The following is a 144,018-nucleotide window of genomic DNA, read 5'->3' as shown; positions in this document are numbered from 1 at the left end:
TGCGTTTATAATTTTATTTTTGTGGTTACCGCCTTGTTCAGGTAACAGGAGAAGTTTGAAGTATGAACTACTTGCAGCCTCATGGAGGAACAGTGGCTGGTGGTTATGAGGGTTATAAGTTGTATTCGACTAGTGCTGGATCTGCGAAGAACAAAACCTTGCAGTAAACGGGGACAATTAGTGTCCTGAATGGGTTACGTGGCAACGCGGAGATAGGCAGTCTGTATCGACTATGCTTTAGTCTTAGAATTAGTTTACCGACGACTGGATCAAATGATGATAGATGAACAAGGAAAAGACAACTTGCATATCATTATCATCAGCCTATTTTTATGTTCACTGCAGGACGAAAGCCTCTCCCAGCAATCTCCCGTTATACAAGTCTTGCACCTGCAAATTTCCCAATTTCATCATACCTATGTTTCTGCAGTTTTCAACTGCACTTCCCTTCCTTTGGCCCAACATTTTTCGTTCTATCGCTTTTTGCGCAGTCCTTAGCTTGTTCATGAGCTTATTTGTTAACCTCCAAGTTTCTGCCCCATATGTTAACACCAGTAGAATGCACTGATTGTACACTTTTCAACGACACTGTTTTATTCTGAAAATTTCGTTCTCATGATCGGGGTCCCCTGTGAGTAATTGACCTCGACAAACTTGCTCCTGAACAGACAGGATGAGTGGTGATCATGAATTCTTGTTTTCTTGTCGGACTATCGAACATTCTTTGTGTTCTGCACATTAATCTTGAACCATACTCGTACACTTTTTTGGTTAAGGTCCTCAATAATCTGTTGAAATTCTTCCCCAGTATTTCCTGAAACAGGACAATGTCATCTGCAAACCAAAGGTGGTTGAGATATTTGCCGTTGATCCTCAGTTCTCAGCCCAGTGTAATAGCCTGAATACTTCTAAGTGTGCAGTAAATAGCATCAGAGAGATTGTGTCTTACGTAATTTTCTACTTGTTGAGAAACAAGGTAGCAGTGGAATCATACAGATATTTTCCATGATATTCACATGTGCCTTCTGTACTCGTTGATTACAGAATGCCTCCATGACTGCTGGTATCTCTACTGTAGGAATGCCTTTTCATAATCTTTGAAAACTATATAGAGAGGTTGAGTGTGCTCTGCAGATTTCACAATTACCTGATCGACGACTTTGATGTGACCCTTTCTAGAATATCCCTTTCTGAAGCTAGCCTATTCTCTTGATTGGTTAAAGCCATGTGTTGCCCCGATTCTATTGGAAATTAATTTGATGAATGTTTTATGCAATACTGAAAGCAAGCTAAAAGCAGGATTACATACATATAAATTATTTCAATTCTTAAGCGTCTCCCTTATCGATTAGTATAATGTTGGCAAGCTTTCCAAGCATAAAATCTCCATCTGTGATTAAAGGGACACTAAAGTGAAACAATAAATCAGTTTAGACTAATGAAGCATTGTTTTAGAACCCTGCAGACAGTCATTTAAAAAAAATAGTTTGATTATTAGATGAGAAAATGAAGGTCCAAGTATCAGTATTTGAATTTCACGCCGAAACCCCAGCGCGGGTACGTAAGCGTGACATCAGGGATTCCAAAGTATGTTTTCGCATTTGGGCCGCGTTGGCTGAGTAAAGGTTCCCGAAACTTTCCATGTTTAATATTTGGTTCCTTTAGAACACAATGTAGTCAGTGTACCGCTATATATAATTAGTAGGCTCTAGAAGATGCCATAAAAAGCCCTGACGTCACAGCCACCAGGTGCGGGAACTTAAGTAGGCGTCGCCACCCACATTTCGTTCTTGCGCTTTTTCTGGCTTACCAAACGTCTTATCGTTGTAAGAGTGGTGTTTTTGGTGTTGTAGAAAGGTAATTTGCTGATGCAGAAGGAATCATTTTTCACTTTAGTGTCCCTTTAATTGCCTTATTTCATCTCGTGCCACTTTTTCCCAAGACATGTTTTACAAGGTCATTTTTATTCTTTACTAGTTATATATAAGGAATCCCTGTATCCTGTTCATCACTACTTCCAATGAATGTTGCGTAACACCTCTGAGTACAGGTCAGTATAGAATTCATCTGCTGTTGTTACTATATCATCGAAATTGCCGATCACATTACCCTGCTTATCTTTCACTGCAAACATCTTTCCCTGTCCTATGCCAAGTTTTTTTCACCTATTTCATGCTGCAGCCATTCTTTACTGCTTCCTCAATCTTTCTGACATAATTTCGAATATCGCCTAATTCCTTCTTTATCAGCTTTGACAATTAAGCTGATTCTGTCTGATAGCTTTCTTTATTATTTCTTTATTAGGTCCTTCGATATTTCGGAGAACCTACCTACTGGTTGTCTTGGTGCCTTACTGCCTACTTCAGTTGCTGCTTGTGAAATCAGCCTAGTTAGTTTCATTCATTGCCTTTATGTTATCATCTGTTCTAAAGCTGCGTAATTGTTTACAAGCACCAGCCTGAATTTGTCTGCTTTTACCCTTACCATGTCTAGGTTGGCCTGTTTCTTCTTGACCAATTTTACTCATTCTCTCTTCAAATTGAGGTGAATCCTAGCCCTCACTAACCAACGATCACTACCCTTTACCCTACCTCACACTTCTTCATTCACTATGCTGGAATTGGCAGAGAGTATGAAATCTATATAATTGTTTCTCCATTAGGGTTTTCAAAGTCCACTCCCTGTTACTGCGCTTCCCAAGGAAGGAATTCATTATTCCTTCCCACGAATTCAACCAACATGTAAACTATTCCTAAAATCGAGGCCATAGTTGCCAATCGCTCCTTCCCCAGCCTGATTTTTCCCTCACTTTGCATTAAACTTGCCCATGACTACAGTTGGCTTAGTTTGCACTATTCTTCATAAAACTTATATTTCTTCACAATGACTGAAAGTTGGAGCATAGGCTTGTAGCACTTTTAATCTATATACTATTGAGCTTTATTACAATTGCTATCCTCTCATTAATGCTGTAGAATTCATCATTGTTGCCTGCTGTGTTATAAATTATAAACCCTACACCTATAGCAGAAGACGTGGCCATTAGCCTTTATAAGCCTCAGCAGTTCTAACCTTGCTAAGGCCAATAATATCCTATGCAATGCCTGATAATTCCTCAAACAGCGCTGCTGTGCTAGCCTCACTCGAGAGGTTTCTTGTGTGAAATGTTGCCAGGTTCAGTTTCCAGTGGCGGCTTGTCCAGATCAAGAGATTCTTAGCACTAGCACCCTCTACTGTGTCGCAGGTCTGATGCTCTGCTGCCGCTGGGGACTGGGGCAGCAGAGCGCCACACCTGGGTTGATTGCAAAAATCATGAGGGAGGTTGTTGAGTTCTACACCAGGGAGGTCAATTCCTCTTCTGGTGAGGGACTCTGTTGAAGCTTAGTGGGCCTTCCTAATTTGGTTGTACTTGGAGTAGTATAGCCTCACTGCTTCGAGGCATTTTTTTTTCTTGCTGATGTTACGCCATTCCAAACCTGAAAAATTTACTGAGCATTCAAACTTGCGACCTTCAGGTTCAACATCAGGATCCTGATGTTCTACCTCTGCTCCACGCTATCACTCTACCTTGCATATAGCAATCATGAACGTATAACCTTAAACTTAGGGAGAAATACTGATGCAAGAGGTATAGGCAGCTACAGCACTGAGCAAAAATCCGGTGGAACGGAGACAAAAGTGGAGGGCCTTTCTACAGCAGTCTGGGATTGCAAAGAGCTCGTACACCTCATGCATTGGGAGCTAATTAGAACGTGCCTAAAAAACCGTTGGGAGGTGAAAAAGGAGACAAAGCAAGCTATTAAAGAGCATAAACAGGCACCCAAGGATCGTAGATATGCCAAGCAGTTGGGATGACATAAGTACTATTAAGATGGCAAAAGTACTGAGGAAAAGGGGTAGTGCAAGAAAAAAAAAAATTGTGCAAAGAAATGAACCAGTGATTGTTGGGTTTGTGACATTCCCAAAAGGGAAAGGCACCAAAAGATTGGAACCATGCAAGTTATCAGTCGTATATATATGCAAGAAGAAAGCAGTCGAGGCTCAACTAGATCCGGCAATGGAGAATCTTGAGTGTTCAAAATTTAATGCAGAAAACTTTGAAAAAAAAAAACAAACCAGGGAGCATCGCGCAACGCGGTTGAAGCCGAGTGTGATGGCCCAACACGTGATGGCACGTCGAAGTGCGCAGTTGTTTTTAGTGTTCCCGCTCTGCAGGCTGAGCCACGGCAGGGCAGCCGAACAAGCGCGCACTGAATGAAAACTACTGGCATAGCTACTAGGAGCCAAACGTCTCCGCAAATCTCAATTGCTCCGTCTCGACGCAAGAGGTCGTGTTGGGCCACCACTGTGCAAAGGGCGGGCTTCACAGAGCGTTCGCTTGGCAAGGCTGGCTGCGTGACGTAATGCTCTATCCTAACTTTAATTGCGATATCAATTATATGGACACTCGAAACGCATTTCTGCTGTCGGCCGTGAGGTTCCGTATAAAGTTCAAGGGCGATAACACCGTCGCCGCGCGCCTTGCGCTGTATGCGAGTGAAGGCGTGCGAGGGGAGCCGACGATCGCGGCTCAATCTCACCTGCGCGAAGGGGACGAATGCGAAGAGGAGGCGCGACTTCTCTCCGGCTGCAACATGCTGCAACTGCGCATGTGGCGGCTGCGCGTGGTCGCGCCATATGGTGGCGCGGCCGTATCGTGTGAGCCATCTGCGTGGGGGGCAGAGTCAGAGTCGAAGCTAAATTTGTGCGTGCTGTGTGCGCTCGGCGCTCGTTCTGCGTTCAAGCGATAGACAGCATGAATGTCACTGCGCTCGCTGCTGCTGCCGCGTTTTGACAGCGAGTATCCGCAGTCATCGAGTGTAATGTGTTCATGTTTGCTGTGCGCGCTGACACCATGCTTTATTAATTTAGTTAGCAAGCGAATGTTTACAAGTTTATACGGCCGATAAAAGTACTATCCTTACTTCGTATGGCTGTTCGCTAATTTGCTATCGCAAACGATGCTTCGCCTTTAGGGCGAAACTGCGTCTTTTTTAGAGCGCAGCTCTTTGGCGTCCGTTCCTGGGTTTCGCGTCGTCGTCGGCCTCGTAACCAGGTCCGCCCCCCTTTCATCCCCCCAGCGCTAGCAGCGACCGACTGATACCGCTGGATGCCGCTGACGCCGCTAGAGAGTCAAGATAACGTGACTGCATAGAACACCGTCGCCGCCATGCAGAAAGAGGAGGAAAGGGTCCCCCCCCCCTGTTCTTGTGTGGCGGATAGGGTGCTCTTCAGTTGCCGACGCGCCGGTTATTCGTTGTCCCTGAAACCAACTCCGCAGCTGGGGTTGACTCACTATCGGCGTCAGCGGCATCAGTCAGTCGCTGCTATCTCTTCCCTCCTCCCTTTATCGTGTTGTCCGCTTGCTGCGCGCGCTTCTGCCCCCATCGTTTGCCGCTGGGTGCACACGCCGCCCCCCTCCCCCCTCTTCCTGCGAGTCTCCGGTTGTCAAAGCGCCGGCTCGAACTTAATTCCTTTCTTCGCTCCTCCTCCAATGCAACCCCTGTGCGGTGGCAATCAGAGAGCCAGATCGGTGGCGGCGGATCTGTATATGTGCACCGCCCGAGCCGAAATTGCCGCTGCCGTTCGCCCTGTGCGGTGGCAATCAGAGAGCCAGATCGGTGGCGGCTTGACATAAAGACAAACAGCAATTTCCTAACACTTATGCGGGAGAACATCCCGTTCCTCTCGCTCGTAACGCGTCCCACGGCTGTGACAACCTCGCGAGGCACTTGTATACATCTCGTCTTTGAGAATCAAGCATTGGTGTACCAAGTCGAACATATATCAGTCTATTTCTCCGACCACAAAGCTTCCTTCATGACTGTCAAGAACTGTTAGTGGAGTCTTTGTTAAAGGAATACGTGTGAAAAATTAAAAAAAATTCTGTGATAGCGCATACATGTGTTGCTCGATTTCTTTGCCTCAATCTATCGAAAAGGTGAAACAGCTTATTTGCTGCGCTCAAATTTCGCATTAGGAAGTAACGTAATCGTCGGTAATTTTTTTTTTCCGTCCTCCATGATCGAGACCGCGGTGTAGAAATAACATATCCCCTTACTCAAATGATATTGTGCAACAAAAGAACGACATGGACGTGAGAGGACGACACACCAAGCGCCGTGTTCCTCTCGCGACCGTGTCGTTCTTTTGTTGCGCAATATCATTTGAGTAATGGATTACCAACTTGCCCGGAATACTGCTCTCATTAAGATCATATTCCCACGTATCAATATTCCTACACCCATAGAGTTTCAGTGAGAAACTCTATGCCTACACCGTGGTACAGTGTACTAGGAGGGGCAGTGGAACGAACGACGCGGCGGCGCTGTCGTCGTTCACTACTGAAGCTGTTGAGAGCGTCTGAATTTGGCACGCGTGTTTAGTCGTCGGCGGAAGCGTGTAGTTGCGTGTTCTTAGCACGTTTAATGCATTCATGAGCACTAAGCAGCGTCTCGTCTGCTGCTACGCGGCAGGCTGCACGGCTGGATCTGCAGGGGCAAATATGCGCGGACGTTCCCAGTTTAAGGCGCCTGCCGATCTAGAAAGAATGGGACAATGGAAGAGAAGGTTGTGCAGGGCCGACAACCGCTCACTGAAGACAGTGCGGTTTGCGAGTTTCACTTTGAGCAGCGCTACATCATAAGAGACTTCGGTTACTGTGCTTCGATTATGAGACCTCCGTATGGCCTGCGTTCATCTCTGCCCGGGAGCCGAGTGAAAGGCGCCAAAGGATCGAGGCGATAAACTCCGAGGCACGAACTGCAGGAGTGGTTCTCCCGAGCATACTAAATAATGCAGATGTGTAGCCTGTCTCTCCAAGCAAAGTCGTGGATCCTAAAGCCAACTGGAAGTGGCTTACTTTTTGTTCCAACAGATTGCGCTATATCTCCATTGTATTCTGTTCGTGCAATATTCCAGCGCAAGCAAGCGTACGCTTGCTTATGACAGAGCGTTCTTTAATAAGTTGCCTTTATGCATAAACAATATAGTTCTTTGTACGCCGTGCAGCGCTCACCTCAAGATTCTAAGGTTGTTGAGCCCCCTCACCACGCCGAAAACACGTCATTTTTAAAGCGAAGTTTATTTGCTTCTTCCTTCGACTTTCCCACTGCTGCTGCTGCTGTCTGGCACACCGTGTCGGGGGGTGGTTCAGAGCGTGTATACAGGGTGTTCCATGTCATCATCATCATCAGCCTGGTTACGCCCACTGCAGGGCAAAGGCCTCTCCCATACTTCTCCAACAACCCCGGTCATGTACTAATTGTGGCCATGCCGTCCCTGCAAACTTCTTAATCTCATCCGCCCACCTAACTTTCTGCCACCCCCTGCTACGCTTCCCTTCCCTTGGGATCCAGTCCGTAACCCTTAATGACCATCGGTTATCTTCCCTCCTCATTACATGTCCTGCCCATGCCCATTTCTTTTTCTTGATTTCAACTAAGATGTCATTAACTCGCGTTTGTTCCCTCACCCAATCTGCTCTTTTCTTATCCCTTAACGTTACACCTATCATTCTTCTTTCCATAGCTCGTTGTGTCGTCCTCAATTTGAGTAGAACCCTTTTCGTAAGCCTCCAGGTTTCTGCCCCGTAGGTGAGTACTGGTAAGACACAGCTATTATATACTTTTCTCTTGAGGGATAACGGCAACCTGCTGTTCATGATTTGGGAATGCCTGCCAAACGCACTCCAGCCCATTCTTATTCTTCTGATTATTTCCGTCTCATGATCCGGATCCGCCGTCACTACCTGCCCTAAGTAGATGTATTCCCTTACGGCTTCCAGTGCCTCGCTGCCTATTGTAAATTGCTGTTCTCTCCCGAGACTGTTAAGCATTACTTTAGTTTTCTGCATATTAATTTTTAGACCCACTCTTCTGCTTTGCCTCTCCAGGTCAGTGAGCATGCATTGCAATTGGTCCCCTGAGTTACTAAGCAAGGCAATATCATCAGCGAATCGCAAGTTAGTAAGGTATTCTCCATTAACTTTTATCCCCAATTCTTCCCAATCCAGGTCTCTGAATACCTCCTGTAAACACGCTGTGAATAGCATTGGAGATATCGTATCTGCCTGCCTGACGCCTTTCTTTATTGAGATTTTGTTGCTTGCTTTATGGAGGACTACGGTGGCTGTGGAGCCGCTATAGATATCTTCCAGTATTTTTACATATGGCTCATCTACACCCTGATTCTGTAATGCCTCCATGACTGCTGAGGTTTCGACTGAATCAAACGCTTTCTCGTAATCAATTAAAGCTATATATAAGGGTTGGTTATATTCTGCACATTTCTCTATCACTTGATTGATAGTGTGAATATGGTCTATTGTTGAGTAGCCTTTACGGAATCCTGCCTGGTCCTTTGGTTGACAGAAGTCTAAGGTGTTCCTGATTCTATTTGCAATTACCTTAGTAAATAGTTTGTAGGCAACGGACAGTAAGCTGATCGGTCTATAATTTTTCAAGTCTTTGGCGTCCCCTTTCTTATGGATTAGGATTATGTTAGCGTTCTTCCAAGATTCCGGTGTTCCATGTAACTTGAGCCAAACATTAAAAATATGCAAATGGCACGTAGGTGGACAGAACCAAGGTAATGGTTGCCGTCGCTTGGAGATAGATTATTTCTTTCATTCCGCCTAATTGAATAATTAGTCTAAATAATTAATCAACTTCTCAAATGTAATTAGATGAAATGTCAATGCGAAAATTGTAAAGCGTCATGAAAAACTCCCGGTACACCTTTCTGTTCCTCAGTATGTGCTACATAACAGTGGAGCGAGCGTGAAAGAAGCCCGCGAATACACGCAAAGTACCTCGAGCGGCCAGTCGGGCAGCAATTTTGCGTGTATTTGCTGGCTTCTTTCACACTCAGAAAAACTTTTATGTAGCATGTATTGAGCAGCACAAAGCTGTAGCAGAAGTTTTTCATGTCGCTCTACAATTTTCGCATTTACGCTTTTAATGTAATCATAATCTTTGGTGAGTTGATTAATTATTTAAAACTATCTAATTGGACGGAATGAAAAATTATCGGAGTATCTAAGCGAGGGAACATGACCTTAGTTTTGTCCAGTTACGCAGTATTTGCATATATTCAATGTTCGGCTCAAGTTACGTGGGACACCCTGTATACATGGAAGGAGCGTGGCAGAGAAGAGACGTGAGATACTTGTTTGAAACGCACCGTGTCGAATCCAGAGGGAAGCTAGATAGAATGGAAAAGAGAAGGCAGAGAATGGGTAGAAGTGACGCGGTCGTGAAACGAGCGCATAGCCTTGCTACTCTTCCCTCGCATGCAAATACAAGGGGAGGGGTAGGATAGGCTCCATCCAGTTAGTGTTCCTGTATAAGCATCCAGTGAACAGTACATCCAGTGAACAGGCGGCGCCACTGAGCAGCAGCGGATGGATGGATGGATGAATGTTATGAGCGTCCCCTTTGGAACGGGGCGGTGGGTTGCGCCACCAAGCTCTTGCTACTATGCTGCTTAATATCCTACCTAGGTTAACCAATGAAAAAAGAAAAAAAAACACTATGAACTACCACGTCCAAATTTTCTGATCCCCTATTGCGAACTGTGCTTTTGTACGTCTCCGTCTTTTGTCGTTTCCCTACTTTTCTTCCACCAATCCTCCAATCGCCTCTTACTAATGTCTGTTGCGGACCTGTTTGCTTTACCACTGCTCCCGCTGAACCCAAGGGCTTCAAGGAGGCCAGTGGTGCCTAAATCGACCGCTGGGTAGACGTCTTCAGATTCTAATAAAATATGCTCCGTCGTTTCCCTAGCTTTACCGCAGCAAGCACATGCTTCTTCTTCCTTCTTATATCTCGCTTTATAGGTGCGTGTTCTAAGGCATACCGATCTGGCCTCGAAAAGTAATGAGCTTCTCTTTGAGTTATCATAAATGGTTTCTTTCCTGCGTTTTTTCCTCTTAAGTAGTCAATCATGGCAGGTTTCTTTTCCATTGCCGCCACCCATGAGATTAATTCAGCCTCTCTGACTTTCCGCTTGACCTTCTTTGTTGCTGTGTTGTACCGTAGAGTTACTGTATATGCTACCATAGCTTTGGTAGCATATACAGTAACTCTATTGGATGGGTGGATGGATGATTGCGGCTCAACTCTTTGAATCGGGCGGCGGCGGCGCGCGCCACCTAGCCTTTAATGGTTCTATATGCATGCATACCTATGTATTTACTCCTTTACTTTTGCGTTGATATTGTCCACCAATCAGATAGCCTCCGTTTAGTTATTTCTACCTGTTCAAAGTCTATTCTACTTTCACTGTCTTTAAAACCCAAGGCTTTGAATAGTTCCCCGTTAGATTCAACTGCAGGGTGAAGTTGTTTACAAGCAAGTATCAGGTGTTCCGCTGTTTCCTCCTCCTCTCTACACGCCTCGCACACCAAATCTATCTCCTGGTATCTGGCTCGGTACGTTTTAGTCCTCAGTACACCTGTCCTGGCTTCGAACAACAATGAGCTTCCCTTAGAGTTATCGTAAATATTTTCTTTGGCTATTTCTTGCTTAAACGTCCTGTATGTCTCCAATGCCGATTTGGTTTGCATCTCTGTACTCCACATACCCCTCTCTGCCTCCTTAACCTTTTTCTTCACAGATGATTCCTTACTTGTTCCCCCGCTACTGCCCAAGTATTTGCTTGTCAATTTTCTAGTTCGCTTCCTCGACCTCGTGTCAACATTCCTCGTGTATAAGTAACTGAAAACCTTCCTAGCCCACCGAATTTCCCCCATTTTTCTCAATCGCTCCTCAAATGCTATCTTGCTACTAGCCTCTCTGCCCTCGAAAGAAGACCATCCCAGATCCCCCTGCACTCCAAGATTTGGTGTCTTGCCATGTGCTCCCAGAGCGAGCCTACCCACACCACGTTGCCTAATTTCCAACTGTTGCCGGGTCTCTGTTCTAATACATAGAACTTTGTACCGCGTTGATCAGCGCCGCGTGTGGTGAGCGGCGCAACACTGGGAAGGTGGGAAGACCGCGAAATTTAAACTTCGTGCACATGTCGCCGAAACCCGCACGTATGTCCGTGATTCGCCGGGTTTTTTTTTTTTTTGTGCATGAAGGTGCAAGGAGGTCCTCGGTAATGTCGCAAATACTTTTTGCGGGTTTAGTCATATCAAAGGAACAGGAGAGTACTCTCATACTGTTGCGTTAACCAGCGGAGACGAGCTGTACGCTACTTCACATGTCCTCTCCGCGATACAAGTGGCCGACCTGGACGCTCGCGCGACGTGCCGTTCGCAGCCTGGAAAACAACTGTACGAATTCATGCTGCACGTGAGTAAAGCCCACCGTGGCGCTTACATCGAGGTCACTAAAGTGTCACCCTGAAAACGTTGTACTTCTAATAGGTTGACCGATTTTTAATCGACGCCTTGCTGTTGGCGATGCATGCCTCATTTCACTCCGGCGCGTTGTAAGCCGCGGCCTATCATTTTATGCCCATGTCGCATTGTTACTTTAGATCGCCATACGGCTATACCTGAACCGGATACAGCTGCACGGTCACTTTGGATCGTGATTTTGTCGATATGTGTTCAGTCGATCGCGATCCGCGCATCGAGTTCGAGCTTCACGATCGCGATCGTAGGCTGTCGTCAGCACCGCAATGCCAAGTCTGCTAAATGTGACTAAACTAACTCGTTCGAATTGTTGGATCGTGTAGCAGTGACCATGCTTGATCAAAATTCAGAAATTTGATCCGGTCGGGCGTGATCTTGATTGAAAGTGACTGTGACACCTCGGTGCTCTAACGTTCTGTGTGCTTCATCGTCGTCTGGCACGGCGCCAAACGAAAGTTTTTGCGGTTTTGAAGCAGTTGTGGCTCACTGCTGAACACAGAACCGGGACATACTTTCCGACGTAGTCGGCGCAACTACGAGTCGCTTCGCGCGGCAGTTGAGACAAACGAGCCCTTTTTGTCAGGCCCTTTTATTCGACAGATTATTCTCGTCAGCTTGCCGCACTTAGTAAACGTCCGGAAAAAGCGTGGGGTTGTCAGGGTGAATTTCGATTGTGATTTTTTCTCCATTGACGAAATGATTAGAGTAGATCCTGAATGATTCGTTTGGGACCAATTCGGAGCCATCTGCAGCTGAAAAATGAGATTTATTAACCACGAGATCTGAATTTATGACACAAATGTTCGTTTTTATCATGTACAATGATCGAGGTTCATTGTGCCCGTTTCATAAAGGCTGATTTCGCTTGGGAATTCGCTTGCTTGCACACGCGCTTTGCTTTTGCAAGGCGATTTCTCAAACGGAAAGTCCTAAGAAAAATCGCTCCATGCGAAACTGCGCCTCTGACGCCAGCAGCCGAAACGAGTATTTTCGATGAATTAGCGCTCGCCAGCATAAAATAAGCTTCCTCGGCATAAAATATTGCTCATCACACACGCCGGTGTTATCCTGATCATACCAAATGCTAACACTACACTAAGCAGTAGTCAAATCAGCACAGTCGTGACAAATGTATTTTAAATGTTCCGCAGCTGACCGGACATGTCCGATGGCGTCGCACAAGCTCCTAAACGTGCACGTGTATCACGATTTACAAAACAAAGCCTTCTCACAAATATGATGACAAAATCTGACTGTAATAATTACATTAACCGCAACAAATGTCATTTGTCGGAATTGATATTAGATTTGCCGTGTGACAGGGGTCCTTACTCCCCTCACAGGTGCGGTCCATTTCTTTCGCCGTTCTGGTTCGTAAGGCCTGCCAGGAAACATGTACAGCGATGAGCACAGTTAGTGTGAACACGCCAGCGCGTGGTCGACGTCGGCCTAAAGCCCCTTGATAATTTGAAAGTGGCGGCACTCCCCGCGGCGCTTTCCTCCTCGATTCTCCTCGCCCGCCGGGCGCGCGCGCTGCGCACGGCACGCTTTTTCTCCTGGTTCCCGCGGACGGGCCGCAGCATTCTATGGAGGTGTGTTATGTTGGGCCAGTTGCGCGCCCCAATGGTGTTGAAATTTTTGAGAAATGCTGATAACAGCACTGTTGAAGGCAACGTTTATGAGGAGGTTGGTTTTTTCTTCAAGCCCTATGAACAGGGTATACTGATGTAAAAGGAGCTTCGAGGCGAGTTCTATACTGCAGACAGTAGAGAGTTTTAGAATAGGGGCCCCAAAGAACTTTGCGGGTGTTAGCCTTGGGGCACGAAGGAGTGAAGAGATTTAGAATAGAGTTTTACGTTTGCGGATAGCGTCTTGCGCTGACAGCGCCACTACGGCGTCAAAGAAAAGCTATTAGAAATAATTAAAAAATATATACCATTTTATGATAGGAATAGTAATGTTGGCTTGCGTGTATTCGCGTTTAATTACAATTTAGAGGTTATTCTGTAAGCAGCAAACAATTAGTTGCGCTTAGTTTTGAGCAAACCAACTTTACGTGCCTTCACAAGCCAAGCTTAGCCGCGTTAGGCCTACGAGCCATAAAATCCACAATCGAATTCGGAATCAGCGGCGTCTAATGAATCAATCTTCATAACACACGCTAGTTGAGAGAAAGCGATAACCGCAGTCACTTCTCCTAGCTTGCGAACTTCATGCGTTACCACGAAACGAACCCAGTTTAGTGCTAGGTTAGAGCCGTCGCTTCGATGGGTGCCGCCATGTTTGCTGACGCAAAGTTTTTGGGGCTAAATCGGGGAAATAGCGTTCCCAACGCAAAACCCAAACGCAGTTTGCCTCTCGCGCATGCGCAGTGGCTTCGACGCTATTTCTTTGGGGCCCCAAAACGTTTGGGGCCCCTATTCTAAAAATCTCTAGTTTTTCTGCCACATGATGAGATGCATTACTTTGTGCGTGTGATCTAGTATTGCTTGTGGCATATCCCTCTGCGTGTGGCTTATTAAGCGAAAGCCTTAGATTTCTTTCAAGGTCGCGTTGCGGGGTATAGAAAACATCACGTGACCGAAGCAAGGCCGGAAGCGAACCAAAGCATGTCCAGCCGCCTATAAGAGATGATTACTGATTAGCAAAGTTAATTAATGATTGATTAGTGATTCTATTAAGATGGATTGAGGTCAGGTGGATTAGGCTGAAATACGTTGCAGTGCTAAACATTATTGCCTGCAGACTTTTATCTGCATTACTACGTCATGACCACAATCATGATTGATTGCTCAACCTTTGTAATCAAAGCGCATTGATGCAATGATTTCGGCTCGTGTTAAATCATTGGAAAAAGTTTCCACACACAACAAAACCGCAGGAATGTGGTTTTAAAACATTAAGAGGAAGCTTTAGGCTCGGGTGCTCCTATATAAATATATGTAAAAGTAGAATTCGTTTTTCTCGGCAACCACTACACCAAATTTGACAAGTTCTGTTGCACTAAAAAAATACTTAAAGCTAGTGACTGTTGGGTTTCGAATTTTCGATTTAGGTCCTCAATTTTTCATTAAAAACTGGCAAATATCGCAAATTTTCAGAAAACGAAACAATCAAGTTTACAACTCTGTAACTCAGCAATAAAAATGATATCACAATTCTTTGAATTGCATCTAATAGTACATCCAAAGCGGACAAAATTGATAAGTTACACGTGAATGTCAGAAAATTTAATAAGAAAATGCAGCTCTTGGAGAACCCTTCTACACAACGTAACAAATTCACGTAACATCGAATTCGACCCATCGAATTTGTCCGCTTTGAATGTTTTAATGGATGCCGTTTACAGAACTGCGATATCTGTTCTCGATGCAGTGCAATTAATTTGTTAACTTCGTGCTTCTACTTTTTTCACACTTCCAAATTTTTGAAAATTCGTTTGACAAAATTCAGACATTAAATCGAAATTCCGCTTCCAACATGTCACCATAATTTAACTTTCTCCCTCAAATGTAACAAATTTCATTAAAATGGGTCCAGGGGTTATCAGAAAAGCGTTTCTGCGTTTTACATGTATTTGAATAGGCCGCGTCGGAGTTGGACCCGAGCTAAAGCTTCCTCGAAGATTTCGACCTCCGCCTAGATGTTGATATCAACAGCAAGCGTGCGCGATCATGTGAACACCCCCTACATATTGCCTGTATTCGTGAGAAAACCGTAATCGTCGCCCACTCGTGCGTGCGTGGAAGAGCAGTTCAAAGCAAATTCCAAAAATCCAAGGTGTCCTTAGGTATCGCCTTAGAGATGCGAAGGCAAAATCCTTGTAAAGCCTACTGTAATTCACCTTAGTCCTCCTTAACCCACCCTAATCCTCCTTAATCCACCCTAATCGACCTTAATCATCCTTCACCCACCCTAATCCTCCGTAATACACCTTAATCCTTTTTCATACAACTTAATCCTCCTTAATACACCCTAATCCGCCTTCATACCGTAATCAACCTAATCCTCCCTAATCCACCTTAATTCAATCACTAAGGAATCATTTACTTGGGTAATCATTAATATCTTATACACGGCTGGACATGCTTTGGGTCGCTTCTCTCCCTTCAAGGTCACGTGATATTTTCTGTTCACAACGCGACCTTCAAACAGATCTAAAGGCTTTCGCCTTAATTTAAAAAAAAAAACGTAATGTGCACTAGCTAGCGGTGCTCTCCGCTCCGAGTTGCCACAACGAAGCGGCGGGCGATTTTCACGTTTTAGTTGTACGTTTAACGTAGCGGAGCGGACGATGGATGGATGGATATTATTAACGCCCCTTTGGAACGGGGCGGTGGGTTGCGCCACCATGCTCTTGCTATTATACTGCCCCACTTAGGTTTAAAAAAAAAAGAAAAAAAGAAACCCACGATGAATTCCCATAACCAAATTTTCTGACCCCCTATTGTGAACTTTGTTTTTGTACGTCTCCGTTTTTTGTCGTTTCCCTATTCCACCAATCTTCCAATCGCCTCTTACTAATCTCTATTGCGGACATGTTTACTTTTCCCCTGCTCTCGCTGAACCCAAGGGCTAAGCAGGCCAGTGGTGCCTAAATCGACCGCTGGGCAGATGTCTTCACATTCTAATAAAACGTGCTCTATCGTTTCCCTAGGTTTACCGCAACAAGCACATGCTTCTGCTTCCTTCTTATATCTCGTTTTATAGGTGCGTGTTCTAAAGCATCCCGATCTCGCTTCGAAAAGTAATGAGCTTCCCTTTGAGTTATGATAAATTGTTTCTTTCCTGATTTCGTTTTTTCCTCTTAAGTATAGTTACTCATGGCAAGTTTATTTTCCATTGTCGCCACCCATGAGATTATTTCAGCCTCTCCGACTATCCGCTTGACGTTCTTTGTTGCTGTGTTTCCCACCCTACAGGCCGCATACTTGGTGGTAAGCTTCCTAATTCTTTTCCTCCACTGTGAATCAATGTTTTTTCTGTGCAGATACCTCAACACTCGCCCAGCCCATTTACTTTCTTCCATATTCAACAGTCGTTCTTTATAATCAATTTTACTGTGAGCTTCCCTCACTTCAAAACTTGTCCAGCCTATATTATCCTGCACAGCTTCATTTCCGTCTTCCCGTGAGCGCCCAATGCGAGGCGTCCCACTGACCTTTGGTTGCGGATGGATAGATGTTATGAGCGCACCCTTTGGAACGGGGTGGTGGGTTGCGCCACCAAGCTCCTGCTATTATAGTGCCTAATTGTCCTACCTAGGTAAAAAAAAAAAAAAACGCACGATGAATTGTCATAACCAAATTTTATGACCCCCTATCGTTGCCGTTCATGGTTGCAGCGCCCGCTGGCCAAATTCAGGGTAATGAAACAAAATAAAAACACCCATTGATCACTTTTATAAAGTAAAACGAACCATATATAACTTACTTACCTTCCAAACGTCCATGAAGCATCTAGACGTGCGCTTGTAATGCGTTAACGGTCCATTTTATCCAGCGGAAAATAAAGCGCTGTCTTGGGGAAACGCCACGTGATAGCTTGCGAGCTTGCTTTCTGCGTCCAATCTAATCCTTTCTAACGCCAACGCCAGTCAACGCGCTGCACAGCACGCCGCGATGGCCCAAGCAGCTTGTAAGCGGACCGTGTTTGTCGCTCCGCTTGCGGCTATATAAGCGCATGCGCATTCGCGCTTCCGCTCCGCTCAGCTGCTGAGAGGAGCGTAAAAACGCCAAACAAAAACACTCGAATAGCTCCTCTACAAGCCGCTATTTTAGATATCAGTAAAACAGGCAACGGACATAACAATCACAAAAAGTGCGATCGAGAGGTTGTATCTTCGCACATAAATGTTCACAGTGGAAAGCAGAATCTATAGTGATGCATTTCCGACTGAATAATAGCAGTTCGCGACGTGCGAGGTGATGGAGTCCCAGCAGAATATTAAGCATACTGAAGACAACCCCATTTTTATGCGACGTATAAATTGCCGCAGAAAAAACGCTGGTGAGCATGGCCAGAAGAATTAAAAAAAAGAAGATGCAGCATTAGGGGATGCTTTGATACGAGCAATAAGAAAGGCGCCTCGCCTCGCAAACAACACTGTTCTTTGTCGGAACAAAGTTCTTTCGGCCAATGTTATGCAGCCACTGTTCCCTGCGCAAGCCGTCACGCTTTCCTTGTGGTATCATAAAAATTGTATAACCATCTCCAGGCTTATTGCTTCAGTTATATGCGCAACAGCACGGCATAGCGCTAGCACAGAGAGCAGGAAACACATTCGCTACGCCGAGCTAATGCGCCGAGCCAGCCGAGCTGAGGAGAAAAATGGCGCGGACGCAAAAGCAAAACACAAGCAAAACGCATGTAGGAAGGAAAAAAATAGAAGAGATCATTACGTCACATGGCAAAACTAGAGATCCGCGCGTTTCCAAGGGCAACGGCAGGGAGACCAATCGTGCAGAAAAACGGGCACAAGACCGCTTCCCGCTGGGGGGAAGGGGCGAGGAGGTCATGAGGAGGTCGCACGGCGGCGGCAGAGTTCAAAGAGTGGCGGTACTTTCAAATTATCAAGGGATTTTGGAGCGCCCCGGCGGCCGCCGTTTGCGCGCACTACACAAGGGTGACACTGTACATGCTCAACGAAGCGCAGTAGTCTCTACTTTCGATGAAAACAAAATATTCTGCTCTGGTATCACCAAACATCACCAAGTTATAGGCTAGCATAAGGAATGCAAAAAGCAGTGCCGGAAATACGAAGTTTCCCCTGCTGGCGCCCGGGAGGAGCTGAGAGGAGCGCCGGCATAGGAGGAGGAGAGATGAGATGTCCTTACTTTTAGACCATTTAGGGGTTTTAACACCCTCCGTGGTTACTGAGTGGCTATGGTGTTGGGCTACTGTGCACGAGGTCGCGGGATCGAATCCCGGCCACGGCGGCCGCATTTCGATGGGGACGAAATGCGAAAACACCCGTGTGCTTAGATTTAGGTGCACGTTAAAGAACCCCAGGTGGTCGAAATTTCCGGAGTCCTCCACTACGGCGTGCCTCATAATCAGAAAGTGGTTTTGGCACGTAAAACCCCATTATTTAATTAATTTTTAGGGGTTTCAACGGCGCCTACGGAGACTTAAACGACTGAACCTAGACCAATGTTTTTAGATTAATCTAGAAGAAAGGGGTTTAGCCGAGGGCATAGCCCGGGTGGCCCGATTTTTATTAATCATATTATGGGAAGCCAACAAACAAAGACACCAAGGACAATGTAGGGGAAATTACTTGGATAAATTAATTTACCATTTCTTAAATTCAATTAGTCAATTACGACAACTTCTTGAACAAATAGTTGTAGGGGAAGATGTTCCACAGTACTGGAAATCAAGCAGAATGATATTAGTTGACAAAGGTAAGGGAAGCAAGGACAACATTAAATCCTACAGGCCAATAAATAACTGTCACATCAGTCATATACAGAGTAGCAATGCAGATGGTGAAAATGAGAATGGAGGAATGGGCAGAACGTGAAGAGATCTTGGGAGAGCTGCAGAATGAATTTCGAAGGAACAGAAGGCTAGATGATAATTTATTTGCTATAACACAGTGCATAGAGACAGGCATGTACCCAGGATTTTTTTTCGAGGGGGGGGGCAACCTAACGTAACTTTTCTATGCAAATGAGGGGGGGTACTTTTACAAGCATAAATGAGAATAACGCCCGCCATTCGCCATAAAGGCGGGTAAACTGGCAAAAGAGAAATCTCAAGGGTACGCCTGTGAGATACACCTCTTCTTTACTTGGCAAACAAGGAACCACGTCGAATGGAATCGCGCAGGAAGAACACTGCCAAGAACAAGTAAACAAACTAAAGTGCAAAATAAAGATTTCTATCATCATGATCAGCCTATTTTATGTCCACTGCAGGACAAAAGCCAGTGTAGTAGCATGCAACTTAAAACAGCAGTTGGAAACCAAAGCACACGGACTGCGCGGGGTTGTGTTACTCCGCCAGCCAATCACAGAAGCAAACAAAATCGTCATGTGGCCTTTTGAATATGGCGTCGTACTTGGTACCTCCGGAGCCTCTGCTGTTCTTGAAGAGTCTTTTCATCGACGGAAGCAATGAGTTGTGCAACAGAAATGGACAAAGCGTATGGAGTCTGAGCCTTTCACTCTTCAAAAGTCTACCCGCCGTGGTTGCTTAGTGGCTATGGTGTTGGGATGCTAAGCACGAGGTTGCGGGATTGAATCCCGGCCACGGCAGCCGCATTTCGATGGGGACGAAATACGAAAATATCCGTCTACTTAGATTTAGGTGCACGTTAAAGAAGCCCAGGTGGTCCAAATTTCCGGAGTCCCCCTACGGTGTGCCTCATTGTCAGATCGTGGTTTTCGCTCGTAAAACTCCATAATTAATCAGATCTTCAAACGTCTGCCGTTCATTTCACTGCTGAGCACGTTTTACTCACGAAATTTTACTTCCAACTGAAGTGAAGCTTGAGAATGAATAGTTGCAGCGAAGTCAGCATTTTATTTAACTTGAATAAAGAATTGGGCTTTCGCCATTCCTCTATGATAGGCGAGGGAAAACGTATAAAATTACGCGCTAATAATTTTATTTTTGTGGTTACCGCCTTATTTGGGTAACAGGAAAAGCTTGAAGTACGAATTATTTGCAGCCTCGCGGAGGAACAGCGGCTGGCGGTTATGAGGGCGTGCGCAGGGCTTCACTGCCGACTTAAGTTGTATCCGACTATAGTGGCGTTTTTTTTTTAATAGCTCTGGAAGAATGAAGTGTCAAGTGAAGTGTCAAAATCGACTCGTATTGTTATTTGGGAGGTTGCGTAATCATGCATGGCCGCCAGTCCCGTACAACTGCGTAGAGCGCAGGACGCTGCGGAAAGTTAGAAGAACACCTACATAAGCACAGCAGAGAAGTGGCTATATGTCAGGCGGCTCGACTGGTAAGTGTAGAAGTGTCATTTAAGATACACAAAATTGCTCTCCAGTTTCGGCAACTTTTTCTCTACTTCCTTTTTAAATAAAAAGATGTTGATCCATAAATATTTTCATAAACGATGGTTAAATTTGTTCATTTTCGCTTTTCCTTCCTGTTTGGCTGTTGCCTTGGCTTAATTTCTCAACTCCTTGCGACTCTTGTTTCCAATTGCCAATTTTGCACGAAAAGTGATGTACAATTAGGAAAACCAGACGAGGTAACGGGTGACACATAGTGCTTATTGGTTTAAGGGTTATTGAAAGGTTTGATGATGAACGCTGTTTCGCAATATTTTAATTTGCACTTTATTTAACCCATATCGCGAGTATATGGTTCCGACGATCTGCCAGCATTGCGGCGAGCCACCACTCGAAGAAATAATAAAGCAAAAGGAAATGTAAAACTCAACTGGCGTTTTCTCCGGCTGCAAATCGTTCCTCAAGCATGCAGACCAGCTGAATACGAACCGAATCTCTTTCCTGGTCCCTGAATCAGTCTAAACAAAGAAGGTTGAACTAACGAAGCAACAGCCATGCGCGTGACCGTTGAATAGATGGTGACGACTGAACGCATCTCGAGTTAATCGAGCGGGCACCGAATCGATGAGAAAACTGGCCTTCACACCCCAGGAGATGCCGATAAATACCGTCATCCAAAAGGAGTGAAAAGGGAAGCAAAATGTTCACCACCGAAAAGCTGTCAAGTCTCAACATTGATTAGGTGGCGCTTTAGGAATGTGTATGAGGATTTTATGGCATGGGCGGGGAGGGGGCGGGCCCCCCCGGGCCCCTTCTTGGGTACGTGGCTGCATAGAGATAGAGGCAGCCAGGTAGAAACCGCTATGGATAGCTTTTTTAGACATTAGAGGAGACTATGATAATGTAAACTGAGAAAAGTTATGGAGCCAGTTGAAGGAATATGGTCTAGATAGAAAGGTGGTTTGGATTCCTACAACAAGTTTATACAGATAATGAGGTAAAGATAACATGGAAGGGCGAAACTACAAAGCCAGCTAAAATAAGTGGTCTCAGGCAGGGCTGTCCATTGTCGCCCCTGCTTTTTATGATTTACATGAGCCAAATGGAAAAGAGGCTAGAAGTACAGAGCACAATAGGAACCGATATAAGCTATATGCTGGAAGGGCAGAAGGTAGCTCAAGTGCAGCCGGACTGATGTATGCAGATGATATTGTACTGCTTGCTGACACCCGAGTAGGGCTGCAGGAACTAATGAGAATTTGTGGAGAGGAGGGAGAAAAATTGGGACTGCAATTCAGTAGAGAGAAGTCTGAGATAATAGTATACAATGAAGAAAGGAAGGAACCATTGGAAATACAAGGCACTAAGATTTATCATATGTTGGAGAATACAAGTATTGGGCATATGGCTAAACGAGGGCAAAAAGTACTTGAAAGAACATGAAAAAATTATGATTGAAAAAGTGAAAAAGGCACTATGGAACTATAATAGGTACGAGGTGGTTAGAGGGGTATGGAAAGAGGCTATGGTACCTGGCCTCACATTCGGTAATTCAGTACTGTGCATGAAATCGGAAGTTCAGGCATGCATGGAAACAAGACATAGAAGTGTAGGCAGGTTGGCCTTAGGAGCGCACGGGAACACCCCTAATGAGGGAGTGCAGGGGGACATGGGATGGACGTCATTCCAGGGTAGAGAGGCAATAAGTAAGCTAAAATATGAACAGAGACTCCCAGCACTGGGCGGAAAGGGTGGGCGGGAAAAGTGTACAAATATCTATACATGAAAAGTTTGAACACAAAGTGGACACTTAGAACTAGGAAGCTGAGGATTAGATACCTACAACCGAGGGAGGGGGTCCAACGTGGTTGTAGTGTGGGAAAGGAGGTGAAGGAGACGGAAAGAAAAATGTGGGAAGAAAGAATGCTCGGAAAGCCAGCGCTATCTATGTATAGGTCACAAAAACAGGAGATTAAGAGATAGCTCTTATTTGATAACTCGCGGGGCAGCTCACTGCTAGGACGGGGGTTTTGCGAACGAAAACATAGAGGGCTAAATTTGAAGACGTGGACCTTTGGTGCACAGCTTGCAGAGCCGAAATGGAGACCACAGAGCATATAGTGCTGAGATGCACAGACCTTCGCCCGACTCTGGCAGAGGGAACAGTGGCAGATATGGAAGGGGCATTAGGTTTTCCCGTGGAACGAGGGCAAATAGACAAGAAAAGAGTGGCAGTAACGAAGGGGAGGCTAGAGGATTGGCGGAGGAAGTCAAGGGAGAGATAATACCATAAATAAGGAAGCCAATGTTTTCTATACTATTTTAGATATTTATTTTGGGGCGAATAGGGGAGTGAAAACTAGTTTAAGGAGAAGCGGATATAAAAAAATAAATAAATAAGAGGTGTAGCAAAAGGCTAGGTGGCGCCAGCCGACGCCTGTTACAAAGGGTGTAGCTGGTGTAGCCGCCATCCATCCATCCACCCATCCATGTTTTTTATTGCAGTGCTGTCTTCATTCTATGATTCTATGCAGTGCTTGCTCTCGCGTGTTTTACGGAGTCGTTTCTCGGTTCCCAGCGCTTACTTCTTTTTGTGGCCAACCAACGCGCATTCGGCGCTTGATTGGTTGCATTGAATTTTAGGGTGAAACGCTTAAAGATCAATAATGGCACAGGGAAATTTAGAGCTTTGTAAAGTTATCGACACGCTGACATCTTCGGCACCAGTACATATTAAAAACGAGTGCATGGCGAAACTGAAGCGGTTTTGTCGGTGAGTGGGCTATGTTTTGCTTCTCTGTAAAGTACTGCACCTGTTACATTGTGTTTGGTTTGAAGGGTGCGCGCACTGCTACACAATTTTGTCGTTATGTACTTTGTGCAGTGTCTTGTTTTTTGGACATTACGAAACCAGTGCTGGGAAAGTTGTGCGTCAGTTGGTGATTTTCTTTCAGTTCGTCTGATCGTATGTTGAAGGAAGCCTGTGCCTTGCTTAAAGAGAGGCTGGAGGAGGAAGACGCTGATGTACGTTTAGACACGCTTGCTGTCATCCATGAACTGTTCACAAGGTCGCACTTGTTTCGGACATTGATCTTGGAAGATTTTCAGAGAATTCTGGAACTGCTTGTCGGAACAAACATAGACCTACCGCTTCCCGGAACTCTGGTGCGTATGCCCTTGATTTTTGTCGTATGGCTTTTGGTTGATATTTTGTAAACAATGTCTGCCTTGCAGGCAGCGTCCAAGAAGTTACAGGATAAATCCTGGGAAACGATCGAAAAGTGGAACGAGAAATTCGGTGCTAGCTACAAAATCCTTTCCCTAGCCGTGGAATATTTGAAGAGCCGTAAACAGGTGAGGAACGCAACCTTTTTTAGCACATAATGTAATTTCAAGTCTGGCTGTTTGAACATTGAACCATGACACACCATAACCATTTGCAATGCACAACACCTTCTGTAACAGCCTTCATCCTTTAACGAGCCTCACTAAAGTGGAATAAACATACTCAGTCCAACTAAGCTGTATTTAGAGATGGTACAAAATATTGCTGATAAGAGTTAGATTCTGTCAGAACTGATCAACAAGGAGAAAATAAGGGATATTCGAAATCATAACGTAAAAAAGACTGAGGAAGCTGTAAAAGATGGACACAGCATGAAATAAATGAGAAGGAAGCTTGGCATAGGACAAACCGAGATGTATGCACTGAAAGATAAGCAGGGTAATATCAGCAATCTTGAAGGTATAGTAAAAGCAGCGGAAGAATTCTATACTGACCTGTACAGTACCCAGAGAAGCCACCATAGCTCCATTTGAAGCAGTAATGAACAGGTTGCAGAGACTCCTTCTGTAACTAGCAATGAGGTTAGTAGAGCCTTACAAGACGTGACACTAGGAAAAGCGGCAGGAGAAGATGGAATAACAGTCGATTTAATCAAAGGTGGAGGAGACGTCATGCTTGAAAAGCTGGTGGCCCCTTATGAACTGTCTTATGACTTCAAAGGTCCCAGAGAACTGGAAAAATGCCAACATTATACTAATCCACAAAAATAGAGGCGTTAAAGAATTAGACAATTATAGGCCCATTAGCTTACTTCCAGTATTCTATAAAATATTCACCAAGATAATTTCCAATAGAATAAAGGCAACACTGGAATATAGTCAACCAAGAGAACAGGCTGGCTTATGAAGGGATACTCTACAATGGATCACGTTCATGTCATCAATCAGGTAATCGAGAAACCCGCAGAGTACAGTCAGCCTCTCTATATAGCTTTCATAGATTACGAAAAGGCATTTGATTCAGTAGAGATACCAGCAGTCGTAGAGGCATTACGTAATCAAGGAGTACAGGAGGCTTATGTAATTACCTTGGAAAATATCTACAGATTCCACAACTATCTTAATTCTGCATAGGAAAAGTAGAAAGATACCTATAAAGAAAGGGGTAAGACAGGGAGACACAATCTCTCCAATGCCTGTTCATTGCATGCTTGGAAGAAGTATTCAAGCTATTAAACTGGGAAGGCTTTGGAGTACGGATCAACGGCGAACACCTCGGTAACCTTTGGTTTGCAGATGACATTGTCCTGTTCAGCAACACTGGGGACAAGTTACAACAGATGATTGAGGACCTTAACAGAGTGCAAAAGTGGGGTTGAAGATCAATATGCGGAAAACAAAGATAATGATCAATAGCCTGGCAAGGGAACAAGAGTTCAGGATCGCCAGTCATCCCCTAGAGCCTGTGAAGGAGTATGTTTACCTTGGTCAATTACTCACAGGGGACCGTGATCATGAGAAGGAAATTTACAGCAGAATGAAAATGGGCTGGAGCGCATGTGGCAGACATTATCACATCCTGACTGGAATCTTGCCATTATTCCTAAAAAGAAATGTGAACAATCAGTGCATTCTACCTGTGCTAACATATGGGACAGAACTTGGAGACTGACAAGGAACTGCTTGAGAACAAGTTAAGGACCACACAAAGACTGATGGAACAAAGAATGCTAGGCATAACGTTAAGAGACAGAAAGAAAGCAATTTGGATTAGAGAGCAAACGGGTATAGCCAATATTCTAATTGACATTAAGAGAAAAATATGGAGCTGGGAAGGTCATGTAATGCGTGGGTTAGATTACCAGTGGACCATTAGGGTTACAGAATGGGTGCCAAGAGAAGGGAAGTGCAGTCGAGGATGGCAGAAAATTAGGTGTTGAAAGGAGGAAATTTTCAGGTGCAAGTTGGAATCGGGTAGTGCAAGGCAGGGGTAATTGGAGATCGTTGAGAGGGGTCTTCGTCCTGCAGTGGACATAAGTAAAATAGGTTGCTTTTGCTGCTACTGCTGCTAATAATGACGCGCTTTTGAGATACATATGAGCGAATATTATCTGTACAAGCTTTCTTATGTACCAGAATTCTTATGTAAGACTTCAAAGAAGCAGCATGAAGAACACGAATGTAAGTAATAATTAAATATTTTTAGTATAAATCCTTTGAGTTAAAAAAAAAACCTGAAATTTACGAAATTGCACCTGGTTCCTTGTTTACAACCTTTGTAAGCCACGTCAGCCAAAAAAAATTATGAATATTTGTTGGCATGAATTATACCCATAATGATGTCTATGCTATGCAGGAAAGAAGTAGCTTTGTGAATGTAGAAATGGGTAAGTTTGTATTGTGCAAGAAGCATTTGTTTTTATTCATTGAAGCAGACACCTGGCTCGTTTTTAACTGCATTCTTTAGGCTCGCGAAGCAATAGTTGTCAGGTCAGGGAGCATGTAGCAGCCTCCTCATACTTGATTATTGCGTTTGATCAGCTTTTCTGTGCAAGCAAGGTGGTCTAGTGCATGTTCAACTGGCACTGGAGCCTCCATATGCTTCGTCCAATTCACGTAGAGTGCTGTACACTAATATGGAGTGTTGCAAAATACTGTACAGTAATGACCAAGGGCACTTGCAGCATTGAAAAAGTGGCCATAGTCTCTGCATCCGCCTCACTCCATGTTGACATTTTTAAAACCCAAGTTACCCAGACTTCCGCTTCATTTCCGCCGACTGTACCCTTAAAAAGTTTGTTTTCTGGCATACTGGTGCCATTTAACGCTTTCAGCATCACTCACGTACTGGTATGTTTCTGTGTTTCTGTCCCGCCATGCTCCTTTTGGCATTCCTTTTGTCAGATAGGAATGTGAGGACCACACCAAGAGAGCATGTGCCATTATCTGTGTCATTTCTTTTCATTTTTGCACAACTAAAAATAAACCACTTTGTTCAGTGGGCCGGTTTTTGAGGCCTGAGCCTGGCCCGGTGATATTAAAACGGGTCCGTACCCAGCCCAGGGCTGAAAGATTCCAGCCCTATTCTGTTTGACCCATTAGCCCTTGAGCCTATACGAAGCTAGGTCGAGTTCTCGGTTGTTGTGAAGATACTGTCATGTTTGACATAGTAGTTCTGCGGAAACCCGCAAGGTGGAGAGAAGTAATTAATAAAGGCAAAATCAGACATCCACCCGTTCGTAGCAATTGCTTCAAAGATTTCCCCTTTATTAAATACTGTCATGTGATCAACAGGCGTCGGGCAGTCTTCAAGCAACACCAAAGCAGCTTTTTTTCCCATGTCCCCTCTCTCTGGCTACTTTAACTGTGAGAAAAATAAATATTTCATTTCCTTGCTAACCGAACAAGCACAGATTATTATTTGAATATTTGGCACGCCTGCTTGGATTAAGGGATGAACATATAGAAAAGTTCATCCATGGATCACCACGCTCGTGCTTTAAAGTTTGATATGAACGACCAGACTAAATTTTCTATATAGTTGTGTGGGAATATACTATAGTGAAGGCGTAGGTGAACACTTCCGTACAGCCATTTCATCTGACTTTCAAAAATCTCATATAATCATTAGAATGTACAGTGATGGAACTTGAGCCAATAAATTTGGCGTGGATGCAAATTTAAATACGCTGGTCTACTGGCTTTCAGGAATACCATAATGTATAGCCACTAGACACATTTTTCACTAAAAACAGTTTTTAAGATATTTGTATTAGAGATTTGCAAATCCACCCACTTATAGCGCATTACAAGCAGATTTCAAATGTGTCATTAGCTCCTGTGTAGCTGCTATAGTTATTACGTTCTACATAATGGCAAAATAGTGATTTCCTGGCCACTTTATTGGCTAATAAATTTTCACAAAAAGCTTTGTGCTGTAGCTTATTTAGCTCTTTGTAGATCGCCAAGTGCTGATATCTATTCAAACAGCATCTACAGTTACTGCACTATGAAAAAAAATTATAACACTTAAAAAAAAATAGTCCATCATGATGATGATGATAAAACTGTTAGATAGTAGATAGCACAAAACTGATTTCAGTTGTAATATCAGCATAACAAATCACACCTGCATGCCAAATTTCATCAATTTATTCCCATAAATAAATAAAGTTTTCATTGCCACCTCCCCCCTTAACTAGGAAGGCATGAAACAGTAACTTCCTATACTGTCTGCACAGCATGGATTTCACATGTTCAGTCGTTAAACAAGTAGAGCGTTTCGATGATTTCACGGGAGCATGTGAGTGAGATATCAGAAGATGCCATAGCTGAAAATTTGCCTCCCTGGTCAATCAAGAGCATAATGCTTTTATATTTTGTTATTTTTTAATGTTGCCACCATTTTTACTAGTATCACCCTCACACCAAATGCAGAAATAAACCGCATGTTGTATCGGCTGTTGTAGTGCCCCTAATCTGAATAGCCAATGCAGTGCTTTTTAATTAGTTAAAGGAGTACGTTGACACAATATCAACAGTTTGAAAGCAAATACAAAGCACAGCATTAAATCATTCTTGTGCTACATGCTATATTCAAATCATTTTCAAAGCAGAAGCAACTGCAGTGAAGCAACATGAACATATATATTGACCCATTTCATGCAAAAGAAGAAAAAAAGAACAAGCACTTGCTAGCACCACAAGCAAGAAAAAAAACATCAACATTTCAGAATTGATCACAACACATGACAGAGCTGAAGTAAAGTGAATCTGCATTAGTTGCAGACATCAGGGCTTTGAAGTTCAGGCGTTTCCCATTACTGCGAAGCGATATTAAGAGGCATTCAAAACGAGGTTGAATGCCTTGTCAAAAGCCTGTAATGCTCACAGAAGCCAGGTTGGTTGTACAGTCGATATGCAGATAGCTGAGGCGAGCGTACACCGAATGTTGTACGCCTCAGGTTGCATTTCAGTGCCATCGATAGGTAGAGCAACAGCAGATTTCGTGCAATGCATGGTAGATTGCATGACGCTTTTTTTTAAGGCGCCGTCACCTGCTATTTAATATGGAGCCCTTTGTTCAAAGCGTCTAAACATAAGGAGCGCTTCACAGCTTTGCCATTCATCATGTTCTATGCCAGTGCCCACAGTACAGTGTGCAGAGACAAACTCTTTCTGTCGTGCTGAACCAGTTGGACGACCAGCCTCTGATGGAAGAAAAAATTTTATAACGTTGATGCGACTTAACGTTGCGTCAAAAGGCTGTGCAAGCGCTACTGCGCTTCTTGAGATCGACTGGCCTATGTGAACGCCTGTGATTGGAACACCTTTTCTGTTACCTGTTTTCTTTCGTTTTCGTTTTTTTTTTCCTTCTTTTTTTGTCCTCACGCTCTTTGCCATCTTTACAAACCCTATATCCCCCACCCCAGTGCAGGATAGCAAATTGGAAATTCGCCTCTGGTTAACCTCCCTGCTTTTCCTCTCTCCCTCCACTCCAAAGCTTAGCTCCACGTTCTCTCTGGCTTAGCTTTTCGAATCTTTCTTTTTTTAAAGGGGGGCAACCTGTCTCATCAGTAACAACAGCCTAATGTTTATTGTATCTTCTGGACTGTAGACGAGGCGACCAAGTTTAAACGACCCGCTGTGGTTGCTTAGTGACTATGGTGTTGGGCTGCTAAGCACGTGGTTGCGGGATCGAATCCCAGCCATGGTGGCTGCATTTCGATAGGGGGAAATGCGAAAACACCCGTGTACTTACATACAAGTTTCTGGGGTACCCCACTACGGCGTGCGTGCCTCATAATTATAACATGGTTTTGGCACATAAAACCCCATAATCTAATAATCTAATCTAAGTTTAAACGTGGAAGCATTCACTAAAAGCACAGTGACATCAAGTTAAAATAAAGACATAGTAATCGCTCTAAAACTACAGTAAACAAAGTGCGATTCCTTATCTTCCCCTTCGATCAGGTGCGATCTACTGCCGCCGTCGCTCTTGCTCGTGAAGCAGCACTGGAAACTAAGTGTGTGCCTGGCGAGTTTTTGTACATTTTAAAGCACCCAACTATGCAACAGTTGTTTCAAGACGTCGCTGAAGGATGACAGAAGTGTTAAATCATGATCAGGAACAAAACATGACAGCACGCGCATAGGCGCTGACGAGAATAGTGCTCGCCCAAGCCCGCCTACGCTTCGCAGCCTTGGCGACGGGCGGCATTGTCGATGTTTTGCTCAAGGGGTATAGGGTATCATACCCAACATGGTGTCAAAGTAGATATACCCAGACACACCAGAGACATGATATCCGTCCCTCCAATACCCAAGAATATGTATCCTACCCACTATCAGGGTAGGTGGGAAAGTAGAGCACTCGATATACGAAGAAATTCTGTAACAGCAAGAACACCACATTTGTAGATGCAGCTAGATACAGACACAAGCATGCCTATACAGCAGTGGTGATAAATTACGAGGGAAAATGCACGACTAGTGCTACAGTCAACACACCACACATAGAAACTGCAGAGGAAATGGGTATTGCATTAGCCAAAGCACAAACACAAGCGGACATAATAATAAGTGATTCCCAGAGGGCGATATGAAACTTCGCCATCAGTCGAATCTCTCCAGAGACACTACGACTACTAAAATTAGGTAATAACCACAACAAAAGTGTCCATCTCATCTGGATGCCCACTCACACACTACCAGTCGCTAGCAATGAGGCGGTGCACCGCATGGCTCATGAGCTTACGGATCAAGCCTCGGTTAGCGTCGCCTCACCAACTACCGACGAGTGGGAGTGGGAAGATCGAATGATCAGATTTCACGAAATTACACAACACCATAGATTGTAGAGGTGTACATTCCTGCCGCTGCACCCAAAATTAAGCTGAAATTATTCTGTCGAATGGCGGCAGTTACAAACTAGATCCTGTCTGAGTCCAGCTATCATGCACCTAATACACACAGATTTATACACGACTGACAAGTGCAGACATTGCGACTCTAGAGCCATCCTAGAGCATATTCTATGGGAATGTACGGGTGTAATACACAATAACGGTGATGCAGCCTCGAACAGTGACAGCCTTTGCGCGCACTGGGAGTCTGCATTGCTCAGCTTGGACCTGCAGCACAAACTCTGGGCCATCCAGCGAGCCGAGGAAGCCGCCACGGGCCAACAACCCTTGGCCGATACCTAGGCGGGGTCCAAGCCCACCCCACAAAATCGCAGGGCACTCAATGAAGTTATTTGAATGAATGGATGACATGAAAATAACCTTGTTCATTTGTAATTGTCTTATACTAATGAAATTTGGCATACATACTCTTGAAAATATGTACAGTCCTGATACCTACTTGAAATTGCAGTATCTCCCAGCAGTAGTTGCGAAAGTACAAGGTTATATTTCAGGGAATCGAGAAAAAAAGATTAGTTGGAATGCTCTAATCTTTTTGCATAGTTCGTGTAATTGTATACAGTGTTTGGCTAGATATCGGCACTTTGTGATCTACAAAGAGCTAAACAAGCGACACTGCAATGCGTTTTTGTGAAAAATCAGTACATAAAAATGTACCCACGAAGATGACTATATTTTGCCATTGTGCCTCACATAACTCAAAAATTATGATGGATACACAAAAAGTAATCACATATTTTAAATCTGCATAGAAAACTCTATAATTGACTGAATTTTGAAACCTCTAGTAAAAAGTAATATAAAAAAAGTTGTTTCAATGAGCGTCTCCACTTTAGCATAAATTGGTGGTACGCAGGGCTAACGCTCATGTGCAGTCATATTTTCACATGGAAAATGTCATTTTTATTGCTTTATTCAGCATAATTATAATGGTGTCAATTTCTTGGTTGAAAATTTAGGCATACATGTGACGCAATATATGAAAATTCGGACTCTGTCTACTTTAGTTTCAGTACAGTGTATGTACAACATTGGAAACATCATTTTTTCCCCCTCAGATTGGAATATTATCTGCTTGCTTGTTCACGTAAATTCAGAGGAAACCCACCTAGTGCTAGAAAAAGCACAAGGGTTGAGCCACTATAGGTGTGAAAGTAGCCCTTAGATAATAAAATTTTCTGCATTGTTTTCTTTTTCACATCCCTCTTGCCAATGTTAAGAAATATTGCAGCATCCGCGGAGGCTTAAAGTATTTATCCCAGAACAATGGACACTTGAAAGTCGAAATTTATTTAGTTGGACTAATTGTGCAATAAACTACGGTAGGATATTCAACTCGCTTGAACAAATTAAGAAAAATAATGGAAACCAGCAGCGAGTTACACTGTCTGTGCCTTAACAAAAAAAAAAAAAAAAAAATTGTGAATGCACTTTCCAGAATTCATTTGCTACCGCTTTATTTGGGTACTTTAAGAACTTGTTGAAAATTTACTGAAGTTTTGTTTTTCCATTAAAATGATCATGCACAGGCAGTGCAAAGCAGCCCATCGGTAGCCACTGTCAGAAATCTATATAATTTTGTGCAGCAACAAAATATTGTAGACGACTCTGCCTTTAGGCACATCTTTTGAGCTTGAAAAATGTACCCAGCTGTACCGAAACTCTTCTCATTGATTCCTCTTGTGGTTGCTATACAAAGAATAGCTTTGATACGTGAAGACAGTCTAGTGAATTTTATTGCAGCGAGTTTCGGACCAATTAAATAGCTTCAAACCTCTTTAGTGTGATTGTAATGCAAACATCTTCCTGATTTTCGTCATTTTGATTCAACTCTGTGATGTCTAGCAACTCTTGAAGTTTGCCTTTCGCCGCCACTCGCAACCACCCCGATGCACTTCCTCTTGTTGATAGGCGGGGCCGCTGTGAAACTCTCAGTGCTAACCCCATCGAACGGCAAGTCGTCCATCTCATGCCTGAACATGTTCACCTCAAGGAATTTGAGTAATAACTTGGGAACAATGTTGACCAGAGCTTTTTAGTGTTGCGAAGACAAAAGAATGCCGGCAGAACCTATCTTATGATATGATGACTATCGAAGTTAATGCGATTCGCATTCACGCAATGTAGCGATCATGTAACGCTACATTGTATTGACTAAGACACCTTTATTTAGGATCTGTAGTGGTCCTCCTGAGATTTCGAGTGCTTCGGCTGTATGCGACCTAACTGCCTCCACGACTGGCCTGCTTTGTCATGACCATTGTTCGCCAAGATTACCTCAACATGGCAGGACGAGGACCATTTGTTGATAGCGCATGCAGTGACAACGATGAAATTATGAAGGAATGACGTTGATGGAACGACAAAGGCACTATGGGGATGACGGCATGACGACATTGGAGTGATTCTGAAGTAATGACAATAAATAACCACAATGCAATTACAATGCCATGACGGCGGTGGCATAATCATGACTGGTTGATGATAGTGCAATTATAACGGAATGAAGGAGAAATTATGTTGAAGGAATAACGACGGCATGACAACAATTGGATGACATTTCTGAAATGATGGCGATGGTGTGGCAACAGCGTGACAGCGGTGGCCTGGCGACAATGGAATGATGACAAGTGTATGACGATGGCATGGCGACAGCGTGACAACGTCTGTGTGACCAAAATGGTGAGATGACTACAGTATGACAAGAATCGGGTGACGAAGCTGGAATATGACAACAAATGCATGACGATGACCGTTTGTCGGCTCCACAATGACTATGATGGCATGACAACCACGACATAATCGTGATTCAATGACAAAAACATGATTACGATGGAATAACGCCGATGGAACTGCAAAGCGATGTAACGATGAAAGTATGATGACAATTAGATTACATTCCTGAAATGACGGTGGTATGACAGTGTTACAAGAACGACATGACTAGAACGTGCTGATCATGACTGTATGATAACTATAGAACTACCATGACCACGAGGACATACGTAGCGGCTGAAGTTAGTAGACAACAATTGGGTCACATGGCGTAAGGTAGATAGATAAAAAGTGCCAGAAGTCGGCAAGGAATACTGATTGCATTAAATAGTGGGGTGTACAGTGGGCTCGGCTGATTACCGGTACCATTTTCTCCGTGGCACTTTGTGTAGTGTACAGCTGCTGTGTTGTGGCCTGCCTGCCTTGACTTTCTCATAAACCAATGGACACCACTAACCTATAGTTTGCATAGGGTTGCTGCTTTTGTAGTCTTCAGCTCTGTGGATTTATAATGCCGTGTCCGGGCCTAATCCAGGCCCGACTGAGGCCTGGGTCTGACCCAAGCCCAAAGCTCGTAGGCCCAAGCCTTAGTTAACAATTGCTTTCAAGCCAACCTGTACTTCGCATGGAAGGGGTTAATGCTACCTCTGTCACTGACTTGTCAGTGCCCAGTCGTGCTCCCGAGAGTCCATTGTTCTCTATTTATCAACTGTGTGGCTGTAATCTCTGCGCAAATGAGGTCATCTTGCTATAACAGAATGCTTTGGCTTTCTGCAAGATGCATTGCCTTGCTTTTCATCTTGATTGATGAGGCTTGTCTGGTATAGGGTGATATTGTTTACAAGAGGTAAGAGTGAAAGCTAATTTCATAGCAGAAAGCACTAGTAGTGGCAACTGGCCCATCTGGCAACACTTGTCCCAAGCAAGATGTCTCGAACGAGCGGTCTATGGTAGATTCATCTGGCATCGATTTTATTTGTACATATTGTTGATCAGTCGACAGTTGTTGCAGTGATGGCTTAAAACAAGACCAAGGTACATTAAATCCTCACAACACATGCATGCACGAAGAGACTTGCCGTCACTGGTGGCGACCACAGGGTGACACGTGATATGGGGTAATTAGTCACTAATTTTAAAAAATCCATTAATTAGCTTTTCAACATTTAGCTTCAGCAGGCTCTCCGCACAAATTGAATCGAGCTCTCCGTACAAGCAATATCAACTTTCTTATCTGGAAAAATGTGATTACCCATGGAACTGTGGCACAACAAATTTTGGCTGCCAGAGTGCACGGAACGAAACTGGTAGGCTGCAGTCAGCGTGAAGCCGTACCCCTTGAGGCGATGTTCTGCTTACGTCACCGAGCAGCAGGCAGTCAGTGTGCTAGGGTCCGGGCTCCGCACTGTCGCCAATATTCGTCGAAATATGTAGGCACCATCATCAGGCGAGTGCTGACACATAGGAAATGCATTTTCTGCATGTCTGTTTGGCAGTAAGCTTGACATCCCATGTGCACATTTCAACATTCTTTATTAAAGAATGATACTTCTGATGTATAGTCACCGCATCTGTATGGTAATGCCAGTGCAGGCATGCTGCTACAGCTCAGTGGCTATGGTATCTTTTTGTGAGCTTGATATTATTTGTTAAGGTTAAGCCATAATGGCCACATTCTGATAGAGGTGGAATGCAAAAGCACTTGCAAATGCGCACTCAGATGCACATTTGAGAACCCCAAAGGCACTGAAATTAATATGGAGTCCTCCATTGAAGCGTCCCTCATGGCCCAAAGTGCAGCTTTGAATCATAAAGTCACATAAATTATTAATGTTGCTGCCCCTGCCTGGATTTTACATCGCCACCCCTAGGCATTTAAACTGGCATCTGTTCTGAAGGTGTCAATGCCAATTGAATGCATTAACAAATAAAGCTTCAATCCTTTATATGCAAGTAATTGTTGATATTTAATTCATTTTTGTACAGTTCATTTAAATTCTGCTGACATTTGTTAACTTCAAGCTGGTTGTCCACATGAGCTATGAGGGAATAAAAGGATGGGTACTCAAGACAGGTAAATTTCCCTGCACTCCGCTTTGTAGAACAGATGGCTTCATACTGGAGGAGTTATTGTAATGGTGCTTGAATGTGTGCGCATGGGATTAAAAAGGCTCTACTTTGTTATTTTGTGCAAGCTGTCTTCCTTTAAGGTTGTAAATTAATGCAGTTATCAGAATTTTCCCTAAATGAGCAACAGTTAACTTGCCAAAAAGTTATGTACAGAGAACTTCAGTTTGATCTTGGCAAGATGGCAACGTGTCGCTTTTATGTGTTGCTTCAGTGGCTGAATTTATTTAAGCATATAGTTATCCACAAGCATAAAATTACCTTCTTCTTGCTATGATAGTATTTTTTTCTGTTGCAGAAGATGCAACAACCAGAAGAGCAGCCTGCCTGGTCTCGAAGGCTTCTTGCTGAGATTTCTGAACGGACACCAGACGTGCAACTCAGTGTTACACAAATGGAAAACTGCTTTCGTTTGTTGGTGCCCAGTGAGACAGAAGAAGAGGCAGGCAAGGAATCTGCACCAGCCATATGTCCATTGCCAGGAACATCATTAGCCGAGCGTCTGAGAGACCATGCCATGCCTCTTACATTCAATCTGGAAATAGAATTGTCACGAAAAGTAAATGTGCGGAAGACAGCAGACAATGAAGAAGTCTTGGACACTCTGCGACGGCTCCACAAAGAGCTGATGGAGGCATTCTTTCCAATGGTTAAAAAGTGGCTTAAAGGACTGGCCAAGATTAACCATCCAATAGAAGTACTGAGGAACACAATTGACCTTAAACACCGCATTGAAATTGTGCACGAGAAGTTTGAAGAGTTGAATGTTGGATCCGAAGACTCCTCTGACAGTGAACTTGAAGAGGTGCCAGAAAAAGAAGGCTATGAACCTGTGGTTCCTGCTGGCCGGCGGGCTGAGTATGGTGAGTTTGATTTGCAGTTCCGCATCCATCACTGATGCCTTCGACCCCCTTGCAGGCCTCAGACCTATAGAGAAAAGGCCAAAAGTGAACACACCAGATAAAGCCTCTCGGTGCAAGAAACCTTATGAAGTGTCTGACCCAACTTCTCGAGAGGCGCAGCTGCTGAGGCTTAACAGGGTGCTCGGCAGTGAAAGCAGCAGTGATGAGTATGTCATCTGGCACTTGTTATGTATTCAGTATCGTACACATTCCCTTTTGTCTCCTTTCTAGTGGCAAGCCAACTAGTAAGATTGTACCCAGCACTAAGTAAGCTTTATTTTTTTTTCTTGGAAGTATTTTTCCAGCTGAACAGAATTTCTTTCTTCCAGAGACCTCGAAGAGGCTGGCCCGAGCACATCCAATAGTGCGCCAGTACGAAACATTGACCTAGACTTGATTTACTGGGAACAAGACAAGATTGAAAAAGAAGTAGGCAGTGGCTTCAGTGACCTGAACTGTGTTTGGAAAGGGACCTCCAAGGATGATGATAATGTGAAAGCACAGGTGTGGCAATGTTAAACTTGCTAAAAGAATTTTGGAATGTGGGGAATTTTTAAAATTTCGTTGTCCTGCGGACTCCCTTTCTGCAGGCATTGCCATTTCGGGAGAGGCACATTGAATTCAGTGGGACATTTGAGCCGGTAAAGTGGGCCTGCCGTGCACCACTTCCTAGTGGCAAGTTATGTCCTCGTCGTGATCGGCTGAAGGTGAGTGGACACTCTTCATTGCACTTACTCTTTCCCACTGAATCTGCAGTCCAATGTGTTACTATTGCAGGGGTAGGACTCCTGTGCCAATTGTGTCATTTTGATACAAACGCGAATTCCTGCACCAAACTGCGCCATACACAGAAAATTGATCGAATTCGTGCCATGCTGTGCCAGAACAACTTCGGCATGTGTGCTGTGGCAGTGGCCGTGAAAGCGAGTAAATTCATTCTCTGAAAATGAATGCAGCCATTCACATTCCGCACACCACGCAATGGCGCCTCATGCACAGTTTCTCGTAGTTGTCTCGCTTATAACACTGGACTTCTTTTGTGCTTCTGGCAAGTGGCTTGTGGCCGACCGCTCCCGGCTGTCGTTGCTGCTGTCGGAACGGCCAGGACGGCTGTATTCAGAGTGTACTAGAGTACGGTTGAGCGGGCCAAGCGACGCAGTGCTCCCTGTGGGGCAAAACAAGGAAAAGTAGGCTGAGGGCACTGCGAGCAAATTTTATATTAGGGAGGCGCGCGCTGCAGCAGATTCAGCGAGCAGGTGTCTCTGTCCCCAGGGCCGGTATAACGTAAAACTATTCCAATCTGTTTTTACGCCCGTGTGGTGAGGCCTGAGCCATTTTGACCTATCACAAAGGGCTAATGGCGGATTTGGAATAAAAAAATTGTGATAGTTTTAAATTATACTGGAAAGTTAGGTATTAGGTGCTTAGGAATAACCCTAGTCTATTATATGGAAATGGCTTTAAAAAAAGAAATGGCCGCCCCCATTGATGGTTTGAAACGCCGCTTTCGAGACCTTCCAAGCTGCTAACGGACACTCCGCACCATAGGAAGTGAAGGAGAACTATCGTTTTGTTTTCTGGGGGGAAAGTTCACTTTTTCCCCTCCAGGCGTTAATTTTTTAATGCACTTCGAAGTTTCATGATTGTCAGCGTAGAAAGCAAAACTGGCTGCCTCTGGGAGTGGCGCGCGTGCTTTGAAAGATCGCAGACCTCGCGATTCTGTGGCGTCTACGGCTGATTTTATCAATGGATCGAGTAGCAGCGAGTCTGAGGATGCTGCCTTTTCGTCAGACTTTGAATCTGAGAGCGACAACGACACAAGCCGCCCCAGAATATCAGCAGCCATAGCCCGGCACACCAAACTGTAGTGCTCGCACTTAAATTTTTCTAGTGGAATGCCTGTTCAATGAAAAATTTATTTTTCCAGAGCTAGTGCCTATTAGATGGCAATACATTTAGTATATCTTATTTTTTGTTACATATTTTTCTGAGTAGATACAAGTATGTCTTTACAAACATTGTTCAATTTTATCGCACAATCTTGATTCTGGCAATTTATATCTTTTTTTATGACATACATCTCGTTAATCAAACTTTTATGCATGAAAGGTATGTTCATTCTGCTTTTTTTTTTATGTATTACGCAAAATATTGAGTGCAGTAGTTTCTCCAGAAAAAAAAAAATCTGGCGTAACCTACAAAAAAAGATGTATTTTCCCCATGATAGGAAAAGAGTTAAGCCATGTTAGACCTACAAGCTATGAAATCGACACTCGAATTTGGAATCAGCAGCATTTAATGAATCAGTCTTTATTACACGCAATAGTTGAGAGAAAGCGACAGCTGCAGTCACTTCTCCTTGCTTACGAACTTCACGCATTACCACAAATCAAACCCGGTTTTGTGCTAGGTTAGAGCCATCGCTTCGATGGGTGCCACCGTGTTTGTTGATGCAAAGCTTTTGGGGCAGCTGTTGGGGCTCCCACTAAATCAGTGAAATAGCGTGCCCGATGCAAAACCCAAACGCAGTTTGCGTCTTGCGCATGCACAGTGGCTTCTACATCATTTCTTTGAGGCCCCTATTCTAAAATTCTCTATTAAATAAAAATGTATTTATAAAGAATGTCTTGGGCTACCTTTCGAAATTTGAGACTCACTATTGCAGAATGCATGTTTTGCATGGTTGCTACCATTAATTAAAAATCTACAGGCACTGCTACCAAAATTTGCATGTACTAGACGGTTTCAGTATTGGAGTAATTTATTTCAAAATTGAGCTTAAGACCTTGCTTAAAGGGTCAGACAGCTGCTCAGAACATGAATCGAGATAACCCTGCTGATGGAATGATTCCCTATTCTGGTGGCTAAAACGAGCCATGTTTTGCTAATTAAATGTGGATTTATATTTTTAACTGATCGCTAAAAGTAGCGAAAAATCACCTTTAATGCCTCATGCACGAAAAACTGGAAGCTGCATGAGGTCCACCACATGACCTTCTACTAATGTATGCAGTTTCTGGTCTTATTACTATTGAAATGCTTTGTACTTTTCATGATTATAAGTTTTTGCTGACTTACAATGTGCAGGTAAGCCTTCGTCTGCAGTGAGCAGAAAAGTGGCGCTGCTTTCGCCTTTATTTTCGATGAGTTGGCTTGGCTTGTCTATCGACAGAACGATGACGACGGGGGCCAGCCAGTCATGACGTAGGCGTGTAGTTGGGAAAAAACTCAGTACAAATATAAAAAATGTCTGTGCAACAATGCGAACTTATTGCACCAGCTTTTTATTTTCAAAAGTGGTCGAAAAGGTCAAGATGTAAGTGGTTAACCCCAATTACATGCACTTCTGTGAAAGCAGAACGATCGGCTGCTTTCGCAATTTGCAAGGTGGGCTATCGACATCGCTCTCACTTCTCAGCAATGCTGGAGGAGGGACTCTTACTTTTTTAGAGCCTGCTCAGATCGAAAAATTCTGCTTACTAAATATCTACAATGTAAACACTACCGAGGGTGAGCTTTGCATTGCATCATCGAAAACTATGTCCTTAAAAATCGGTTGTCAGTCCCTTTAAGGCAGTTGCAATACAGTGCTCGTGTTGTTTTATTGTGTTTCATCGTGCTTTCGAAGTGCACTGCCATATTCCATATTCCATTATTCCTCTAAAATTCAGACTGGCCTGCTCCAAAGTGTTTCAAAATGAAATTGTATCGGCTCCAAACTTCTCCAAAATGCAATTTTACTATCTCCAAAAATTGCTCAAGAATGACTTTGAGCAGTCTCACCCTTCCGATTGGCATATTATGTTTAAGAGGGTGGCTTATTTACTTCTTTAATCACTTATTGTGCACTTTGGTTATTGTGGCTTTGTTGTGGACTATGTGTGTACGGCTTAGAAACATTTTTGTTTAATGGCCCTATTTTGTCGCTGCAGCTGAATGGCAGATGATGAATGTAATGTCTGTGAAATACTGTTCAGTTAGTGTGAGCCCCATTTTCTTGAATCATAGTTTATAGCACTGCTGCGTTTATGCAGTTACAAAATAGGTTGGGGCGGTAACCTGCAGCATTTCCTGTACCTCCTAGCCTTTTTTTTGTCACTTCACCTGTCACATTTTCCTCTGTCATTTCATTTTTTCATTGCATTATGTTTAATCATGCTTTTTGCAAGGGTAGGGGTGACATGTACATGCCCCCTAAATATGGTGCTCACTTCTGCCTGTAGAGTCATTCACTACCTTGATTCTCATATCCATCAACAATGCACCAACACAAGGTCTACTGACTGTTTTTTAAAGTTGGACTATTGATTGAACCTGTATTGATTAAACCCACTGCGGTGGCTCAGTGGTTATGGCTTTTTGCTGCTAAGCATGAGGTCATTAGTTCAATTTGCAGCCATGGCAGCTGCATTCTGTTGAGGTTGGAATGCAAAAATGCTTATGTACCATGCTTTGGGTGCACGTTGGAGAACTCCCAGGTGGTCGAAATTAATCCAGTGTTTCTACTGTGACATCTGTCATAGCCTCTGTGTTGCTTTGGAACATTTAATCACTACAATAGATCATCGAATGTGTGCGAGGTGACAAGTGAATCAAAGGACTTTCAAGTGGCATGGAATAAGGCAGCACAGCTGCTCTTACTATTTTTAGGTGTCACTGTTGCGTAAGTAGTATATAATGTAACAAAATATGTTCCTTGAAACTACAACATTCTTTCTTGATCACCTAAGCCTTTTATGTGTTAAAAGCATAGAAATTAGTTTGATGTGTTCGTAAGCTTGTCCTAGACATCTATGAACATAAAGTGTTGGTGCTTCAGCATTTTTTTTTTATCCCAATTGCATGGGAATGTAGCTGCTGCTAGTATGTTGTTGGCTGCCATATCAGTTGCACTGAAAGCCAGGCTGAAATTGTAATCATGATACATTGACTGTGTCTTGGTAAATACAAAAGGTAAATACACATCATTGCATCCTAATGCACAGGTTGGTGGCCTTATTTACAAGGAAGCCAGGCATTTGTAACCTTGCAGATCATGATATTGTGTCTTGTAGCCTTCCATAGTCAAACATTGTTTCGTAGTCCCATTGTAATGGATTAAACTTGTTCAATTATATGTGTTCAGCATTTCAGGATGGCAGAGGATTAGATGTGGTGGTGTCAAAGGGAAATTTGCTGGAATAAGATGGATTTGTCCGAAATAGACAAGGGAACTGGAGACTGAGTAAGATGCGAGTGCTGACTCGCCTGATAAGGCCATCCATCTGATATCCTGCCATTTTCATGGAGCAATATAGGTGATGTTGAAATTTAGCACAATGTGCTCATACATGCAGCAGTGAGCTGATAGCACCCTGTTACAACTGCAGGTAACAAGCAAAGAACACAGTTTAGTGACATGCATTACACGCAAAGGCTGCCACATTTTGTGATGTTGGCAAGTTCTGACTGACTGACAGGCACTGTCCATCACTTGCACTTTTCTGCTGTGTTGACATGACAGCAGACAAATTTGACCGAAGTGTGAGGAATTGAGGAGGCCAGCAGAATAATAGCACAGTGGAAAGCTAGGTATGATGTGTGTCCAAGACAACATTTGAATGTTCCACAATGCATTGTAAGATAGGCAAGTGGATGCCTTTGTTATCTTCCTTTATTGTCCTGCAGTGGGCTTAAATAGGCTGCTGGTGCCGATGATAATGATGGATAGGTCATAAGTACGAGTTTGTGGATGCCTCCTTTAGAGATCGGAACATGCAGTGCCCTCTGCATGGCCCAATTGTGGCCAGGGATGAGCTTGGCAATCCACGGGATCCAAACTTGGCACAGCAAACACCAAGTGTGCCTGAGTGGCAAGATCCCCAGCTGCTCCGGGACCTGGAGGCAGCCACAGGTGTCCAGCTCCGCGTAGGCCGACCAGTGCGGCAGCAGCACAGTCGTCGCCGTCCAGTAACCAGTGCTAGGCAGCGTCTTGAGAAGAAGGTCTTCAACAAGTGAGTGCCACATTGAAGGAACTTATCTGAATCCAAACAGGACGCAAGAGCCTGTCAGCATACTGATTCACTGGTTTGTGCATGTTGTAAAGCTAGAACTTACAAGAGTATAACTCCTTTGTGCAGACAATTAATGTGTATACAGGGTGCTGGATTTAGCAACTGTTGTTTTAAAAATAAACTGTACAACCATGTTGCATTGGGCAGGATGATCCTGTGTGTAGGTAAACCTTCTCTAAGGTGTAATTTAGTTGAGCCTAAGTTTATAAGCACTACACAGAAAGCATGATTTGAATCTGAGACAGCTCTTGTTCGATCACTGTTCAAGCCTCCACATCTTCCTGTGAGCCTCTGTCTTGGTTTTTATGTGAAAGCACCTTAATGCCATGATGATAGCAAGCGTTGCATAGCTTTCTCCTGATTTACTGAAAGTATATAAATAGCATCGGATGATTTGAGTAATGAAGTGCCATCTTCCTTTGTTGCAAATAAGAAATGCAAATGTTGATATTGAGAATCTTATCATTCCTGCGGCAAGCATCTACTGGAGTTCCTCTTGAAAGCAATGTTTTATTATGTGAGAGATTGTGCAGCTTTTTGTGCCATGCAGCTTTAAACAGCATTTGAATCGGAGATGTTGCTGGCAGGTACTATTTCCAAATCAAGTTAGAATTGCTGACACACTTGGACAAGAAGAAAAGGGGCTAACTGAGGGGCCCGATCTTTATTAGTCATAAGAAGCCGATGAACACTGACACCAAAGACAACATAGGGGAACTTACTTGTGCTTAATAAATGAAATAAAGAAACGATAAATTAATGGAAATGAAAGTGGATGAAAAAGCAACTTGTCGCGGGTGGGGAACGATCCCACAACCTTCGCATTACGCATGCGAAACTACTGCGGCGCCGTCTCCCCATTCACTTTCTTAGGTGTTTATGTTTCCTAGTAGAACCCTGGGAGTGTTAGCCAGTGCCACTACTCACAAGCCTTGGCGGCAGATGTGGAACATCCTTTTTGCCGCAGGAAACAACAGAGCGTGATAGTGTCCAACTCAAGAGATGGGATAAAATTTGCTGAACTGTCAAAACTGATCAAGAAAGAGAAAGTAAGGGATATTCGAAATTATAATGTCAGAAAGACTGAAGAAGCCGTCAAAAATGGACGCCGCCTGAAATTAGTGAGAAGGAAACTTGGCATAGGACTAACCAAGATGCATGCACTGAATGATAAGCAGGGTAATATCATCAGTAATCTCAAAGGTATAGTAAAAGCAGTGGAAGAATTCTATACTGACCTGTACAGTATCCAGGGGAGCCACGATACCTCCATTCGAAGCAGTAATGGACAGGTTGCAGAGACTCCTCATATAACTAGCAATGAGGTCAGAAGGGCCTTACAACACATGAAACGGCGAAAAGCGGCAGGAGAAGATGGAATGACAGTCTTTATAATCAGCTGTAGCAGACATGATTGAAAAACTGGCGCCGCTTTATACGAAGTGTCTATCGACTTCAAGGGTCCAAGGAAACTGGAAGAATGTAAACATTATACTAATCCACAAAAAGGGAGACGTTAAAGAATTGAAAAATTATAGGCCCATTAGCTCACTTCCAGTATTAAATAAAATATTCACCAAGATAATCTCCAATAGAATAAGGGCAACACTGGACCACCAAGGGAACACGCAGGTTTCAGGAAGGGATACTCTACAATGGATCACATCCATGTCATCAATCAGGTAATCGAGAAATCTGCAGAGTACAATCAGCCTCTCGTTATAGCTTTCATAGATTACGAAAAATCATTTGATTCTGTAGAGATACCAGCAGTCATAGAGGCATTACGTAATATGCAGAAGACTAAGATAATCATGAATAGCTGGGAAAGGGAACAAGAGTTCAGGATCTCCAGTCAGCCTCTAGAGTCTGTGAAGGAGTATGTTTACCTAGGTGAATTAATCACAGGGAACCCTGACCATGAGAAGGAAATTTACAGAAGAATAAAAATGGGTTGGAGCGCATACGGCAGACTTTGTCAGCTCCTGACTGGAAGCTTACCATTATCATTGAAAAGGAATGTGTACAATCAGTGCATTTTACCGGTGCTGACATATGGGGCAGAAACTTGGAGACTGACAAAGAAGCTTGAGAACAAGTTAAGCATTGCGCAAAGAGCGATGGAACGAAGAATGCTAGGCATAACGTTAAGATACAGAAAGAGAGTGGTTTGGATCAGAGAGCAAACAGGTATAGTCGATGTTCTAATTGACATTAAGAGAAAAAAATGGAGGTGGGCAGGCCATGTAATGCGCAGGTTAGATAACCGGTGGACGATTAGGGTTACAGAATGGGTGCCAAGAAAAGGGAAATGCAGTCGAGGACGGCAGAAGACTACCCAGGTGGGGCGGTGAAATTAGGAAATTCACGGGCGCTAGTTGGAATCAATTGGCACAGGACACGGGTAATTGGAGATCGCAGGGAGAGGCCTTCGTCCTGCTGTGGACATAATATAGGATGATGATGATGATGATAGAACGTCGTCATGTTCTCTTCTTTCATTGTTTTTTGACAATAATGATTGGCACTAGGAAAATTTCCGATTGTCTGGTTGTTTTTGCAATGATGAGTCTTTTGAAATAGTCGATATGGTTCCTGCAAGACGTTTAGATGGGGAGTTCATGTTTGAATGTGCTTTAAAGCTTTAATGTGCTTTAATCTTTAATGATGTTGAAGATGCTAGAAGTGCATTAAAGCTAAATTTTCATACATAATTAAATTGTGCCTGAAAGCAGGGGGGGGGGATAGAAGAGCCACACCCAGTGTATGGGACCCTGTTTGGACAATTTCTTCATCTTGAAGAAATGACCATGAACAGCACTCGTTACATGGTGTAAACTGGTGCTTTAAATTTTGCAGCCTTTCTTTATGCCTCTTTGTTGTCTGGTAGCTTTGCACATAGAGCAGCCTGAACTTAGAACACATGCACCTGTGTGTTAATTTGATTGGGTAATACTTTTTTAGTTTGTGTTGAGCTATAATTTTGTCTCCTATCTGGTCTTGAACACCTCTGGCATATTGTTGACCATGCTATGTTTGCCGCACATTGGCAGTGTCAACATTTAATCTTATTAGTATAAAGCACGTGTGCAGTGCAATTTGCTAGCCAGAAAATTGTGCTGATTGTGAACATTGCTTTTAGGTATCGGTGGTATGAGGTATAATAGATTGTTAGAATATAAACTGCTTATTAATTCTTAGTAGTCATCAGTGCATGATTATTAAATGAAAGCGATTGTTAGAGTGAAGGGTGTTTCCACGAACTCTAAACTGCCAGTTTCGTGATAAAATTTTTAGAGAATAGTAGCCACTTAGCATCATAACATATCTTGTGCATCAGTGTTGTTTACTCTTTCACTTATGGAGCAATTTCTTTCTGTGCAGACGAGCAGCAAAAAGAGTAGCCGAATCAATGGATGCCATCGACAGCAAGAAGTTCAGTGACAAGTTTGGGCACCAGTGGAACTATGCATTAGGGACATGAGAGAGCTAACCCTTTTTGAATGTTAGGCGTGTATTATTGTGTACATTGTGAAATTGGATGAAGAGGCCTATTAAAGGCTGTACATGCATGAGCACATGCTGCAAAACACCTTATGCATTTCTAAGTTGGTGCTGAGCATGACCTCAGCACTTGTGTGGTTGTTGTGAAGGCACAGCGATGCTGAGCACATCGATTTGGAAAATACGAGTTGGTATGCTATAAGATTGAAGTGGCCTCTGGTAAAGCACTGTCTTGGTGACAACTTCTGCATACTTTGAAAAACTTTTTGAGCAGCATAGTTTGTTCAAGAGCTAGTGGGCTACTGTGGCAGTAAATTTAACTTTGAGCTCTAATTCCATATGCAGCAATTACAATTGCTTGTTTAATTAAGCTTGTTGAGATTGTGGTGTAACTACTATGTTTTTTTCAATGACCACATATGATGAGGCTCATTGTTTCATCTTTACAGGCTCCTTTATCACAAGGAACTGTTGGGATTGGTTCTGATCAAATATGAGGTGTCCTTTGCTGACATATATTCTGCCATTATGGCCTGTGTGTGTGTGTAGGTGGAACTACAACAAGACTTATTCAAATGTGTATCAGAGAAGAAACTGCTGATGCTTGTAAAACAAATGAGTTGTTTCTTGTACTGTGCCTTTGCTATCCATATCAAATATGTGAAAACAAAAGCTTCATTGATGCAGTTTCAAATGTAATGCTGTTCTGGTTGTGAATCTGTCTAGTAAATTTCCTATACATAGTCTCCTTAGAGAATGATAGAATGACAAGGCATTGAAGAATAAATTCACCAGTTTTGTTTTTATAGCACTGTTGCTTGTTTGGAATGCAGTGGTTCAGTTGGCTAGAAGCTGAACAACATTGGATGTCTATGCACCAAGAGCACGAAAATAAAATTGTTCTCTAATGTTATGAAGTGCCTATGTTATTTTAGTGGTAAAGTCAGAAAAGCCTTTGAGAAGCTGTCATAAATCTTTCTTGTAAATAAAAATGTTGTGGCTACAAGAAATTTGTATTTGAGTGATTAGACTTCCTACTTCAACACGAAATACATAAAAGAAAAAGGAAGAGGTAATTGCATGCCGTTTTTATTGTATTAAAGGTGTACCAACATATCTCAACTCTTCCTTGGCTGCAGAATAATGCTTTAAAAATTTTGGTGGTCTTAAATGTAGTTTATGTGTTGCTAGCAAAAACAAATACTGCACTCTGTCAAAATATGTATCTTTTGTATATAGAGCATTGGACACAAATTTCTGTAATCAAAATGCATATATAGTAAATTAATAGAGGTTGGTTCTCAAGAAATTATTTGCATCGCATACTGTGAAATGCAAAAATGAGCGAGTATATTATTGTGATTGTATTTTGTGGAAGTGTGTGCATTACTCTCAATCTATGTGTCTCAGCAGGAGCACAGGGTGGTACCAGGATTTCTTTGTTGGGGGTGGGGGGGAGGGCAGAGCTTGATTCTCCATTTTTTGTTGGGGATGCAGGAAGGCATTTCATCACGAACTCAATAGTGCAGGAAGGGGGCAGGACAAAATTTGGGGGGTTGACCACCTTCCCAGTTTGCCCCCCTGGAGAGCCACCCCTGCGGGCTCCTGCGTGGTATCATTGTACTGGCTTTGTCACAATGTAATGTCTAGTGATTGAAAGCCTGCACAACACATGCACTGACAGTGTGCATGGTTTCTCATGTAGTATATCTAAGTATCTTGCAACTGGCTTCAAACAGTGTCTCTCGTTGATGGTGTGTTTTTATAATTCTAGTGGAGGAAAGTGAAGTTATGCTCCATTGAAATTTACATTTGGGCACAGCTGTACTCCCTATCTTCCTTTCAATCTGCGTGGCCCGCAGAATGAAAGGGAAGTGGGATAGCTGCAAAGTACCCGTATCCCTCGGGTTACGAGCCCTGCCGATTCAAGGGAAGCGTAAGTAGCGCGCTAGTTCTTTCCCCTCTCCGCGCTCTCGGAGACATGCAGCCGCGATAGCTTGCCAGGCTAGCCGGCCAATCTTGATGCTGGGCCACGCGGCACCACAGATAAAAAAAAAAAAAAAAAAAGACTGCTGAGACTATACTAGCTTCTTTAATCTATACATACGGGCATTGTTGGTGATGCGTGAAAGAATGCTTATTCGAGCCACTCGGTGCACACTTTGTTACGCCCGATCGCGTAGATCTTGCCGTACGGCGAGTATCCATATGTCCACTGAGTAGCCGGATACCACCGCTATCAACATCAGCAATGAAACCTTACAGCTTACTTGATGTTGACATGAGTCGGAAGACGCTCGTGCCACCAGTTCGTCTTCTTAGCCACTGCTCAAGCGCGCTTGCGAGGCTCGAATGCGTATCTCTCAATGGCGGAAGATCCTATCCTCGACAGTGGAACTGCCCTTCTCAACAAGAGAATACAGCACCACATCTATGAAGTGGAGGCGGTGGATGGTGTTGTAGCTATTTCACCAGTTGCCAGGTGAGCAGGCCCAGTTTCGTTTTTCCGGATGAATTTTTGGCAAGACATTCTTGTACTGTACGAGGTCGAAAAGCTTGCCACCTGCGTTATGATAAACAAGACTTCAGTCTTGGTTTAGTGCGCTGCTTTTTTGGTGCAAAAGGAGCGATACCAAGGTGGACAACGGCGACGGCACATGACAGAGCAGTCGTGCATCCGCATTATTCGTGTTTTCATGTACCAGAAGAGTACCAAGAGCGACGACCGCGCGCGCTACTACGCAGCCGGGTACCCTCGTCGTTCGTATTTCTTTCGTATTGCCAGAACAGCGCAGTAAAAAAGAAAAAAAAAGCGTTATGATTGGCTTCTCTGGAAAAGGTAGCAGCTTTCTACTTTATTCAATTCGCACGTAAGTATGTGACTGATCAAACGTGAGTGTTCTGCCAGTGTTGTGCGTCCCAGCACGGAATGAGTGACTATTCCAGCCACGAATCCCTCTAGCTGATTTGAGTTCGCGCGCCATTAGGTGTCAAAGAGCTCGAGTTTATTATTCAGAAGTAGAGAGCAACTACACTTTTATGCATAAAAACCAACCGCGGAAAATAAGCATGTTTTTTTCTGGCTAATTTGGATCCCCGATAACTAATAATAAGCAAAAATACACGATCGCTGGTTTCCATTCGGGGCGCTGCTCGCGTTACGTGAGTTGCGTTGCCGTCCGGTGCGTCCTCCTTTCCGCTTTAATGAGTGTCTTGTCGGCCCGTTACGTAGGGCAGTCTGCTTTCGTTGACCTGCAGTGATCAAATGATCGAGAGCAAACCGGAAGCATCTTTGGACCCGTGCACGACAGGTCGACTTGAACATGAGCATCTACTTTTTGAGTTGGAAACCAGTGACTCGAGCAGCGTCGGTCTGGTGCTCAGGTAGACTTCCTGGCACTTGATAGCATCGTTGTGTAGAAAAAAAAAAAGAAAAAAAGAAAAAGAACTTTAATACTGTGTCAGCGATCGGCGATATTTGGAATTTGTTCTTGCACTATTGGCAACGATCGTTCAAGAAGGGCGTCATTCATGCATGTTAAGCTTTGCAGTCTGTAGATTAAAACTTGCTGAGTGTTGTGCTTTATGCTCCAGATTCTTGGTCGTGGAGATGCTGATAGTGAAACACTTAAAATTAGTATAGCGGCAGCTTAAAACGTTTTAACAAATCGTACACGATACATCACGGACGTAGTTTGTCATTGCGTTTTACAGTCGGGAGCTTCTGGTAAACGACGACTTACAAAAAGGGGGTGTGTGCGGTCTGTGCACCTAAAGCCACGAATACGCGATGAAAGAATGAAAAGAAAAATCGCTTATTCCTCACTTTTCGCCTCGATCTTTTGCGCAGGGCTATTTATGATGGAGACGAACACGAGAAATTCTTGGAAAAATTGGACGCACGCATCAGCGACCACGACAGAGAGATCGAAAAAATGTGCAACTTCCACTACCAGGGCTTCATTGACTGCATCAGAGAGCTTTTGCAAGTACGGAGCAAAGCACAAAAGCTGAAAGTGAGTGCTGCTTTGCGCTTTATACCGAAGCACGTAAATAAAAAAGTTGGTAGTAGTACGTGCCACAGAGCTCCAGTTCTTCAAATGCGAGACAGTGTGAACACACTAACCTTGAAATTTTAATTGTATTCAGTTACTTATAGTGTAACGGTAAAGTGCACACCTTAGTGTAGTCATTGAATCACCACTTGGCAATGGTTGTTGCCTTATATGAGAACATTTAATTAATTGCATGTCCAGCCCAACAGTTGCCTACTCCTGATGGCACTACCTTTGCTCTTAAGGGGAGAGGGGGGGGGGGTGCTTTGGACAATTATTCCCCCACACACAATATATAAAAATACATCATCATTAGCCTATTTTTATGTCCACTGCAAGGACGAAGGCCTCTCCTTGCTATCTCCAATTACCCCTGTCTTATGCTAGCTGATTCGAACTTGTGCCTGCAAATTTCCTACTAATTTCATCAACCCGCTTAGTTTTCTGCCATCCTTGACTGTGCTTTCCTTTTCTAAAAAAAATATATGCCTAATTAAAAAGTGTAAACCAATGATGCTAAGCCATGCTTATGAGAAAGGTTGTAAGTAAGTAAGGTTTTGGGTTTTCGTAGCTTACTTTCAGGCAAAATCGAGGCTGTTCTTCAGTTCTGTTTCTTGCACAATATTAGGAGATTACTGAAATTTTCTTGTTGGTGCAATTAAATTCGAAGTTCTTTTTGTACTTTTTTATCTCTTTTAAGGCATTATTTACTGTCTTGTGTCGACCATGCTCAAAAAATGGCTTCGATTGATTTAAAAAAAAAAGCAATGTAGTCACAGAAACGTTTCTTATTTACAGTCAACTTTTACAACATCAGAATGGTTTATATAAAATTTGTAGTTCTTCAAGTAAATATGAGTTGTCAATCTCTTTACTGGCAAATGTTGTTAGGATTTTATCACATTAATCCAGAAACACAGAATCCTACTTATATTACGGCTTTTCATAAATAACTTTGTCTTGGCTCTTTATAAGTGCAGACCACAGCTGGTGATCCAGTTACTATACTTATATTTAGCCCAGCAGCAATCAAACCTTGCACTAAGTGGCCTGAAAAAAATGGGCAGATTTTGCAGCTTGAAGAAAGCAAGTTGACGCACTGGTATGCAACATTACCTAAATTGGCACAGACATTAATACCAAGCATGACGGGAGTGTAGATCATTGATTAGTTTAAAACTCTGACGTTAACTGTGTTGTAAATGGCAAAACTATGAAACAGCTTTTATGAAGACATTTTGAGATTTATTAATTCAGGGATAATTTGTGACGAATACTGCAAATGCTTAAAGTTGGAGAAGGACTTGTTGGGCTAGTTGGTGTTTGCTTACCGACATAATGTAGCACAAAGACACAATTATACAGAAGGGACACGGAACACGTCACAGGTGCTACTAATAACATTATTTGGAAGACAGCAAGAAGAGCATATATACTGTGCCTAACACGCAACTGCACCTGCTACTACAGAGGGTGATTATCAGGGCTGGCAAGATCACTTGGCAGATCTAAAGAAAATAAGCTCCATGTTGTACTTTGTGTGAAATCCCCGTCTTGTGGAAAATCCTATAGAGGACATACAGGCCGCTGTGTCAATCACCAAATGAGGGAGCATGCTAATGTCCTGAAGAAAGACTTCATTGCGCATCCTTCAACACACTTTATAGCCTGCCCTTGTAAGCCGGTATTTCATGATGTGAAGATCCTGGGAAGAAGTAAAGATAAAACGGCATGTGTGCTATTAGAAGCATTTTACATAAAAGAAAAAAATAGTGCTTGTGTAAGCCAGACTTCCATTGTTTTGTACAATGCGGAGCTTACTTTCTTTAGATCTGCCAAGTGATCTTGCTAGCCCTGATAGTCGCCCTCGGTAGTGGCAGGGGTGCCTGCATGTTGGGAATAGCATATATACTCTTCTCGCTGTCCTTCAAATAAATTTGTTAGTACCACCTGTGATGGGTTCTGTGTCCCTTCTGTGTAATTGTGTCTTCGCACTACATTATGTAAAGCTGGAATTGTGGGAGTCCGTCTCAGAGGCCTATATGTAACTTTTTTCTTGCAGAATGAGGTGACCCGAACAGACCAAGAATTACAAGAAACAGCAAAGCGTGTCCTGCAGAGGGCTGATGAGTTAGTCAAGTATGGTCACATTCAAAGTAACATTGCCTGGACAATTGGAAGCCTAAGTGTGTGCCTTCCTGTGCTTGATGTTTACGCCAAATTAATGGAACAGATGAAAGAACGTCGGTACTACCCAGCACTTAAAACTATTGAACAGCTAGAGCACACATATTTGCCCCGAGTATCACAGCATCGATTTGCTCAGTCCATGGCAGTGTGTATACCACGGCTGCGTGACCGTATAAAGGAAGCATCCTTGTCAGAGCTGAAAGATTTCCTTGAGAACATTCGCAAGCATTCAGGTCGCATTGGCGAGGTGGCATTGAACCAGGGCTGCAAGCAAGAGCTGGACCAGGATGAAGATATGAGCGCGCAAGACTTGGTAGATTTCTCACCGGTGTACCGCTGCCACCACATCTACAGTGTACTGGGAGCGCGGGATACGTTTGAAGCTTACTACCGACAACAACGAAAGCACCAGGCTCGGCTTGCCCTCCAACCACAAATGAACATGGTATGACATTTTTGGACAATCAGATCTAGTGTGGTTTGTCTACTTGCACGAAATGGTTGTCTTTTATTCCTTTTGTTTTTCCTTTTGTTTTCTGTGTACTCAGTGCTTAAGTGGCAATTTTTGTTGCATACTTTGCATTTATGCAGTCTTCATAGCGTATGCCTTTTGCTTCAGAAAAAAGTAACTTTTTTTGCAAATACTTCATACTCCAGTTCAGTAAACTTCATTATTTCAGAACCAATTGGACCATTGGCTTTCAGCGCTTGTGATTCTTCAGCCTCCACATATGTGTTGTCTGAAAGCGTTTGATAAGCAATATTATGACAATTTCATGGAGATTGGGACACTTTGCAAAAGTAAAATTAATTGTTCATATAATTAGTGTAGTTGCAAGTGATATCCGAAGAGGTTTCTGTGTATTTTGAAAAGCAGGGTCACTGACAGTTTGAGCTTTGACAGTGAAATATATGAGAGTGTACCCCAAAATCACTACCTTTCTCAGTGTTGCTTTGGTGTACCTTAAGAGCAAGAGTACCCTTGCCCATCAGTGCTGCAGTTTACCATACAGTATGTAATTTTTTGTGGCACATTTCATTTACGCACATAAGCTGTATTGATAATCTCTCCTACTATATCAAGACATTTTCTTCACTCTAATCACTGAGCCTATACCCTGTCACAGTTAATGCACATTAGCAGCTCAGGACAATAGCGCTGTTTATTTGATACAACCTTTACAAAAACTTTGGCGTGCAGACCCTTCTTTTAAATAAGTGCCATAGAGTAATGAAATTGTGTGTGCTTGTAAGACTTTTTCTGTTCATTCCATTACACTAAATATATTTTTTGTAGCTTCGATAGTTTTTGTTCATTGTTGCCAAAAAGTTGAAAACAAAGGGGTTTTTGGGTAAACTTTCTTAGATATTAATTTTTCATAAAGAACATGCAGAAACAGCTTAATCCACTCTATAATAACTGTAGAATGCTGCAAACTAGCTGGAATTTTTCTGTAGGAGTCATCAATATTGGAAAAGAATTGCAAAGTTGTAATGCTTCTTTTTTCTACAGTTCTCAGAAGTTAGCTCAAATTTGCATAATGATATCACAAAAACATTGAAATCGCATAGATATCGGCATTCTGCATATCTTATAGAACAAGTGTACCAAATTTCCTTGGACTAAGTCAAATAGAACTGTAAAAGAAAAGTGTGCACTAACTTTGAGAATTGCTAAAAATGCAAAAGGAGGAAACCCCAATTGAAAGTTTGAGATACATGTATTTCTTGACAGTGAGGTGAAAGAGGATGGAATTTCCGAAGCAGAGAAATAGCATGTGTCACTTTGATTTTTCTAAGCAAGGAAGAAGAATGTTCAACAATTTCAAAACAATCAAAAACAAAGGGAAATTGTTGAAAAAAAATTAATTTTTCTACCCGCATCTCCCCTTAACATTCCCAAGCTGGCACAATGGGCATGATGGATGTGTAGTTGAAGGCTCTGGATTAATTTTGACTTACTTTTTTTAACATGCTCCAAAAAAGTATGGTACATGAGCATTTTTACTTTCTGCCCTCATTGGAATGCAGCCTCTGTGGCCAGGAACTTAACCTGTGATCTTGTGCTTGATATCACAATGCCATGCCCAACCGGCCTCCACAGCAGGTTTTTGTGTGAAGTTTAAGCTCAAAACAAACCAAGATGTTTTTAACAATTGATGAGCACACCAGCTCATGGTCTAGAGTTGCGCTATCTGCCACAGGCAATTAAACGAAAATTTGGAAAATGTTCGCTGAAACACTGTATTTGTGGCATGTTTTCTGTGACACTAGTATGTTGTTATATAGCAGGTCCTCTTCTTTCTTTGTTCTTGAAAATAATGATTTGCCCTAGTCAAATTTCTGAAGTGACTTGATCTTTTCCTGGCACACTTAGATGACATGGTTCGGGCTTAAAGTATTTTTGAGAGCTCTGCCATGAAGTCCATATTTGTGAAAACAGCAAAACTTGCTTAAAATTTCAGAATTACAAATCTCCTGTGCTGCTGCATGACTTTAATGATGGAAAAAAGGGGAAAAAAGAATGCAATTTTCTAACAAACAAAACTAATTGGCACCTGAAAGGGATATAATCAGCAAACTCTACAAGTACTAACCTGTGGGCTTGAAATTTTGAGGATACTGAAAAGCATGAGAAGCTAAGGACTGCATAATGAGCAATAGAAGTAAAAATTATAGGTGTAACATTAAGAGACAGGATTGTGGCAGTATAGATACCGGTGAATGGAGCAGATAACAGCAGTGTATTAGAGTAAGAGAATGAGGGTTCCACAATAAGAGATATGTAGTTGAGGCTGGTAGAGGATCACATGGTATGATGAAATCAAGAAATGTGCAGACATAAGATGGAGTCAGATGGTGGAAAGACAAGGGTGATTGAAGATCATTATGTGAATCCTTTGCCCTGCTGCAGACATAAGACAGATGGATGGTAATGAAGCTGCAAAAACTGCTTCAGATTTAAACAAGAGCCCATGTGTACACCTCCACAAAACAGCCCACCTACCAGAAACGCCACACCTCACACCTGCAGCGTAGAAATAGTCAGCAGCGACGCAAGCTACTCTGGGATACCCATGAAACAGTGTGTGAAACTGCCTCTTGAAGTGTGACAAATGAAAAATGAATAGAGAGAGAGAAAAGGAGTGGGGGTTGTGACGTAAAAATCACGTGTACCCTTGGCTCTGATATGGGAGAATGCAGTGGAGGCATATCACTTTCAGACATTGACTGCGACAATTAGAGGTAGCCTCTGCTGCAGGGAGGGTAGCTCACTTCCCTGCACCATCACCTCTAAACGTTTAATTTGCTTCTCTCTTTAATACTATCACTAAACTCTTTAAAAAAATTATTGTAGTGGAATGCTATGTGGATGTTGCTTTACAAATTATAATGTATAACCATTACACTTCGTTTAGTGATGACAGTTGCCCGGCCGTTCAATCTCTGCAAACCTATACCACATTATGCAGCAGGGATTAGCCAGAAATGTACCACTTAGTCATGCAGATTGCTTACGGCGCATTGTCATATATATGAACAATGTGGCCTCACACAGAGGGTGGCAGCATTAGAGGTTGAAATCTTGTCTCCCTGTACATGGTGGTGTCATGATTTGTAGGATTACTATCACAATATTTGGTTGACACTGTCGCTAACGTTGCAGTGATGCCCACACTCAACCACCACATTTTGGTAGTCCTACTTTATTTTTAGTTTGTAAGGTGTAAATATTTTGAGTTTTGTTCATTGTTTTCTGGACTAGTGTCATGGGAATCCAAGTGTGCTGGTTCTAATACATTCTCAATTTTCAGCACGAGACAAGTGATGGATATCGTAAATATTTTGCGGAAATTGTTGGGTGAGTTATGCCAGCAGTTTTGGTAGACTTGTTTCTTTTTTACTGAAAGTTGTGGTGGTTACAAGCTAGCATGCTTGTTAGCAGCTTGCTAAGGCCTGTGACACGTAGTTTAGGAGTGCCATAGTGGGTTTATTGACTCACCAGCAACACTTACATCCATACATAACACACAAATGCACAACATACACAAGCATATACAGTAACAAGTAACTGGAGTAGGGTTGAGGCTAGTGCTTTAGAGTAAGGCTAAGAGGCCTTTGTTGTGTGAAAAGCACTACTAGCACAGCTCAAAGGTCCAAGTACATGGCACAGCTTCTGTGCCATGTTCTATGCATAATTCTGTAGAACTCTATATATGTGAAGTGGTACTGGTAAAGCATCTGTGGGCTCAGTGGTTCAAATTAAAAGGAATAAACACCAGTGTAGTCTTTTAAAGGTGGGCAGTTGCATGATGATAATCATATGATAGAACAGGAATTTCACACCCATTCATCTATTAATGTACCATAACACAACGTCTGTGGTGCTGTTAAAAGGAAAGAAATGTCGAACTAGGCTCAGCTGCCACAACAAAGTACTCAGACCTAAATATGGTGTCACTCAGGAAATTAACCTAAACAAGAATACACTAATGCAGGTATTGCTCATGTACACTGTAAAATGTAACAGGAACAGGATTCTAGCTCTAAAAAAAGTTGGTTCACTCACAGGTAGCGAAGTACTGGAATGTTGCAAAATTATGAAATTATGCAATTATAAAAACAATTATTCTATTTTATACATATCAGACAGCATGTCATTCATGTATCATATTTATGTTCTTAGGTTCTTTGTTGTTGAGGACCACATTTTAAACACAGCAAGTGGCCTTGTGAATCAGGCATACCTGGACCAAGTCTGGGAGAATGCTTTATTAAAGATAACAGCAGCATTAAGGACACACACTGTAAGTAGCATGCTAAGATCTTCTTGTACTGTATTGAGTGGGCAGACAGTTTGTTTGGGATCTGGTTAATTCTAGGCCTACTGCACGGAAGCCAGCCTGATGCTTGAGGTTAAGAAACTCATTCTCCTGTTCAGCGAAACACTACGGGTAAGGTGTATCTAGACAAATTTTGAACTCTGTGGAACTACTTCAGACTCTCGCCCAACCCTTCTTCATTTTTTTTTTCTCTTGCAGAGCTATGGATACCACGTAGACCCAGTGCACAACTTGCTGCTTGAGATACAGGAACATTACAACGAGATCCTTATGAAGCACTGTGTTCAGACTTTCCGTAGCATCTTTGATGATGACTCTTACCACCCTATTGAAGTTGCAACAGAGGAGGAGTACCAGAATGTGGTGGCCATTTTCCCATTTCGAGATGAGGCATTGGAGCAAGTATGTGAGGTTCTTGTAGTATGTGGCTGGAAAGTGCATATCATGTTGCTGTTACATTCCAGGCACCATTCCCAAAGAAGTTCCCATTTTCACGGTTTGTACCTGGCATCTTTGATGAAGTCAAAGGCTTCATTCGTGAATGCCTCAAGTTTTCTGAAGACCTCAATGTCAGGTTTGTTTTAGCAAGAGAGAAAATAATAATAATAATGATAATAAAGATAAAAATTAACAGGCATAACTGTTGCTGGTTTTTGGTGTTGCACTTTCAGTCAGACTGAAGTTGAGGACATGGTACGGAAAGCCACCAACCTGCTACTGACCCGAACACTGGGCGGTTGCCTGTCATCGCTCATAAAGAAACCAAATGTTGGCCTTTTGCAGGTGTGTACAAAGGGCCAATCATAGTTGCATCTATTGAAGTGTATAACCTGTTTTGTCTTTTTCTGTAGCTAATACAAATAACGATAAACACAAACTACCTTGAAGATGCCAGTGTGTACTTGGAGCAATTCATCTCTTCCATTTTCAAGTGAGTATCACCCTGGAAATGCAGCTGTATCCTCATGAGATGATCAAGGGAACCTTTGTTTTTTACAGTCGGTGGTGCGGTGACAGCCATCATGTGGCTAAGCTTCAGGGGAGGACAATGTTCAAGGTAAGAAACAGGGGATGTCAATGCCAAGTGACATTGTGTGCTGACATAAAATGCAGGACGCCCGAAAAGATGCAGAGGACCAAATTTATGAACAGCTGAAGGCCAAAATAGGGGAGTTCTTGGAACTTGGTGAGTTGAAAGGTAGTGAGGGTGTAAGGGCGAGGAGGTAATTGATTGGTATTATGTTCTTCCATTTAGCCCATTATGACTGGCTTCTAGTTGAACCTGAGGGCCAAGCCAGCAATTACATGATGGACTTGATCGCATTCTTAAACAACGTGTTTCAAGCATTCACAAATCTGCCGGTATGTATTTTACACAAGTGTGCTTCACTGATTAAAAAAAATATATATCTGCTTGCTAAAGAAAGATAATCTCAGGCTAAGACTGCTGTAAATTGTAGTGTGCTACCAATCATAATGCAATTACTTTCATGTAAATTGCATGCACAGAAGCTTTTACTCGGCTTTCCACACTTGTGTGAAGATGTTACAGCTCTCATTTTCTACCGCTAGTGTTAAATTTGAGATGGCAGGCAATGTGCATGGCCGCGGCTTTTTGAGCAGTTGATGCATCTTGGTTTCTCTCCAATGCTATTCACTGTGTACTTGGAAGAAGTATTCAAGTTATTAAACAGGCAAGGCTTAGGAGTAAGTATTGACAGCGAATATCTTGGCAACCTTCGGTATGTAGATGACATTGTTCTGTTCAGCAACCCCGGGGACAAGTTACTACAAAAGATTGAGGGCCTTAACAGAGAGTGTCTAAGAGTGGGGCTGAAAATTAATATGCACAAGACAAAGGTAATCATGAATAGCCAGGCAAGGAAACAAGAGTTCAGGATTGCCAGTTAGCCTCTAGAGTCTGTGAAGGAGTATGTTTACCTAGGTCAATTAATCACAGGGAACCCTTACCATAATAAGGAAATTCTCAGAAGAATAAAAATGTATTGGAGTGCATATGGCAGAGATTATCAGCTCCTGACTGGACACTTACTATTATCATTGAAAAGGAAGGTATACAATCAGTGCATTTTACCGGTGCTGACATGTGGGGCAGAAACGTGGAGACTGACAAAGAAGCTTGAGAACAAGTTTAGAACGGCGTAAAGAGCGATGGAGCGAAGAATGCTAGGCATAACATTAAGAGACAGAAAGAGAGCGATTTGGATCAGAGAGCAAACGGGTATAGCCGATATTCTAATTGACATTTAGAGAAAAAAAATGGAGCTGGGGCAGGTCATGTAATGCGCAGGTTAGATAACCGGTGGATGATTAGGTTTACAGAATGGGTGCCAAGAGAAGGGAAGCACAGTTGAGGACTGCAGAAGACTAGGTGGGGTGATGAAATTAGAAAATTCACGGGTGCTAGTTGGAATCGGTTGGCGCAGGACAGGGGTAATTGGAGATCGCAGGGAGAGGCCTTTGTACTGCAGAGGACATAAAATAGGCTGCTGTTGCTGATGATGCACAATGACTTTTGCTATGTATTTTTTTCAGTGATGCCCATAAAGATGCTATAGGCATTCCAGCTATCATATATTTTTTTAGAAAAAGATTGGTGCAACATATGCAGTTCTAAAAAAAATACTGCACTTTTAAAAATGTTTTTGAAATTCATCATGGCAGTTAAGAGGTTAGTCATGCCTGTAGAGTTTGAGTTGTGCACAGCAGTTTATGTTGAAGATTACCATTGTGTATGTTTGATGCCCAACTGATGTTCAGAGCTCTTAAATTATATGTTATTGTTTTGTTACTGAGCTCAAAGTAGTAGCAAGTTTGGTTGGATGGCTACATTCCAGCGGGGAATGGAATGTAGACACGTGTGCGCTGACCACAGGTGGTGTAAATTGAGATCTTTTCACTGTGGCATTCATTGTAGTCAACTTGTTGCTGCAGGACGTAGAGATGAATAATGTGCAGATTAGCATTCCCTGTCTACAACTTTGTTTGCATACATGCAGGACAAGGTGGCTCAAACAGCCTGCATGACTGCCTGCCAGCATCTCGCCACATCTCTGTTGAACATCCTCACCTCGGACGATGTCAAGTACATTTCCATGGGTGCTTTGCAGCAGTTCAACTTAGATGTCATCCAGTGTGAACGTGGGTAACTGACACCATGCAGGAGTAGAACTAACACTAACAGCTGTCTTCTATGCATTTGCAGAGTTCGCCAGCTCAGAACCAGTAAAAGGCTTCAAGGAGGGCGTGCTGCAGATGTTCTTCGTGGAACTGCGCCAGGTACGTTAGGAAAACAGTGCTATGAGCTTTTGTTCACTCCTGCCTATCTAGCATTTGAAGACGGAGTGAAGCGCTGTGCTGATGGTTGCCTTATCTTGTTACTGTGCATTTTGTATGGTCCCTCCTGCTTGGACGACACAGTGGTCTGCAGTATGGTAAAATAAAGTACAGTAAATTAAAATGATTGTTGGACATTTTGCTAGTGATGAAAGTACAGGAACACAGCAATAACTGGGTACTAATGGTCATAACAGTATAACTTAACTATGTAGATATTGCTGCTGCAATGAATTTATTATTCAAGCTTTCTTATTACTTCTTATATTACAAATTATTGTTCAGGCTTTCTGCTGAGTAGAGAGAGAGAGAAAAAGAGACTAGCTTGGAATGAGAACGTTAACTCTAGCCCACAGCTCAGCATGGCTTCTAAACGCCTGCATGAAACATCCGTAGAGTGAGGGAGCAGAAAAAAAACTTTTTGGACTTATTTTGCACCAAGCTGCAACTGTTCAAATTACCTTTTAAAGAATTCTGCAACTAGGTGGCTGCTTTTTTTGGTATTCCTTAATACATGGAGAGAGAATGCGGGTCAATAAGAATGGCAATCTACTGCATTAAACACTGTTAAATTGCAACATTTCATATATTTTGAAAATGCTTCAACTCTGATAGTCCAACCACTTATAACTGTTTTAGGAGCTCATTTGTGCATACTGCCAATGTACCGTACATATTACCGTACAGCTATTTGCTCATCTAACATTCATGCACTTTAGTGTGGCAGTAGAATGAGTCACTATGGTTATATTGTTTCATCAATTCATTATGCTACCTCTCCAATAAGTCTTAACTTTCACCAACCAATCCTTTACTTGTACTCACCATGCTCTAAACATTGCACTTTTTACACACATACTATCTTTCCCACGCACAATCGACTTTCAGAATTTATTACCTGGTACAACTTGGTCATTGTCATTGTTAGAATTCCTGAACATTCTAACACGGTATAGAAAATGTATAGTTTATTACCTGGTACAACTTGGTCATTGTCATTGTTAGAATTTCTGAACATTCTAACATGGTATAGAAAATGTATGATTAGGCATGTTGCCCATGTGACATAGGCGGATCTATCGAGGGGGCGGGGGGGCCAGGGGGGCCCTTTCCCCCCCCTCCCACTTTTGAAAGAGGGCACTGGCAGTTTTGGCTCCAAGCTGGAAAGTTCATTAAAAAACAGCTGAAGCTAAATCTTCTTTCTAACTAGAGTGACCACATAAGCAATACTTTTCTTTACTACATATATCCTTGCTTGGACAATGACGCTTGCCTTATGTGCCTTGTCGTGATGCCCTATAGTGGACGACGCGTGGGATTCGCCATACACGCTTGTGTTGCGGATAACATGTGGCGGTGGGCAATTCCTGCCCTAACAAACTATCAGCTTGCGCAACTTGCATCATGCCTAGTTTTTTTGGGACTGTTATATCCATATTCTAAAACGATTGGTGTGCCTTACGGCATGAAATGTTTGGATTATCAACTGCTGGAACAATTTAATCTCTGTCTGTTGCAGCGTTGCTGTCTCAGTATCTTATCAAAATCAGAAATCTAATCAAACCTCTTACAGGTATAACTGTCGAATTTAATTGCGTAATCACGACTTATTGTAGATATGCTTGTGAAAATGACCTTGGTTCAACTCGCAGAGCCATTTGAATACCAATAGAACAATAGAATACTGAATTTTTCTAAAGACATGTGTCACTTCTGACTGACAATTTCATTTTCAGGCTGTTTCTAAATAAGAGCTACACTATTACTTGTTTCCCAGCACGAGCAAACACAGCAGATATCTTGTATTTTGAAAAAATTAGGGCCACTTCTTGGTGATGTGTACCAAAAATTTTCCCTGTGTAGGTTGCTTATATACTCTGAAAACAGTAACTGACTGGTCGCTTTATTCCAATTTGTATGCATTATACATGGCATTTGGTTGTTTCCCCCCAGTATCCTCGGTGAAATATACGGGGCGCACTCTTAAGCAAAATTGCACCCTTTTGGTCGTATCTTGCCACACAACAATAATCGTCATCTGTCTTGCCCGCATTTCCTTCTTTTAACGCTGCGAGCCCAGTACTTCAGTGTGACGAACGGCATGTGCGTTATCAGCATGACAGAGCATTGTCGACAGCAAAGTAGTGGGCGCAGCGTTTTCAAGAAAGGAAACGCAAGCAAGGCAGATGACGATTATTGTTGTGTGGAAAATATGCATCCCAAAGGGTGTAACTTTGTCGAAGAGTGCACGGTGTTTATATTTATTTGACGTACGAAACAATGTTCCGTGTGATGAGTGGTATATGTTTATTCTGTGTAGGCTCATTACAGCCTTTTGTAAAAAGTTGCTCATTGAAGTGTTCCAGGGTGTCATACTGCCGCTAATCTAGATGTTTCCTAGACTCCTAAAACTACGCACGAGATACGGACGTGAAATTTCGTGAAAATAGGAAAATCTTAAGTGCAATGCACTGCGAAACTTTCACTTTCCAGCTTTAAATGCAAGTGTCGGAGATAATTACTAAACACTTGTTTTTTTCATGTACTTTTGTGAAATGCATTCAGTCACAAATTACAATCGGCTGTTGATAAATGTGTGAAATTTACGTTATTTTATGAACATTTCACTCAGAAGTGAAATGGGCATATTTTAACAATGCAAAATGTTCAATTTACTAGAATCTTAATGTTCATTGTCTATTCCTTGCAACCACTGCACAGTCGCAGCAAAAATAAGTCGCGTTCACAAACATGCATGCCGTGACTGAATGGGATATTAAGAGATTTGTAGTTTGTTTCTCCGGTGTCCTCGGTGAGCTAAACAAAGGAAAGTTAAGGGCATGGTATGGATAAGGTGTAGGCAATCTTCCAAATGGGTGAGTGAAATGCGTATTTTCCAGTAGAATACGAATGCAAGTGGTAGCGTTACTGGTCTGTTTTTTGAGCAGTGTAGGACTTGGACGGCTGTGCTGGCATAATTACAACAATTGAGGTCAAATTTTGCTAACATAAGGGGAACAATACACCAAGTTTATGTGCGATGGTAAATATGTGTCGATCAAATACAGTGTTAAAAAAATTGTAAGGAAGTGTTCGAAAGTATCACGCTACTGCTATTAGCTAGGTCTCCCATGTCCCAAGAGAACTCTGCGTTTCAGATATTTTATGCTTTGAAGGAATAGGCAGCATTTTATGTGCAATGTGTCACATAGTTTTAACCTTTCTGGCTTATTTAGAAGTGTTATGCATAATTATTGAACCCTCATCTTTTCGCTGCTTACTTTTTCATGCATGACATATTAGTTTCGTAAGGTGTCCTCACTGAACTAAAGGAGGCATCTTCATTATGTCTGGTGACTCTAAGGACAAGTTAATGGGTGATGTGAAGTTCAAAATAGATGGGTAATTGGGGCTTTTGCAACAAATTACGTATGCAAGCACTCTAGAGTGTTATGAACATGTCTAACGAGCGGGGAAGAATTGAGCCCGCTGCCCTGGCAGAACTATAGAAACCGGCAAGACAAAATTTAACGAAAATTGGTGGTACACTATGGAAACTCTTTGTGCGAAGTTAAATGCGGTTGGACCAAATACAGCCTTTGTAAACAATTTCTTATTCAAGTGTTAGAGCATGTGATATGGCCGCTACCAGCTATGCTTCCTAGTGTCCCGACATAGCCGCAGTTTAGAAGTTTATAGTTTGTGGAAAGAAGAGGGGGAAATGGTAACTGCAATGTGTGACGAAATTTTTACATTCCTGGTCCGGTTAGAAGCGTCGCAAATAATTAATGAGCCCTCATTTTTCTTTCCCTATTTTCAGGCGTCATAACACGTTCCATCTTAGTTTCAGTCATGTCCTCGGTGAGCTAAACAAGACATTTTCTTTATATTTGGCGGAAGTAAAGGGCACGTTATGGACAGTATGCAGGTGAACTTCGAAGATAGGGCACTAATTATTACATTCATAGTAAATTACGCATGTAAGCTATCCGGATCTTTATGAATGTGTTTTGCGAACAAATAATTTATCCTGTTACCTTGGGAGGACTGCACTCAACAAATATCAAATCTAGCTGAAATTGGGGGGGGGGGAGGGTTATAAAGCATTGCATACCCCCCTCAGCAGTTGTGGTGGTTTTCAACAGATTCGCTGGACATTCACTGTCGCAGGGCGGGGTGGCCAGTCAATTTTTTTTTTTGAATATAGCAAGTAATTTATGTTGATTGTAGGTTGTTGCGTATAACCCAACAATGCCATTACCTAAACTAGCGATGCATTTATGCTGTAGACTTAAACAGCAAGTACAATTATTTGTTCAATTCAAATTCTTTGTAGCAAATGTGCATTTTTTCTGTGCACTGTACTGCTGCTACGCGGCGGGATCTGGGGCCACTGTGGGGCACTCACTGCCTTTTGTCCCTGTATCATCTTGAGATTTTATATAGTTGCAAGAGATAAATCTAAATTTAGATCACTTTTTGGGCCCCCATGGTTCACCATGTGTGATGTGATAGTAATTCGCAACGCACGCACACACACACGTACACACACACACACACACACACACAGACAGACAGAGAGAGAGAGAGAGACCAGAACGTCTGCAGTTTGCCCCCCCCCCCCCCCACTCCAGAAATAGTTGGTGCACCACTGCCATGAGACATTGTTCTTACCAAAATTTGTTTCACTGCCTTGCATTTTTATTGTGTAACAATATTGTACACTGTACAATTTCAGTTACTTCCGCATCATTAGGATCCAGTGTGTGTGTGTATATTTTTGTACTTCTTGCCCACTCCTACTATAGCCCAGCATGGCTGCAGTATGTATAAATAAATATGCAATCTCATCTATTTTGTCCTGAAATGCCAGGTTTTTAAAGTTTGCTGATTGTCATAGTGACACTCATAATTTAACAATTTTTAGTCACATAGCAATTATATGGACACTCTAGGCACATTGGTGCTGTCGCCATGATGTTCCGTGTAGTCTAATGGTGATAACATTGTCGCCTCGCGCCGTATGCGCGAGTGAAAGCAATGGAGGGTGAACCGATGATGATGGCTCAATCTCGCACCTGCAAGGGAGGAAAGCAGGGAGGAAGTGCGCCGTCTTCGGTCGTGTGCAAGGCACCGGGGGTTGGGAGGGGCGTTCTACTTCGGCGGCAACTACGTATGGCGCGGACCCTATCTAGAAAGCGATCTGCAATGGGGACAGAGTCTAGGTGTGCCAATGGTTCATAGCTTCGTGTGCTATGGTTTGCACCACTCAGTTTATGTTTTAAGCGATAGGCAGCACGAAGGTCACTTTGCTTGCTGCTGTTGCCGCGCTTCCTCACGCCAGCTTTTCACAGCGAGTGTGACGCCATGCTTGTTAATTTAGTTAGTAAGTAAATGTTTACAAGTTTTTATAGCCTATAAAACTACTATGCTTACTTCATATAGCTGTACTAATTTGCTGTCACAATCGATGCTTTACCTTTGGGGCAAAACTGCAACTTTTTTTCATTTACATCTAGTTTAGGGCAAAGAGCAAATCAGATTTTAAAAGAATGCAAATACACATATCACTGAGCAATTTTTCAGACCTGTTGATTATATGGATACCTGCGCATCAGCAATAGCGTGTAGAACCAATGTTTAACAGCAACTGAAAATTTGGCTGCAGCTATGTGAATGAAGAAGAAAGATGTACACCAACCAAACAAAATTTTTCAAAAACAAGACGGAATGTCTTGTTTCTTTTAAAGCTTTATTTGGTTGGTGTACGTCTCTTTGTCATTTTTCATCCCGACCAGACGGGTTTCCGTTGAACTCTCGATTACATAGCTACGTGAAAATTTCATGAATAAATTTTGTAAAAATTTGTGATGTAGATTATTCATGTTGCAACTATAGAGCAGAGGGTCTTTTCAAAGCATCCATACAAAACAGTCTCTGAAACTACTAAACAGTTAGTATCTCAAGTAATCAAGCAATTTTTTTTGTATTATTCACATTCTAAGCTTGGCAAGTCTGCACACTGCACCTAGTTAGTTGGATTGTTCAAAAGTGTTGGCTCACATAGTCGGCAACTTATTTACAAAATCCAGTGAGCTGAAACTAAACACCACACAGCCTTTTATATATTGCCTGCCATGGTGGTGTAGTGGCTATGGTATTGTGTTGCTAAGCCCAGAGGTGCAGGATCAAATCCCGGCCGCGGCAGCTGCATTTCGATGGGGGCAAAATGCAAAAACGGCCGTGTACCATGCATTGGGTGCATGTTAAAGAACCCCAGGTGGTCGAAATTAAGGTGGAGTCCCCTATTACGGTTTGCCTCAGTCGTGTATCGTGGTTTTGGCATGTAAAACCCCAGACTTATTTTTTTCTTTATTTGTATACGTTCTGCCTGTATATAGGCAGAATAGAATATAGCTGTGACGAAAAAGAGAAACGGGCGGGTAAGGGTGGGAGTATGCATTGGGGTAAGGGGAGTCCTGGTGCAAGTCCACTGCAGTCTTTCCATTGCGTTGGATGAACTCAGGAAGTTTGCAAATAGTAACACGGGGTTAGATCTGCCTTGTCCTAATAATCGGGAGTACCCCACTATGGCATGCCTCATAATCATATCGTGGTTTTGGCACGTAAAACTCTGGAATTTAATGAAGTTAACAGCCTTTTATTTCCTGATGCTTGTAATGTGTTATCACGGACATGCGCAGAAGAAAAGTGGGTTGGGATTTTTTTTCAGTTATTTAATGCACTCTGCCTAATTATGATCAGGCTGTAAATGCAAAACCAAATAAGCTCTGTGAAAATCTGTGAGGAAGAGAGAGTTTCATAAAAGGGAAAGTTGGCATCCACCCAATAGCAGCAGGTAACTACAAGGGAAGCCCATCCTCAAGAAACATTTGTCCTGGTCCAACGATTTAACCCGGTACCACTGCCTTGTGCAAGTATGTGAAGTTTTCGCAGAGTTGCTGTGTTCTTATTGGAACAGAATGCAAAAAACACCTGTGAATCGGTGTGAGCTTGCATATAATTGAAACATTTAGGACTGCCCTGCTTATTATGGTGAGCACTGTGGGACTCAAAGGAATGAAGTGTGCTAACTTGATCTGAATGTTTTTGCAGCTCCTAGATCTGTTCATGGCAGAGGACTGGTCAACTTACTTCCATGACCATGGAAAAGAGAGCAGCCGGTACCTGCGTGTCAACCCGAGCCTTGCTTTGCTGCTTCTTGAGAAGGTGCGAGAGGCTGACAAGAAGAAGAACATTTTCTCATCGTTGAAGCAGAAGGAACGAGACAAGAAAAAGCTGCAAGAAACTGTGCTCAAACAGCTGCGACAGCTGGTAGCTTGAGCAACAAGCTTTGTGCCTGCACCAGTGAACAAACAAATCTGAAACATGTTTTATTGATCGCTTTGGCAACATACTAATGCTCTGTGACCATTCTTGTATACACTACTAAAAACAGTAACAGTAACTCTGAAGCAAGAGAATGTAGGCTACCATGGATAAGAATCTGCTAACATGGAATAATGCAAGGGCGCTCGGTGGTACGAGGCCCAAAATTGGGCGTAACGAGCAAGAAAGACTGCTGCTGAAAGACCGGCATAGGCGAGGAAGCCAGCCAAAGTGGCGTGCGGCCCATAGGCCGTCTTTGGAGCGATGACTAGGAGAAGCATTGGCAGTGATGAGCCATCAGCTGCTGTCGCCCAGGAGGGGTGAGCTGCTGTCGCCAGGCCGCTCTGGTGCGCCACTGCGCAGCATGTGGTCCACCTCAAGATCTGTCCGTAAGGTTGGCCGGTCAAGACACGATGCCTTGAGGGCCGCCAGGTACACAGACCGGTGCACGCGCATGTACACCATGTCTGTCACCGCTTGCACACTGTAGTCTGGCACAAAGGGCTCCTCTGGCACTGGCCAGCTGGAGGGCTCACCAGCAGCCAAGTTCTGTTGTGCCGCGCTTTCCGAAGCATCTGCGGAGGAGGTCCCTATTAAAATGACAACTGCAGATGCTAATAAACTTGAAGCTACAGGCTGGTCACATTTATTATGAGATATTAGTACAATAACAAGACACTTATGCAGGACGAACTGCAACAAAACTTCAGACTGCGTAAGAAGCCAATTTCAGGTAGTGTAGATATAGAGCAGCCTTAGTGCAACATTTTAAGTTTGAAATATGAGTGGATGCATCACAAGAAGTTAAAACAAACAGATGTTTTCGATATCGAAACTGGGAAAAAGACAAAGGATGTTCAGAACCAGCGAGGCCCCTCAGTATACCTCCAAGGTTAGGCAATGCTCAAAGTGTGGTAAATATCGCTGTAGGCCATCGGATTTGTATTGCACCACCAGGTGCATGTGTCATCTGATTAGGTGCTATTCAATGGCTGCTAATAAGAAAGTTATACGATTGCCAAAAGGTTGTTTCGGTAGTATAAACTCATGTATTACCAATATAGCCAAACTTAAATATCGTTGCAGTCGGTCTTTAAAGCCCATATTGCAGTTTGCAGGTGTTATGGTGAAGCACTACCTCTGATGCTATTTTTTTTTAAACACGTCTTTAGCACAAACAGCACCCATGGAGACACCTTCTTCAATAGTACAAAAGAGAACCAATTCTGTTTTATAGCATCACTGGTACCCGAAGTGATGACGCCATTTGATAGCTAATAAGACAAATGATTGTGTTACCACTGTTGGTGCTACTACACTCTAAAACAAGAAAGGACTTGTCACTTTTTTTTACTTTCACATTGGAAGTAGCAAACCTTAGCAGCACGCTTACAGAAATTTCAGTGATCACTAATTTGCACATCAATTATTTGCAGTGAGAGTACTTGTTTATCGCAACTGTTTGCCATTCTTCTATGACTATCGGAAAGCTTTTTAAGGTCAACTTGGACATCTACAGCAGAGGTACCATTTATTGGAGACAACACTACACACTAGGCTGGATATAGAACATTGGCTCATGCAATAGCCACGAGTTTTTTCTGCTATATATTGCAAAACGTTTCGGATGTGGCTATCGTACCACAGCGCAAAGTTCTTTCTATTTGGTGTTCTTCACATTCACAACCCGACACTTCACAGGAAAGCTGTCGTGAGGAGGAGGATAGTGATCTGGCACTTATGGCACCACGCGATATTCTTGCTCACCAGTGCGGCACGCGGCGCCCCCCACATATCTTTGCAAGGGGAAGACGCAATAGATCTCCACAGGATTCAAACGGGGGTCTACCCAAATTTATTAAGATTAAGCAAAATTTTTTCCAACGATGCATGGGCATGCCTGTCCGTGGTGTAGCGACTCGCCGCCGTATTTGTACCACGTCTCATGGGGATGCCAAAATAGACCGCCAAGTTTAAATGCCTACTTAGTTAGGTATAATCTAACACTGGAGCGATGGGAGGCACAACTCGCCAGCTCTGACCTGAAAGTGCAGAAGGCTCTTCTGGGTCATGTTCAGCTGGCGGCAGAAGCCAGTGGAGCCCTGTACTTGGGGCGCCACCCATCAAGCTCCTAATCCATTATCCCACTTTCCCCAATTCAATAAAGTTATTCTCTCTCTCGCATAAGCTAACCTGCTTATCTTACCGAAATACAAATACCATAAATACTTGTAAAACGTGGAAGTGACCTTGCATAAGAACTACAGCAAAATACTATGTCTACCCAGAGTGTCGGGTTTGCAGCTATAGACATTGTGCACAATAGTAGCACAAACATGCATACAAAAACACCGAGTAGCCTTCTGGTGATTTGTCATCTGTTATGGTTCATACAAAATTTGTTGCGAGCACATATTGCATGGTGTGCTAAAATTACCGTTTCAAAACTTTAATGAAATTCTGTAGTATTCGGCAAACAACAACCCCCCCCCCCCCCACCGCGTGCGACACACACATATATTTGAAAAATCCATGTTGCAAAAAACAAGAAATAAATTTTCGATGTTTTGGCTAAGGACTGGCCGTTACCAAGAATGGTTTAACATGCGTAATGACAGTTTTAGACATTTCTTGGTGCAACATTGTGCAATAACTGGTTTGCAATGAAAAATTTAGTTGCAAACTAGTTATTGCACAATGTTGCACCAATAAACTGTAAAACAGCTGTCGTTATGCATGTTCAACCATTCTTGATAAAGGCCGGTACCTGGCTGAAACGTCGAAAATCAATTTGTGTTTTTCAAAGTAGATTTCTTCAAATATTTACGTCTATATATTTTTATGTCTGGCTCCATAAAACTGCAGCCATTTCACTGAGACAGTCCAACGACTACATAATGACTGTTACAAAAGATCAGATCCATCGAGTTAACTTGCATTCTATGCCACTTGGGAACTCAAAGTGATCTTATGGCATGTATAAATCACAGTGTACAGTTAAATGCACTGGACAACTTGTGCTCATTTTCCCACTCATTTGGTGCTACATAATTAAAGCTATTGTTGGGGCAAAAAATTTCGCTGTTACTGTCAAGGGGTATAGCAGGCTTACTATGTTTTAGACTACCTTTCTGCAATGCAATCTAATGCTGCTTATCAGTCCGCAAATTAATGTGTGCAGTAAAACCTTGTTAGTATGTAGATGGCAGGGAATGTGGATCAGGTACGCACTAAGCGATGTACTAACAAACCGACAATGGCAGAATGAGCGTCTATAGACTTACTGGTGAGAAAAGAACTACGCCTTAATTTTCGCTCATACATACACACACAGTTATATTTGTGAGCAGGGCGTAAGAAAATCTGTGATTCTAACTTGCTGCCGTGGCAGCCTTGCAACGACGATGGCATCCTCAAACTCTGCAAGGCCACGAGTGAGTTTCTCCAATAGGCCCCACTTTTCTGTGAATGCCCTCATGAAGGTAAACGCATACACCACGTCAGAGACAGAAAGGCCATCACCCACTTCCACACCATCGTCAACGACGTGGTAGCGCCAGAAGCTATGGCAGCAGGAAACATGTCATGACCACCATGTTTTGAAGTCACTATCAATGGGGACTGCTGTCTGTGAAAAGTGGTCGTGTTGCGATTTCACTATATATGGTGTGCACACACATTTCCCAGATACCGGGCTTGAAAGCACCAAAAAATGAAGTAAATACTACGCACTGACCATTTGCCATGTGGTAAGTGACTACGTCTTAAGCAGTCAGCCAATACATTAGTTCAAGGGTGAGAGGGTGGGGCATTCATCGCGGCTATATTTAAGCCAGAATTACTTATTAAGTGGGTACATATTAACAGGGTCTTACTGTATTTTCTTTATACAACCTGGAGGTTTAGGCAGAAGAAGTGGGAGCATTCTCGCACTCCATTTCCCAATATTGTAAGGCTGCCTAATGCAAGTTGATTGCTGGAACTCCCTCCCTGAAATAAAATTCTGGCTATGCCAGTGGTATGCTATAGCAGCATCTCGTGTTCAGGATAGTTGAAAACATACAAATGTCCTAATTATTGCACAAAAGAATAGTTTACCTCACTGATTTCCTGAATTTTGGCCTAAGAGTACATCTTAGGTGTGTGTGTGTGTGTGTGTGTGTGTGTGTGTGTGTGTGTGTGTGTGTGTGTGTGTGTGTGTGTGTGTGTGTGTGTGTGTGTGTGTGTGTGTACAGGGTGTTTTTTTTTAGCTGTACCAAATTTTTAATTGCCTGCAGTTAGCACAATTCTAAGCGTTGATATAAATTACGAGGCGGCCATGACCTTTACAGGAAATCAAAATCGTTAACTGAGTAATTAACATAATTTTGCTGAATAACTCTTCAATCAATTGTTTTACCCCCCAGCACATATTTCAATCTACAAATTATCTGGTGAGCTCGCAAGGCTTATCAACTTGGAACGGATTCTCAGGACACCACCAGTTTCATTTTCAAAGTGTCCAACAAAATTCAGTGGCGTTCCAGTTACTTTTGTGCTTCAATGTATAAAGCAGCCGTTTTCTTTAAGAAGCAAGTGGAACAACAGTGCATTCTTGCTGCAATTTTGAAGGCGCATATCTCGAAACCAGTACCATCCTCGGAATACGTTCCAAGTTTATATGCCTTGCAAAGTCAGTTACAATTGGTAGATTGTAATATGCGCTGCAAAGTAATTCATTAAAAAGTTAATTAACATAATCATGCTAATTATTCAATTAAGGATTCAGACTTTTTGTAAAGGTAATGGCCACCTGATCATGTAAGTTAGATCAAGGGTTACAATTGTGCTAACTGGCACAGGCAATTTTTAAGAATTTGGTCCAGCTAAAAAAAGAATATACACGGATACATGTATGCATACGGACGAGAAGAAAGGGAACGGAGGGGCCCAATTTTTATTAGATCATAAGAAGCCGACGAACTGACATTGTTTGTAGGCTTCTTATGATATGATATATATATATACGGTTCTGGGTTTAGTCCCCAGCTGTGACAAGCTCGCCTTTTTTGTCCTCTTTAATTTGCCCTTAATTATTTCCTACATTTACATTTCAACCACAGCTAATTACCCCTATGCTTTTCTTGGCTTCATTGCCTGCTGGCTTTATATGATCATGATTAACAAAAATCGAGCCCTTCTGTTTCCCTTCTCCTTGTTCATATAATGCACAAATCTGCGCCTTTTTTTAAAAGCTCAACTGGCCTTGTTTCTGTAATGCAAATAGTTATTTACATCATTGGACAAAAAACTCTTCTTTGAATGGCGTGCAATAACAATGGTAGGAGCAGGGTTAGTAGCTTGCATTCTTCATTCCTGTCATGGCTGTTGAACCAACTGACATAATGGGGCAGAACTGTGTCCTTTCTGATGTGTGTCAGTGATGGGACGGTGAAAGGCAGTCAGATCTTTTTGTGTGCAGGTCACACTTGCAACATACCAGCACCGAATTTTATCTGTTACACAGAGTTTTTCAGCAGCTCCCTATGAGGCATTCTATGTATTTCTTAACTGCCAAAACTCTGTTGCCAAGAATGAGGCTGTACCAACAGATCCATTCGTAACAAGCATGCACTCGGATGGCTCCACTCTTTTAACTAGACTGATGCCATAGTAACTGAAACATTGGATAGGAAAGTTTCAAGGGAAGTGTTAATTTTATAATAGTGCTGAAGCAATACCAAAAAGGCATATAGATATGTTCTTTACTGCAATCAAATTTGTTGGGCAAGGACAGCTTGTTTTTGCATAAAGGGGGCATCTGCAACATAATGGGGCTCAACATATTGACAAACTTGCCAACTCGCATGGTGTTGGAAACCAGAAAATGGGACCTCAACCATTTGTTTTGAACAGACTTCACAGAGCTAGCAAGTGTGCCATGACACTTAGCATGGCCCCCCACATGACATTACATATGAGAAGGTGCCATCCAAACTTCTTAAGGCTAATGTCCTTAGTCATGAGGTGCGGAATGAAAAAATGCTTGTGTTCTGAGCATTGGGAGCATGTTAAAGAGCACTGCGCATTCAAAATTGGGATGTTAAACCCCTAAAAAAAGAAAATGCCCTCTTTATGTGAAATTCCAGTGCGAACAAGTTGGCATTTCATAGTATTATTGTACTATACTACACAAGTAAAAATGCAAGCTCAATCCAATGTTCCAGGGGTGTAGCCAGGAGGGGGGGGGGGGGCTTATGGGGCTTCAGCGCCCCCCCCCCCCAAATTTATTTCATGCTGTGATGCACCGCTGACCAAACAACCCCCGGCACCGGAAATCATTCTGGATTTTGTCTAGAGTGTCTTTTTCACGCTCGAAAAGCCATTTTGGCGCGAACATTGCGAACTCGGGCTGGATTTTGTGGCAGTGCCCATGCACTTGGAGTCACATAACGCAAGGATACCCATCCGAGGACAAAGTTCCAAGGGCGTTTTGACGGCGAGCGGGCTCGTGGTGGCATCTACAGTGAAATCTACGGAATGCATGGATTTCAATTCTGAAACTTTATGTGCATAAAGTTCTCATGAACTTCTTATGCGAAAGCTGCATTGACGTTTCCAAAGTAGTGCTTTAGATTTTCAATTCCGTAACTTTGTAGGTTTAGTGTTCTTATAAACATTTGACGCCAAAAGTGCATTGACTTTTCTAAAGTCTTACATCGGACCATACAACGAGAAGAGCCAAATCAATGCACTATCAGACAATTTGACAGAGCACTCAGCGAGGTCCGATGAGATGAAGCGCTGTGGTGGTGCATTTGTGTCATATCAAGAATATCAGCATTTTTTTCACCTGCGCCAAAGCATCCATGTCAACACACTAAACCCATCAAAGGTAACTACATTCTTTTTTATTTTTTCTACTTTGACTTTTATTAGCGAGGACCACATTGAGCCTTTTCAATTTTTCTGTTCTCGTTACCTGCGGGCTGCCAGAGCCAGCCAGAGCGCATGCATTTTTCTCGTGTTGCCCCGACCACCATGCAGCGCACTTTGGTGCAGTGGCGTAGCTAGGTCGTCTGGCACCCGGGGCCCAAAAGTCTTCTGTCACCCCCCCACCCCCACTGGCCCCTTGCACCCGGGGCCCACAGCCCCACCCCCTGTTGCTACGCCACTGCTTTGGTGTGCATTCGTTTTTCTCTGGCCGAGTAGATTTTGGCCTGGCAGAGTTTTGGACGCTTTCTGGCTAGCAGATGAGAAAAAGAAAGAATGGTCACTCGCCGCCATCACTGTGGGGACTCAATGGATTGCAACGCGTTCGCTTAAGGGCATCACATTCACTTCGATGTTACCGCAACCTCTTCAGAAAGTCCTTTGTCTCGCTGCTGTAGGATACTGAGCCCTATGCCGATGGTTCTCTGTGGACCAAGCGTCTCACGTTTTCTTCTATATTCATTCGGTAACCACACTAGGTGCCCAAAGTAGGAACTCGATTGTGGCCAACATGTGCTCCTTTCCTACTTTTCATTTAGGTGCCCCGCCTCACAAAAGAAAAAAAAGAGGCATTGTTGCGGCACAGCGAATTGTTGCATGGTGAAAGTACGATTTTGTTACTTCCTCTTTTGCTGAAAGTAATGGGCCACGGGACTCTTCAGTAGCCAGATACTCTTATAGTTACGATAGCAATTATATGGACACTCCAGGTGCATTCCTGCTGTTGCCGTCATGTTCTGTATAAAGTTAAAGGACGATAACATCGTCATCGTGCGTCGCATGCTGTGTGTGCTAGTGAAAGCATAGAGGCAGGGGACGGGGTGGGTGGGGGGGGGGGGTGATGGGCGAGCCGACGATGGTAGCTCAGTCTTGTGTGCGCAAGGGAGAAAAGCGGGGAGGGAAGCACACCGCCATGCGTCGCGCGCAATGCATCAGGGGGAATGGAGGGAGGATTCTGTGATCTGTGAATCTGTGATTGCACAACATGTTTATTTGCCTTGTTTGACCATTATATGCATTGACTTTTGCTTAGATACGTAGATTTATTGGATACTTATGCGTATATCTAAATATCTTGTTCCGAGGTTTTGTGTATACATGCAGTGAACTTTGTTACCAGTGGCACTTTTTTGCCCTTTATCAAGCTGTATCTTCGCATTTGTAATGCCTATTTTGTAAAACTCCTGCTTTTTATATGCGCTCTCTGTTGCGACTATAGTTTCCATACAATTACTCGCAATACACGACCGGTGACAGCTGCTCCTGCGCAATACAATGGAACGAAGGACAGAGTCACTGAGATTTTTTCCTGGCTGTTGCATATGTACAAAAATCTAAACATTCTTCAATGACAAAGTTTCATTAAAATATTAGTACTCATCTTGTTCATTTCATGGTCTTTACGTTATTCACATGCATGCACTGCTTTGCTAGTTTCGAACTGATAAAGTTCTAAAGTGCGTATGATATTTTCTTTACTTATTAAATAGACAAAAACAAAAAAACATGGAAGCATTGGCATCAGTTATTTTTGACAATTTTTATGACATACGAATATATTCTTTTGTGAAAGAATACATATTTTACTTGTCTTGACAGTGCGTAGCGTTCAAGAATTAGTTTGCAGCATCTTTGGCAATGGCAATGCAGTTATTATTCATGTATTGATCCCTCGACAAATTCTATAAGGAAGAGGCCGAGCTGCAATGTGCCCCCCCCCAAACAAAATTTCTGGCTATGCCACTGCAATGTTCCCTTGTTTCTCACACAGACATGAAGGGCAGTGATGGGGGTCATGGAGACCCATTGTTGTAGCGAAGTTGAGGCAGAAGTGCTCGTTTCACAACTATGATGAACTCAAATGAATTACTGGTAAAAAGGAACCACTGTTATATTTTTATGAACACCCTACACTACCTGGATTAGTACTGCGCAGTGTCATTTACTTCAAATGAGTGCAGCAGTCGAAGTTGATGGCATTGCTTGTGCTTGTGTGAAAGGTAGTTGAAGAGGTGGTACACACAAACAAACTGCAATGATTTTGTGTACAGGATGTGCTGGTAACTATGCTCACCTGGGCAACGGTATATGGCTGGAATGCCAAAAGTGCTGAATGGCCCCGTCTCGAACAGCAGCTTTTCACAGCCCACTGTGACGCTGACCCGTCCCTCAAGCACCAGCGCAAAATAGTCAGCTGGCTGGCCAGCCACATAAATGACGGGGTCTTCACGAGAGTGCATCTTAATGCTTATGAAGATGTTCTGCAGCATCAGCCGCCGCAAGACAGACTCTGAGATGAGGTTCTTCTTGAATGGCTCCACAGCTGCATTAAAACATGAAAACATTTCTTTAAAGCAATTCTTTGATATTGAATAGCTTCTGCACAATTAGATAAGATGTGTCAAAGTTGCATGACCCCCAATGTTGCAATCTAATGTATAATAGTGATCACAAATCATGTGAAACTAGTTTTCCAAAGATTCCAATGTCGTATGTGATACAGCGGTATGATTGCGGCCAATGCTCATGTCTGTGCTGAACAATGCATTGCTATATGCAGCAATTCCAAAGGGTGTCTTTAGAATTGGGTGGTTTTAAATTGTGCAGGATATGTAAATGTTTGAGCTGAAGATATGTTGCTGATGCTTTCCTCTTTGCACTGGGTGAGTGAAGTTGCTTCCACATTTGCATCAAACCAGTGGAAAAGAGTAGTTTATTAACAGGACACTACTATTATCTGCTCAGTTTTTGCCAAGCATGATACCTTTTCTGAAAGTTGGACAGGCCACTCTGTGCAAGAACACTTAATGCAGATGCATTCAACAAAGGGGTCACGTGCACAAATACATCATCCTGTGAAAATCTGCACGTAGGACAACAAGCATGCAAGTGATTTCCACACAGATAGCTGTTGTCGAGGGAAACCATGTTATCTCAATTGGCATTGCATTACAGTTTACACCTCTGCCTTCGCCCCTTTACATGTTGACTAAGCTAGTTCTACCAACAAAACCCAGTAGTACTAACAGATACAGTCGACTGATTCTTTAACAGCACTGCGCGAGTGTCAAATAGGCGGCCGGTGAGTGCCTTCTAATGGCTGCGAAGTCACTAGATCAGCAAGAACTTTATGATCTCTTGCTGGTCTCTCTTGTTCTTGCCGATTGTGTCACTCCGCGCCGTAGGTGTTCACCAGCCGATGATTGCGCGGTACTGTTAAAGAATCGGTCGACTGTACATGCATAGTTTATAGCAGCACTGGAGGCCACTGATGCGACATGAAATCAAGTTGCCATGGCACAGAGCGTCGCTATGAATGGAGCATAAATGAATGATTTAAACGAAAATGGGCACCTCAGCCCCACAGGGATGATCAATGCTGCACCAGATAGCCACTGTACAGGACACTTTGTTACATAATATGGACATAGCAAGTGCAGAGGGCAAACATTCAGCAGAGCTGGAAGCATGAAATAGGACACCGTGAAAGAAGGGAGTAGCACAAGTGGGAGTTCTCCAGAGTTGAAGAAAGGATAGTCCCGTCAGCGTGCACCAGTGGTTGAGAGAGACTCGGAGGAACAAGTGCTGGGAGTATGACGTGACACTGGTGTGAGGAAGTGTTACAAATCCACAACTACTTGCATCAATATGTGCAATATAGATAGCAGAAGCATGGAGCATAAATTTTAAGATGCAGATCTCTGCTACTTGGGCTTCCATCCTGGTGAAAAGAATATACTTGCACCATAATATTGTCTGTTTATTTTGTTATAACTGGCTTCATAGTCATACTTTCACAAATTTTACTAAGTGTGCTCAGCAAAAGCTGATTCTACAGATGCTTTGTGCTCCTTGGCAGACGACACGTGCAAGAAACTGAAGCTGGTGAGTACTCAAGGCTCGTCCATTTAGTATGAATTGTAAAACTAGAACTCGTTCTCATACGTACATCTTTAAAATATGTTAGCATTCAACATAGTTTTGTCCAAAAGCACATTCGGAAAACCTTGTTGAAAAATGAGGCATAGAATGCCAATGTATCTGTGCCATGTTTTGGGGTTGTATGTTGAAACATGCTAGTCTGATAATTCCTACTAAATTGACATGCTCTTTGCACTCACTGGCTTCAATTTGACAATTGCAGCACGTGTGCTAAGTTCATGATTAGAGTGTTAATTAGTACATTTAGTTAATGATTGGCTTGATGAGTGAAACTGCTCATGCACATAGATGTCTGTCAAAGATCATGAGAAGCAAGTGTAAAAGCAGTCTTTGAATAGCTTGCATGGTTTAAAAATGAAAGAACAAAATGAATGTTCCTTGGCTTGTCTTTTTATCAATAATCACTACATTTGATGTGTTCATGGGTGACCCACCAGAATACAAGCATTTATGAAAGAATCAAATGTGCACAAAACACGTAAGTATTTTTTAAAAACATGCCACAGACAGTATCAAAAGACAATATGGTGTTTGGAAAAGGGCATGCAAGCCTCTGGGTCTCTCTAGGGCATCCGTTCTTTTCACCCATTTGGATAACTGCCCAAACTGCGCACAGATAGAACAAAACCACTTTAATGAAGGGTAATGCTTGGGCCAAGAAATCCAGAAAACATTTCTAGATGAGATTCCCTAAACACAAGGCCAAAACCATGCAATATATTCTGCAAATTTCCACAAGTAGTGGATATTACTCTACAGCCACCCCATGTATAAGAACACGTGTTTAGCAATACATTTGTCTCTCTTAGTTTCTCATATGAATGCACAAGTGGCTTATGATTTTTTAAAATATCAAGGAAAAAAAAAAAACAGAGCTTCAGAAAGCCATCATGTATGAGGCTTAAAAAGTTTCCAGTCTAACATGGAAGGGGGCAAATAGATTAGTATAATTGAACTGTATGATAAAAGGGTTCTTGTGTGTACTTCAGCTGTAATTTTAATACCAAAGTGTAGATATTCTTTGTACTGCTTCAGTTTGAGAATGACGGCCCAGAAAAATATGGAATTAATCCACCAGGAGAAAAGAACACCAATAAAGGAGATTAATGGTGCATTACATGACAGCATTGGTGACAAAATTCTTTCATCTAGAAGAACCAAGAAGTAAGTTGTTGGCTTCAGAAGAGGGAGAACAGTGACCAAAGACTAAGTGTGTGCAACATGACCCAAAACTGTAGTAACCGTTGGAAAGGTTGATTCTGTACACTCTAAGCTAAACAAACTGGCCTGAAGAGAACTGCAGAGATAGTGGGGATACCTGTGGAGCAATTTCACCATATATATAGCGTGTGAGGAATTACAAATGAGAAAGTTGTACACGAAATGAATCCCAAAAGAGTTGAATGCTGATCACAAACAACAGTGTGTGCTTGCTTCATGTCCAATAATGGCACATTTTGAAAGGGATTCTTCCTATTTTTAGCCATTTGGTGACTGTCAATGAAATGTGGCTCTAACACTACGATCCAGAAACCAAACAGCAGCCAACGGAGTGGCAAGGTGTGTTCACCAAGTCACAACAACTTTGACAGCAGATATCCGCTGCCAAAGTTATGGAGATTGTATTTTGGGATGCAGAAGGAGTGATTCACATCGATTATGTTCATCAAGAGTTCACAGTAAATGCCAACTACTACTGCAATGTTCTGTATAAATTGCATGCAGCCATCTGAAAGATATGGTGAGAAAAGCTGGTGAAAGGCAATCATGTTTCTTCAGAACAACCCTTGTTACAAGATGCTTATCACAATGCAGAAATTGGACCAGGTAGGCTATGAAGTGATTGACCATCCCTCTTATTCTCCAGGCCTGGCTCCATCGGGCATTTATCTGTTCCCACAATTCAAAATGGACATGAACACATCTTGCAAGCAACAATGCTGTCATTTCTCCATTCACAACAATAAACAGGTGCAGGCTGGTATCTCGTTTCAGGTATTTGTCACCAAACAAAGGAGGTTTCAACAAAGACACTCTTTGAAGGTGGTATTTTTCATCTTAATGCTGTGTTCATTAACTTTGCAAACTGCACCCTAGATTAAATGCAAAGGTATGTCGTTATGAATAAGCTTAATTATAGATAGCACTACATTTGGTGCACTTTCATGGACTGGCATAACATTCTCTGCTCTGCAGTTTTCTCTTAGGCAGACTCAGTTTTAAGCAAATGCATGGTTTTTCCTCCCTAAGTTTGAATGCACAGATGGTTTGTAATTCTATGCATTCTACTCGCAGGAAATAAAAACCCACAAAAAGATGTGTATATCTTTAGGACTGGTACATGCAGTGACGATGCCTTGGAGATTTATAAGCAAGATCATGCATTATTATGTCTTATTTTTCAACACTGAGATGACACAAAAAGTGTTCATTAGAAGGTGGCCAGACGAATTAAGCCATCAAGCGGGTCGCTCCCTGAGAGCAAGCCCAAATAAATGGTACTGTCCATCCAAAAATAGCCCAGAATAAGCAGAAAATTTCATGCAAACACAGTGTTGAAAGTATAACTAGCTTGAATTAGAAGTCTACTTTGTGCCAAAGAACTTCCATGCACATTTTGGGAAGTGGCTGAACTAGTTAAACAAAATGATGGAAAATGGCCAAAAACCAGTCGCAGTTACTTATGTTAATGTTGGCCTGCACTAAGAAATGGAGGAGATATGATTTTCTTGTTTTCTTTGCAACATGATGTACAACTTGTAGTGAGACAGTGCGAGAAATGAAGACAGACACATACAACACACAGTCCTTGTTTCTCACATTGTTTCTACTACAAGATGCAATGCCAACTAGACCAGTGTCACACCCTTTTATGAGTTAAAAATCTGAGTGTGGCATTCGAAGCCACCTGCAAAATCTGCCAATTGAAGAGAGTAATAAGGCATTAATTAAAAAAAAAAATATGTGAGGAACTGCAATCCAAGCAAAAAGTGGTGCAACAAGCACATGAATAATCTTGCAAATGACTCCGTGAAAACAAGCTTCATCTGGTAGCAATAAAAAGGAATTGACACCTTAATTCATTACACAAATGCACTATTTTTGCATACTAAGTCCCGCTGCTTACAGCAATATCCATTTCCAATATCCAATACTCAATTTGCTGCACAGCTAGCTAAAAACAGCACTAGATTAAAAAAAAAATATATATATATATATATATATATACGAGTGCTTAATTCACACGTGCATATACAGATGCTAATTTTAAAAATATTTGCCATCTGGCACAAAATTTACACTGTAGTCAATACACAAGAGAAGTAAGACTGCCCGAGTTCTTCTTCTTTTAATTCAATTGATTACATGCTATCTTTAACCAATGCGATAGGCTGTAAGGGACAATGCCAGGCTGTTGTGTCTCTCTTTCTCTGCTTCCTTCTTATCTTTCACGTTCCCCTCTCCCCTTTTTGTTCTGGTTAAAATCCCTGCCTGTCTGCTTTCTCTCTCTAGATGACAAGGAACATACATGAAATGCATCCATGCATAACACACAAATGCACAACGTACACAAGCACATACAGTAACAAGTAACTGGAGTATGGTCAAGGCTAGTGTTTCAGAGGAAGGCCAAGAGGCCTTTGTTGTGTGCAAAGCACTACCAGCACTGCTCAAAGGTCCAAGTACATGGTGCAGCTCCTACGCCATGTTCTGTGCATAGTTCTAAAGAACTTCACCTATGTGAAGTGGCATTGGTAAAGCATCAGTGGGCTCAGTGGTTCGAGATAAAAGGAAGAAACACAAGTGTAGTGTTCTAAAGGAGGGCAATTGTGTTATAATAATTGTATGATAGAGCAGGAATTTTACAGGCATTCATTTATTAACGTACCATAACGCAATGTCTGTGGCTCCCTTAAAATGAAAGAAATCCCGAACTAGGTGCAGCTGTCACAACAATGTACTCAGACCTAAATATGGCATTACTCAGAAAACTAACCTAAACAAGAATACAGTAATGCAGGTGCTGCTCATGTACACTGTAAAATGTTACAGGAACAGGATTCTAGCTCTACAAAAAGTTCGTTCACTTACAGGTAGCCAAGTACTGGAACGTTGCAAGAGCCAGCTGTGGTGAGATGTTGTGCTTGCCATGCCGACCATAACCAAGCTTGGCAAAATCGGAAAAATCCTGGCGCACTTGAGCTTCTTTTCGTTTTAGCTTTCTCCGATTATCCACTGAAACGAGGAAGATGTGTGTGAACAGTCTTGTCAACACTGCCAGTTGTAGACACACTTACTTAAAATGTCTGTTTCATCAATGATTTCAGCTTGTAAGATCTCTTCAATGACATCCTCAAGAGTGACCAAGCCAAGAAGTTCATAGAACGGGTCACCATCTCCTTCTGTGTTCACACGACGAACAAAAGCCATGTGGGATTGCCCTGTACCAAGTAAGAAAAACAACCTCAGCTGAGACACACCACAGGATCAAGGAAATCAAAAACACTGACGAACTTCCAGTCTGCTTATAAGGATATATGCAAGTCTTATTGCTGCTCACCGATGAAAAGATTAGATGCGTGATATGTTTTAGTGCAGCATGTGGGCAGTTGCCTTCTTGAATGAATACTTCTTGTAGCCTGTTGCAAACAATATATTCTTGTTTATGTTATTAATGTCTGCAATTTATGCAGTAGTAAAAATCATTTTCTAAAGGTTACCTTTCCTGAATTCATTGATGTAAACCTTACTGCTGCTTACTGATGGAAAGATTAGATGCATGATATGTTTTAGTGCAGCATATGAGCAGCCACCATCTTGAATTAATGCTCCTTGTAGCTTGTTCCAAACAATAGGTTTTGTTTATGTTAATGTTTACAATCTACGCAGTATGTGAACAATTGTTTTCTAACAGTTACCTTTCTTGAATTCATTGAGCAAGTTGACGAGAGTTTCATCTTCGAAGACAAATGTGACAGGATGATTGTAGAACTCGCACAATGTCCGGAGAGGAATCTCATCCTCGGGGTCCACAAAAGCCAGATCCTTAATATTTAGAAGTCCAACAACATTATTGCGGTCACCGTCAAATACTGGAATGCGAGTGTAACCCTGCCCAATGATCTGAGACACTGTTTCGAAGTCCAGAACTGCTGTAACAGGCAGCATAAACACGTCATCCATACGAGTCATGGCCTGATTGGCAGTTTTCTTCTTGAGCTCTAATGCCCCACTGATGATGTCCACTTCCTCATTCTCCAGCTTGTTGTAGTCCTGAGTGAGACGGATGTACTGTATCAGCTTTTCCCTATCGTAGACATGGCCTATCTCCTCCCCAAGCACCCAGTCGAGGATTTTGGAAATGGGCCATGACAGAGGGAGTGTGAGGGCCATGAACACCTTTGTGATAAACAGTGTGCGAGCACCAATCTGCAGTCCATGTCGGGAGCAGATGGCTTGTGGAATGATTTCACCAAAGATGACGATGCTGATGGTGGAACCAACGACAGCCACCAAGCCTGAGGTGAGGTCGTCCAGAAGGATGGTAAGTGTGCTGTTGACAAGTACATTGCCCAGAAGCAGGGAGCAGAGAAGATAGTTTCCATGGTCGCGCAGAGGTGCAATGACTTTGGCCCATTTGCGCTCACTGGGTGTTCCACACGATTCAATGACGCGCAGCTCTGTCTTATCAAGAGCCATCAGGCCCAGATTGAGGCCACTGAAGAGGCCCGACAGCAGCAGCAGGCCAGCCAGAATGATGGCCTGCACCCAGACAGGCATGAGCCGCCCCTGGGCCACCAGCGTCACCCAGGGCTCGTCCCCTTGGTGCACCCACTTGACATCCTCACTAAGGGGCGCCTTGCTGCATACGTAGTAGTGCACATTGGGGCCTGGAAGGCTCACCAACACTGACGCTTTGCCGCCGCCCACATTAGTGGCGTGGGCCACGGCCACTGTAGGCACCTCATCGCATGCAGAACCCCTTGGCGCGGCTTCGTGAGTGAACGCGAACGAGCTCTGGTTGGTGAAGCCGTTGCCAAACAGTTGCAACTCCACCATAGTACCCGCAGGCACCTGCGTCATGCCGGAGTCCAGGGTGGCCACGCGATCGCCGAAAGCCCGCAGGCCCAGCACTTGCGCCGTTTGCGCCACTTGCGCTGCCTCGCCGTCGTCCTGCCTGCAATGTAACCGGCACGGGTCAGACGGGCTGCCGCGCGTGCCGCTCCCGCCAACACGTGCGCGGCGACTTGAGTACGCCGCTGATGACAGTGTCAGCAGGAGCGACAGCATCAGAAGGACATCATGTACGATCTCGTTGATTTCAATTGTGCACTACGAGAGCAAACGTACAGCTCTATTTAAACGCTAGTCAATATTGCTCCTGACGCGTCGTTCAGACGCGCGCGCGCATTTACCATGGCGCTAGGTGGCAAAAGAAACGAAAGTAAGCACTCACGCGGATTTGGACAGGTTGCGCTTGGGCCCCGTTCCGTTGCGATCGGTCGAGCGCCTGCCAATGCCCAGGTTGCGACGCATTCTGAGCTGGCCGGCGTGCCTTGTCGGCGCGGCTGCGTACACGAGCCTGACCGCTTTCCCTTGGTGCCTCCAACGGCCACGGTTGCGCGTGCACAGGTAAAGAGAGTCCTGCGAGGCAGCAGCGGGAATGACGCCCTGGGCGACGACATCTCCGTTGCTGTCAGCGCGCACTCGAAGCTGTCTGCCTACGAATAGCTCGCTATGGCACTCCTGACCGTTTTCCAAGCTTTCGCTGGTGAACGCAATCTTGGTCCTGTTTGGTAGCAGTCCCGTGCCTCGCAAGCGCACAGCCACCCGAGAGTTGGGAAAAACTCGGGGAACACGCACGCTGTCAGGAGACCACTCCGTGCAGACGGCTTCAATCTTGTCCACGGAGACAAAATCCTCGCGACTCGCAAGAGGCTGGCCAATATAAAGCGCTGAGCAACGACTACAAAGCCACAGAACTAGAAATCTATGAAGTCCATTTCTAGCAGACGCCATATTACGCTTTTACACCATCAACATTGCAGCAGAATGCAGAGGCGTGCGATGTCGCCACCGTCGGGGCTCCGCGCGCTCCTACAGCTCCTTGATTTCTCCGCGCGCGCGATGCTCACAGCTGCCGCTAGCGCTCGGCGCAGGTTAGTTTTGAGATCGGAGGGCGCGCGCAGGATTCCGTTGCACCACATCATGTGCACCTGATCCCTGTCTATCGAGGGCTTCCCATGGACCCCGCGTCATGCGCGCCGGCTGCGGCGGTGGCGCGCCGCTCCACAAAGTGCTCGCACTCGCGAGCGTTGCGAAGTGCGGTGGAACGGATGGAGCGCCAAATAACAGCTGGCGTTTCAGCTGCTCACAAATCCTTGTAGTGCCGTAAACTTTCCCATTCGAGTTATCGTAGATGTAAAAGCGTCTATCTGGGTTGCTACAAAATGAAATCATACGTTTAATTAGAACTACGTAATTGCAGTTCGCTTAAATATCGATCGATATTTATCGACGAGATCTCGTCGTGGAATCAGCAATGTTTCAAGTAGGCTTCAAAATCCATCCAGATTTCCTTAGCACATCATGAAACACAAAATTATATTACAACTTATTGGTGCTTTATTGTGCAACAGCAGGTTGTGAAGCAGTATTAGTAGTGTAAATACATACAGGGACCATGTTTTGAATATGTAACTTTCAGGATATCACTTCCAATAACGTACGTGTTGACTGGTTAACTAACTGGCGAGATGTACAATGCTCCAGTGAGGCGTCATGCTGTGTCAAACAAAACAGTGTAGAAATGCAGCCTGCACAGTGTCAGCACTATACTTGGCCCTTTTCATTTTCCACGCAAATTTTCATTGTGTATAATTTCTTGCAAATAGAACATTATGACTCGGTGCAAATAAGCAAATCATTTCAAAATTTGAAAGTCTGGTAAAGTCTGCACACATCCAAATTCTTGAAAAGCACTAATGGTACCATTAATCACCTCAGCCTTTCTTTTTGTCCTTGTGTGCTACGAAACAATTAAAAGGTTATGCATGCACAACTTTCATAACATACATGACTGGAATAATTATGGACCACCAACACTCATTAGTACTAACACATCTGCCTTGACAACTCAGACCATGACATAAATCATTAAGTGGCACATTTTAACTTCTTAAAAAACAAATTCCTTCTTCTGCATGTAGTTTACATCGTAGTAAAAAAACTACATTTGCACGAAACAACTGTTATCTTATGTGATATTATTTATATCCAACCAATTATTTTCTCTCATTGAGAGCATTGTTAAATTTTGCTAAGTGTGCCATACTTTAAAAAACAAATATAAAGTTACACTTTGATACGGAATGAGTTTTTCCTTTTTAATTGCATGCAGGCAGTGGCAGCTATTAATGACAATTTTTACATGCGTTTCCTGTTACAGCAGCCTTTGAAATAATGTATTAAAGTGGAAAGTTGGGCGAGTTGGTATACATTCATAATGGGAACAGTGTGAACAAGATGATGACAGAGTGAAAGGACACAGGACGAGCGCTGTCCTGTGTCCTTTCACTCCGTCGTCGTCTTGTTTGCGCTGTTACCATAATGAATTTGAAATAATGTCTCTTTATTGACAATTGTGTTTTACTGCAAAATTAAAGCTATGTAAACCATCTTCCTCTTGTGTTTAATCTGCACAAAATTTTGGCTTCATGCCATTCTTAAAGCACGAAATTTCACATTACCAAATGCAAGAGTTTTCTAGAAATCGAGGCTTTTTAACACCATGTGTGCACTTCACTGCTGCTCACATAAATGTAAACTTTACATATAGTTTTGCAAGTGATGTTCCCAATGACTGCTTTTGACGAAATCAAATTAATAGACAGTAACAATTGTATACTATGCATGTTTCAAGAGTTCCTCCTTTACTCAAGTAATATATGACACATATTTGCAAAACACTGACTAGGCAGCAATTCAAATATACTCTGTCCAACTGAGACCATCACATTGACTTCCACATTCAGTCTGAAATCAACTGTCATGTTAAATATTTTTCCTCTGCCAGCGTGAACCTTAGGTCTATTCGATTCAGCCAAGTTTCTCTGCACCTTCTGCACCTATTCACGGTGCACTGCACCTAGACCCTAGATTCCCCGAGGTGCAGCAATGCGCGCTGCACCCCCGTGCTCGATTGAATGGGGTGCAAGGCAAGGTGCCGCCGTGGTGCACTGCACCCTTGAACTTTGCAGCGAGTGGGTACAGCCCGGCACACCCTGCACCCCCTGCACTTTTTCGTTTGAGGTGCCGCGCACCTTTTTCTGAATCGAACAAACCTCTTGCGAAGGAAAAAACTTGGTTCCACAGGACATCTAAGCAAAACTATGCTCCTTTGTGCCCATAAGCTTTTCTACAATGTTTCTTTCTTTCATCTCCGAGCAACCAGAGACTCCAAGTTGGTGCATCCCTCAGTCACGTCAGCACATACTTTTCTTTCATTCTAAAAAAAGAGAGAGAGATTGCAACTATATATTGGCCTCCATTTCCTTCGCCAGCAATGCAATCACACTTAATGCCACAGTTCGTATTCTACATGCAAGTGTTACTGTATTTGCTCTTGTAGTCGTAACTTCTTTCCATAATGCTTCAGGCTTAAAGGTAAGGGAAAAAAATAATCAGGCAAGTAAAGCAACACAACATTCCTTTTGCATTGTTTTGAATTGATGTTATCTTTTGAAGAATGCAGCATCAATAGACAGCACATTAAATTTCGTACAATGCACTCAACAAGAAATTTTAAAAAATCATTTATTGACAAAATCTCATGGCAGTATTAAAGAACACACTGAAATCAGTGTAACAGCAATGTCCTGACTAGGATGCAGATGATGACAAAATGCAGATATATATTTGCAGATGACCAACCAGCACTTTGGCACAACACAGGGCAGCATAAAATAACTGAGCATTGCTTCTTCCAGTGCTAGCTTCTGGAAGGAACTATAACCACCTTGTAGTTGTTATCTTGTAGTGCATACAGCACAAAAATTGTCCTTTTAACCTCAAATATGAGGTTGTACACTTTTTCTGCAAGCAAAAGCAACTGCTTTTTACATCTGGGATGCTTTTCTACAAGGGCAGTCACACTACCTTCATAACTGCGTCCATCAGCTTCCATGTTTAGCAGAGCAACAGCTGACCGCAGTACATCTCCAGTAAGCTCAACTGCTATAACATCCACAACAGAAACCCTTCCAAGAAACCCTTGAGCCAATGGTGCCAGTTGAGCTGCAATCTGAGATTCGTACCTCCGCCTGTTGCTTGTGGACACCTTTTCTGCGACACTAAACACAATTCGTAGTGTTGGTCCACTAGAATTAACTTCTTGCCTTGCTGGCTCAGTCGGGGGAGTTTTTTCAAAAAGTTCACAAAGCTCAGACACAGACAATCTTTTTTCAGTGAAGCGGTCTTTCTCAAGGCTACGCAGCCTCAGATAACCAGGTTCGGCTTCCTTAAGAAGGGCAAGATGTGGAACAAAGTTTTCTCTACAAAAGGAGGAAGCCTCTTCAATGCCATCTTGGGGTGCCATGACTGCCGGAACATCCATGCTCCACAGTCGCGTTAAGAGTGCTAACTGCTGGTCTCGCAGTGACGAGGACACTTCACTCATGTTCCCGAGAACACATTCTACTAAGAACGGTGTCTCACCGTCTTCAGCCACTGCTTGTACAATTTTCTCAATAGAAAAGCTGATTCCCACAGCAGCTAGGTCCCTTTTGGCACCAGCCACAGTAAATGAAGCCACCAGTTTGTCATAACGGCCACCCACTGCTAACAAATCACGGCCCTGACGACGTGTTTTTCTGTGCGACTGGCAGGCAACTTCAAATACAATGCCAGAGTACATGCGCTCATCACAGACAAGACAAGGCACAATTGTCACAGGTAGCTGGAATGCCAGGGCAGAGGATGACTGCAGCACTGCCTCAAGATCATACAAAGCCTGCCTAGCAAGGGCAGCTGCAGGACCTTTCTGGCGCACCACAAACCGATACATAGAGGACACCTTAGTCAAATTGTCTTCAACTTCATAAAACTGGGTCAGAAGTGCCACAGCCTGGTCCCCCAAGTTCACTGCATCAAGTTCCTGCTGAAGCTGTACCTTAGATGAAGACTGAACGGTACGTAATGCTGCTAATATTTGGGACCACCTGTTTTCAGGTACACCACAATGCATCAATAATGAATTCATAAGGCCTGTGTGACCTAAGCGTATGCTGTATCCTCGTGCTTGCAGCTCAGGGAACTCAGCCACTATTTCACTGCCAATGTGGAGCACTTCTGCACAGTGAGTTAAGGCACTTTGATGGCTTGAACATACAATGTCAAATGCACATTCATGCAGTTCTCGTGGGTGACAACCAAATACCTTTCGTGAACGGTACACTTTTTCAATTGCATATCGCCTAAGTGACACAACATCACTGCGTCTAGCTATATAACGAGCGAATGGAACCCTCATGTTGTGAGGCAATGACACTATCAACCCTCCGTGGTCCATGAAATGAACCTTATTATCATCTTCTTCACTGCTTGGGCATTTTGGAAGCAGTGTAGGAATGACCACTGGCATAGCACCATGCCTAACAAGAACATGCTCTAAAGATGTCCTTACATGCCGGAAAAGCAATGCTGACTGAGGCAATGGGTTTCCCTTGCGCATATCTACATCATAGGCATAGTCTTGGACAACAGTAGCCTCCTGCTGGAACAGTGCATTAACCAAATGCTTAAAAGCTTTACTCTGCGGATTGGAGACAGTGTGATTAAGCACTTCTGTTGCTTGGGCCTCCTGCAAGTGTGGTGGGGGCAATTGAGGTGAAGCAAGCAGTTCCGCTGCGCTGGGCCTTTGTGACGGGTCATGATGTAGCAGCCAGCATATCAAGCTTATTTGTTGGCTGCTGAGAAAGTCGCAGGCATCAGTAGGAAGACTGATGCTTGGAAGCCTCAAGTTTGCCAACAATTTAACTCGTTCCATTGCAGTGTTGGGGGCAGGCCAGGACATCTCAAAGAGGATAATACCTAGGCTGTAGATGTCCACTTTCTGACTGTACACAACACGGCCACCAGTTGACACAAAAAGTTCAGGTGCTGTGTACAGTGTGGTACCCACACGACCCGTCAAGCTGGCAGATGTGGGCTGGTCAATGTGCTCTGGCACCTCAGATGTTTCTACCCTTGATAGTAATGCTGTGGTTGCCAGTCCAAAGTCTCCGATCTTGACGTGGTCGCCTGAGTCAAGGAATATGTTGACTGGCTTTAGGTCTCGATGTATCATGCCTTGCTGATGAATGTGTGCCAATCCTTCAATGACCTCTCTAAAGAGACGCCACATTCTGCTTGGCTCCCTGTGGAGGCCATTATCAATTGCTGTGCGCAGAGTACTCTTTTCACAAAATTCCATCTGAATGAACATAAACTGTCGTGCTTGGGTCACAGCTGTTGGCTTCTCCGACACCTCAGATTCAGCTTCTCTGCTACCTTCAAAGACAATATTGTCGCTTGATGAAGAGTCGCCAAAAGCGCACCCAAAAATATTATCTGAAGAACTTGAATCTTCGGCGTTGCCGCCTGGCATACTCCACTCGTGTGAAGTGCCTTTAGTTGACTCTGTACTCACACCTGAAGATGCCAGTGTTTCAGGAACTTGTTCCTGCGTTGTAACTTCAATCCAAGAGTTGTAATAACGCACAACATTTTCATGGTTAAGCCTCGACAACAGTTTTACTTCTCTCATTATTTTTCGATTAAGCACTCTGCTAGATGGGTTGAGTTGAATGCGCTTGATTGCATAAACACAACGATCAAGCTTGTTACGTACTTTAAAGACATCTCCAAATCCACCTCTTCCTAACCATCTAAGCACTTCAAACTCACCCTGGAGGCGTGAATGACCTGCAGAACTTAGTGTACAACTACCAGACTCATCTGGTCCTTCATCATCAAGAGGCTCATTCTCAACACTCGGACCTCTCTCCATTAGAAAGGGATGACTTAAAAGCTGCTCGCATGACCATCGGTCTTGTTCCTGTGGAGCCAAGCAACGCTCCAGGAAATCTCGAGCATCCAGGGACAGACTACTAGGTATATCTGTACTGGTTGCATGTTCTCCACGAAGCAAGGATATAAGTACTTTTCCAAACTGCAAAATGTCATTCTTCTTTTTAGATTTGCAGGCAGGTCCTGCATCATATGAGGCTGGTAGACACAAATCTACAATTTTCCTAGGAATGCTGAAATCTGCCACCTTTACAACACCATAGCAGTCAACAAAAATACTAGATTCTTTGAGATCCTTGTGCACAACAGAGTTGCAGTGGAGATATTGCAAGGCCTGAAGGATGCCAGTCGTATAGCTACGCAAGAGGGCCACATCAAGTGGAATGCCTTGAGCTATGAAGGAACTAAGCGGGCAGCCTTTTACAAATTCCTGCAGTACGTAAAAAGTTCGTTGCTCAGGATTATACAAGCTACCTATGTAGTGGACTAGGTTTGTATGCTTTAGTTTCATGAGCGTCTGTAGCTCCTGCTCAACAGTCGCCACATGATAGTCTGTTTTCAAGCTCCACTGTATAATACACACAAGTTCACCTGTAGTTGTGTCAAAGCCACCGAATGTGCTGTGTCCACGTTCACTGTGACCAAGACAAGCACCCTTTTGCACCGTGTGCTCAGCAGACTTGGAGAAGAAATTGAGAAGCTCAGGTTTATGCGCACAGTTGTTGCGTTCTTTGCTGTCAGATATCTTGGAATTCGTGCGCCTCCTCCTGGCTTCGACCCTCATCTCCTGACGGTGACGCAGAATTTCAAGTTCAAACGCCTGTCTCTGCTTTTCCTCTTCTAGCCGCTGCTCGTTTAGCTGTTGCTGCTGCTCACGTGCCTTCTCTGCCTCCTGCTTTTCTTTATTTTTGAGCATTTCGTCGTAGAAAGAGCCACGTTCAGGAGTGTTGTGCTGGCGAAGAAACCACTGCACATGCTGGGCAAGCTCAAGCACCATAACCTCTCCAACAAATTGCTTTGTCAACTCTTGCAGCTCCTTTCGAAGTTCTGCCAAGGCTTGATTCGACAGTCCCTTTTGATTGCACACGTCTACAAACGGCACAACATTCGGGTACTGGCTGTTACACCTGACGTGAAGATCCACCTGCACGTGCGCTTGGAAGGGAGTCATGCTCTGCTGAGGCCTCAGCGTGAGTAAAATCTCGGGCGGACGCCATGTTTTCCATTTGTCGTTCTTCCGCAGGTCCTTCACGTCGTCCAGAAACATCGACTGCAGTACTTTCATCTCGTTCTCTTGACGTTCCTTGAGGTCTTCCTCTTCCATCTTAAGCGCTTACAGCAATTACAAGATTGACTTCACTTTTCGTTGACTGCCCGGTGGCAGCTGAAGGGGTGTACATGTTCGCCAGGGCCAAAACAACGCACGCTAAACAGATTAGGTGCCTCCTTACATGATTTCGGAGTGACAGGGAATGCAACAGCACATGTCAACCAACTTTTGAACCGCACCGACCTCACCGCATGCGAACTCGGCGAGCGCTACACACTCAATATAAACGCAGCGCCTGTTTTCACGTCCACAATTGCGTCACGCTTAAATGAGAAGGAGCTGGCGCGGGAACTTCAATATGTAAAGGAGTGATAAATACATGCGTACATTCTTATAAAACAGAACAGACACTGCGATGCGCGCAGGCTGAGGTAAGGCAACAGAATGCCAAACGTACACTACTAAATAACGTTATTCTAATTGGTACTCCAAACTTTCTGGCCTTGAAGAACCCCACCTGCTTTTCCATAGTAGTATCAGAGAGAAGCACAAGTTGCGCAAAAAAAAAAAAAAAAAAGAAAAAAAAAGGAAAAGAAAAGAAAGTGAGAGGATGAACCGCTCAGTGTCGCACCTTCGAATAACACAACTGTTTCACAACCGTGTACTGTTTAAAGAATGCATCCGCTTGCGACAATGCACCTGTTTGCAATTATATGAACGCGAGAAATAGTGATTGCGATACATGTGCCGATTCAGGGAGAATCGAACAATGGGCAAATGGTGTGCCGGTGTGGGAGTTGAACCAGCAAACGGCCCCGTGTGGGAAAAAGCCGGCTGTGTCAGTGGAAAACCAGCCAGGTGGCAACACTAGCTTCTGTAATCTCCCGCAAGGTCGTATGTATGTTCACCAACTGCTGCCCTAGGCTTCAAACTGAACGGAGGGCGTAGCCGCCGGAGGCGTCATGGTCGTTGTTAATCGAGAGCACGAAGCGACACTCGGAGTATTCATGGCGACACGGAGCAGAGCGTCTCGAAAAATGGTAGTGTCTGCTGTGCTAAACGAGACTAAGTTATCACCCGCCGCCGCGGTGGCTTAGCGGCTGAGGTGTTGCGCTGCTAAGCACGATGTCGGGGGATCAAATCCCGGCCGCGGCGGCTCATTTCGATGGGTGCGAAATGCAAAAACGCACGTGTCCCTTGCATAGGGGACACGTTAAAGATCCCTTGGTGGTCAAAATTAAGCCGGAGTCCGCCACCGCGGCATCCCTCATAATCAAATCGTAGTTTTAGCACGTAAAATCCCAGACTTTAATCCAATTTAGACTGATTTGTCGTGTTTTTATAGCGTTAAATTCTTTGTTGTTGTTGTTGATGGTTTTCATAACTCTGGGCTTAACCGGTTTGGACGCAAACGTCAAAAATGGAGCGTTCGCTGGAGCGGCGGTACACGATTAAATTTTGCTTTCACCTGACTAAAACAGCTTCCGACACGCTTGCCTTGGTTAAGGAGGCTTACAAATACGACGCCCTGTCAAGGGCCGAGGTCTTCCGGTGGTTCAGTGAGTTCAAGAACGGATGGGAGACCAATGAAGACATGGAGCGATCTGGACCTCCTTCAATGTGTGGTTTGGACAAAAATGTGGCCAAGGTAAAACATCTCCTGGACTCCGATCGTCGTTTGAGTATCAGATCAATCGCCGAATGTGCAGAACGACGGTTCACAAGATTATTTCTGAAAATTTGAACATGCGGAACGGTTGTTCGAAATTGGTGCCAAAATTAAGTGTTAAGTGATATGAACAAAAACAACGACGAGTTGACATTTCCCGTGAGATGTTGGTGCAGTTAGAAAGTGAACGGGACTTTTTAGACGCCGTTATAACAGGCTACGAACCATGGGCGTTCCAGTACGACGCCGAAATCAAGCGCCAAAGTTCGGAGCGGCACATCGCGAACTCCCCGCGCCCCATGAAAGCGAGAATGTCGAAGTCGAAGGTAAAGACAATCTTTATTGTCTTTTTTGACAAGCGTGGGGTGGTCCACAAAGAATTTGTATCTTCGGGACGAACCGTCAACGCCGCGTTCTACGAAGAAGTCGGCCCCCTTCACAGAGCCGTGAAACGGAAACGACCGGATATTGCTGATCGCTGGAAGCTCCACCACGAGAACGTTGTAGCCCACACCGCCTTTGCTGTGACCACCTGGCCCGGATAGAGGCTGTAACATTGACGCAGCCACTGTACAGCCCCGATGCGAGCCCAGCAGACTTTTTCCTGTTCCCAAAGCTCAAGAGAAGCCTGAAAGGTCACCTTTTCGACAATGGCATGCCAAATATTTATAAAGTGTGCGTGTGTGTGGGCGGGGGGGACCGAACCCACAACCTGGTTGTGGGTTCGATTCCCACCTGCGGCAAGTTGTTTTTTCATCCACTTTAATTTCAATTAATTTATCGTTTCCTTATTTCATTCATGAAGCACAAGTAATTCCCCTATGTTGTCCTTGGTGGCAGTGTTTGTTGTCTTCTTATGATATATATATATATATATTGACAGACAGGGACCTATTTATCAGCCACACATTGTGAATCATGGGGACCGAAAAATGATCTGAATTTTCATTTATCTTTTGCAACTATGTAAAATCTCAAGATGAGACAGGGACCAAAGGAAATGAATGCCCCACAGTGGTCCTGGATCCCGCCCAGTAGCAGCAGTACAGAACACATAAAAAATGCACATTTGCTACAAAGAATTTGAATAATTCAACAAAGAATTGTAGTTGTTGTTTAAGTCTACAGCATAAATATATCGCTAGTTTAGGTAATAGTATTGTCGAGGTTGTATCCCGGCCACGGCGGCCGCATTTCGATGGGGGCGAAATGCGAAAACACCCGTGTGCTTAGATTTAGGTGCACGTTAAAAAGAACCCCAGGTGGTCAAAATTTCCGGAGTCCTCCACTACGGCGTGCCTCATAATCAGAAAGTGGTTTTGGCACGTAAAACCCCAAATATTATTATTATTATGTCGAGGTTGTAAGCAACGATGTACAATCAGCATTAATTGCTTGCAATATTAAAAAAAATGACTCGCCATTCCGGCCCTGCGACAGTGGATGTCCAGCGAATCTGTTGAAAGCCACACTACAACTGCTGAGGCGTATATGCAATGCTTTATTGCTTTATAACGTCCCCCCTCCCCCCTTCACCACTCAATATTGTTAGATACGGGACTGTTTCCTGAGCCTACTTCGAGTTCACCAGACCACATCGAATCGCACCACAGCTAATTAAGGAGCGCAGAAGCACGGATACCACACTCCCGAGGCGCGGCAAGTTGGCGGCCCCCACCTCGTGTGCCGCAGGTGGAGCTATTCGCTGCTTGACTCTTCCCGAGGGTGAAGCGAGAGTCTGGCACTGTTGCAGGTGAAGTGGGTCCCGAAGCAAGACGGCTGTAATGCACCGTGAAAACCTGGCAGCGTCGCCCCCATCCGCCTGTTGTGACGGCGCATTGCAAGTCAGCAAGGCAAGACCGCAGGGAGAAGTAAGCCCTCGGACAATTGGGGACCAAGCAGCGACCCTCTCCGCCGGGTGTGACACCATCGCACGGGCGCCTACCATTGGCCGAAAATGGCGTCACCTGAGCGGGCTCTCCCATTGGCCGAACGTGACGTGTCTTCGAGGCACCGAAGGGCTTAAAAGACACAGACCGGGAGCAGCAAGAGAGCATTCCTAGAGCATTCCTTGATTCTTCTCTTTCGAGCTTCTTGCCGCGGGCCGCAGCGTCCAAGTTGCTGCCGGCCCGTAATGACTTTAAGACTGTTAATTGACTCTCACTGTAAATAATGTAAATAAACCTCCAAGTTTACCATCCCAAAGTCCTCCTCAACTCTTACAATATACACTAGATTTGATATCTGTTGAGTTCACAGTTCTTCCAGGGCAACGGGATAAATTCTTTGTTCGCAAAATACATTCATAAAACTCCGGATATCTTACATGCGTAATTTACTACAAATGTCGTAATCAGTCCCCCATCTTCGAAGTTTACCTACATAACGCCCATAACGCGCCCTTTGTTTTCCCCAAATATAAACAAAATGTCTTATTCAGTTCACCGAAGACATCGCTGAAACTAAGACAGGACGTGTTTTGACGCCTGAAAATAGGGAAAGAAAAACGACGGCTCGTTAATTATCTGCAACACCTCAAACCGGACCAGGAACGTAAAAATTTTGTCGCACATTGCAGTTATCATGACCCCCTCCCCTTTTCCACAAAATATCAACCTGTTGTAAAGTACAGCTATGTCGGGACACTGGAAAGCATAGCTGATGGCGGCCATATCACACGCTCTAACACTTGAATAAGCTTTTTTTACAAAGGCTGTATTCGATTCAACCGCATTTAATTTCGCACAGAGCGTTTCCATAGTGTACCACCAATTTTCACTAAATTTGGTCTTAGCGGCTTTTATAGTTCTGCTAAGGCAGCGGGCTCAATTCTCACCCCCTCGTTAGGCACGCTCAAACACTCTGGAGTGCTTGCACACGTAATTTATTGCTAAAGCCCCAATTACCCATCTATTTTGAACTTCACCTCCACATCATCCATTAACTCGTCTTTACAGTCACCAAACGTAACGAAACTGCCTCCTTTAGTTCAGTGAGAACACCAGGCGAAACTAAAATATTATGCATGAAAAAGTAAGCAAGAAATAGATGACAGTTCAATAATTATTCGTAACGCTTCTAAATAAGCCAGAAAGGTTAAATGCTCCCTATTCATTCGAAGCATAATATATCTGAAGCTCAGAGTTCTCTTGGGACAACTTTGATTTGGGCGAGTTGGTTCACGGCTATTCAAAAGGCGCAGCGTGACTGAGACGGAGACACTTTGTGGTTGTAGTTTGTGTTTCTTTGTCTCAGTCGCGATGAGCTTTTTGAATACTCTCTTGGGACATTGGGAAACCTATAGCTGATGGCAGCAGCGTAGTACTTTCGAACACTTGCTTACATCTATTTTTAACGCTGTATTTGATCAACACGTATTTACCATCGCACATGAACTTGGCGTATTGTTCCCCTTACGTTCGCAAAACTTTACCTCAGTCCTTATGCCGGCGCAGCTGCCTAAGTCTTACACCGCTCGTAAAACAGACGAACAACGCTATGAACCACTTGCATACGTATTCTACTGGAAAATGCGCATTTAACTCACCCATTTGGAACATTGCCTACACCTTATCCATACCATGCCTCTAATTTTCCCTAGATAAAAACAAGATGTATTGTTTAGCTCTCCGAGGACACCGTAGAAACGAACTACGAATCTCGTAATATCCCCTTCAGTCACGACGTACACGTTTGAGAACGCGACTTATTCTTGCCATTACTATGCAGTGGTTGCAAGGAATAGACAATGTGCATTAAGCTTTGAGTAAAGTGAACATTCTGCTTTCTTAAAGTACATCAAATTCACTTCTGAGTGAAATGTATTGCTTCACACGACCGCTTTCATGAAGGTACTACCGTCTTTGACAGGACATCTGATGTGAGGCATTTCTGTAGTAATCGCGAAAGATTATTTCTTCCCTAATAATTAACCTGTGCATGTAATTCGAGCGGGTGATTCAATGTACAATGTATTTAATGAAGAAACGTAGCATGACCGACTGTACAATAAATGAATATTTAATTACTGAGTAATTATGATGGGCCACTATAAAGTGCAGTCATCCTCCCACGTTGACTTGCTTTCTATATGGAGTCTCCAGCACCTTGGGATAAAATTATGTAAATTTCACACATTTATCAACAGTCGATCGTAATTTGCGACTGAATGCATTTCACGAAAGTACATGAAAAAAAAAAAACGAGGGTTTAGTAATTATCTCCGACACTTGCATTTAAGGCAGGAAAGTGAAAGTTTCGCAGTGCATTCCGCTTAGAATTTTCCTATTTTCACGAAATTTCACGTCCGTACCTCGTGCGTTGTTTTAGGAGTCTAGGAAGCATCTAAATTAGCGGCAGTATGACGCCCTGGATCGCTGCAATGAGTAACTTGCTACAAAGGCTGTAATGAACCTGCACAGAATAAATATATATTGTTCGTCACTCGGAACATTGTTTCGTACGTCGGATAAATATAAACACCGTGGCCCGCATACATTACCGAGGATACTGGGGGAAAACAACCAAATGCCGTGTATAACGCATACAAATTGGGATAAAGCGACCAGTCAGTTACTGCTTTCAGAGTACATAAGCAACCTACACAGTGTAAATTTTTGGTACACATCGCCAAGAATGGCCCTGATTTTTTCAAGATACGAAATATCTGCTATGTTTGCTCCTGCCGGGAAACAAGTAATAGTATAGCTTATATTTCGAAACCGCCTGAAAAGGAAATCGTCAGTCAGAAGTGACAAATGTGTTTAGAAAAAATTCAACTCAGTGCTCTATGGGTATTGAAATGGCTCTGCGAGTTCGACCAAGGTCATTTTCACGAGCATGTGTACCATAAGTCGTGATTACACAATGAAATGTATGACATTTATACCTGCAAGAGGTCTGATTAGATTTATGATGGTGCTAAGATACTGAGACTGCAACGCTGCAACGGACAGAGATTAAATAGTTCCAGCGTTTGACAATCCAACGATTTCATGCCGTAAGGCACACCAGTCGTTGGGCGCGGCTGATTATTATACCTTATCCGGACGCACCCTACCCCCCCCCCCCCCACCCGCAGATTAAATATAACAAGCTGATTGTGTTTTAGAATACGTATATAGCGGTCCCAAAAATCTGGGCATGATAAAAGTTGCGCAAGCTGACAGTTTGCTAGGGCGGGAACTGCGCAGCGCCAGGCGTTAACGCGGGCGTGTGTCGCGCGTCGTCAGGGCGTCCCGACAAGGCACAAAAGACAATCGTCGTTGTCCACGCAGGGATATGCGTAGTAGAGAAAAACATTACTTATGTGGTCACTCTACTAAGAAAGAAAATTCAGCTTCAGCTGTAGTTTTAATTGACTTTCCAGCGTGTAGCCAAAAGGGCCAGTGCCCGCCTTCAAAATTGTGTGTGTGTGGGGGGGGGGGGCGGCAAATGACATACATTGACTCCCCCGGTATATACGCCTATGCGTTTCGACGATGTTCGCGTGCAATCCAACGGGCTGTCACAGAGTCTGAAAGAGGTTACGGTAGCTGACTTCCAGGGAGCCTTTACAGTGTGGGAATCGCGTTAACAGCGGTGTATCGACGCCCGAGCATACTATCTTGAAGAATTTTAATATTTTTCTGTCGGATCAATCAATTCTTATTACCATACCCAGTCTCATTACTTTATGTACAAACCCTGCATATATGATTCAGCGCTATGCATATTACCACAAAAACGACGCATGAACCCTCATTCCTAAAAAAAGAAAAAAAGAAAAGAAAAAAGAATGAATAGAAAAGAACGGCGTGATTGAAAGCATAAAATGACTATGTCAAGGGACTTTGGAATATATATATATATATATATATATATATATATATATATATATATATATATATATATATATGTATCTTGAATACGAATAAGTTATGTATATCTTGAAAGATTGGTTGAATTTCAGCAACTTTGAGTTAGCAAAGTAAAGCGGGTACCCCCTCCAAAACACACACACACACACACACACACACACACACACACACACACACACACACACACACACACACACACACACACACACACACACACACACACACACACACACACACACACACACACACACACACACACACACACACACACACACACACACACACACACACACACACGCACACACACACGCACGCACGCACGCACACGCAGTCGTAAGTTCCCTGCTGCGGATAGCAGTGTTTTGGGGCCTATAACGTAAAACTATTTCAATCTGTTTTTATTCTAATCTCACTCCAGGTCACCACACTCCAGGTCACCGCAATTTTCCACTGGATTTAAAAAAAAGATCCACGTGTTGATAAAATTGCATAAACAGGCCTGGAGTGTGGCCTGATCCCGGTGACCAGAACCGGTAACGCACTCCCTCACCAGAGCAGGATTGGCCACCCTGGTGCAGTACTTGGCCACAACCTCCTATATGAACACAACAATTAATCAAACCCCGGCCCTCAGTCCCCAGCAGCTGCGAAGAAACTGACCACGGCGGCGGTCAGACCTGCGATGCAGCAGAGAGGGTGCTAAGAATCCCTGGCTCCGGACAGGCCGCCATTGGAATATGAACCTGGCAACGTTTAACGCTAGTACGTTATCTAGTGAGGCGAGTCTAGCAGTTCTATTGGAGGAATTAGAGGGCAGTAAATGGGATATAATAAGGCTCAGTGAAGTTAGGAGGCCAAAAGAAGCATATACAGTGCTAAAAAGCGGGCACGTCCTGTGCTACCGGGGCTTAGCGGAGAGACGAGAACTAGGATGACCAGGTCGGGTTCCTGATTAATAAGAATATAGCTGGTAACATACTGGAATTCTATAGTATTAACGAGAGGGTGGCAGGTCTTGTTGTGAAACTTAATAAGAGGTACAAAATGAAGGTTGTACAGGTCTACGCCCCTACATCCAGTCATGATGACCAGGAAGTCGAAAGCTTCTATGAAGAAGTGGAATCGGCGATGGGTAGAGTGAAAACGAAATGCGCTAAACTGATGGGCGACTTCAATGCCAAGGTAGGCAAGAAGCAGGCTGGAGACAAGGCAGTGGGGGAATATGGCATAGGCACTAGGAATAGCAGGGGAGAGTTATTATTAGAGTTTGTGGAACAGAATAATATGCGGATAATGAATACCTTCTTCCACAAGCGGGATAGTCGAAAGTGGACCTGGAGGAGCCCGAACGGCGAGACTAGAAATGAAATAGACTTCATACTCTGCGCTAATCCTGGCACCATACAAGATGTGGACGTGCTCAGCAAGGTGCGCTGCAGTGACCATAGGATGGTAAGAACTCGAATTAGCCTAGACCTGAGGAGGGAACGGAAGAAGCTGGTACATAAGAAGCCGATCAATGAGTTAGCGGTAACAGGGAAAATAGAGCAATTCCAGGTAAAGCTACAGAACAGGTATTCGGCTTTAACTCAGGAAGAGGACCGTAGTGTTGAAGCAATGAACGACAATCTTGTGCGCATCATTAAGGAGTGTGCAATAGAAGTCGGTGGTAACTCCGTTAGACAGGATACCAGTAAGCTATCGCAGGAGAAGAAAGATCTGATCAAGAAACGCCAATGTTTGAAAGCCTCTAACCCTGCAGCTAGAATAGAACTGGCAGAACTTTCGAAATTAATCAACAAGCGTAAGACAGCTGACATAAGGAAGTATAATATGGATAGAATTGAACATGCTCTCAGGAACGGAGGAAGCCTAAAGGCAGTGAAGAAGAACCTAGGAATTGGCAAGAATCAGATGTATGCGTTAAGAGACAAAGCCGTCAATATCATTACTAATATGGGTGAGATAGTTCATGCGGCTGAGGAGTTCTATAGAGATTTATACAGTACCAGTGACACCCACGACGATAATGGAAGAGAGAATAGTCTAGAGGAATTCGAAATCCCACAAGTAACGCCGCAAGAAGTAAAGAAAGCCTTGGGAGCTATGCAAAGGGGGAAGGCAGCTGGGGAGGATCAGGTAACAGCAGATTTGTTGAAGGATGATGGGCAGACTGTTCTAGAGAAACTTGCCAGCCTGTATACGCAATGTCTCATGACCTCGAACGTACCAGAATCTTGGAAGAACGCTAACATAATCCTAATCCACAAGAAAGGGGACGCCAAAGACTTGAAAAATTATAGACCGATCAGCTTACTGTCAGTTGCCTACAAACTATTTACTAAGGTAATCGCAAATAGAATCAGGAACACCTTAGACTTCTGTCAAGCAAAGGACCAGGCAGGATTCCGTAAAGGCTACTCAACAATAGACCATATTCAAGCTATCAATCAGGTGATAGAGAAATGTGCGGAATATAACCAACCCTTATATATAGCTTTCATTGATTACGAGAAAGCGTTTGATTCAGTCGAAACCTCAGCAGTCATGGAGGCATTACGGAATCAGGGTGTAGACGAGCCGTATGTAAAAATACTGAAATATATCTATAGCGGCTCTGCAGCCACCGTAGTCCTCCATAAAAAAGCAACAAACTCCCACTAAAGAAAGGCGTCAGGCAAGGAGATACGATCTCTCCAATGCTATTCACAGCGTGTTTACAGGAGGTATTCAGAGACCTGGATTGGGAAGAATTGGGGATAAAAGTTAATGGAGAATACCTTAGTAACCTGCGATTCGCTGATGATATTGCCTTACTTAGTAACTCAGGAGACCAATTGCAATGCATGCTCACTGACCTGGAGAGGCAAAGCAGAAGAGTGGGTCTAAAAATTAATCTGCAGAAAACTAAAGTAATTTTTAACAGTCTCGGAAGAGAACAGCAATTTACAATAGGTAGCGAGGCACTGGAAGTGGTAAGGGAATACATCTACTTAGGGCAGGTAGTGACGGCGGATCCAGATCATGAGACGGAAATAATCAGAGGAATAAGAATGGGCTGGGGTGCGTTTGGCAGGCATTCTCAGATCATGAACAGCAGGTTGCCATTATCCCTCAAGAGAAAAGTGTATAATAGCTGTGTCTTACCAGTACTCGCCTACAGGGCAGAAACATGGAGGTTTACGAAAAGAGTTCTACTTAAATTGAGGACGACGCAACGAGCTATGGAAAGAAGAATGATGGGTGTAACGTTAAGCGATAAGAAAAGAGCAGATTGAGTGAGGGAACAAACGCGAGTTAATGACATCTTAGTTGAAATCAAGAAAAAGAAATGGGCATGGGCAGGACATGTAAAGAGGAGGGAAGATAACCGATGGTCATTAAGGGTTACGGACTGGATCCCAAGGGAAGGGAAGCGTAGCAGGGGGCGGCAGAAAGTTAGGTGGGCGGATGAGATTAAGAAGTTTGCAGGGACGACATGGCCACAATTAGTACATGACTGGGGTTGTTGGAGAAGTATGGGAGAGGCCTTTGCCCTGCAGTGGGCGTAACCAGGCTGATGATGATGATGATGATGATGTAAAAAAAATCAAATTTCCCGCTAATCAAACCACCTTGAGTTCATTTACAATTATATTCGTTATACCAACGTTTGGTTTTCAGACGTTTATCCTGGATTCTGATCTTGGAGGAGGCGCTACGAAAGCATGGGAGGTTGTATGTATGTATGTATGTATGTATGTATGTATGTATGTATGTATGTATGTATGTATTATGCACTTTGACCTGTACATTGTCATCAGCCGTAGGTCTTTCCTCTTAATCGCATATTGATCGCTATCCTCGTGGGCTGCACTGTGTCTTCGCCGAGGTTTCGGTACGTATATATATACAAATAGTCATATGCATATATGGGGTTAATTAACATGAAAGCATCGGCTATTTGATTATTCATTTTCAGTCGGGAACAGCGCTAAAGACACGAACACGGGTGAAGGCACAAGGAAAACGGTGCGTTGTGCCGTTATCAACTGATTTATTATTGCTACTGACAAACATTTAAATTGGCTAGAACGGGCATAAAAACATGAAAAGCATAAGAATAGACAGTGGCTGGTCATCCTTACACAGTGCGCATGCGCGCGGTAAACGCGTCTGCAGTCATGGGTTAGCAGATAAGTATATGCAAATTCCTTGTCGATAGCAAAACAGATGGTGCACTGACACATTTATCTTTCAGAAATCATATTATATGGGCCTCGATTATGTCCCAGGTCAATTGGCTGCTGTTTTTTGCTAACATCGCGCATTTAGAATTCAGGCCGGCAACCACACTTGTCATGTGCAATCAGATGACCACTGACTGCGTTTGTCACGTTGTAATGCCGCGAGGTACACCGTAATGCCACTGCATAGGTTTGCCACTGGGCTTTAGTTTGCTTGCAATCTTATTGTCTTGCCATTAGAAACATTATCTTTTACTTATTAGAAGTACTAACATTACAGCATATAATCGCTATTCGTAGCTGTTCTTTACAGCAGTTACATTATTCGATGCTCCGCATTACGTAGACGTCAACTACAGTTCAGTCCGTCATTATTTTTTTGTCCATACTTACGTCTGTTGCCGCCCTTCAGGAATTTGGCAATGCCTTCTGCGCAGAAGAAATTTTGAGGGGATATCTGGCTCACTGGAGGGTGTAAGTGGTAGGGGGGGTTTATAAACCAATGTTTGTTTACATCATAATTAGAGGTCCTCATTCTTCTGCTTTTGTTTTTTCATTCATTTTGATAAAATTTGCAATGGCAGGGTATCTTTAAGTTTCTTAAATTGAATATTCACTGCTTGTCGGTTGTTTGTTTTGTTATTCTCTGAATAATCCGGATTTAATGCTGCACTTCTATTTTTCAGCCATTGTCAACAAGAATGATACACACTTAGAATGCATAAAGAAAGCTGAAAACAATTTTAAGATCGTCGGATATGCGGGCAAACAGTAGCACACATTCAAACCTGCAGTGGTAAAATGGTGATAGAGGCTCGAATGGTCGCAAAGGAGTCAGGCCTACACAATAACGAGACAGGCTTGAATATTTTACACCAATTATAAAAGCTTGTAGTAGTACTGAAATGGAAGTATACATAGCACGATTGGTATTGCTAGTGGCTGTGCGTTCGTTTAATCACTCTTAGCATTAAAAAAATGAAAAAAAAAGAAAATGCCCGTCAACGTTAGCTTCAGAAGCGGGCAAAGCCTGCGTTTGAGCCTCCGTTTTTCAAGCCTGCGTTTGAGGGCGCAGTGCATGAGAAGTGTCTATTTCACAGTATGAAGCAGAACGGCAGGAGATGAGCAATGTGAGCAATCGTTCATAGTTCTGTTTAGTAAACGAGCGTGATTGACTTGGTCTGTATTTTCATTCCAGAGAAGCACGATCCTGGAGATGCTCTAGTTTTCACATGAGAACCGGGAAGTTAGGCTAGGATGAAGAATTTGCACATGAAATCTCTCAAGTTCTTGTATCAGCGTTGTAAAGGCTCAAGTTCTTGTATCAGCGCTGTAGTATAACAAGCGCGAAATGCAAAAGAAAAAAGAACACCCGTGTACTTGGATTTAGGCGGACGTTAAAGAACCCCGGGTGGTCAAAATTAATCCGGAGTTCCCCCCTACGCCGTGCCTGATAATCAGATCGTGGCTTTGCCGAGTAAATACACATAACTTAAAAACGCTGTATTATCCATGAAAGTCTGCACCAGTCCAGCATGGAGCGATTACCATCATCAAGGATTGCTGGATGTGAAATTTCTGACGCAAATCATCAGCGCACAACCCTCGATATTACTTGTGACAAATGATTTTTGTGTAAAAAAAAACTAAAGAAAGCAAACTCGAACACGGCTGCATATCACCATCGCAAATTTTGTGTACATCCGACCGCAAGTGTTTTCGGAGCATGACATCGCCTGATGTTTATTAAATAAATAAATAAATAAATAAAGAAATAAATAAATACGCAGTGAATGCACCCACTCTGGAATTGAAAATTATTCTTCTCCGCACGACTACTAAAACGCATACCAAACCCATATTCCAGACTGTCCGATGTAGCGAGGATAATATTTAACTTTTCTGGAACTACCATGCTCCGAAAGTTTTTGCGGTCGGCTGTACGTGGTTCTAGAAACTATGGCTATAGGCACGAGAGTTCTTTCAAAATGGCATGGTTAACCTCCCTACCTATCCCTCTTCGCCTCTCTCTCGCTCTCTCTCTCTCTCTCTCTCTCTCTCTCTCTCTCAATATGGTATGCTTCGTGTACACTGGCTGGCTTCATTTCACAATTACATCTCCTTTAACGTTGTTAATTTAAAAGCCCGTGAATTTTAAATAAATTAAAATAAAATCATGAGGTTTTACGTGCCAAAACCACGATCTTATTTTGAGGCACGCCGTAGTGTGGGGGGGGGGGGGTTACTCCGGAATAATTCGGACCACCTGAGGTTCTTTAACGTGCAGTTAAATCTAAATACACGGGTGTTTTCGCATTTCGCCCTCATCGCAATACGGCCACCGTGGCCGGGATTCGACGCCGCTACATCCGGCTTAGCAGCCCAACACCATATCTATTAAGCAAACAGAGCAGGTTTTAAATAAGTTGGACCGTATCTGCTGCTAAGTAACCTACAGATACTGCGGCGAAAAATAAAGTCAGAGCGAGCTAAAGTATACGCGCACACACGCACAAACATGCACCATGTCACACCCACACACACGCACGCACGAGCACACACATGAGCGTACACACACAAGCACTCTCACACACACATGCACGAGCACACACATACGCAAGGCCCCCACCCACAGCCGCAAGCCACACACACGCTAGTACCCTCACAGACACAACACGCAAGCACCCTTACACGCACACAAGCGCCCTCACACGCACACACAAACGCACGAGCACCCTCACACACAATCACAAGCGCCCACCCGCGAGCACCGGTCCTCTCTCTCACACACACATGCTAATACCCTCACACACACACACACACGCACCCTCACACACAAACACACACGATCACGCCCGCGAGCACCCTCTCTTCCACACACACAAGCTAGAACCCTCACACACACACGCAAAAATGCCCGCGAGCACCCTCCCTCTCTCTCAGACACACACACTAGTGCCCTCACACACACGCGCAAGCGCCCTCACCCGCACACACACACGCAAGTAGCCTCACACGCACACACACACACACGCACGCCCGCGAGCACCCCCTCTCTCTCACACACACACGCTTGTAGCCTCACACACACACACACACACACACACACACGCACGCACAGACGCGCCCGCCCGCGGGTACCCTCTCACACACACACGCAAGCACGCCGGCTAGCACCTTTTTCTCTCTCTCACACACGCTTGTAGCCTCACAAACACGCACACAGGCAAGCACTCTCACACGCACGCCCGCGGGCACCCTCTCTCTCTCACACACACACACGCAAGCATCCTCATACGCACGCACACACGCCCCCCCCCCACACACACAGTCAAGCACTCTCACACGCACGCACACACGCTGGCTAGCACTCTCTCTCTCATACATACACGCTTGTAGCCCCCCCCACACACACACGCAAGCATTCTCACACGCACGCACACACGCGCACGCCCGCGAACACCCTCTCTCTCACACACACAAGCTATTACCCTCACACACACAGGCACGCCGCCGCCGCACAAGGCACCCTGCATCGGCGAGGAGCCATCGGTTGTCGCGGCGGTGTGGCGCCTTGTTAGTGTCTTGGGAACTGTGATCATTCCGCTCGCTGCAATAATAGCGTGCTCTTTCAGCCTATCACAGGCTCTGAGAATTTCTTTCTCAAAAGTAACATTGTGAAGACGCTGAGCACCTTTACTGCGGCAGAGAAGTTGTGCCCAGGGGACGAAGGCAGGCGTCAGCATGGTGAAATCCTCAAACGAAACAAAGGGCGATCCTTAGCTGAATTAAGTTTTAGTGAAATTAGCTTAACTAACAATAAGTAAAACATGTATCGAGGAAATATTTTTTTCGTGCAAATGTTTAGAATATTCGTGCAAGTGTCTAGAATAATCAGAATTTATTAGAAATCACTGAGACGGGACAAAATTCAAAATAAATGAAAAAAAAGTACAGTACGAAATTCATGGGTCTCATTATAGATATGATATCAGAGCTAAGTTTAGTTACAAGGTGAGTTACTGAAATGTCTGGAATAATTAAAATTAATTAGAGATCACTGAGTACCGCACACCAAAGCACAGAATCGTACACTTTCGAGACCCGCCGCGTGAGCACAACTTTGAAGAAATTCCTGGAAACCCAAAAGTAGAAAGCGGAAGTAATGACGTGACACACAAGAAAGTGACATGATATTTAACCGGCTAATTAATGGAAAACAGTTGCCTCCGAGTTCGGTTCGTGTGTTGCGTTCGCCCAATGTTAACCTAAGGAAAACCAACGCCGAGGTGCGAGTGCCACTAAAAGAGACACCTGAGTCAAAGGTTAGGGTGGCCTACCGTTTTTGATCATGTTCGCATTCCGAAATAATAATTCTGGAGCTTTGAACGCATCCTTGACATTGTCGATATATGCAGTCTATTTTTGAGGTCAAATTGCCAGGCTCCAGCCAGTACACTGTTTGTGTTCGATTTAACATCCCAAACAAAGATATCTGCTGTGTACTCTAGAATAGCCTGCATACCATCAGTCAATTCCACTTCTAGTGTACAATCGAAAAAAAAATATATGTGAATCAAACGTGATCAACAAAGTCTATAGAGTCGGAGCGCCGCGCAAAACTGCCGCGACCTCTCATGTGTTCCCGTTTTACAAAGCGATTTTGATCGATTCAAGACGTACGCAAAAAAAAAAAAAAGCAGCTGCTGCCACGACATGAACCGCATCCAGCAGTCGTGTCATTTCATTTGGTATTCCTTCCTTACGAAGCGGTGAAACTTTTCTTCGTGCGAATTTGGGCAGGCACAGTCGTTACCAACCACGCGACACTGGCGACTGTTCCTGTGACGGGCAGCTACGGAAGAGTCGAAAAACTGAACGACGATGCCAGAACAAGACTGCCGCCAAGGCACCACAGGTGTTCTCTGGCAGCACTGCATGCATGTACTACACCGACGCCAGCCGCCGCGGCGGCAAGAGGCGCCCACGGCAGCGCTGAGGCGGATCGTCGCGGGTGCGAACCCGTTCGCGGCGGCAGCATTTCGCGCAGTTCGATGGGGGCGAATCGCAAGAACGCTCGTGTTATACGCACGTTCAGAAAACCCCATCTGGTTGAGTCCTCCCCACACCACCAGCCTGCTACTTGCTTCATAACGAGATCGTGGATTTGGCACGTAATAATCCTAGATTTGTCATTTGTTTTTGTCGATATGTGCCACCTGTCGACTTTCCTGCTGTTTGCTGAACATTACGTGCCCGTTTGGCGCACGTAATTAACTTCGTTAAACTTCCAGTGTGACGATAATTAGCGATGCTTAAGTCATTTTCGCGTCGTAGTGCTGGTGCACATGTCGCGAAAATATGTTACTATTATTTTTGCTTACTTAGTGAACCCTACGAGGGAAGGTTACAAGGTGAACAATGTACTGTAAGTGAAGTGAGCGCTGAAGGCCTAATTTTATTCCTGAACGAATCATGCAAGAATGCAGTGATGCCGCCGAATTTGCTATTTATGTTTTCTTAGTGGATACTATGACAGAAGACTAGAAGGTTTTGTTTTCCAAGTGAAATGAACTACACTGCAAGAAGGGTGCAGCAGTGGATTAACACTGCCAGGGGTGTAATGCTGTGAATTACACCCTGAATGAGGCTGTTTCTGTATTAAAAACAACTCTTTTGAGAGTTGTAAACGTGTGAGCTTTAGACACCTGAAAATGCACTTGTGGGTGTAATTTCACTTATAGGCTTGCAAACGGCGCTACAGAACACGAATGACAAGCAAGGAGACATGGGGGGGGGGGCGAAAACAAAGCGCTCATTGCTTGTTTGTCGTGTTCTCTGGCGCCATCTGCAAGCCATGACAAACCAAGTAGCCCAACAATACGTTTGAACCAGTTTCATATACTGCGTACGTCCGTATGAACCGCCAAAAAGGAAAAAAAAAAGAACCATTTTCTTCTTCTGCATTCTTTCAGCCCTTCATCACCATTTCGTTGAGTGCTCTGAGCAGACAATACTGTGTAGACAGCGCCCGGGCAGCAAGCGGGCGTTCTCAAATTGGTGGGCCATTCACACGCGCAGGTGTGCGATCCATGAGAGGCCGGCTGGCAGCGCAACCGAATCCCCTGGTTTCCTGTTCGCTGGTCTCTGTGGCGCTACACGGACGCAGAGGCTGCTTGCGAGGGCGTGTGAACGAGCTGCACCGTACGCGGCGGTATGGGCGTACGCTGTGCAGTGTTGGGAGCTGCAACCTGAGCAGTCGACGCCACAGTGCGAAAAGGCCGCGAGCGAGATGCGAAACCGCGGTATCTGTTCGATGCCAACCCCGAGTGGCGTTCCATATGCTCTAACCCCCATCCGATCTTTCTTTCCATCCTCAATCTTCCGACGCTACTGGGTGGATGGTTGTGTGGGGGCGCTGGTATTGCGACATTTCTGATTTTATACTAAACAATTTATGTGACTCATTGCCGATTTAGCTGTCGTGAGCGGAATAAGTGCGTTGCACGCGTTAGACGCTGTTTCGTCATAAGGAAGCATCTACAACGCACTGTATGTTGTCACTGCAAAGTCAGATGAGCTCTTCTACAATATTAATTATCATTATAATGCCATGGCTATAAATTGCTCGTTTTCTACTATACTGTCTGCGTAGTCAAGGCCAAGGCCGTTTCATTGCGATGGCAACGGAGAGTCGGCACCTAAAGAAAAATTTATGAGCAAGCAAATGATTTGCGATTTGTTTATTGTATAGTGCTTGCAATATGCGCCATAAAAATGTTCGTATAGCGGCTTTATTATTTTTTTTGCGCCTGCTTTACGATCATGCTCTAATGCTAAGCATTCTCGGCGAGTTCAACCAAGTTTTCTCCAACGGCTACCTAGCGACGAACTGGTCGTTCTCGTGGGCCGATCACAAAGATATTGGATTGTGAAAATCGGGCAGATCCCGAAGGTAGTCGAGAGAGAGAAATAACTTTTATGTATATAGCCGGCAGATTCGTGGGGGGGCCAACCCCGCCTAGATGGCGGCCAGAAGCCCTTGAGCTCTAGCGGCATCCTCGGCCTGCTGGACAGCCAAAAGTTGGTCTTCGGGGGCCGAGCTGAGCAACACGGTTTCCCACTGCTTCCCATCCTGAATTTTTTGGCCCTGTCGGGGCGCCCGAGGGCAGGCCCAGATAATGTGATCCAGGTCCGCCCTTTCCTGACAAAGTTTACAATTGACCGAATATTGGTCTGGGTAATAATGATTGTAAGTCACCGGATTCGGATATGTATTTGTTTGAAGGAGGCGCCATGCCACCGCCTGCTGCTTATTAAGTGATGGGTGTGCGGGAGGAAAACGCACCCTCCCCAATCTGTAATGATTAGTTATCTCCCTATAGCCAACCATCCGGTCCCCTGTCAGCCCCAACCGCGGCGCCCCGGTGGCTCGGTTTGTGAGTCCTCGAGCCACGGTGTCGGCCGCCTCATTGCCGGGGAGAGAGGAGTGCGCAGGCGCCCAGATGATATGGACAACCCGCTCACCGCGAAAGTTTTCCAGGATACGTTGTGATTCCGGCGAGATGCGTCCCTTTGCGTAATTTAAAATGGCGGTTTTAGAATCACTGACTATTATCGTGGCCAGTGTGGAAGCCATCGCGAGAGCAATGGCCGATTCCTCAGCCACCTCGGCTCTGTTAGTTTTAATAGATCCGCTGACCTTACGCTCACCTTCCGAGTTCACTGCAACGATACACATATTCTGAGTAGTCGTGTACTCTGCCGCGTCGACGTACACCACGTCCTGAGAGCGTTGGAATCTCCTGTGTATAGCCCTTGCCCTTTCCTCCCGCCTCTCCCTGTGGTGTTCGGGATGCATGTTTTTGGGTAGCGGTGGGATAATAAGCTGCTTCCTTATGTCGTGGGGAATGTCTACTTTAGTGCCATACTGTGATGCGTATGTTACTCTAAGCTTGTTAAGTATGTGTCTGCCAGTAGGTGTTTGTGAGAGTCTTTCATATTGCGCTATCGTATGGGCTTCTATGAGTTCTTCGAGCGTGTTGTGGACACCTAAGGCTAGGAGCCTGTCATTTGATGTGTTTATCGGCAAACCTATGGCTTGTTTGAATGATCGTCTAATGATGCCGTCGATTTTTGTCTTTTCTGCTATTTGGAGATTTAGGTAAGGGGTTACATATACTATGCGGCTGATGACAAAAGCCTGGACTAGTCGTACCAGATTGTTCTCTTTCATCCCATAATGGCGATTAGCTATTCTCTTAATTAGTCTCATTGTTTGTTGTGCGCTGTTTTCTAGTATTCTGATTGTTTCCCCGTTGTGACCGTTAGCTGATACGTGGAGTCCGAGGACTCTAATGCTGTCGACAATAGGTATTTGGTTGCCATTTACAAAAAGCGTGATGTTTGGTTTATCCGTAGAACTCTTACGGCCCCTCCGTGTCGGTCGGTATAGAAGTAATTCTGATTTTTGCGGCGAGCATCTCAATCCTTTATCCACAACATATTTCTCAACTGTATGCAGGGCTGTTTGGAGGATTTCCTCAATCTGCCCATCACTTCCACCTGTTACCCAAAGGGTGATATCATCGGCGTACAGGCTATGCTGTAATCCTTCTATATTTTCTAGTTCTGCTGGCAGGCCAATCATAGCTACATTAAAAAGAAAGGGAGATAAGACTGATCCTTGTGGTGTGCCCCGGCTTCCGAGTTTTATCTCTTTGGATTTCACTTCACCGATTGTGATTTGCGCAACACGGTCAGAGAGGAAGTCTTTAACATACGCGTGGGTTCGTTGGCCCACTCCTAGGCCTTGCAAGTTTTCTAAAATAGCCCTGTGGGTGATATTATCAAAGGCCTTCGTAAGATCAAGACCAAGGATAGCTTTTGTATCTAGTGTTTGAGGTCCCGCGTCTATTATTTGGTGTTTGATTTGCAACAGAATGTCTTGTGTAGACAGTTTTGGTCTAAATCCAATCATGGTGTGCGGGAAAAGGCCGTTATCTTCCATGTAATTAGTTAGACGTGTGAGGATGACGTGCTCCATGAGCTTGCCAGCACACGACGTTAACGATATAGGCCTGAGATTCTCAAGTTGAAGTTTCTTTCCCGGCTTTGGAATCATTATAACCCGGGCGGTTTTCCATTGACGTGGAATATTACCCTGTTCCCAGCAGGTATTAATATACTTGGTGAGGGCCGAGATAGATTCATCATCGAGATTTCTCAGGATCTTGTTGGTGATTCCATCCGGTCCTGGCGTGGATTTCGTGTTGAGCCTGATGAGTTCCGCTCGAACTTCAGCCTCGGTTATGGGGCTGTCAAGATACGGGTTTTCCTTACCAGTGTACGGATGTTGTTGTTCTTTGGTTGTATTTCCTACGTATAGACTTTGTAGTTCCTGTAAAAGTTCTTCTTCCGTGCCTTTGTATCTGTGAATTATTTTGTACAGGCAGTGTCGTTGTGTGGACTTGCTGTTTTCCGGGTCTAAAAGATAACGCAGAAGATTCCAGGTTTTAGGTAGCCCTATCTGTCTCTCCATGGCGTTGCACGTGGCCTCCCAATTTTGACGGCTTAATCTATTCGCATAGTCTTCTATTTCCTTATTGAGCATGGCGATTTTCCTTCTCAGGTTTCTATTAAGTTTTTGCTGCTTCCAGCGTTTCTGCATACTGCTTTTTGCCTCCCACATATGTAGGAGTTTGCTGTCCGCCTCCTCTATCCCTGCTTTTTCCGGAATAGTCTTAGTGGCTCGTATCACACTTTGATGAAGTTTTTTAGTCCAAATATCGATGTCATGTATGACTTCATCAGCTTCCTCCTCCCGGATTTTGCGGAAGGAGTTCCATTCGACAATTGTTATTTTTCTGCCTTTCTTTCGTGATGGGCCTGCGTGTACAGTTGTTGCTACAATGAAGTGATCACTACCCAGATTTTCTTGCGTGTTTATCCATTTTGCATCAGGTGTGTTCTTTGTAAAAGTTAGGTCTGGTGTGGTGTCATTGCTGACACTGTTACCCATTCTAGTGGGCGCCTGTGGATCCGTTATGAGAGTGAGACCCTCCTGCTGAGCGTCTAGCCATAGATTACGACCCTTGACGCTCTCCAAACGGTATCCCCAAGCCGCGTGGGGTGCATTAAAGTCCCCTACAATTACCATTGCATTTCTTTCTGCTAAATTTAAAGATTTACGAAAAAGTGGGCCGAATCTCATCTTGTGTCGAGGGCTACTGTATACATTTAAGATGAAAAGGCTTCCTTCTCCCTTGCGCATGGGAATGATTTCAATCAGGACGTGGTCTACACCGGTCACGCCAGTGGTGTGTTCTATGACCGTAAGGTTTCTATGTACGAGAGTTGTAACAGACGCCTTCTCGTCGGAAGCACCGTATGCTTTGTAACCGGATAATTTAGCCAGTCCCCCCGTTTCTTGCAGGGCGATGACGTCTGGGGCCTCCTTGCTACTTAGGAACTGCTGCAGGTGTCCCCGTTTCCGGCGATACCCGCGACAGTTCCATTGCCATATTATGTATTTATTACGCGGAGCCATGTTTAATTGTTTGATTCTCCCCGGTGACTTTACTGGTTTCTGTCACTACGGGTCGATGATATGGTTTGGTGGTCGCTTTTACCGGTCCCACTCCCGCAGGCCTCAAGTCCTTTTGCGCGTTTTCAACAACTGTTAATCGGGTTTCAATGCCTTCTATTCTTTGTATAATTTCCACGAACTGTGCTTGTAACCCGGCGAATTGTTGTTGTAGCGTCTTGGTTAACTCCACAAACATTCCCTCTACTTGCTTTTCTAACTGCGTTGAGACGCTGCTTTGCGCGTCTGGCGCGTCTTCGGCTTTTCTTTTGTGGGGCGGCGTCCCTGTCATTTGCGCGAGAGCGGGCGTTGACTCGCGGCTAGCTAGGCGTCTGTGCCGTACTGGCGGTAGGCGTGTGACTTGGCTCGTGTGTCCTATTCTGCTGAAGCCTAGCGTTTTCTTGCTTTAATTGTTGAATTTCCTCCCTCTGCTTAGCATTTTCACGAGTAATTTGCGCTAGTAATTTTCTAATTTGGATCATTTCCTGCTCCAGGGCGGACCCTTCTATTTTAGGCGTTATATTAGATGGAGAAACAGCGCCGGAGACCGTGTCTGCCCAGCTCACCTGCGTTTTGTTGCCGTCGTACCCGCCAGAGCCCTCCGGGGTTCCGCGTAGTGGGGATCCTCTCGATCTCGATTCAGACCTGGGCCGGGACCTGGACCGGGACTTGGAGTTGGAGTGGCCGCCACCGCCTCCACCGGGGAGTCTTGGGAAGGAGCTAGAGCGGCTCCTGTCGCGGTGTCTGCTGCCGTGGCTGTTGGTCCATGTCGATCCCTTGTGCGATTCGGTGCTGCCCGACCGCTCCCTGGACCGACTTGGGCGATTGTCCGCCATAGCTTTCTTCGGTGGATGTTCATTCCGTTGTTGTTGTTGTTGTTGTTGCTTCCACTGCCTCTTTCTGAGAAGATATGGGATCTTGAACCGTTCACGGCACTTTTTGTCTCCTGTGAGGTGTCCCTTCCCACACATGAAGCATCTTGGCTCGCACTGATGATCTTCGGGTGGATTGAGAGTTCCGCACCCGCGACATTTCTTGCTGTTCGGTGTCGGGCAGACATCCGCTCGGTGGCCGAGGCGGCCACAGGTGGTACATGTTTCGTACTGCTTACGATATAGTAGGCATCGGTATTCAGCTCCACGGTAGTACACGTAGTGTGGTACGTACGTTCCTTCAAATACTATCACAACCGAATCGGTGCGTCCCATGCGTCTTGCGTGTAGTATAGTCGGGTTTCTGCAGTTCACCAGGCTTTTTTCAACGTCTTCAGGCGTGTCGTATTCTGGTATACCGTATATGACTCCCTTGGAGGTGTTCTCCGGCGCAGTAATGTAAGCGGCCGTACTGTATGTGTTCGATCCAAGTTGGATTTCCCGTATCTTGCTGTAGCGTTTCGCATTCTCCAGTTTCGGCGTGCTCATGATCATGGTGTTTTGTCTCGGATTGATGCGTAGCGTATCTTCTCCGGCATTTTCTGGTGTCAATGCGGCTGCCAGCAGAACGCCATCCTTTATGTTGGCAATGCGTTGTTGCGCCATGTCGAGCCCACCTCTAGGGCGGATCACGACCTTGTAGTCATCCTCCGGTAGCTGCGGTTGCCTCGGGGCCATTGGTCGCTGTAGAATTCGTGCGTTCGTGGTTTTCCACGCCGTTGAGACCGGCGAGTCTCCGATGTTCTTGGATCGTTCATCGAGGTCTGGGCGTCTCTTGGCGTTACTGCGGCGTTCGTGAGCCGCAATCCAGCCCTGGTCGTCATATTCTTCCGGGGAAATTGTCTCCCCTTCCACTTCTACGACGTCCATCCTCGCGTCTCGTGGCGAAGCGGGGTAGCCGAAACCAAAAATTAATTGTGGGCCCGTGGATATGTGCCGCTCTTCGGTGAACCTCTCTGTACGCCAACTTGGGTCACTGGGTATTACTACAACAACAGGCAACACTGTGCGCTGCAATCCTATCAGTTCGCAAAAGGATTATCCCAGTAACGCAAGACTGGCACATACCCAGTGCCACTGCGGGTGTGCGATAGGGACCACTGATTATGTGCCCGCATACATACATACATACATACATACATACATACATACATACATACATACATACATACATACATACATACATACATACATACATACATACATACATAGAAAGACAAACCCATAGATTACACACGTTGACGTATTACCGTATACCGTATTACCGTATATACTTGTGTAAGGGCCGCACTTTCTTTCTAGAATCTTGACTGGGTGCGGCTCTTACACGAATGACGGCCCGCTAAAGGTTCGGACTGTTTCCGCAACTGTAGCAGAGGTTGAGAGAGAATGACATAACACTGCAGTAAAAGACCTCAGATACCGGCCCATCGTCCCTGACCAGCGTTGACCCAAACAGGGCTCCCTTCTCTGGAGGCGAAATGCTACCGATCTGACTGGAAACTGCCAACGCTGCCGAGACGACGCTCCACACAAAGAAAAAATGGCGTGGCGGCGCCGGCCTGAGCGGCGTCGATGGATGGATGGATGTTATGAGCGTCCCCTTTATAACGGGGCGGTGGGTAGCGCCGCCAAGCTCTTGCTATTATACTGCCTAATGTCCTACCTAGGTTAAACAATAAATAAGAGGGGAAAAAACACTAAGGACTACCCGACCCAAATTTTCTGATCCCCCATTTCAAACTGTGCTTTTGTACGTCTCCGTTTTTTGTCGTTTACCTACTTTTCTTCCACCAATCCTCTAATCGCCTCTTACTCGACAGAGAGGCAGCTAGCGTCATCTAGCGGCAACGGAACTAACCTCGCTTTCTGGCGGGATGTTTAGAACTTTTCCCCAAAATGTTGCCTTCCAAAGTGGGGGTGCGGCCTTTAAACGAGGATGGTCCTTGCACGAGTATATACGGTAACCATTATCTGCAGAACACTTATTTGATTCATAACAACCATTCTATGCCAAACCAAGCATGATTCGCATGACGTAGATGTCAACTGGAGCTGAATCTGCTTTCATTTGAAAGCGAATCGTTCTTTGCGAACCCTCCCTGAATTTCCTGACTGCGGCTGTTGCCTGGCGGGGTGCTGCTGCTGTCTTGCCGAATAGCTCTTACGCAGGGCAGCACTTCCATCTTCACTATCCTTATAGTTGTCCAAGCTGCTGGCCTTAGTTTTCTCGGAATTACTAAGTGATAAAAGAAGCGATACCTGAATATCTTCATTGAAACAAATATACGTCATCAAGGGCAGAATTAATTTTATGAAGCAAACATTTATAACCTTTCTATGCCGGCTTTCCTAACGATTGGGCCCCGATCGCACGTTTATATATTTCTAGCGTCCCAATCGCCGACTACCTCTTTGAGATGATCGCCGCGTGTTGATGATGATTTCCATACTATGGCATAAACACAACTGGGGATTGGCCTAGAAGCGGGCGGTGCACTTAAAATAAATAAGAAGAAATTGAGGAATGCAAGCCAATATAAGAGTTGCCACATTGCACGGGCGCGCGAGAGCAGATGCGCGCGCGCCACTTGTTTATTGCGTCAAACGCGCAGGAATGAAATGGGCTTGTTGTTGTAATGATACCCAGGGACCCAGGTTGGCGTCAGAGAGGTTCACTGAAGAGCGGCACATTTCATTAACCGTTTCACACTGATTTCAAAATGTGCGCTAGATCTGCATAGTTCTTTAATGTTACCAGTCTCGCTCAGTTGAACAATATGCGCTCGAAAAAAAGCGGTGGTAGTAATATATCTAAAACATTGGGAACCTTCTTATTTTCTTTTTGATTCGGTGCTATTATGCTCAACTACACGCAAAATATATGGTCTCTAAGCGAAGGTTCTCACAGAATAAATGAAACATTAAGTACAATCTGGGCAGCTTTTTATTTCTTTCCTCAGACATAGTCTAATAGGAGGTCGGGGCAAAAGGTGAACAATGCGTGACGTAGTCTCGGCGCCCTTTACATAAAACGTCGCAGTTTCGTCCGAAAGGCGATGCATCGATTGCGATAGCAAATTAGTAGACAGCCATACGAAGTAAGGATAGTAGTTTTATCGGCCGTATAAACTTGTAAACATTCGCTTACTAAATAAATTGACAAGCATGGCGTCAGCGCGCACAGGCATACATGAAAACATCACACTCGACGACGGCGGACACTCGCTGTCACAACCCTGGCGTGAGGAAGCGCGGCAGCAGTAGCGAGCGAAGTGACCTTCGTGCTGTCTATCGCTTCAACGCAAACTGAGCAGCGAGAACGTAGCACACGCAAAGCGACGAGCCGTTGGCCCACCTAGACTGTGCCCCCAAAGCAGATCACTTTCAAGATAAAGCCCGCGCAACCGCGCGCCATACGCAGTTGCGGCCGAAGTACAACGCCCCCTCCCCTACATCCCCCTCTTACCTCCCCTCCCCCTGGTTCCTTGCGCGCGACGGAAGACGGCGCGCTTCTTCCCCGCTTTCCGCCCTTTTGCACGCAAGACTGAGTCCCGATCGTCGGCTCACCCTTGCACGCTTTCACTCGCACATACGGCATACGGCACGGCGAGGGTGTTATCACCCTTGAACTTTATACGGGACATCACGGCGATGGCGACGATGACGGCGGCACAAAATGCGCCTGGGGTGTCCATGTAATTGCTATAGCAATAATACACAACAATTTAGTATTTACCAATTCGGGCAGGTAGGTTATGCAGCCTTAGAAACAAATAAAAGCAAATAACTTGAGACAGTTAACTGTTTAGTACCAACCAAGTATTAACAAAACTGTGAGAGCATGATTAAGAGCATGCAAGCTACACTTGACATATAATACAGAATTGAAATAATAATGATAAATATAGCGAGAGGAATAAAATCTTTATATCATCGCGGATAACTTATTTGATGGAATAAACTGTATACTACACAAGCAAAATCGGTGTACATTCATAGGAACACGCCAAATTATGTTCAGAACATTGAACAGGTCACGAGAACGGCAAAATAATTGTCATGTTCGAGGGCATTAGACAAGCGAAAATGCCAACATATTTGTTGCAAGGTGCGTCCTACATCCACATTTGAATGAAATGAAGGATTTTGAGTAATTAATTCTTGCAGCCATTATCTTAAATAAATGTTGTTATATTATAAGAAATAGTTTGGCGGCCATCATTCGTTCTGATAGCAGGCATTTTACGCTTAGCATTCCGTATTGCATATGAAGCTAGTGTGTTAGTTTTTAGAGCATGAACCTGATTTTTATGTACGTGCTGTAATATTTTACTGTAACATGTTGTATTTTTAAAAATAAATAATGGCTGTGTTCTTAAATATTGTCTATCTCCACAGTAGCGTTCAAGAATCCACAAGATTTTTTGTATTTGGTTTTTTGTAGTCTGTCAGAGTTGTCGTACCCCGGACTAGTATGCCGTAACTTAGTTTAGATTATACAAGGACCCTATAACGTGAAATTATTCCAATATGTTTTTATTCCAACCTCCTGACGTCAAATTTGCGTAACCGCCGACGCAAGCGTCGGGCGGTCACCCGCAGGGCTGTCTGAAGAGACCAAGCGCTCTCCTCATTTATAGGAGGTCACTTTTGTTTGCTTTAAAGGGAAGCTGAAAGGTTTTCCAGAAAAAATGAGTGAACGTCTGTACATAATGGTTTTCAACCCTCCGAATTCGAATATCGTATCGAATTTGAGCGAAAGAAAGCGCAAATATATTTTATTTCGACGAAAAGTGCAGCAGCGGACACGCCCAGCTCGCGCGTCTCGTTTCCGCCTGTGATTGGTCGGGCGCCTCTTGACGTCAACACTAGTGTTCGTCCGAACCGACCGCTGCCGCTACACATGAAGCGTGGTGCCAGGTAGTTTGGTGCTGTTTTTCTGAGGCGGTAATGGAAAATTTAGAGAGGCTGCGTTTTTCTGAGGAGTTCGGCGTTACTCCCTACATGTACAAGCCGATTGCGAAGAGCCGGCCTCTCGAAGAAGCAAACGATGCTGGCGCGAGCAGTGCTTTCGACGCGAACGAAAGCGAAGTCGTGGGATCTCCTCGTGTTGGAAATGCTCTTTGGTGAGTATGTTTTTTGCACAGCAGCCTATGTTTTTTGCACAGAAAAGTATGTTTTTTGCAAAGCTTTCGCTTCACAGAAGCCTCCCACTTTGTTAAAAGCTTCTTGTGGGAAGTAATGGAAGACAACATCGTAGCGGCCGCTGGTGTTCGTGCAACCATAGGCTGCACAGAAAGCCGGCATGATCGGCCCACCACTTCAGTTGATGCTGCGCACGTTGACTACCACTCTACATACACGCAGACGCACCAACAAAGGAATGCAGGGTCGATCGAAGCAGATTACGATGGCACGCACGCAGAAACAAGCACGTTCAGGCACGGTCGCGGAGGCTGCGAAGGAACGGAACACTACAGGTTTTCCCGCTCAGTTTAATCCAAACGTCATTGAAAATAATCCAGGTGCCAACCAATTTAATCTGAGCGCCAGCATTTTTAATCCAAGTGCCAATAATTTAATCCAGACGCCACCACATTTAATCCCAGCGCCATCCGAATTAATCCGCGTGCCAACTCATTTAATCCTTGCGCAAGCCATTTTAATCCAAATGCCACACATTTTAATCCCAGTACCAGTCAATTTAATCCTGTTGGAAATTGAGAAACAAATAATTCTTGCAGAAGAGGTCGTAACAGGTGTCATGAATGCCGTCTATTCATTCATGTGATCACCATATTGTCTTCAGCACTATAGGAGCAAAGTTTCCACGCTACCGCTCTCGTCATGGCTGCTTCAGAAACACTCCCGTGTGTTATACTGCTCGCTCATTTCCTCCTTTTCGAGTCGCATTTCTGAGCGACAAGAGTGACCCACGTAAGTGAGTCAGAATCGTGACGGATATTACGTGAATTGGGTTGCGATCATGACATGCGATTTCCTTCCCGATCGTCTTGCATATCGATCGACATCGTTCGCAAGGGTAAAAACTTGCTCACCATTACTCAGGCACTTGACATAATCACTAAGCGATTCAATAAAGCTCATTAAGCTTGTGTCTTGCATACACTCTTATGCTTCCAACATGCATATCAAACGAAATGGTTCTCAGAATGTAACAGCATATTCTTGAGTGACATGACTGGGTCACTAGTGACCTACTCGACGTCACCGCCGTTGCACATCTTCTAACCTGCCTACTAACATATCGAAGGAAATCGCTTTGAAAGCTTAAAAACCTTCTCCCTATCATTGACTCAAGTGACGTGATGACTAATGAAACTCATGACGTCACCACGCTTCTCACGTATGCACTATCCTAAACTGCCGACATGCATATCAAACGGAGTGGCTTATAAAGGGTAATAACCGGCTCACTATCACGCAGCCAATGAGGTGATCACATGTGACTCACATGATGTCATCCCGGTTCTCACCCAACCATGCACTTCGTTTGATAAACGTGCCGGCAGTTTAGGATAGTGCATCCGTGAGAAGCGTGGTGACGTCATGAGTCACTAGTGATCACGTCACTTGAGTCAATGATAGTGAGCAGGTTTTTAAGCTTTGAAAGCGATTTCCTTCGATATGTTAGTAGGCAGGTTAGAAGATGTGCGACGGCGGTGACGTCGAGTAGGTCACTAGTGACCCAGTCATGTCACTCAAGAATAAGCTGTTACATTCTGAGAGCCATTTCGTTCGATATGCATGCTGGAAGCATAAGAGTGTATGCAAAACACAAGCTTAATGAGCTATATTGAATGGCTTAGTGATTATGTCAAGTGCCTGAGTAATGATGAGCAAGTTTTTACCCTTGCGAACGATGTCGATCGATATGCAAGACGATCGGGAAGGAAATCGCATGTCATGATCGCAACCCAATTCGCGTAATATCCGTCACGATTCTGACTCACTTACGTGGGTCACTCTTGTCGCTCAGAAATGCGACTCGAAAAGGAGGAAATGAGCGAGAGGTATAACACACGGGAGTGTTTCTGAAGCAGCCATGACGAGAGCGGTAGCGTGGAAACTTTGCTCCTATAGTGCTGAAGACAATATGGTGATCACATGAATGAATAGACGGCATTCATGACGCCTGTTACGACCTCTTCTGCAAGAATTATTTGTTTCTCAATCAATTTCCAGCAGTATTAAATTGACTGGTACTGGGATTAAAATGTGTGGCATTTGGATTAAAATGGCTGGCGCAAGGATTAAATGAGTTGGCACGCGGATTAATTCGGATGGCGCTGGGATTAAATGTGGTGGCGTCTGGATTAAATTATTGGCACTTGGATTAAAAATGCTGGTGCTCAGATTAAATTGGTTGGCACCTGGATTATTTTCAATGACGTTTGGATTAAACTGAGCGGGAAAACCTGTAGTGTTGACGTCACAACACCACGGTTTCCGGTCTCCGCTCGCGTCGTCAGCGTCAGCAGCAGCACGCGGCATTCGACGAGGGGCGGAGCTACAGCGCAATTTTAACCGACGATTACGTCGCTCCTAATTAAAAAAAAACCCCCCAAATTTTACCTACATGGTTTATAAGGTTCCCGCATCCGTATATGAGCGTCTTATTGAATTCGACAGACTCTTCAGCTTCTGTTTAAATACGAAGAACATTGCCTACACTGAGCGGCTTGTCTTATCTAATTGGCTGATGGTAGGCGAGGAGCACGCTCAAGTGGAAAGGGATTCGATGGGGCCGAGGCAGTGCACTGAGAATCGATAACCGGATGAAGAGGGTGGTGCCAGCGCCTGCGATTAGTGCGCTTTCCCTTATTTATATTACGGTGGCTCATCGAAAATCGCGGCGGCATGCAACGGAAGGTTGGGAATGCTGTTAAAACGGATCCTCAGTAAAGAAGAGTTGGCAGAGCGAGGTCGTAAACGTGCTGAAAGTGCTCGAGAACTTTACACGGCCACGCAACAACTTTTATTGTACGAAAATAAACCATTCTCTCTCCGGCAGGTGCGAGTAGCCAGTGCCTGAACGATCGGCGGCAGCCATCTTTTATTCCTTTCGGGACGGCCGGGCAGCCTGCGGTTATTCAGAAAAAAAAAATCAGTTTTGTTCGGAGTATTAATGCATCTGTAACGCGTACAGGTCACTTTGACGCGGTGAGTTTTCGCGGTTTGGTGACGTCACGTGTCAGGCAGATGAAGTGGCTGCAGCCCTAAAACTTTTTAGCAATAGCCTCGGTCTAATGGTGAAAAGGCGTCGAATAAAAAAAAAAGCTATTTTTCTTTTGTTCGGTCAAATCATGCATAATCAGTGCGTACACGTCATATCAGATGGGGAGCTATCGCGGTTTTCGTGACGTCGCGTGACAGACAGGTGAAGAGGGGGTGGTTCAAAAAAGTTTTAGACCAATCGTGGAGGGCTGATTGCAGAATTGGAATAGAAAAGTTTGGACTAGGGGCGCTATAACGTAAAACTATTCCAAACTCTCCTATTCCAATTCTAACAAAGATGTTTCTCCACTGAACTAGCAAATGTATCTAATAAGGAGCTGTTACTAATGGATTCACTCAGTTTATTCCACTCTCTTATCCTAAAGGAAAGAATGAATTCTTAAAGCAGCCGGTACGAAAAGAATACTCATTGAGTGTTTGTGTGTGTTTATGTCGCGTTGGCCGTGTTTCACATCTGGAGATGTAACTAGAGGTATCAATATTAAGCTTGTTGTGTAGGAGCTGGTACATAAGTTTAGAACGGGCTAGCACTGCTCGGTTTTGTACTGTGAAGATTCCGGCTTTGTAAAGTAGTTCGGTAGGCGAGTCTGTTAGCATATGTTTATTGTATGTACAGGGTGTTTCAGCGAACTCTTTCAAAAACGTTTAAAGGTTGCTTGTGGCAGATAGCTCAATTTTAGTTTATGAGCCGGTCTACTCGAAGCGGCGGACTCTACTTGCAAAAAAAATTGAAATCCAAAATCGACTAATTAACAATAAGTATCAATAATTCAATAATTAACTTTTTAGCTAATTATCTTATGACCCATATTGCAATTTACAAATTCTAGCACTGGACTTCGCAAGGCGGATCCACTTGGAGCGAATTCTCAGGACACCAGTTTCGAGATATAAATTCTCGAACTTTGTGGAGAAATCCATTGGCGTTCCAGTTACTTGTGTGCTTCAGTGCATGACACGACGTTTTGTTAACAAATTAACTGGAACGCCAATGCATTTCTCCGCGAAGTTCGGGAATTTATATCTCGAAACTGGTGTAATCTTGAAAATTCGTTCCAAGTGGATCCGCCTTGCGAACTCCACGGCTAGAATTTGTAAATTGCAATATGCGCCATAATGTAATTAGATAAAAACTTAATTAGGAAATTTTTATTAATAAGTCAATCTCGCATCTCAATTTTTTTTTGGGGCAAGTATTGTCCGCCGCTTCGAGTAGACCAGCTCATGAACTAGAATTGTGATATCTGCCACAGACAACGTTTAAAGATTTTTGAAAGTGTTCGCTGAAGCCCCGTATACAGTAGTGCATTCCTTTGTACACTTTCTATTTGCGCACTTACCCGCCGTGGTTGCTCAGTGGTTATGGTGTTGGGCTGCTGTGCACGAGGTCGCGGGATCGAATCCCGGCCTCGGCGGCCGCATTTCGGTGGGGGCGAAAACACCCGTGTGCTTGGATTTAGGTGAACGATAAAGAACCCCAGGTGGTCGAAATTTCTGGAGTCCTCCACTACGGCGTGCCTCTCAATGAGAAAGTGGTTTTAGCACGTAAAAACCCCATAATTTTAATTTTTTATTTGCGTACTCAAATACTGACCTAACGAAAGTTTTGTAAGCCAGAAAGTTTGTATTAGGTGGTGCCAGTCGGAGACGTCTTCCAAGAAAGAAAAGGCGTTTCATTGCAGTGGCTGTAACGTTGTTTATATGGGAGTTCCATCTAAAAGTCATGTGTTAATGTTAATCTGAGATACTTGTGTTACTGAACTCGTATCGATGAGCAAAACATGAACAACGGGAATCCAGGAGCCAACGTTTCGACAAGTGGACTTGTCTTCTTCAAGGCGACGTATGCTTTCCTCGTCACAGTATATATAGGTGGGGTTCTTCTAAAGGGGAGAGGGTGTGAGGCGGGAGGATGCGGAAACGAGGGAAAATGTGTTAGCACGTCGAATTGAGAGTAAAGTAAGTAAAACGCTGTGTACAAGGTCAAAGCCAGGGCACCCCCCCTCCCCCCCCCCCCCGCCTATATATACTGTGGCGAGGAAAGCATACGTCGCCTTGAAGATTACAAGTCCACTTTTCGAAACGTTGGCTCCTGCATTCATCTTGTTCACGTTTTGCTCATCGTCTTGAATTTCCATCTCCCGCATTTCCCGTCTTTTCTCTGAACTCGTATCAGTGGCACGTCGTTAACGGTATGCATAAAGCTTGAGTTACTTTTTTTCTCTAGTGGTTGACAGAACAGCAGCTTTCTGCCCGTCGGCACACCAGTTAGATGCTGCTTTCAAGTCGTTGCTTAATGTTATGTGGTCATCATGTGAGTTAATATATCGATAAATAATGCAGTCATCTGCAAATAGCCAAATTCTTCCTGTGATTTTTGCTGGTAGGTCATTATTAAAAATTAGAAATAAAAGGGGAGCCAGGACGCTTCCTTGGAGCAGCTCATATGTTGCGTTGGCTATCTGGGAAATTTGGTCGTTCACTTCCACAAATTGGGTACGGTTAGTAAGGTAGTCGCAAATCCAGTCAATTATGGCGCCTGTACTGTACGGATGAAGCACGCGCCGGTGCGAGCGCGCTAACTCTTCGTCGCAGGCGCCAGGCTGAGTCTGAACATCTTGCCGATTTAGCTCGCCGGGAAAAAGCACTGAAGAACCGTATCTAACCATGCTTAACAGAGCTCGTATAACTAGGTTCAAGCCACATTGAACCCCAGCCACCTTTTTCATCATTTCCCGCGTGCTTTCTTACAGTGCAGCGGGCGCCCCATTAGCAAGACTGTATGTTGCTTCGTTCAGGCTTCGCTATATGAAGGCAGGCCTCCACAGATTCTATCTTTATGCCCTTCAGGACCTTCCTCAGGTGAATATAAAGATCTGGGAAAGAAGGCAAGCGATGGGGTGCTGATCTTTCCAAGGATACTACAGCTTTGGATACGCACGCAAAGGGAGAGCAGGCGCCTCTCGTCACCGGTTCTTCGCATGAATAAGAGTTGCTCTGGACTCGTGGGCAGGACGTAGCGTCAACATCGTTGACTCCAATTTTGTTCTCGAGAAGTGCGTGGCCTGTTCTCTCCTCATTAAAAACGCCGTCTTGAACCTGCGCCGCCGTTGAAGTTCTCTCTCTCTCTCTGGTCTATTTTTCTGCTTCGGTGCCTGGAATGAAGGGCAAGCTCACATGCCTAGGCCAGCTCTGGCAAATTTTTTTGTTTGTTTGTTTGAGAGGTCTGCAACTTGTACAGCTCTTACGGCATATCGACACCGATGGCTGTATTATGTCTGCTTCATTTGCCATAGGCATCCGAGTTCCCTCAAAGCAGATTACCATTTCAGCAAAGCTAATTCGAAAGACCTCTGCCAATAACTGGCTGTATCGCGAGCAGTTTCCGCTTACATAACGATAGTCAGCTGGTGCGTAAGTTATCGCGTTGGCTCCTGAACTTCTCTGCGTGCAATCACAGAAGCTGTCATGCACCCGAGAACTGCTGATCAGCGAATGTGTTCGAACACCAAAAATTTTCGAATCTGATACGAACATTCGAGAAAACATAAGCATCCGATATCGAATGGAATGTCGAAGCTTTTCGTATTTTTAAACAAAGTGAAATAAAAAGGTTATCTGCAGTCCGTTTGGTAAAAAAAAAGTATGATATTTTCTTGAATGGTTCACAGACGGAAATCCGGTCTATTGGTTTAACATGACGAAACAGCGCCAAAGATTAGCACTAAGAAAAGAAACAAGACGGTGCGCTTAGAAGTTTGCAATAAAGAATATTGCGAAAAGATACAGTGTTGACACAGTGTTTCCTTGGCCTATTAAGCTGTCTAGACTTGGAAGCAAGCTAAGAGCTGTCGTCAGTGGCGTTGGCGGATGTGGCCCCCGGCCTTCAAGGCATGTGAATGTGTGAACAGATTTCTGTTGCCTTATATTTGCTTTGCTACATTTTCTTACATTTGCAACATCACTATGGGAAACCGCAGCGGTGGTGAAATGGTAGAGCGTCCACCTCGTATGCGGCAGGCACTGTCTTCGAATCCCCGTGCCGCCAGAAACCCACCGTTCTTTTTTCTTTCTGACGGGTAGTGATGTACCATGATCTGACGCTCAGTTGTTTATGTGGGTTTTCATCTCAAATGGGGGGCCCTATAAAGATTTACGAACATCTCTGGGCGCCCCTTCTCCCACCGCATGCAACGGTGAAATAGTCGAGCTACTGCTGTGGGAGGCAGACGAGTGCTGCCGCCGGTTACCTACTGGTGAAATAGGTACAGGCCCTGCGCTCGGCAACTATGGAAGTTACAGACGCTTGGAAGGGACACCCACCTATTGGGAAGTTGACGGCACGAGACAGCCAGACCCCTTCTTTTTGAGTTGTTTTGTTTGTCTTTGTTCTTGCACAGAAAGCATAGCGCGGTCTGTACGAACCTCTCCCATGCAACCTCTCCACCTTTCGAAAGCCAGACGCCTGGCCGGGGGCTGCTTATACACCCGTCTTATAAGCCGACCGGTCGATGTCCGGTGGTGGGGATCGAACCGCGTACCTCCCACAGCCAAGCCGGCCGTCCAACCTGGCCACTGGCTCTAGATTAATTTTGACAACCTGGGGCTCTTTGACGTGCAACGAATGAACGGTACACGAGCGTTTTTGCATTCCGTCCCGTCAGAATGCAGCAATAGATGTGTTCGCGTCCAGCAGCCTCATCGATTGCAGGAACGACCTGATGTATCGTACCTTCAAGACGCATCATCCACCTCCTGGGTACCGAAGCCAAAACTGGTTCGCAGTACACAAGGGTTGAGGATTGGGCGAGTTGGTATTGCATTGTAAAACTGGTACAGCGCAACATACAAAGGAAGAAACAAGCCGAGCCGGCCAGATAAAGGAACAGAGCGCTGACTTCCAACTGGTTTATTGGCAAGTTGCACGAAATATATAGCTATAAGAAAGCATCAAGACATGTCACAACACTTCATAAAACGTCCCACCGACAGAAGGCTGCACCGTCACGAGTCGCAGAACGCGCAATTCTGTCATGCAAGGTTAAACTGATCAATAAATCTTACTTCCTGTGGAGATAGCCACAAAGACGGCGCGCTGAAGCACGTGCTGCCAGCCCTTGCTATGAGATCAGCTTCAATGATCTCCCGAGTAAGTTGTGATCGGTGCTTTTTTAGCACTGCACACCGATAAAAATTCGGCTTACATCCACAGTCGGGACAGTGAATTCCTAAGTTCCTACATGACATTCCTACATTCCTACATGACAGAATCGCGTTTTCTGGGACTCATGATGGCGTAGCCTTCTATCAGTGTGACGTTTTGTGAAGTGTTGTGACATGTCTTGATGCTTTCTTGCAGCTATATATTTCGTGCAACTGGCCAATAAACCAGTTGGAAGTCAGCGCTCTGTTCCTTTATCTGGCCGGCTCGGCTTGGTTCTTACTTTGTATGTTGCGCTGTACCAGCTTTAGAATGGTTCGCAGTAACAAGCGTTCTGGTAAATTATTGAGGGCGCTCTGACGCATGCCACTATTAATGCGTTAGCATTCAGGATACAGCACGGAGGCTATCTATCTATCTATCTATCTATCTATCTATCTATCTATCTATCTATCTATCTATCTATCTATCTATCTATCTATCTATCTATCTATCTATCTATCTATCTATCTATCTATCTATCTATCTATCTATCTATCTATCTATCTATCTATCGCCCGGTCACGTCGCCGACGTCGACACCGGATTTTTGCTTAATGGGACATATGCTTTCGCATAAAAAAAAAGTAAAGTCGTGTCAGTACTCCTTAAGCTCTGGCGGGGTGCATGTGGCTACGAGGTCCCGTAATGTGTCTCTTAATCGCATATTATGCGTTTCAGACGCAGTATGCCTAATCGTACTCGGCAAAATAGTGCGCGAAAAGCCAAAACACTAGTGACATAATGACATTTAATACGTCTCGCACGCATCTTGAAACACATGATTCTGCGGTACAAGCCTGAATAATATGCAATATGTATAATATTTAAGAAGTGTTATGTTCAAACGAGCTGAAAGACAAGTTGCAATGTGTTTACTGTCTGTGTCCCTACGCCGTCATGTAGCGGGTTCGTTTTGATTGATGTTCGTGGCGTTTTACACCAGCCATATTTTTGAAGTAGCTGGATAGGTGCTTTCTAAGTGTGCTAGACAGGATGTAGCCGATGTGCTCATGCCTGACGTTCCTGTAGAGAATCTTCCATGGAGTCCCGATTTTGTAAATTTGAGAAAACTCATTAAATAATTGAAAGTTATGAACTCGTTGCGCAGCTGCATACGCTTTTCCCGAAACACGAAATGTGATGAAACTAAATTTTTAATGGAAATAATAAATCGGTGCCTGAAGGGGTTATACTAGAACGTTGAGCGCGTGCAAGTTTGCTTATAAGCATGTGTACGCATTTTTTTCTAATCTTTTTTACTATGACAACATTTGAATGGTCGAAGCTGGGCTGCTGTGTCCGTCCGTGCATTCCGTTACGCCGTCGTCATCTACGCTCTCATTACATAGAGCGAGGAAAAAAATGTTTGCCCACCACTGTAACTGGGGATCGAACTTCTGTCCTTGCGTTGCTGTTGGGCGTCGGAGGCGCTAACCAGTACAAGTTATCGCGTAGTATCTGCGTTTGATCGTGGCCTTCGAGATTGCACCCGCTCGTGCGATCTCGGAGGCCACGGTTTGATAATCGGTGCGGGTATGTGTGTGCCCCGCCGACTCTGACCGTGGTGGCGTCCACGACCGTAATTCGGGGGCCACAACAAGCAGTACCGTAGCTGGATTGGATTGGATTGGACAAACTTTAGTGCTGGAAGCACTAGAATATAGTAGCACACTTTGACGGATGAAGACTATACCTCGTGCGCACCGCAAAGTTGTTTTTGCTTTTCTTTCTGCGAAGATGGCGACATTATTTGAGGAACAAGCAAGCAGTTAGCAAGATGGCTGTGTTCACTGTGTTGCGTTTCGCCTGCGACACGTGGTTTTGCCGGCGCGACTGCGGCGGGGCGGCGGACATTTTGGCCCGATCGTCGTCACCGCAACACTCATCGCCAGGTGTTTCCAGGCGCGTCTGCGGCGATGCGACCGCCTAGGGATTTCGTTCCAGTCATTGTGCCCGAAACAGGCGAGGCCAAAGCAGGGATCTCCTTCCAGTTATTGGGCCCGAAACAGGCGATGCCAAAGCAGGGATCTCGTTCCAGTCATTGTGCCCGAAACAGGCGATGCCAAAGCAGGGACCATCTTCTCGTTACAGTCATTGTGTCCGACCGGCAGCGCCACGACAGTGTGCTGCGCAGCGCCACGACAGTATGCTGCGCAGCGCCACGACAGTGTGCTGCGCAGCGCCACGACCAGGTGCTACGAGATCGTGCGCAGCGCCACGACATGGTGCTACGGCATCGCTACGACAGTGTGCGTCACCATTAGCCCATTGTACATTCACGTGCTCGTCTTTTGAGGGGTTCCTTCTTGCCCTCAACTGCGAGAGTATAAAAACAGCTGCCCCCGGACGCCAGAGGAGGGCTCCGATTTCTTCTGCTGAGTGAAGTGCTCTCCCGTCTCTCTACTTCGGTCAAACCTGACCGCCAACTCTTTGCGATGTTAAAATAAACAAGTTGTTTCGTTGTTACCTGTCGACTCATGCTTTGCCGGGACCTTCGGATGCTTGCAGTTGTACCCCAGGCCGCCAGGCCAACGCTACCCTTGGGGCTTGCGACCCAGGTACAACCACGGGCGTCAGCGCCGAGTTCCCATCCGATCGCTCCAGTGTCGCGATCCCAAACATCTGGTTGCCAGCGGTGAGATCGCCTACGACTTCAAACAACGGTCTGCCAGCGGCGAGATCGCGACAACGGAGGCCAGCAGCAAAGAGATGCAGTTGACAGTATGCTGAGCAGCTCAACGACGATCCGGGAGCAGTGCAACGAGCCCTGTGTGACGACTGGTTGCCTGCAGCGGAACGACTGCGCGGAATTCCTGCCTGCGAGGTTTGGTGAGTGCGGGACTTTCTTCTACTGAGCTTTGCCAGGCTTTTTGTTAGTGTCAGAAACAGAGCTGGTAATTGTGGTTGTCGTTGCTGCCGGGTTAGTTTGCGGCAAGACAATAGTAAGCAGTAGAGAAAGCAGCATTCAGAGCAGCCATGGATTTGAAGTCGTTGCGCAAACCGAAATTGTGGGAGCTTGCAAGAGAGCTGGGTCTGGATGTCTCAGACAAACTAAGAAAACCGGAACTGATAACGGCTATTCTTGAGTTAGAGGCTGAGGATGACGAGCTGTCGGAATGCCTTGAGACTATTGAGGAGAGGTCAAAAAGACAGGAGCGCGAACTTAAAGAGCAGAAAGAAAAAGAAGAGCGCGAACACGCTTTGGAAATGAAGCGTCTCGAGGTAGAGATGGAACGCGCTCGTAATGGAAGTCAGGCACACGGTGCAGGAGAACGCGTATTGTTCAAAATGACTGACCTGATGCGGCCGTTTAAGCTTGGAGAGGACATTGGTTTGTTCCTGGTTAACTTTGAGCGAACGTGCGAGAAGCAGGGGTTCTCTCGGGAAACGTGGCCACAGCGCTTGCTCACTTTGTTACCCGGCGAGGCGGCCGACGTAGTCGCTCGCTTGGATAGAGAGGAAGCAGAGGATTTCGACAAAGTAAAATCGAGTCTGCTAAAAAAGTACCGGCTGTCTGCGGAAGCGTTCCGTCGGAAGTTTCGGGAAAATGAGAAAGGCAGAAGTGAGTCATATACAGAGTTTGCGTATAGGCTTATGTCGAACATGCAGGAGTGGCTCAAAGAAGAGAAAGCGTTTGGTGACCACGATAAAGTTCTGCAGTGCTTCGGGCTAGAACAGTTTTATAGTCGGTTACCTGAGAACGTGCGATACTGGGTCTTGGATAGGCCAGACGTGAGTACGGTGGCTAGAGCCGCTGAGCTAGCCGAGGAGTTTGTGACGCGTCGAGCTCGCGGAGCTAAGGACGGTCAAAAGGGTGAATTTGGCTCCAAGTCTGAGAGGCCGAAGTTCACGCCCATGAGATTAAAGGGGGACACGCGTAGTGCGGATGCGAGCGAAAGCAGTCCGACCAAACGTAAAGAGACGGCGGCAGCCAAACGCAGAAAGCGGTTCGAGATGAGGCGAGCGCGCTTGTGTTATACGTGCCAGAAGCCGGGTCACTTTTCGGCGCAGTGTCCGGAAACAACACCAAAAGTTGTGTTTTTTTCAATAGGCAGCACGGACGAGAACATGAAGCTTCTCGAGCCTTACATGCGAGACCTCCTCGTGAACGGGAAAGAGTGCCGAGTGCTTCGCGATTCCGCAGCTACGATGGATGTAGTTCACCCGTCTTACGTAGAACCCCATATGTTCACGGGCGAGTGCGCGTGGATCAAGCAAGCCGTGGAAGCTCATAGCGTGTGTCTGCCGGTAGCAAAAGTGCTTATTGAAGGACCTTTCGGAGCGCTTGAGACGGAGGCGGCAGTGTCATCTATGCTGCCACCCCAGTACCCGTACCTATTTTCAAACAGGTCCGATCACCTCCTGCGCGAGAAGGGGCTTTTGTTTGGTGAAGCTAGTGTTCAGGCCTTAACCAGATCGAAGGTTCGGGAGCTCGCTGCAAAGGCGGTAGTTGCGGGGCCGACGTTATCAAACAACGAAAAAGGGTCAGAGGCGCAGCAAGCTGATATTCAGAGCACGCCCGAACAGAATAGAATTGAGTCTGTAGCGTTGAAGGCGCCAGATACTGGAGAGGAAAATCCCGACGCGGGAAAGTTAGAAGAGCTATCTACTGATTTGCTCATCGCGCCTACGTCAGACGGACTTGATAGGTTGCTAAAAGTCAGCCGGACGGCTTTGATAGCCGAGCAAAAAAAGGATGGCAGCCTGGAAAACGTGCGCTGCAATGTCAAAGAGGGTATCGCCAGGAAAACTGCGCGTTTTGTGGAAAGAGGTGGAGTCCTGTACCGGAAGTATCTAGACCGCCGAGGAGTGGAGTTCGATCAGCTGGTCGTGCCTCAATGCTATCGTCAGGATCTGTTGCGCTTGTCACATGGGGGTTCGTGGTCCGGACACCTAGGAGTTAAGAAAACTAAGGACCGTCTCTTGCAAGAGTACTATTGGCCAGGGTGTTTTCGGGACGCAGACCATTTCGTGAGGACATGTGACACTTGTCAGCGGGTGGGCAAACCAGGGGACAAATCGAGGGCGCCGTTGAAATTGGTACCTATCATTACGGAGCCTTTTAGACGGCTCGTTATTGATACAGTGGGACCTCTGCCGGTAACAGCCACGGGGTACAGACACATTTTGACTGTGATCTGCCCAGCGACAAAGTTCCCTGAAGCAGTGCCGCTTAAAGAACTCAGCTCAGTTGAGATAGTTAATGCACTACTGTCCATATTTGCGCGAGTTGGTTTTCCTGCAGAAATTCAATCAGATCAGGGCACAGTGTTTACTAGCGCTTTGACGACAACTTTTCTCGAAAGGTGTGGGGTAAAGCTGCTACACAGCTCAGTGTACCACCCACAGTCGAATTCCGTTGAGAAGCTCCACTCCGTCATGAAGCGCGTGTTGAGAGCCTTGTGTTTTGAACATCAAACTGACTGGGAGCTGTGTCTGCCTGGGGTGATGTTTGCTTTAAGGACCGCGCCGCATGCGGCTACGGGGTTTTCGCCAGCTGAACTGGTGTACGGTCGCTCGCTTCGATCTCCGCTTCGCATGCTTCGAGAATCATGGGAAGGTAGGGGCGACGACCCAGTCGTGGTGGAGTACGTGCTTAAGCTCCTCGAACGCTTAAGAAGGGCACAGGAGTTGTCAGGTGAAGCAATGACAAAGGCCCAGCAGAGGGCCAAGGTTTATTATGATCGGACAGCCAGGGCCCGTCGTTTTGAGGTTGGCGATGAGGTCATGATATTGCGCACATCGCTAAACAACAAACTAGACGTGCAGTGGGAGGGCCCAGCGCGAATTGTTCAGAAACTGTCGGACGTTAACTACGTGGTAAGTCTGCCAGGAAAGCGGAAAGCACAGCAAGTTTACCACTGTAATCTGCTCAAACCTTATAGACAAAGGGAAGCAGTGGTGTGCATGATGGTAAACGTTCCTGAAGAGCTTCCGGTCGAGCTTCCGGGACTAGGCTCAGTGACGAACAGGGAAGACACCGGTCAAGTCATTAGTGACCTTATCAGTAAAGCACCGCTGTCGCCTGAGCAGAAAACCGAACTACACCAGCTATTACAAGAGTTTCAAGGTCTGTTCTCTGAGAGGCCTGGTAGGACTTCTGTACTTACTCATGATATAGAACTTACCTCCACAGAGCCAGTACGATCCAAGGCGTATCGGGTGTCACCCCGCCAGAGCGATATTATGGAGGCTGAGGTAAAGAAAATGCTACAGCTCGGTGTTATTGAGGCAGGTGAGAGTGATTATACCTCCCCTTTGATTTTAGTTGAGGTACCGGGCAAGGAACCTCGTCCTTGCGTCGACTACCGCAGGCTTAATTCCATCACTAAGGATCAAATTTATCCGATCCCTAACATCGAGGAGCGCCTTGAGAAAGTTAGTAGCGCTCAGTTTATTTCCACCCTAGATCTTGTCAGGGGTTATTGGCAGGTTCCACTTACAGAAGAGGCTAGTAGGTATGCGGCGTTCATTTCACCAATGGGAACATTCCGTCCTAAAGTGTTGAGTTTTGGTTTGAAGAACGCGCCATACTGTTTTTCAAGTCTCATGGATAAAGTGTTGCGGGGACAGCAAGAATTCGCTTTACCGTATCTAGACGACGTAGCGATATTCTCCGCATCCTGGTCTGAGCATATGACACACTTGCGGGCAGTGCTAACCCGCCTGCGCGAAGCAGGCTTGACAGTAAAGGCTCCTAAGTGCCAGTTAGCACAGGCCGAGGTTGTCTACCTCGGTCACGTGATTGGTCAGGGTCGTCGCCGCCCCTCTGAAATAAAAGTGGCCGCTGTGCGAGACTTTCCGCAACCGCGCACAAAGACCGATATTCGGTCGTTCTTAGGTGTCGCCGGCTACTATCAGAGGTACATCCCTAGGTACTCTGATATCGCGGCTCCCCTGACGGATGCTCTAAGAAAGACAGAGCCTCAAACAGTCGTCTGGGACGAGACAAAGGAAAGAGCTTTTAGCGCCCTAAAGAGTGCCCTAACAAGCCAGCCTGTGCTACGATCGCCAGACTATACAAAAGGGTTCATTGTTCAGTGCGATGCTAGTGAGCGAGGCATGGGCGTTGTACTGTGCCAACGGGAAAATGGAGAAGTAGAACACCCCGTCCTGTATGCTAGTCGTAAGCTGACCAGTCGTGAGCAGGCGTATAGCGCCACCGAGAAAGAGTGTGCATGTCTCGTGTGGGCCGTTCAGAAATTGTCATGCTATCTAGCCGGCTCGAGGTTTATCATTGAGACAGATCACTGCCCTCTCCAATGGCTGCAGACCATCTCTCCCAAAAATGGCCGCCTCCTGCGCTGGAGCCTCGCTTTACAACAATATTCCTTTGAGGTGCGTTACAAAAAGGGGAGTCTCAACGGTAACGCCGATGGCTTAAGTCGAAGCCCCTAACGTAGGAATCAGCCTCAAAATTGTTTGTTACTGATGTTTTTCTTCCTGAGGCAGGATTTTTTTTAACATATTGCTTTTGTTTAGTGTTTCAAAGTGATGATATGCTTTCTAGTGCAATTTTTCAATTTGTGGACGCGTTCTGAGTGATGCTAGACTACTGTAAGGAACTAGGCAGTGGTATAAAAAGGGGAAAGAGCCTGGCAGGGCTTAGTGAGGGTTGTGCCGTGCTTGCTGACTGAGCGGTTGAGTTTTCAGCGTAGTTCTAACGCTTGCCGGGAACGAGAACAAAAATGTGAACTCTCCCGAAGTCACTTTGCAGTGTCCCGTGCGAACCTGAACGAGAGAACGAGGCCTTCTCTGTGCGCTGCGCTCAAGAAACGTCAAGGGACGCCCGACTTCGGTTATGAGCATCATCGAGCGACATCCCTCCGGACAGCGGATGCAGTCCCCTGTCCATCGGGATCTCCTTCCCCCGGCGGGGCGGTCTGTTGCGTTTCGCCTGCGACACGTGGTTTTGCCGGCGCGACTGCGGCGGGGCGGCGGACATTTTGGCCCGATCGTCGTCACCGCAACACTCATCGCCAGGTGTTTCCAGGCGCGTCTGCGGCGATGCGACCGCCTAGGGATTTCGTTCCAGTCATTGTGCCCGAAACAGGCGAGGCCAAAGCAGGGATCTCCTTCCAGTTATTGGGCCCGAAACAGGCGATGCCAAAGCAGGGATCTCGTTCCAGTCATTGTGCCCGAAACAGGCGATGCCAAAGCAGGGACCATCTTCTCGTTACAGTCATTGTGTCCGACCGGCAGCGCCACGACAGTGTGCTGCGCAGCGCCACGACAGTATGCTGCGCAGCGCCACGACAGTGTGCTGCGCAGCGCCACGACCAGGTGCTACGAGATCGTGCGCAGCGCCACGACATGGTGCTACGGCATCGCTACGACAGTGTGCGTCACCATTAGCCCATTGTACATTCACGTGCTCGTCTTTTGAGGGGTTCCTTCTTGCCCTCAACTGCGAGAGTATAAAAACAGCTGCCCCCGGACGCCAGAGGAGGGCTCCGATTTCTTCTGCTGAGTGAAGTGCTCTCCCGTCTCTCTACTTCGGTCAAACCTGACCGCCAACTCTTTGCGATGTTAAAATAAACAAGTTGTTTCGTTGTTACCTGTCGACTCATGCTTTGCCGGGACCTTCGGATGCTTGCAGTTGTACCCCAGGCCGCCAGGCCAACGCTACCCTTGGGGCTTGCGACCCAGGTACAACCACGGGCGTCAGCGCCGAGTTCCCATCAGATCGTACCAGCAGTTCGGATCCAAATAACTGTGAGAACCTGCTGTGGTCGCAGTAAAGGAATTGCTGTATTTCCCCTTCCATCGTGGCCATCCGAAATAACAAGCCAAACGTGTTGCTGGAATAACCACTCCAGTTGTACATGATTAAACCTATAGTCTCTTTTTTTCGTTCGTTTTGACCATGTGCACTGCACAATGGTTAGTACGCTCAAGGAGCGGCCAGGTGGAGGAATCCGTCTTTGGTCGCGGTAGCCCACGGCGTGCAGAGTGTTGAAAGCTCGCAAAAAGTAATAGAGCCCGCAATCTAAGACGCTGAAGGATAGTGCGGCGAGCCCACATCCAACGTAAAAACAAAAACAAAAAGACGTATATTTACAACCCCAGTTGCGTATTCTTCATTCGACCCGCCCCATCCCCCTTTCGTGTACCAACCGCCCCACCACCATTCTTAACTTTTGGTATTTCTTCAATTACTTTCGTTTCGTTTACCAAGTTTTCTTCGCCCCTCTTTCCTTCTCGCTGCCCTCTGAACCGTATAGGCGGGTATCTATATGGCTCTTTCGCCGCTGCAGCCACTTGCAAGAGCATCAATCACTGCCCCTCGAGCAGGACGTGTGAGCGCCGGACGCCTCGGCCTGCTTTTAGGTATAAAGTCGCTGTCGCTCAACGCCAGCGACGTAGGGCAGCGCTCCATTATGGCTTCTTCTGCGTCTATGGGTTTATTCTTCGTTGCTATAGAGCGCGTCAGTAGGAGCGAACTTCACGCGAGTTCAAGTGCGCGCCACTGGACGCACTGCGATGCAGTCGGCACAGTCTGTCTGCGCTTTCACACATTGGAGTGTCAGGCTTACTTCCGGCAACGGGGATTGTGGCACTTAAAAAATATCGCCCCTGTATAGAGATAAAGGGAGAGCGCTGTTCAACAGCTCTGGTTTCAACAGACGCGTTTTCGTGCACGACCCGCTGCTTAACATGAACGAACGTTGGCACGCGGACGAAATGCGTATTGATGCGAGGCATTCTTTGCCTCATTCCAGGTATACTTCGCGGCAGGTAGGTAGGTAGGTAGGTATAGATTCCTGTCTCGCCTGATATCGGACTCGTGTAATAAAAAGAAATGCATGACCGACAGTGGGACCGAACGCCTGCCTTCGAGCACAGCAGCCGAATGCTTTACCCACTAGGCCACGATTTTTTACAGCGAAGCTATTCGTGGCTAGGATTCCGTGGATTCTTCGTGTCCGTCAACAAGTGTGAGTGCGCAAAAGACCCAGCTGCCGAATTTAACGCATAATTCCTTCATTCTATGCAGAAGCATACACGTCCCATCACTTGGATATGCATTTTCTGTAGATTAGCTATCAATAGCCACCATTTTCAAGATCAGTAAACTCTCAGGTAGATAATTTTTTTTGCTTGCTGTCTGGACTAGGAGGCCACCCACATTTCTGCTCAAGTCGAAGAAGCCTGGTGCGAGGGAGCGAGCGAAGCAACCTTATCAGGAATGCCTGCAGAACGATTAGCCTTCCCCTGTAAGGGAGGCGTCACCGCGACGCGGCCATGACGTCTTCCCGGCGTGTGGCGCCTCTAGTCCGGCCGTGGCCGCACTACTCCCGTTGGTCGACCGCGCCTGCCCCTCTTTAGGGGTGGCAGCCTCCCTCCGGTTCCGCTCGGTCGTTGCCTTTCCAGGGCCTCCGAGATCTGCTGGACGGCCTGGGCTTGGACCTCGTGATCGTAGCACCTCGTTGCGGCCTCGAGCCGCGGCGGGATCGTTGTCGCCGTTGCAGCTTCGTGCGGATTCTTGGCACAGTCCCAAATGATTTGAGCTGCAGTGGCTCTTTCCTTTCGGCACACACAACACAGGTCACTAACACAAACACTCGAACACACGTTCCTCATCAGCACCGGGGTGAATGACGACCCCGTCCGAAGTTGTCGGTATAACAGCGCTTCCCTACGGGTCAAGCCCGGATGAGGTGGCGGCATGGTTCTTCTCTCTCGTCTGTACCACTTCGCAATTTCGTTGCAAGAGGTCATTCTGTCCTTAGTTTCCCACCACTACGACGGGTCGACCGCAGTAACAGCGGCACGGTTGGTTAGACCTCGCGCCGCCGCGTTCGCCGTCTCGTTGTGGTTTGCGCTGCCGCGATCCGACACATGACTGCCCATGTGCGCCGGAAACCTCTTTATCACCACACACCGATTTTCACTCGCGAGATCGACCGCACGCAACACACGCGCGGCTTCACCACACCCCCTTGCTCTGGCGTAATTTCTCACTGCCGTCCTAGAATCACAGAGCACAGTCGTGCATTCGGGGTCGGCGATGGCCAGGGCAATGGCCACCTCATGGGATCGAAGCGGTATGAGCCATTCATTGTGTTACGGTAGATGGGAAAACGGTTACATACATACATACATACATACATACATACGTACGTACGTACGTACGTACGTACATACATACATACATACATACATACATACATACATACATACATACATACATACATACATACATACATACATACATACATACATACATACATACATACATACATACATACATACAGTGCAATACCGGGCCGACACGCGGCTGAGGTGAAGCAGGCTTCAAGCACGCCACCCCTTCTACTTCTACTACTAATAAATAGTAATAAATGAAATAAACCAATCAAGATGCATCGTTTCAAGTTGATGGGTATACTATAATCTTTTCTGAACCACACATGGACTCATTAGCAGGAAGCATTACCATACATGCAAAAGAGAAAATGTATGTACAGCTATACACCCTTGAGTCGCAAGAAAGGTGTTTATTATGACAGAAAAGCTGAGAGGTCGGCCTCTCAGCTCGCAGGACTCGCAAGAGGACATTGCCACTGGCTGTGGGGATATCTGTGCCGTACAAAGGAAAGACGGATTGTTATATCCAATGTGTACATATCTCGAGGCACACACAATTGTGATATCGAGAAGCTCATGACTACGCACTTTGCATGGATTAGCCATGATGACAGTACCCCTGTGATCATCGTTGGAGACTTCAATGTGGACATTTCAAAACCAGAGAAGAAATGGTTCATTCAATTTGTGCTAACAGAGTTTGGTTTGAAGTGCGACACCAATCCAAGTCACTCAGCTACTCAACAATGATCGCGCATTGATTTTGGCCAAGATTCTGTCTAATTGAGGAGCCACCCACCTTCACAGATTGGGATGGCTCTTCATTTTTTATCTTTCTAGGCCACGACGCTCCTCTCGCGCCAAAGCCGACGAGTTGTTTAAGAGGGTTGGCGCGTGCGTCACGTGACGTACCTAGTGCCTAATTTGTGCTTTTTAATAAACCATGCTTCACAATGTGCAGTGTAATGACAGAAACTTGCTAATGTTGTGATACTAAAATGTGAACCTTGTACAACATTAACGGCGAAAGTTTTCATTGCTTGAAAACTATTCGATATTCGAATCGATCCGGTTCACTGCGGCGCTATTCAATTAGGATTCGATTCGGCCTGAAACACTACTATTAGTGCACCCTAATCGCATGCACAGACTCTCGTTTGTAATAAACGGTGCCCAAAGATCGTGATGAGCCCTTTGCAGGACTTCGCGAACATGTAGCTCCGGGTGCCGGAAAAACTGCCAGGCAAACGTTGGGCTGCGAAGGAGCAGCTCTCCTTCGGCAACCTGCAGCCGGCAGGGAGTCTTGCAACATTTTCACTATTCTGTTTTGTGTTTTTTTTTTGGACCTGCGCACGTGCTCTAGTTTTTCTCGGTGTGCCTTAACTTTGGCGATTGCATTTGCGAGAGATAATTCCATCTTCGCTGTAGTACAATCGCCAGGGAAAAGACGCAACGCAAGAAGGCGTACATTTGTTGACGAGTACGCACCGAGAACTAGCAGCAGCTCCTACAATCTCTGTCATCACACTCTACACTCGCTAAATGAGGCATCGCCGTTGCACATGTCCAATACATTAGAACAGAGCTGCCCTCATTCGCTGTATACTGACCAGGGGCGTAGCCAGGGGGGGGGGGGCTTATGGGGCTTCAGCCCCCCCCCCCCCCCGAAATTTTTTCGTGCTGTCCATGCACCACCGACCAAAGCAACCTCCGGTGCCGGAAATCATTCTGGATTTTGTCTAGAATGGTCTTCTTCACGCTCGAAAAAACATTTCACCCCGAACATAGCGAACTCGGGGGTGATTTTGTGACAACGTCCATGCACCAGGAGTTGCATAATGCAAGCAGCCCCATCCGAGCACAAAGTTTCAAGGGCGTTTTGATGGCGAACGGGCTCGCCGCGGCATCTCGCGGAGGCCGCGGAATCTACGGAGCGCATGTCTGTCAATTCCGAATATTTATGTGCATAAAGTTCTCATAAACTTATGGTGGGAAACGTGCATTGGCATTTCCAAAGTTGTGCTTTCGATTTTCAATTGCGGAACTTTGTTGGTTTAATGCTGTTATAAACGTTTGACGCCAAAGGTGTATTGACTTTTTTAAAGTCGTACATCGGAACATACAACAAGGCAAGCTAAATAAAAACACTATCAGACAAGTCGACAAAGCACGTAGCGAGGTCCGATGAGACGAAGCGTTGAGGTGGTTCATTTGTGCCGCCATCTAACACAAAAAACATCAATTTTTTTTCACCTACTCCAAAGCATCCGTGTCAAGTCACTAAAGCCAGCAAATGTAGCTGTGTTCTTATTTATTTTTTCTACTTTGACTTTTATTCACGAGGACACATTGAGCCTCTTCAATTTTTTCGTTCTCGCTACCCTACCCGCGGGCTGCCAGAGCCAGCCAGAGCGCATGCGTTTTTCTCATGTTGCCCCGACCACCGCGCGGCGTAGTTCGGTGCGCGTTCGGTTTTCTCTGGCCGAGTGGATTTTCGCCTAGCAGAGTTTTGTACGCTTTCTGGCTAGCGGACGAGAAAAGGGAACAATGGTCACTCGCCGCCATCACTGGGGGGGGGGGGGACTCGACGGATTGCACCGCGTTCGCTTGAGAGCAACATCTCCGGAAAGTCTTGTCTAGCCGGTGTAGTTGTAGTGTAGTGTTGTAGTGTTGTAGTTGGTGTGTAGTGTTGTAGCAGTATGCGCATGGTTCTCGGTGGACCAAACGTCTCACGTTTTCTTCGATATTACTTCGGTATCCACATTAGGGGCCCAAAGTAGGCATTCGATTGTGGAGATACTTTGCGTTTCTTCATTTCGGTGCCCCGCCTGACAGAAGGAAAAAAAGAGACATTGTTGTGGCGCAGCGAATTGTTGCATGGTGAAAGTTCGTTTTCGTTACTTCTTTTGCGGAAAGGAAAGTAATGGGCCACGGGACATTCCACTTGCCGGATACTCTTATTATACTATTCAATTATACGGACGCTACAGGTGCATTCCCGCCATCGCCGTCGCCCTCACGTTCCGTATAAAGTCCAAAGGCGATAACATTGGGACCGCGCGCCGCATACTGTATGTGCGAGTGAAAGCGTAGGGGGTGGTGGCATGAGCGGGCCGACGATGGTGGCTCAGTCTTGTGTGCGCAAAGGAGA

At 44.7% G+C, this 144,018-nt stretch overlaps 5 protein-coding genes across 8 annotated transcripts; 2 read left to right on the top strand and 3 right to left on the bottom strand.

Annotated features, from left to right (window-relative positions):
* Positions 1–22,886: 22,886 nt before the first annotated feature.
* LOC142566117 (UV-stimulated scaffold protein A-like) lies at positions 22,887–46,867 on the top strand. Of its 2 annotated transcripts, XM_075676912.1 has the most exons (10): positions 22,888–23,152; positions 23,334–23,544; positions 23,614–23,733; positions 35,794–36,358; positions 36,414–36,564; positions 36,629–36,664; positions 36,727–36,901; positions 36,988–37,104; positions 42,158–42,390; positions 45,835–46,867. In XM_075676912.1, the coding sequence occupies exons 1-10, from the start codon at positions 23,046–23,048 to the stop codon at positions 45,932–45,934; spliced, it is 1,815 nt and encodes a 604-aa protein (XP_075533027.1). In that variant the 5' UTR covers positions 22,888–23,045; the 3' UTR covers positions 45,935–46,867. The 2 variants fall into 2 exon arrangements, with proteins under 2 accessions (XP_075533028.1, XP_075533027.1); XM_075676913.1 differs by lacking the exon at positions 45,835–46,867 and having other exon boundaries at positions 22,887–23,152; positions 42,142–42,340.
* A 1,367-nt stretch (positions 46,868–48,234) lies between these two features.
* Sec15 (exocyst complex component Sec15) lies at positions 48,235–68,423 on the top strand. Of its 2 annotated transcripts, none has more exons than XM_075676335.1 (16): positions 48,235–48,436; positions 49,805–49,970; positions 52,072–52,644; positions 56,015–56,061; positions 56,887–57,007; positions 57,083–57,154; positions 57,242–57,445; positions 57,508–57,617; positions 57,715–57,826; positions 57,895–57,974; positions 58,043–58,100; positions 58,157–58,229; positions 58,299–58,405; positions 60,064–60,205; positions 60,270–60,343; positions 67,517–68,423. In XM_075676335.1, exons 1-16 carry the CDS (start codon positions 48,321–48,323, stop codon positions 67,742–67,744), a joined length of 2,283 nt encoding a protein of 760 aa, XP_075532450.1. In that variant the 5' UTR covers positions 48,235–48,320; the 3' UTR covers positions 67,745–68,423. The 2 variants fall into 2 exon arrangements, with proteins under 2 accessions (XP_075532450.1, XP_075532449.1); XM_075676334.1 differs by lacking the exon at positions 48,235–48,436 and adding an exon at positions 49,110–49,338.
* On the bottom strand, positions 67,770–93,306 carry LOC142565796 (unextended protein-like). 2 transcript variants are annotated; one of them, XM_075676333.1, is made up of 8 exons: positions 93,223–93,306; positions 88,048–88,211; positions 85,161–85,348; positions 83,623–84,881; positions 83,002–83,145; positions 82,796–82,939; positions 76,836–77,084; positions 67,770–68,364 (listed from the first exon to the last, which is right to left on the bottom strand). In XM_075676333.1, exons 2-8 carry the CDS (start codon positions 88,081–88,083, stop codon positions 68,087–68,089), a joined length of 2,298 nt encoding a protein of 765 aa, XP_075532448.1. In that variant the 5' UTR covers positions 88,084–88,211; positions 93,223–93,306; the 3' UTR covers positions 67,770–68,086. The 2 variants fall into 2 exon arrangements, with proteins under 2 accessions (XP_075532448.1, XP_075532447.1); XM_075676332.1 differs by lacking the exons at positions 88,048–88,211; positions 93,223–93,306 and having other exon boundaries at positions 85,161–87,216.
* Positions 88,503–93,232, bottom strand: Gcn2 (eukaryotic translation initiation factor 2 alpha kinase Gcn2). Its single transcript, XM_075676330.1, has one exon. The coding sequence runs from the start codon at positions 93,093–93,095 to the stop codon at positions 88,695–88,697; it is 4,401 nt and encodes a 1,466-aa protein (XP_075532445.1). The 5' UTR covers positions 93,096–93,232; the 3' UTR covers positions 88,503–88,694.
* Positions 93,307–110,609: 17,303 nt separating the features above from the next.
* On the bottom strand, positions 110,610–113,305 carry LOC142565829 (uncharacterized). The gene is made up of 2 exons (XM_075676375.1): positions 111,861–113,305; positions 110,610–110,642 (listed from the first exon to the last, which is right to left on the bottom strand). The coding sequence occupies exons 1-2, from the start codon at positions 113,067–113,069 to the stop codon at positions 110,610–110,612; spliced, it is 1,242 nt and encodes a 413-aa protein (XP_075532490.1). The 5' UTR covers positions 113,070–113,305.
* Positions 113,306–144,018: the final 30,713 nt, after the last annotated feature.

Source organism: Dermacentor variabilis, unplaced genomic scaffold (genome assembly GCF_050947875.1).
Source record: "Dermacentor variabilis isolate Ectoservices unplaced genomic scaffold, ASM5094787v1 scaffold_12, whole genome shotgun sequence".
NCBI lineage: Eukaryota > Metazoa > Arthropoda > Arachnida > Ixodida > Ixodidae > Dermacentor > Dermacentor variabilis.
This window is presented reverse-complemented; position numbering and strand designations above follow the sequence as displayed.

What these genes read in the sequence shown, in the direction of transcription:
- LOC142566117 (XM_075676912.1), top strand. Translation starts at nt 23,046, where the DNA reads ATGGCACAGGGAAATTTAGAGCTTTGTAAAGTTATCGACACGCTGACA. An exon ending in ATTTGAAGAGCCGTAAACAG is followed by an intron (nt 23,734 to 35,793) that starts GTGAGGAACGCA and finishes TTTCTGTTGCAG; the next exon opens with AAGATGCAACAACCAGAAGA. An exon ending in AAGATTGTACCCAGCACTAA is followed by an intron (nt 36,665 to 36,726) that starts GTAAGCTTTATT and finishes TCTTTCTTCCAG; the next exon opens with AGACCTCGAAGAGGCTGGCC.
- Sec15 (XM_075676334.1), top strand. Translation starts at nt 49,220, where the DNA reads ATGATCGAGAGCAAACCGGAAGCATCTTTGGACCCGTGCACGACAGGT. An exon ending in TATTTTGCGGAAATTGTTGG is followed by an intron (nt 56,062 to 56,886) that starts GTGAGTTATGCC and finishes TTATGTTCTTAG; the next exon opens with GTTCTTTGTTGTTGAGGACC. An exon ending in GAGATGAGGCATTGGAGCAA is followed by an intron (nt 57,446 to 57,507) that starts GTATGTGAGGTT and finishes GTTACATTCCAG; the next exon opens with GCACCATTCCCAAAGAAGTT.
- LOC142565829 (XM_075676375.1), bottom strand. Translation starts at nt 113,069, where the DNA reads ATGAGACTAATTAAGAGAATAGCTAATCGCCATTATGGGATGAAAGAG. An exon ending in AACTTTTGGCTGTCCAGCAG is followed by an intron (nt 110,643 to 111,860) that starts GCCGAGGATGCC and finishes CATGGCTTGCAG; the next exon opens with ATGGCGCCAGAGAACACGAC.
- LOC142565796 (XM_075676332.1), bottom strand. Translation starts at nt 85,723, where the DNA reads ATGGCGTCTGCTAGAAATGGACTTCATAGATTTCTAGTTCTGTGGCTT. An exon ending in CGCAACCTGTCCAAATCCGC is followed by an intron (nt 84,882 to 85,160) that starts GTGAGTGCTTAC and finishes GTTACATTGCAG; the next exon opens with GCAGGACGACGGCGAGGCAG. An exon ending in GTTCCAGTACTTGGCTACCT is followed by an intron (nt 77,085 to 82,795) that starts GTAAGTGAACGA and finishes GTTTTAATGCAG; the next exon opens with CTGTGGAGCCATTCAAGAAG.
- Gcn2 (XM_075676330.1), bottom strand. Translation starts at nt 93,095, where the DNA reads ATGGAAGAGGAAGACCTCAAGGAACGTCAAGAGAACGAGATGAAAGTA.